Genomic DNA, 144,179 nt, shown 5'->3' with positions numbered 1-144,179 from the left:
CACGTTCCCAGCAATCCTTTCACATTGAGTATCATCAAGAGATCGTAACTCATCGAGCTTAGCTTTCCAACGAATGCTTCGCTGAACAGGGAATAATAATAACTTTAATAATAATAATAATAACTTTATTTAATTAAGCGCAACAATTCCAACATATGAAGATCAAAGGCGCTGATACAATAAACAATCAGTCAAATATTAAAAGCACATTTAAATAAGTGCGTTTTCAGTCTGGATTTAAAAATGTCTACTGAAGGACTAGAACGAACAGACAGAGGTAATTCATTAAAAAGTTTAGGACCTAAATTTTCAAAAGCACGGTCTTTGTATAACACCTTGGACTTTTTACTACACACCTGACGAGTTTTAATAAGAAACTTTGATTCAGATCTTAAACTACGACTAGGTACATAAAATTCGATTAATTCACATAGATAATTTGGGGCAAAACCATACAAAGATTTATACACTAGTAAAAGTAATTTGAAATTGATTCTTTGTACAACTGGTAACCAATGAAGTTTAATAAAAATGTCTGTAATGTGGTCATATTTTCGAGCACGAGTGACAAGGCGGGCTGCTGCATTTTGTACACGAATAAGAGGTTTTATCTTAGTTACAGGGAGACCAGACAATAATGAATTACAGCTGTCTAAGCGAGAAGATATGAATGCATGTACCAACTTTTCAGTATCAGATTGGGATAATGATTTACGAATACGATTAATATTTCTTAGATGGGAATATCCAGATCTACAAATAGTAGAAATGTGTGTTTCCATAGATAGCTGCGAATCAAACAAGACACCTAAGTTTCTAGCACTTGACGAAGCACTAACCAATTCTTCACCAATTGCGATACTAGACAAAGGACACGAGTCTTGTGAGAATCTCCGAGACGACATGCACACAAATTCAGTTTTCGACACATTCAAAAGTAGGAAATTACAAGACATCCAATCGCTAACGTCTTGAATACATGTCTGAAGTATCACCCGGGCGCGAATTTGATCATCTTCAGAAACCGATAAATAAATCTGTGTGTCATCGGCGTAAAAATGATATTTTACGCCGTGACGTCGCAATAACTCGCCCAATGGTTTCTGAAAATATCATTTTTAGAGAGGGGAGGATATATTGAATTAAGAAACCCTTACTTCACCTCCAGACTTGCACCAAAATTTGTATACACTTTTTTTCTTATATTCTTCAGTATTTACGGAAACCCTAATTTTGGTAACTTTTCAGTCTTCACTCAAAAGATTAGTGGCTAATTTTGTCAAATAAAAATCAAACATTCACCTTTGCATCTTTTGGTGCATTTCCTGAAACTGAGCTAGGCATGCTCAAATCAATAGAAGAGCTTGTGTCAGAACTGATTGTACTATCATTCATTGTTGACACATCTGTATCATCAGTGGATGGACTAACAGCTGATAGTATGGGTGGTTGACTTGCAGAATCTGTAGTATCCATTGGCTCATCAATTCCTAAATCGGAAAGTATGACTTTATTAATTATTATTCAATATATCGTGTTGTACTCTGATAAAATTGTTCGCATGGTTCAGTGTGCATTTTCTTACCTGATTGTAAGGCCGGTGGACTTGCAGAATCTGTAGTATCCATTAGCTCATCATTTCCTAAATCAGAATGTATGTTTGTATTAATTTATTTTTCCACATATGAAAATTATACTTTGATATATTTTATACAGTTTCATTTGAATCTCAGGACTAGTTTGACAAATATTATGATTTGCCTGGATTCATCTCTGTTCATCTAGTGTTGAGTTTTTCCATGGAGGCCAAAACAATATAAAAGTGCGGTAGCAAATATGATTCAAACAGTGAATAAAAATTTTAGGAATGATCAACAACTTTCAGATCAGCTATTAAAAGAACATTAAAATTTAAACATGTACATGTAGAATGTTGCTTGCAATTCACATAAATTCAGACATGTAAATATTTGGCATAATAGACCCAAAAACATCATGCAGGATTTTGGAGTGCAACTTTCGTTGCTTCTTAACTTTTTGGAATAAGGAGTAGATTATTTGAAGAATTGTGCAAATTGTTTTTTTCTTTTCTTTTTTTGGTTTTGAGTTAATTTTTTTATTTAGGATGATGTCTGTCACTGCATGTGTGCCTGTACATAAAAAAAATAATAATTCAAAGGTATCATGGCATATATACTTACGCTGAAGTACATATTTGCACTGTTTGATGAAGGCCTTCTCTGATTGCTTGAATTCAGGATGCAATTTTAGCTGATTCTTGATATCTGCTGCTATGAAGAAAGCAGTTTTTTGATCTTTGGGGTTTACTCTTTTAATGATTTGTTTTTCCCATTCTTCACTATCATGCCTCAGATTTTCTTCACGTTTATTGTTTGCAGTTGGAAGAGAGATGTATGTCTTCCAATCTTTATTGGGGAAAAGCTTACCAATAAAACTGTGAATTCCTGAGCCAGATGGTACAAGTACAGGAAATCCAGCTTGAAGGGCGAAAAACGCTGGAAAGTTGAATGAATCTCTCTGTTCAGGAGCAAGAAGAAAAGCAGCAGTTGGCATCTTTTCTCTGAAATCTTCAAGTGAGATTGGACCATGAGTATTTATGATCAAATCTTTACAATCTGCTTTTTCATTCAGGAAGTTGACAAATTCTGTCTTGATACTGCTCAAAACCCCATATATAATCCAGTTCATCAGAACCTTTCTGAATTTAAAAGCAGATGTCGCAGCCTTCCCCAATGCCATTGCAGCCAAGGTGTACTTCTGAAAATCTTCTGTGCAATTGACATCTGCTACGGACAAAACATAGACTGTTGACTTCTCATCAGGACAAGACAGATTGTCCATGTTGAAAAACTTTTCATTCAGGGATGGATAGTAACACTTGTGGAGATTTTCCATATCCCGTCCAGATCCTTTGTATTTCGTCTTAAAGTGCTGATAAACCATGGGACCAATGGACAATACATAATCAGCCTTTTTAGCTTTATCAATAGCCAAATCTTCCATGTCAATATCTCCTTCATCTTCAGGAATCGTATGGTTAACTAACATCAGTTTTCCATTAGATGCAATATCACCTTGGATTTGTTTAGCAGCCGAGGCTGCTTTGTGTTCACGTCCTATTATATGTCCAACGACACCCCCTACATTTTTTATACGATTCAGAGAATACATTGAATCATGTGTTATCAACCAATCAAGACTAGGACGATTAGTATCAAGCGAGTCTACTTTTCTCTTCTTTGGATTCACCATACAAACACCAGTTTCATCATCTCTGCTGATTTCTTCATCCTTCGCATCAAGGGTTATTAAGTAGGTTGGTATTCCATTCTTGGCAGTAGCACTTGTCAGCATCTGTTCAGTAATTTTCACCCTATCAAATTCCGATGACGAATCAGAGCCAGCAACAAAAACAAGACTTTTATCTGAATTATTAAAAGTAAATTAGTTTAGAACAGAACAGAATATTTGACGCAAGAAGTGCATTGAGGATACACCAAGTATGGTCTAAAACATAACAAGGACAAAACACTGTGCAATGAATAACAAAACATTAAATGGCATAGTTTTTTTTTTTTTTTAAAGATATTCTATCAAAAAATTTAAGGTTTATGAAATAACAAACAAAGAATCCATCATTATTTAGTCAAACATTTCTCATTCTGACAGGGTAATTATAAGACCTTTGTCTTGTGCCTTATTTCTAGGCTATGTGACGAGTATTTTACAAGATTTTGTTCATTTATTGGATAATTTGAAATCTTAAATTGAATTTGCACTATACTGAGCATGTTACTATCGCAATATAATAAAATAAATACTCGGGAAATACTATCAAATGGAAACTTAAGGTAGAGATGCAGGTTGGAGACTATATTTTTAATTGGCTCTAATTACTGTAATTACAAAAGTAAAATATACTTTTTACCCATCAAGTTATATATATATCATTTGAAAGAACTTTATTTAAACTTTCTAGTTTTATGGTTTACAATAATGAACTATGATACCATATTAAGTGTTGTGGATTTTGGGTTAAAATCATGCATTTTAGGTGAAAGAGCATTTAAAACTATTTAACTTTTAAATGCAGACCCTGATTTTGATTTTAAAACACTTATTTGAAACTTCTGTTTACCAGAAACAAAATGGCTTGTTTATTAGTGTTTCCATTGAAAAGTTTTTACACAGTGCTCTTTGAAACATTCAAATTCTATGAATCGTTCACAATTAACATAGCCACTAATTGGCAGCTTCATTGTTTCTGTTCCAGTGAAGACAGTGAAACCATCTGAAGCCATTTACTTAGGATAGACCTGAATAATCACCCCTGAAAATTTAATTGAAAACAAATGAATCGTCTAAAAGTTAAATAGTTTTAAAATTAAACATCAATTAGTTGAAAATGTATGACTTTTTCATTCCATACCACGTACCAAGCAAAATTTTCACCCTAGACCAATTGTTAGCAAATTTTGCTACTTCCAAGATATTTCAGACCCTATTTGTATAGAAAGTGTGTTTATAGTTCAAACCTTCTTCTGCATGAAGACATCTTCTTTTTCTTCAGCTGTGCATATACTGACCCAAAACAAATCTACACAAGATGACTTCTTTTTGAACAGAAGGTTTTCAAACTTATTTGCACAATGGCGCTGACATATGCAATATAATGTTTCTTTGTGTACGTTTGTAATCGAGTATACCTAGTAACCCCCTTTAATTCAGCAAAACCTGTTCTCATTTGTTTTAAGCTAAGGGTATGTAATATAGTTACGCCGGTGTCGTAACCCCCCCCCCCCCATGCCTTTAAGGGGATTTAAACTCTGCTATTTTTAAACCCCGTTGGTGTAATGTTTTGCACATCTATTTTTCTCGTATGCCAACAAAAAACATGTGAAATGATATAAAGAAATGAATAGAATGCAAAGAGATCTGAGAATCTTACGTACTTAAATTGGTGTTTGTAGGACCACATTCTTGTCTTGGTGTATGTACAATTGGCTGATGAAGGAATTGTCGTTTTCTTGTCTCCATTGAGGACATAGTTGTTTCCTGCACTGCTGCTGATGACTCTTTATTTCGCTCTATTTCGTGTGATTTTCGCTTTACTGCAGCCTGGAAATCCTTGTCAGATACGTCTTGGTCAAATCCCAATTGAAACCTGACTTCAACCTCCAAAGCCAAATCATCTCGTTGTGCTTCTTTCAGTAATTCAACGAGTACATTGTATTTGGTTTTTGATAGGTGATTCATTTCTTTCAACTTCATAAGTAGCTTATAAGGATTTTTAATATTCTCTCTTTCACCTTTTCTTATTTCTGGATTTAGTCCTCTAGATGCATTAAGCATCTTGTCAAAATCTGTTAAAATGTACATATGAATGTAATATTAAAATTAAAAATTAATAATTTTTTTTTTTTTAATAAAGACTGTTTTAGTACTTAAATAAAAATTCTTTGTTAATTTGTTATAATTTCTGCCTAAGATGAAGTAATATAGGAAACAAATCATTGTTAATGACAAGTTACATCCAGTTTTTAGTGACTGTCAGCATTATTGCTAAGTAATTATTAACAGTCATGTGACAGCCATGATACAAAGTCATAAATAACATAAGGACATACATGTTTTCTTTCGCTTGGTTTGCAATTGATAGAAATGTTTAAATTATAAATGTCCTGACACTAAATGTGGATCGAGAGAACAGTGATTTGTTATTATATGGTGCCGTTGTGTTGGAAACAGCAATGGAATCTGAAATTCTAGAAGTAGAGACTTTAATTCAATGGGGTGATGAAGCTATAAGAGTACTGTTGGTTACTGGAAGTCTGGAGGTACATTGCTAACTTCTGTTTTGTTCTAAAATTAATTTAAACTAATGCAAGTAATTCAAATGAATTACATTTATTTACACCAGTTTCCATGACAATTGCAAAAAAAATTCCAGCCAGAGTGAGAATATAAAATAACACCAATCGCATGACTATGTGATATTTCCCCTCCTATGACAATAAACAATATAACAAATCAGCGGACATCACACTCACACGAATGATAATATAAATTTATATATCTTACCAGATGTTGAGATATCTTGTGCTAATTTCATCAAGTAAGAAATGAAGGGGTTCATTTTGTAACACTGGATTAGAAGCTCTTGAGAATATCAAATTCAAAGCCTGAAAAGTAAGAAAGCAAGATTGTTATTATATAAAAATAAACTTAGGGTTTGACTATGAAAGGGGAAGTTGTTGGAAAGTGATTTTTTTTCTTCGCTTAGATTTGAGCTCGATTTTTTTTAGAATATGTTAATTTTTTTTTGCCTTATTGCTCTATAAAAGTGCACAAGAAATATATGTCAATGCATTGAAATGTATATGTAACTCGTCAATGTTTCGCTGTTTCTGTAGAACAAACACATTTTTCAGGGAAAGTTTTAAAGGGTCAAATGTGAGTTCTATGTTCACAATGTAATTGTTAATTAACCTCTGAAAGATTAAAATCTCAAATCTCAAGTGTGACATCATGCATGGTAGAACACAACAGACATGCCTCTGTATTAATACTTAATAAGTGCATGCACTACAAATAATGCAAATATGGTAATAGTTGACCACTGAGATTCAAAACTAATGGAATGTTTCAAATAACAATTCATGGCACCCACTCAAATGGTAATGTGTTCAATCACAGGCTTGGCAACTAACATGTATTGATCAACTGCCTGTTAAATCTCTTAAAGTGGGGGGAGTCGTCACCTGCGCATGCGTCAGATGGCCATAGCGTGTCAAAGCATCTACCCATGAGCCTTTGTGTCTTTAGCATTATTGGATGATCAAATCACCTGTTTGAGCATTTCTTTTGCCCTTCAGCATATTTCCAGAAAAATAGAAAATAATTAACTGCCATGCAAGTCTGACATTCCTAAGTTCAATAAATCTATTAAAGTCGCAGGCAGCGTTAATACATATAGTCAGTATGGCTAAAATTTTATTTTATTTGTACTTTGAATATCACTACACCTTGTGGGTTTTGGCAGCTGCTATTAAAAAAATAAACAAAAATCCAAGGATACTTAGAAAGAACTCTTGTATGATTAAGGTATTGGAGGCATGAAGTATAAATAAAAAATACTGTATTTACTATATTAGAAGCACATCTTCGAAACACATAAAGCAAAAAATTGTGTTTATTGCATGCAAAATCATTGAAATATGTCTTATTTTAACCATAGACTTATCTTTGTCCTTCATATTTACAGTAAGCATATGTGCTTCTACTGTAATAGAGCAAATATGGTATTTAAATACATACTGTATATATTAACTGCAAGCAGTGATCAGAGTGGTTTCATGTAGCTATGGTTTAATAACTATGAATATAAATAGTTTGGTCATATATCTTGTCAGACAACAGAATTATAGCACCAGTTGCATGTCTCTATCTGTAACAGTACTTAAAATATTACAGTTCTACATATTATTAAGGTCACATGACCATATATAGTCATTTGATTCTTTGGTCATATCACATTGCCTTCATTATAGAACTGGTTGCAGAATATCTATTGCAGTGAGTAATACATTATAGTTATGCATATTAAGAAGGACGCATGAAAGTATTTATGCTAAGTAGGTAATTAATATGCACAAATGTCAGTCCTGAAGTAATCAGGATTACCAAAAGCACCTATGTACCTAGTTTCATTAAAATTTAATGAGCGGTACTCAAGTTATCTGTGGAGCAGATAAATCTGATGAATAGTACATGAGAAAAAGTGAAGATGCTTAAAATTAATATGCAAATTAGGTAATTAATATGCACATATTTCAACCAAAAATAATCAGGTGTGAGCATTATCCCAGAGCATTTATATACCAAGTTTGATATATCAATGTAACAGACACGCAAACATACACACAGATGCACAATCGCAAAGACTCACATTATATGCTACGCACACAGGAGTCAAAAAACATCTTTCAAAAAAAGATTGTATTACGATCAGATTTTCTGCAAGGTGAAATGTGTGACAGACTGGTGTCTGCATGGGACATTACCTGTCCATTTTGACCTCTATGACCTGTCCTAGTTTACATGTGCAATAATTCTTATCATTCTAGTTAATAATTAAAATTATTTATAAATCTCATAAATTCCTGTCATGCATTGACCACATTATTTAAGGTGTGGGTCAATAGATCACTCGTACCCTTTTTTTGTCTTTCAATCTACTGTAACAGTATTTGAAACTTAATTAATTTTTATTCATAATTTTTGTTTTATTTTGTCAGTGTAGAATTAAAATATCATACAATACAATACATAAAGTAATCTAACTGGCATTGTTAACATTTTGTATATACTTAAGTTTGGTCAAAAAAACAGAATAAACAAGTCATTTTTAATGACACAGTTGCAATTACGAACAAGTGCAATTTCAGCAGAGCCTGGAGTGTTCTCCTAATGTCACAGAAGGAACTAATCAAATGAAGGTATCCGAAAACAATTCAAGTAGCAGTTTTCAAGAAGATTAGTCAACAATAGAATTTTTTTTACCAAAAATATTTACTAAAAATAAAAGAGATTGAAGAACTTATCATGAAATGAACAAATCTGACAGAGATCCACCAAATGTACCTACAAACCAAGTATCAAAGCAACTGAGATGGTAGTTTTTAAGAAGAAGTAAAAAATAACATTTGTTACCAAAAATAAAAATGAACAAAGGTATTATATTTATGTTCGTGTTCACACGTAAGCAAGTCTAATTTCAGCCTTATTTTCGCATAAGAAACCACCTTGTTGTTCCTCCGATAACAATTGATTTGTTATCTGAGGTTATTCGTTGTACGATATCTGGATGACCCGCGGTCCATAGAGGGACTGTGATTATATCCACTATACTTCCTTCCAGTTTATTACGAAGTTCGAAAAGTAGTTATACTAACCATTCAATTTGTAAACGACTAGGATTTGCATCAAAGCAACGTCGGCAGAGCAGTGACGCTCTGAAAATAAGACCATGAAATGTGCCTCTTTTCGGTGAATTATACGGACGACTTTCTGTTTGCATGTGGACATGGACAGAAATCTCCGAAAACATTAACGCCTCTATGATCCATAAACCGGGGTACAAAAATCAGACGAGGGTTAGTTTCCGAGGTTTCCGTTTCCCGCAATTTCACTATAAAGTTCCTGGGCGGTGACTGTTCCAAAAAAAGCAATTATCATAAATACGTACTATTTTTTTTTTTAAGTTCCGAGTCGGAGATACTAGTAATTACCATTCACTCACCTTTTGCATCAAACGAACGTTAGTTGTACACTAAAGCTCTGAAAATGAGAATGTACCGTCGAAGTTTGATTTTTGTTGGGGAAAATAACACTAAGACCGAGGAGAGAAGTCTTACATCTCGTTCGAAAAGTTGCAACTCAAAAAGTTTGGAGGCACTCTTTCCGGGCGCGAACTAATAAAACGAAAATGCTATATTCGCGCAAACTGACACTGGATGCCAGATTAACTGTTCGAACTTAAAATGGCTCGAACATGCCAATTAGCGACACAGTCGGGTTTTCCCCATCATTTGCGTCAATTCTAAAAATACTGAGAAATTTTCCTACTTTGGTGGTGGACCCCTCAGCTTTACGGACGAAAAACTGTCCAAAGTTTCATTTCTACGAAATCCCCGAGTACCGGGCAACGCGACGGTAACAACAGTCATATGTGCACAACATCAGGCGCACGACCAGCAGGCAATTGTGTAAGTAGAATAATGGTATTAACGTAATTCGACCAACGAGCGATATGTAAGTATAACCATAGACCTTAGAAGGTCTATGGTATAACAATGGTGCTAATGTAATTCGACCAACGAGCGATTCCGTGAGTATGACAATGGAGCCAACTATAACTCAATGTCCACAAAACTATATGCTCATTTGCGTGACACCTTGAATTTCTAATAACATATTCGCAAAAATCATGACCCGTCTCCGATATTTATATGTAAATTTGAAAAAAATGATTTACTCCGGTCTGTCATATGTGGGAAATGAACAGGGACCAGAAGAAAAACAAAATAATATTGTACGTAAATACCGGTAATCAAATTTTCAGCTTTAGAAAAGTTGGCAGCTAGCCAATAATGAGAATAGAAGCCATGTTTATGGGTGTAAAGCAACACAATAAATAAACAAATTGCATAATTGAGTGTTTTACTGTGATACATGATACAACCAAAATTAGCAGTTGCCAAACTACGCATATCTGAACGACGTTTTTTTTCTTTGATGCACCGCAAAATTGACTACTTTGTTATTTAAACATAAATAAACAGATATCGCGTTAACAACGCTGTGTCGCCACCCACGAAAACATAGTCATATACCAGAGACTAGAAGGGTTGTACAAACCCGTTTGTTTACATAATCATACCGACCAGAAAATCCGTGGAAAAAATAAATTTCATCTAGTATTACTTGCTAGGCAAAGTAGCTTGTCACCAGGGGTGGGAAAGCTCCGACGGCTGAAATGCAAATTTTTTAACACAAAAATGCAGAAATGGTAAAAAAACTGGGTTAGATAACGCAGATCGAAACCACCAGCGCCAAGATAAAGAGGCTGATTTCGGCTGAGGGTGCCATCGCGCTACCGCTTGGTGCACGGTGGTGCGGGCTGGGTCCATGAACACTGTCTGACCTGTCTTCACTGGTCCCAACCTGTAGCGACCCTCCTCCATAGATTGGAGGTCTCTCAAGTAGTAGTTAATGAAGATCTCCAAAACCCCGCTCAAAGCACCTGTTCAAGGGAGGCACCAGACATCAAGGCCAAAGAGTTGGCTACCCCGCACACTTTGTGTGCCATCACCTAATGTCACTCCAAACTGGTCGCTGAAGATGCCGTTAAAGTGTACGCTTCCACGACCGTATCGACAATCCACCGTGAAATGGTGATATTCAAGGCAGGACAGTATTGCTTGCCCCGCCCATAACAGACAGACAAACATGTGCTTCTCGCTACCAACTGAGTCTCAACTCAGAGCTCGGACAGGACATAGAATCCGTTCCTGGCAGTTCTCCATGCCTACTATGTTAGTAAGGCGTGGGATGACGATCGGTTCAGGATTATGTTCTGGGATTTGATTCTTGGCAAGATAGCTTATCTGAGTCTTCAAAACAACTTGCAAGTTGCCTCTATCTCTGAACACTGCCTACCTGACGCCAGAGCCAAGAGAAAAAAACTGTTTTTATAGTGACATATTTCATGTCCACCTCTCTCATAGGCTTGAAGGGGGGGTTGTCATAGCGCCGCCAGGACCAACAAGTCCCAGTCTGAAGGATTTGTTAGCCCTTTGGTGCACGGCCTCTTCGAGCAGAATGACAGTTGTTGCATAACCGAACTCGAGGCCAGTTTCAGTTCAGCAGATTCTGATAAGACTGGGAACAAAACTGACCGATATCCAAGAGTTGTTGTTATAGATTTTTCTTGATGAAATAAATACAAGCACAATCTCGCTACCTCGCTAATAGAGGGACTGAGATGATCAATCTCCCTTCCAATACACCAATCAATGTAGAATCTCCATCTGGACTCATACAAACGTCTGTAGCCATCTGCCAAAGCAAAGAACTTGGACAACTCTACAGAAAAGCTTTGCGCTTGCACAAGTTTATCGAAAGCCTCCATGCGTGAAGATGGAATAATGTGGGGCTCATCCAGAGAGTGCCATCTGGCTGGGACAACAGATCCGGAAGATCCAGCAACTCCAATAGGGACTCGAATAGAAGGTCCAGCAACATTGGGAACCAGACTTTACTGGCCAATTGGGCACCACCAGTGTCAGAAGGCAGGTGGGCTTGAGTCGCACTTTCTCCAACACTTGGTGCACTAGTTGGAAGGGTGGAAAGGCATAAGCATTCATGTGACTCCTAGAGATCGATAGAGTGTCCGTTGCAAAGGCGCTCATCCCCGGGAGAAGTGACACATAAGTCGGGAGCTTGGTATTCTGGTGATTAGCAGATCTATCCGGGGGCCGCCCCAGAGACGAAAAAAGCAATCCGCCACCCACTGGATCTGCCACTCTGTGTTCTGAAACTGAATTTGTCGCGAGAGGTTGTCCTTGGTGCTGCTGTGTATCCCTGGAAGTTGGTGAGCCGTTAGCTCCACTTGGTTCTCCAGGCACCAAAGGAGGATTTCCTCTGTTAGCTTCCACAACATGGGGGAATGCGCCTTGTTAATGTACGATGCTACTGAGGTGTTGTCTGATTGAAGCAGGACTCTGTGGTGGTGTGCGACCTCCTGAAAATTTTCAGAGACAGTAGGACGGTCTGCAACTCCAGCCAATTGATGTGGCGGCCCACATATGTGGCCAGCCACGTACCTTGGACTTGAAGGTCCATCAGATGGCCGCCCCACCCTTGGAGCAACGCATCTGTAATGGGAGTCACTGAGGAAGCCATTGGATGTAGGGGCACTCCCCTTTCCAAGTTCCCGGCATCCTTTCACCAAGGGACAGCCTCCAGAACTTGGTCCGACAATTGAACCCTGAACATCAAATTCCACATATGGGCAGTGTGGTTGAGTAAGCACCTATGAATCGGACGAGACCGGAGAGCTGCTGACGGAACTAGACAATGAACTGAAGTTATTTTGCCAATAAGACACATCAGTTCGCGAATAGAAGCCAATCCCGTCGGCAGGAGTTGGCTGGCCAGCTCCACAAGGGAGTTGCACCGTGCCTGAGCGGAGCGGACAAGCCCTTGCTCTGTGTCTAACTACCGTACTTCCGCGAGTATAAGCCCACCCTCTGTTTTTAGACATTTGACAGGTTGAGGGTATCCTTGAGTATAGGCCCAGGGTGTTTTACCGGGAGTCAACAAAATTTATTACAAATATGCATGCGAACGTACGGAACATGGTTCGCCGAGGCACCTTTTCTATTCTGTTATTTACTCAGGATGAACCCCGATGTTGCAATACTGAAGTAATCCATATGTTATTTGAGTAGTAGTTTTAGAAACGCCAAAAATGTGATCGTCAAGTCGTGAAACCTGGGCATTGAACATCGTTTTACTTTTCCGAATAATCCATTGAGACTTTCATGAATGGAATGTGAACGAGCAAACTATTCTTCGACATGACTTGCTGGCGACCGTGAAAAGTTTGAATACTTCCTCCACCCTCAGTTTATCATTCAAAAATTGCAAATCAACATCTTTAGGGAAAAAAATCACCGCATTTTAACATCGCGGTAATTCACTTCTGCATTGCGTTGAAAAAATGATGTCAATAATCGGAAAACTTCGTCTGTACGACACAGCATTTTGATTGGTTAACGAAAGACGTGACCCGTTAGGTTAAAAGAAGTTGTTCAGGTCAAATCAAGATGAAAAACACCATGGCGGCTTTGTATCGAGAATTTGCATTCCACAACGAAGAGAATGATAAAGATCTTGCTTTTGAATGTTTTCCCACAGACCCTACGCATTTTTGTATCGTAAATTCAGACGGTATGTAAACCATATTGTAATAAAATGTGTGTATTTTTATGAACATGTTTGTTTCTTCATTGTAAAAGTGTTGTGGAAATCAAAAAGACGTAATATTTCTCCGAGACCGGCGCTGTGAACAAAAAATGTAATTTGGATAATTTTTCGTGGTTGGGAAGATGGTTACAATTTTAACCCCCCAAAAAATTTTCATTTCTGAGGTGGTCCTCGAGTATAAGCCCACCCCCTAATTTTCCCGATTTTACATGTTCAGGCCCCTGGGCTTATACTCGGGGAAGTACAGTAGGTTACGAGGCATTATGAGGATGAACTTGCGAATATTTATTAAAAAGCTCAACTCATGGAGGAGCATTTGCATTAATCGCATGTTTACCTCCCTGTTGTATGAGTTCAGATAAACTGACGACCATTGGAGCACCTAGGTCACCTGTTTTAACACCCTGGTGAAGACGTACAGCGCCATGCACAAACCGGCTGCAAGAGTGGTGAATGGGAATGTGGAAATATGCGTCGCTCAAATCCAGTAACGCCAGTCAATCGCCCGAGTGCACTGACAGAAGCACCGTAGCCGGTACCCTCCACAAACCCATTTGGCTGACTGAGGTCTAAGACAGGACGCATCTTTCGAACTCTTGGGGACGAGGAAGATATGGGAATAGAACCCTGAGTCTAAATTAGGGTTCTCCACTAGGCATACCGCCTTTTCTTCAGAAGGCTGGCTACTTCCTACCGGATCGTCTTGACCTTGACCTCGTCCCTCGGTAGAAGATCAAAGGGAGGATGAAGAGTCAGTAGGAGGAGACAGGCGAGGAATCTGATACCCCCCCCCCCCGAGTCACTACTGTGAGCGTCCAGGTGTCAGAAACTGTCCTACGCAAAGTAGGTGTGTGTTGCTTGAGGCGCGATCCAGAGATTCAACAAAAACAGGGGAGTCTGGGGCCCATAATGAAAAGCCCTTACCGTGATGTAGAAACTGCTATTGTCGAACGTGTTTTGTAATCTGCCTCTTTTGTTATGCAAGACACCCAGTGAAAAAATATCCCTGTGAACTGGGCTGGAAACAAAAGAGAATTGAGACGGGATGGCCTCGACCACCTGATCACCCTGGGGGTGACTCCTTAGGCGGGGCCTTTTTCTTAGAGAATGTTACTCTAGTGTGTTCCTTTTGGATCCTGGTATATTCTCTAATAGTTACCGTTGCGGCTGTAATTAAGCCTAAATTAAGTAATAAATGAAATTTATTATTTCCAAGGATTTTCTTGTAGGTGACAAGACAAAATGTTTTATGTGGTTATAGATTTCTTACACAAATCTAAACATGAATGTAGTACACTAAACTCTCAGATAATTTTTGTCTGTAAAACTATCCATAAGCGTGCGTCGTACACCACCACCGGATAAAAAGATTTCCTGATCCATGCCTTCTGTTGTGCCCTTTTTGAGATCGTTCCATCTTGCCTGGAAGTATTAATGCGGTGTGGCGAACGTGTTCCAGTGAACAAGATAGTACAGGAATGTTATATACCATCTAAGTTTATTCTGGGTGGCATTTGATAGAATATACCAGTAATGTATGTGGAAGAACACTCACGAATAGTTTGACCTTGTTGAATTTCACTTCTGAAAAAGGATATTAATACACACCAAACAAATGTGATTACACCCCTATAAAAAATCACTATGAAACCATTGCCGCCAATTTCACATTGTCGATTTTATAACACGGGTTGTAAAATAATAGGCACTCAGCAGAATCTTCAAGTAATTGATGAATTTCTTGATTCTATTGACCCAGCACTGTTAAAAAACGTCAATGTATTTTTTTTAATAAATCTCATTTTTCCTGGATACCGTTTTATTTTACGTAAAATTTTAAAAACTAGGGAACCACCGATATTAGTAATTGTTTACTTTGGCGTCTTACAGTGTACGGTAACAATATTGTCTATCGTGTCAACAACAACAACAAAAAAACTAGTGCAACTAGTTTGGCAACTTTGGTAATTTTGGTTGTATGGTGGGGAAAATCTATTTTTTTTACTCTAGGTTTTGGGTGAAGTTGTTGTCTGGACATATATATATATATATTTTAGAGCACTTTGATTTCTCAGCTAAATAGTGCAGAAATATTTTCAATATTCAAAAAAATTTATGTAAAATATTTATGAATAGTTTAAAAATTTGAAATGATGGTTGAAAACAACTTTACCAGTCACAGTATATTAATGGATGCATGGCAATAAGTTGGCCAATGATTCAAAGACTCGTGAGTAATGGAAATTAACAAATTGGTTTCTATAGTCAATGAAAACATAATCTTTGGATTTTAATAAAAGGTGAGGGAAATTAATGAAATATTTACCCCAGAAAACCCTCACAGTCTTTGTAGGTTTTCTTCAATCACTGGCCAATTTACAAAATTAAATGTGTATGCGAACAATATTATACTGTGCTTTCAGAAAAATCATTTACATATTTAATAACCAATTTATAAACATATTTACCGAACATTTCAGTCATATCCAATTGAGGCAACTGGATAGGCTATAATAATTTGATGGCCCATCAATTGACCAAAATTAAGAAAGAAGTTTTCTTTGTGGCTATTCACTGGTACATACCCATATTTGCATCAAGCAAGTACAGATATGTCAGCATGTTCTCAAAATTTATACTAGCCAATCAGTGTAAAAATATATTGTACGGTAGTTATTTCATTTGTGAAAATTTTTGTTTATTTTAAAAAAAATATATATAATTAGTTTTCGTTTGTTTATTTTTAATTTATTTTATATTCTTGTGTGCCAAGCACACAATGGGAATCTTTGCGGTTACCCTGTCTTCGTGTCATGTGTGTATGCCTGTATGTATTATTATCTCAAAAACCCATCTTTATTTTTCAATGTAACTTGAAATATGGATGATGTGGAACAATTTGAAGACCCGATTAGTTTGGGGTAAAAAGATATTTATATCAATTACCTAATTAGCAGAATAATTAGTCAAGAACTAATCATTGCACTAAAATGGAATTTAGTAGATATATGCTCTTTGACCTGATAAGTTTGGGGTTAAAATCTGTGCATATTAATCATCTAATTTGCATAATAGTCAACTTTCAGCTTTTATACTGAACTTCATGCATAGGTATCTGGGAACAATACTCAACCCAGCTCAGTTTTTGATTGAAATCTGTCAATATATATTACATTATTATCTACTTCACATAAATAATTGTAATTTTATTTTCACAGATATCTTAACTAGTTATCATATTTCGATTATTAAGGCATGACTATATCACATGACCATATATGGTCATGCAACCTCATTAATATGCATAATTAGAATTATTGCAAAAGCAACTATATAATGCAGGCATTAAACAGGGGACATAATTAAAATATTGAATGCCATATATACTGGTATATATACCGCATCAATATGTATAACTCATATTTCAAGTGCATGTGTAGGTAGGAACATGCAACCTATAATAAGTGCATCGAACAAGATATACTGTAAAACATGTCTTTTTCGCGAGCATGTCGTTTTATCGAATTTAGCATAAAAACTGATTTGCTTATTTAAGATGTCGCTAATGATTTCATTATAATTTCAAAATGGCCGCCAAACAACGTCTTTTTCTTCACACACACATTGTAAACAACACAGAAAACGTAAAAATCTGTAGCGCTTCCTTATTATACTTGACAGTTTTTCTTTGTTTTCATGGAGGTGAAACTGTGCATTTGTTTTGTCAGGCGACAGACAAGTATTGTGAAAACAGGAAATCAACAAAGGCAAGAGAGATTTGCTAAATTAACATTTCGCTATTAAGTCATTTTACCACAATTCGCTAAAATTGCATGTCACTTTTTTAACATGTTTTACAGTATAACACAACAAATATCCGTATATATTCTTGGTGCCTCATTATTAAGCATAACGCCAAGATCTCAAACACTGTTGCAGATGGGCATATGCTACTAATTATGTCTAATATATCAGATGTACATATATGTGGTCATGCGATTTCATTAATAGGTATAATTCTAATATCTATAGCACAATTGAGGACTGACAACCAATGCTATAAGGAAAGCATTGGACAAGAGATGCTACGATACAGATGACCATTTTTGGTCATGTGATCATATTAATTTGCATAATTTTATCTCATGCACTGTTGCATACATAGACGTGCAGTGAGTGAGATATTTAAGGTACGTACCAGACAATTATGACAGAATAACATATTCATAGTCAGTCAGTCTCATAAAACTTATATACACACAAAATACTAACCAAGATATAAAATTGTCCTTGCACTTTTTGTCTCTTCAGGCACATTCATGCCAACACCAGCTGAATCAGATTTGAAAATCAACAAAAATGAACCTGGACCCCTTTATTTCTTACTTGGTGGCATTATCAAGTAACATTGGTAAAGGTAATACACAGTGGCTTAGATTCAAATTTACAAGTACAAAATATATTTGTCATCCAAGCATTGTACAATGGCAGCTTAACCAACCATCAGACCATTCACCTTAACCTAAGGTGGGATAGCATTACCTACAAGTACACAGACATTTCTCATCTGAGCATTGTAATATGGCAGCTTAACCAACCATCAGACCATTCACCTTAACCTAAGGTGGGATAGCATTACCTACAAGTACACAGACATTTCTCATCTGAGCATTGTAATATGGCAGCTTAACCAACCATCAGACCATTCACCTTAACCTGAGGTGAGATAGCAGTACCTACAAATACAGAGACATTTCTCATCTGAGCATTGTAATATGGCAGGTTAACCAACCATCAGACCATTCACCTTAACCTGAGGTGGGATAGCATTACCTACAAGTACACAGACATTTCTCATCTAAGCATTGTACTATGGCAGCTTAACCAACCATCAGACCATTCACCTTAACCTGAGGTGGGATAGTATTACCTACAAGTACAGAGACATTTCTCATTTAAGCATTGTACTATGGCAGCTTAACCAACCATCAGACAATTCACCTTAACCTGAGGTGAGATAGCATTACCTACAAATACAGAGACATTTCTCATCTAAGCATTGTACTATGGCAGCTTAACCAACCATCAGACAATTCACCTTAACCTGGGGTGGGATAGCATTACCTACAAATACAGAGACATTTCTCATCAAAGCATTGTACTATGGCAGCTTAACCAACCATCAGACCATTCACCTTAACCTGAGGTGGGATAGCATTACCTACAAGTACAGAGACATTTCTCATCTGAACATTGTACTATGGCAGCTTAACCAACCATCAGACAATTCACCTTAACCTGAGGTGGGATAGCATTACCTACAAATACAGAGACATTTCTCATCTAAGCATTGTACTATGGCAGCTTAACCAACCATCAGACAATTCACCTTAACCTGGGGTGGGATAGCATTATCTACAAATACAGAGACATTTCTCATCTAAGCATTGTACCATGGCAGCTTAACCAACCATCAGACAATTCACCTTAACCTGAGGTGAGATAGCATTACCTACAAATACAGAGACATTTCTCATCTAAGCATTGTACCATGGCAGCTTAACCAACCATCAGACAATTCACCTTAACCTGAGGTGAGATAGCATTACCTACAAATACAGAGACATTTCTCATCTAAGCATTGTACTATGGCAGCTTAACCAACCATCAGACAATTCACCTTAACCTGAGGTGGGATAGCATTACCTACAAGTACAGAGACATTTCTCATCAAAGCATTGTACTATGGCAGCTTAACCAACCATCAGACCATTCACCTTAACCTGAGGTGGGATAGCATTACCTACAAGTACAGAGACATTTCTCATCTGAACATTGTAATATGGTAGCTTAACCAACCATCAAACCATTCACCTTAACCTGAGGTGGGATAGCATTACCTACAAGTACACAGACATTTCTCATCTAAGCATTGTACAATGGCAGCTTAACCAACCATCAGGCCATTCAACTTAACCTGAGGTGAGATAGCATTACCTACAAGTACAGAGACATTTCTCATCTAAGCATTGTACTATGGCAGCTTAACCAACCATCAGACCATTCAACTTAACCTGAGGTGAGATAGCATTACCTACAAGTACAGAGACATTTCTCATCTGAGCATTGTACTATGGCAGCTTAACCAACCATCAGACCATTAACCTTAACCTGAGGTGAGATAGCATTACCTACAAATACAGAGACATTTCTCATCTAAGCATTGTACTATGGCAGCTTAACCAACCATCAGACAATTCACCTTAACCTGAGGTGGGATAGCATTACCTACAAGTACAGAGACATTTCTCATCAAAGCATTGTACTATGGCAGCTTAACCAACCATCAGACCATTCACCTTAACCTGAGGTGGGATAGCATTACCTACAAGTACAGAGACATTTCTCATCTGAACATTGTAATATGGTAGCTTAACCAACCATCAAACCATTCACCTTAACCTGAGGTGGGATAGCATTACCTACAAGTACACAGACATTTCTCATCTAAGCATTGTACAATGGCAGCTTAACCAACCATCAGGCCATTCAACTTAACCTGAGGTGAGATAGCATTACCTACAAGTACAGAGACATTTCTCATCTAAGCATTGTACTATGGCAGCTTAACCAACCATCAGACCATTCAACTTAACCTGAGGTGAGATAGCATTACCTACAAGTACAGAGACATTTCTCATCTGAGCATTGTACTATGGCAGCTTAACCAACCATCAGACCATTAACCTTAACCTGAGGTGGAATAGCATTACCTACAAGTACAGAGACATTTCTCATCTGAGCATTGTACTATGGCAGCTTAACCAAACATCAGACCATTCACCTTAACCTGAGGGGAGATAGCATTACCTACAAGTACAGAGACATTTCTCATCTGAGCATTGTAATATGGCAGCTTAACCAACCATCAGACCATTCAACTTAACCTGAGGTGGAATAGCATTACCTACAAGTACAGAGACATTTCTCATCTGAGCATTGTAATATGGAAGCATAACCAACTATCAGACCATTCACCCTAACCTGAGGTGGGATAGCATTACCTACAAATACAGAGACATTTCTCATCTAAGCATTGTACCATGGCAGCTTAACCAACCATCAGACCATTCACCTTAACCTGAAGTGAGATAGCATTACCTACAAATACAGAGACATTTCTCATCTAAGCATTGTACCATGGCAGCTTAACCAACCATCAGACCATTCACCTTAACCTGAGGTGAGATAGCAGTACCTACAAATACAGAGACATTTCTCATTTAAGCATTGTACTATGGCTGCTTAACCAACCATCAGACCATTCACCTTAACCTGAGGTGGGATAGCATTACCTACAAATACAGAGACATTTCTCATCTAAGCATTGTACCATGGCAGCTTAACCAACCATCAGACCATTAACCTTAACCTGAAGTGAGATAGCATTACCTACAAATACAGAGACATTTCTCATCCAAGCATTGTACTATGGCTGCTTAACCAACTATCAGACCATTCACCCTAACCTGAGGTGGGGTAGCATTACCTACAAATACAGAGATATTTCTCATCTAAGCATAGTACCATGGCAGCTTAACCAACCATCATACCATTCACCTTAACCTGAAGTGAGATAGCATTACCTACAAATACAGAGACATTTCTCATCTAAGCATTGTACCATGGCAGCTTAACCAACCATCAGACAATTCACCTTAACCTGAGGTGAGATAGCATTACCTACAAATACAGAGACATTTCTCATCTAAGCATTGTACTATGGCAGCTTAACCAACCATCAGACAATTCACCTTAACCTGAGGTGGGATAGCATTACCTACAAGTACAGAGACATTTCTCATCAAAGCATTGTACTATGGCAGCTTAACCAACCATCAGACCATTCACCTTAACCTGAGGTGGGATAGCATTACCTACAAGTACAGAGACATTTCTCATCTGAACATTGTAATATGGTAGCTTAACCAACCATCAAACCATTCACCTTAACCTGAGGTGGGATAGCATTACCTACAAGTACACAGACATTTCTCATCTAAGCATTGTACAAAGGCAGCTTAACCAACCATCAGGCCATTCAACTTAACCTGAGGTGAGATAGCATTACCTACAAGTACAGAGACATTTCTCATCTAAGCATTGTACTATGGCAGCTTAACCAACCATCAGACCATTCAACTTAACCTGAGGTGAGATAGCATTACCTACAAGTACAGAGACATTTCTCATCTGAGCATTGTACTATGGCAGCTTAACCAACCATCAGACCATTAACCTTAACCTGAGGTGGAATAGCATTACCTACAAGTACAGAGACATTTCTCATCTGAGCATTGTACTATGGCAGCTTAACCAAACATCAGACCATTCACCTTAACCTGAGGGGAGATAGCATTACCTACAAGTACAGAGACATTTCTCATCTGAGCATTGTAATATGGCAGCTTAACCAACCATCAGACCATTCAACTTAACCTGAGGTGGAATAGCATTACCTACAAGTACAGAGACATTTCTCATCTGAGCATTGTAATATGGAAGCATAACCAACTATCAGACCATTCACCCTAACCTGAGGTGGGATAGCATTACCTACAAATACAGAGACATTTATCATCTAAGCATTGTACCATGGCAGCTTAACCAACCATCAGACCATTCACCTTAACCTGAAGTGAGATAGCATTACCTACAAATACAGAGACATTTCTCATCTAAGCATTGTACCATGGCAGCTTAACCAACCATCAGACCATTCACCTTAACCTGAGGTGAGATAGCAGTACCTACAAATACAGAGACATTTCTCATCTAAGCATTGTACCATGGCTGCTTAACCAACCATCAGACCATTCACCTTAACCTGAGGTGGGATAGCATTACCTACAAATACAGAGACATTTCTCATCTAAGCATTGTACCATGGCAGCTTAACCAACCATCAGACCATTAACCTTAACCTGAAGTGAGATAGCATTACCTACAAATACAGAGACATTTCTCATCCAAGCATTGTACTATGGCAGCTTAACCAACTATCAGACCATTCACCCTAACCTGAGGTGGGATAGCATTACCTACAAATGCAGAGACATTTCTCATCTAAGCATAGTACCATGGCAGCTTAACCAACCATCATACCATTCACCTTAACCTGAAGTGAGATAGCATTACCTACAAATACAGAGACATTTCTCATCTAAGCATTGTACCATGGCAGCTTAACCAACCATCAGACCATTCACCTTAACCTGAGGTGGGATAGCATTACCTACAAGTACAGAGACATTTCTCATCTGAGCATTGTAATATGGCTGCTTAACCAACCATCAGACCATTCACCTTAACCTGAGGTGAGATAGCATTACCTACAAATACAGAGACATTTCTCATCTAAGCATTGTACCATGGCAGCTTAACCAACCATCAGACCATTCACCTTAACCTGAGGTGAGATAGCATTACCTACAAGTACTAAGAGAGACATTTCTCATCTAAGCATTGTACTTCGGCAGCTTAACCAACCATCAGACCATTCACCTTAACCTGAGGTGGGATAGCATTACCTACAAATACAGAGACATTTCTCATCTAAGCATTGTACCATGGCAGCTTAACCAACCATCAGACCATTCACCTTAACCTGGAGTGAGATAGCGTTACCTACAAATACAGAGACATTTCTCATATAAGCATTGTACCATTGCAGCTTAACCAACCATCAGACCATTCACCTTAACCTGGGGTGAGATAGCATTACCTAAAAATACAGAGACATTTCTCATCTAAGCATTTTACTATGGCAGCTTAACCAACCATCAGACCATTCACCTTAACCTGAGGTGGAATAGCATTACCTACAAATACAGAGACATTTCTCATCTAAGCATTGTACTATGGCAGCTTAACCAACCATCATACCATTCACCTTAACCTGAGGTGAGATAGCATTACCTACAAATACAGAGATATTTCTCATCTAAGCATTGTACCATGGCAGCTTAACCAACCATCAGACCATTCACCTTAACCTGAGGTGAGATAGCATTACCTACAAGTACTAACAGAGACATTTCTCATCTAAGCATTGTACTATGGCAGCTTAACCAACCATCAGACCATTCACCTTAACCTGAGGTGGGATAGCATTACCTACAAATACAGAGACTTTTCTCATCTAAGCATTGTACCATGGCAGCTTAACCAACCATCAGACCATTCACCTAAACCTGGAGTGAGATACCAGTACCTACAAATACAGAGATATTTCTCATATAAGCATTGTACAATGGCAGCTTAACCAACAATCAGACCATTCACCTTAACCTGGGGTGAGATAGCATTACCTACAAATACAGAGACATTTCTCATCTAAGCATTGTACTATGGCAGCTTAACCAACCATCAGACCATTCACCTTAACCTGAGGTGGAATAGCATTACCTACAAGTACAGAGACATTTCTCATCTGAGCATTGTAATATGGCAGCTTAACCAACTATCAGACCATTCACCTTAACCTGAGGTGGGATAGCATTACCTACAAATACAGAGACATTTCTCATCTAAGCATTGTACCATGGCAGCTTAACCAACCATCAGACTATTCACCTTAACCTGAGGTGGGGTGGGATTGCATTACCTACAAATACAGAGACATTTCTCATCTAAGCATAGTACCATGGCAGCTTAATCAACCATCAGACCATTCACCTTAACCTGGGGTGAGATAGCAGTACCTGCAAATACAGAGATAATTCTCACCTAAGCATTGTACTATGGCAGCTTAACCAACCATCAGACCATTCACCTTAACCTGGGGTGGGATAGAATTACCTACAAATACAGAGACATTTCTCATCTAAGCATTGTACCATGGCAGCCTAACCAACCATCAGACCATTCACCTTAACCTGGGGTGGGATAGCATTACCTACAAATACAGAGATATTTCTCACCTAAGCATTGTACTATGGCAGCTTAACCAACCATCAGACCATTCACCTTAACCTGAGGTGGGATAGCATTACCTACAAATACAGAGACATTTCTCATATAAGCATTGTACCATTGCAGCTTAACCAACCATCAGACCATTCACCTTAACCTGGGGTGGGATAGCATTACCTACAAATACAGAGATATTTCTCACCTAAGCATTGTACTATGGCAGCTTAACCAACCATCAGACCATTCACCTTAACCTGAGGTGGGATAGCATTACCTACAAGTACAGAGACATTTCTCATCTGAGCATTGTAATATGGCTGCTTAACCAACCATCAGACCATTCACCTTAACCTGAGGTGAGATAGCATTACCTACAAGTACTAACAGAGACATTTCTCATCTAAGCTCTGTACTATGGCTGCTTAACCAACCATCAGACCATTGACCTTAACCTGGAGTTAGATACCAGTACCTACAAATACAGAGACATTTCTCATCCAAGCTTTGTACTATGGCTGCTTAACCAACCATCAGACCATTCATCTAAACCTGGAGTGAGATAGCATTACCTACAAGTACAGAGATATTTCTCATCTAACCATAGTACCATGGCAGCTTAACCAACCATCAGACCATTCACCTTAACCTGAGGTGAGATAGCATTACCTACAAATACAGAGACATTTCTCACCTAAGCATTGTACTATGGCAGCTAAACCAACCATCAGACCATTCACCTTAACCTGAGGTGGGATAGCATTACCTACAAATACAGAGACATTTCTCATCTAAGCATTGTACCATGGCAGCCTAACCAACCATCAGACCATTCACCTTAACCTGGGGTGGGATAGCATTACCTACAAATACAGAGATATTTCTCACCTAAGCATTGTACTATGGCAGCTTAACCAACCATCAGACCATTCACCTTAACCTGAGGTGGGATAGCATTACCTACAAGTACAGAGACATTTCTCATCTGAGCATTGTAATATGGCTGCTTAACCAACCATCAGACCATTCACCTTAACCTGAGGTGGGATAGCATTACCTACAAGTACAGAGACATTTCTCATCTGAGCATTGTAATATGGTAGCTTAACCAACCATCAGACCATTCCCCTTAACCTGAGGTGGGATAGCATTACCTACAAGTACAGAGACATTTCTCATCTGAGCATTGTAATATGGTAGCTTAACCAACCATCAGACCATTCACCTTAACCTGAGGTGAGATAGCATTACCTACAAATACAGAGACATTTCTCATCTGAGCATTGTACCATGGCAGCCTAACCAACCATCAGACCATTCACCTTAACCTGGGGTGGGATAGCATTACCTACAAATACAGAGACATTTCTCATCTAAGCATTGTACCATGGCAGCCTAACCAACCATCAGACCATTCACCTTAACCTGGGGTGGGATAGCATTACCTACAAATACAGAGATATTTCTCACCTAAGCATTGTACTATGGCAGCTTAACCAACCATCAGACCATTCACCTTAACCTGAGGTGGGATAGCATTACCTACAAGTACAGGGACATTTCTCATCTGAGCATTGTAATATGGCTGCTTAACCAACCATCAGACCATTCACCTTAACCTGAGGTGGGATAGCATTACCTACAAGTACAGAGACATTTCTCATCTGAGCATTGTAATATGGTAGCTTAACCAACCATCAGACCATTCCCCTTAACCTGAGGTGGGATAGCATTACCTACAAGTACAGAGACATTTCTCATCTGAGCATTGTAATATGGTAGCTTAACCAACCATCAGACCATTCACCTTAACCTGAGGTGAGATAGCATTACCTACAAATACAGAGACATTTCTCATCTGAGCATTGTACCATGGCAGCCTAACCAACCATCAGACCATTCACCTTAACCTGGGGTGGGATAGCATTACCTACAAGTACAGAGACATTTCTCATCTGAGCATTGTAATATGGTAGCTTAACCAACCATCAGACCATTCACCTTAACCTGAGGTGAGATAGCATTACCTACAAATACAGAGATATTTCTCACCTAAGCATTGTACTATGGCAGCTTAACCAACCATCAGATCATTCACCTTAACCTGAGGTGGGATAGCATTACCTACAAATACAGAGACTTTTCTCATCTAAGCATTGTACCATGGCAGCTTAACCAACCATCAGACCATTCACCTAAACCTGAGGTGGGATAGCATTACCTACAAATACAGAGACATTTCTCATCTAAACATTGTACCATGGCAGCTTAACCAACCATCAGACCATTCACCTTAACCTGGAGTGAGATAGCGTTACCTACAAGTACAGAGACATTTCTCATCTGAGCATTGTAATATGGCTGCTTAACCAACCATCAGACCATTCACCTTAACCTGAGGTGGGATAGCATTACCTACAAGTACAGAGACATTTCTCATCTGAGCATTGTAATATGGTAGCTTAACCAACCATCAGACCATTCCCCTTAACCTGAGGTGGGATAGCATTACCTACAAGTACAGAGACATTTCTCATCTGAGCATTGTAATATGGCTGCTTAACCAACCATCAGACCATTCACCTTAACTTGAGGTGGGATAGCATTACCTACAAGTACAGAGACATTTCTCATCTGAGCATTGTAATATGGTAGCTTAACCAACCATCAGACCATTCACCTTAACCTGAGGTGAGATAGCATTACCTACAAATACAGAGACATTTCTCATCTGAGCATTGTACCATGGCAGCCTAACCAACCATCAGACCATTCACCTTAACCTGGGGTGGGATAGCATTACCTACAAATACAGAGACATTTCTCATCTAAGCATTGTACCATGGCAGCCTAACCAACCATCAGACCATTCACCTTAACCTGGGGTGGGATAGCATTACCTACAAATACAGAGATATTTCTCACCTAAGCATTGTACTATGGCAGCTTAACCAACCATCAGACCATTCACCTTAACCTGAGGTGGGATAGCATTACCTACAAATACAGAGACATTTCTCATATAAGCATTGTACCATTGCAGCTTAACCAACCATCAGACCATTCACCTTAACCTGGGGTGAGATAGCATTACCTACAAATACAGAGACATTTCTCATCTAAGCATTGTACTATGGCAGCTTAACCAAACATCAGACCATTCACCTTAACCTGATGTGGGATAGGATTACCTACAAATACAGAGACATTTCTCATCTAAGCATTGTACCATGGCAGATAACCAACCATCATACCATTCACCTTAACCTGAGGTGGAATAGCATTACCTACAAGTACAGAGACATTTCTCATCTAAGCATTGTACTATGGCAGCTTCACCAACCATCATACCATTCACCTTAACCTGAGGTGGAATAGGATTACCTACAAATACAGAGCCATTCTCATCTAAGCATTGTACCATGGCAGCTTAACCAACCATCAGACCATTCACCTTAACCTAAGGTGAGATAGCATTACCCACAAATACAGAGACATTTCTCATCTGAGCATTGTAATATGGCAGCTTAACCAAACATCAGATCATTCAACTTAACCTGAGGTGAGATAGCATTACCTACAAGTACAGAGACATTTCTCATCTGAGCATTGTAATATGGCAGCTTAACCAACCATCAGACCATTCACCTTAACCTGAGGTGGAATAGCATTACCTACAAGTACAGAGACATTTCTCATCTGAGCATTGTACCATGGCAGCTTAACCAACTATCAGACCATTCACCTTAACCTGAGGTGGGATAGCATTACCTACAAATACAGAGACATTTCTCATCTAAGCATTGTACCATGGCAGCTTAACCAACCATCAGACTATTCACCTTAACCTGAGGTGGGGTGGGATTGCATTACCTACAAATACAGAGACATTTCTCATCTAAGCATAGTACCATGGCAGCTTAATCAACCATCAGACCATTCACCTTAACCTGGGGTGAGATAGCAGTACCTGCAAATACAGAGATAATTCTCACCTAAGCATTGTACTATGGCAGCTTAACCAACCATCAGACCATTCACCTTAACCTGGGGTGGGATAGAATTACCTACAAATACAGAGACATTTCTCATCTAAGCATTGTACCATGGCAGCCTAACCAACCATCAGACCATTCACCTTAACCTGGGGTGGGATAGCATTACCTACAAATACAGAGATATTTCTCACCTAAGCATTGTACTATGGCAGCTTAACCAACCATCAGACCATTCACCTTAACCTGAGGTGGGATAGCATTACCTACAAATACAGAGACATTTCTCATATAAGCATTGTACCATTGCAGCTTAACCAACCATCAGACCATTCACCTTAACCTGGGGTGGGATAGCATTACCTACAAATACAGAGATATTTCTCACCTAAGCATTGTACTATGGCAGCTTAACCAACCATCAGACCATTCACCTTAACCTGAGGTGGGATAGCATTACCTACAAGTACAGAGACATTTCTCATCTGAGCATTGTAATATGGCTGCTTAACCAACCATCAGACCATTCACCTTAACCTGAGGTGAGATAGCATTACCTACAAGTACTAACAGAGACATTTCTCATCTAAGCTCTGTACTATGGCTGCTTAACCAACCATCAGACCATTGACCTTAACCTGGAGTTAGATACCAGTACCTACAAATACAGAGACATTTCTCATCCAAGCTTTGTACTATGGCTGCTTAACCAACCATCAGACCATTCATCTAAACCTGGAGTGAGATAGCATTACCTACAAGTACAGAGATATTTCTCATCTAACCATAGTACCATGGCAGCTTAACCAACCATCAGACCATTCACCTTAACCTGAGGTGAGATAGCATTACCTACAAATACAGAGACATTTCTCACCTAAGCATTGTACTATGGCAGCTAAACCAACCATCAGACCATTCACCTTAACCTGAGGTGGGATAGCATTACCTAAAAATACAGAGACATTTCTCATCTAAGCATTGTACCATGGCAGCCTAACCAACCATCAGACCATTCACCTTAACCTGGGGTGGGATAGCATTACCTACAAATACAGAGATATTTCTCACCTAAGCATTGTACTATGGCAGCTTAACCAACCATCAGACCATTCACCTTAACCTGAGGTGGGATAGCATTACCTACAAGTACAGAGACATTTCTCATCTGAGCATTGTAATATGGCTGCTTAACCAACCATCAGACCATTCACCTTAACCTGAGGTGGGATAGCATTACCTACAAGTACAGAGACATTTCTCATCTGAGCATTGTAATATGGTAGCTTAACCAACCATCAGACCATTCCCCTTAACCTGAGGTGGGATAGCATTACCTACAAGTACAGAGACATTTCTCATCTGAGCATTGTAATATGGTAGCTTAACCAACCATCAGACCATTCACCTTAACCTGAGGTGAGATAGCATTACCTACAAATACAGAGACATTTCTCATCTGAGCATTGTACCATGGCAGCCTAACCAACCATCAGACCATTCACCTTAACCTGGGGTGGGATAGCATTACCTACAAATACAGAGACATTTCTCATCTAAGCATTGTACCATGGCAGCCTAACCAACCATCAGACCATTCACCTTAACCTGGGGTGGGATAGCATTACCTACAAATACAGAGATATTTCTCACCTAAGCATTGTACTATGGCAGCTTAACCAACCATCAGACCATTCACCTTAACCTGAGGTGGGATAGCATTACCTACAAATACAGAGACATTTCTCATATAAGCATTGTACCATTGCAGCTTAACCAACCATCAGACCATTCACCTTAACCTGGGGTGAGATAGCATTACCTACAAATACAGAGACATTTCTCATCTAAGCATTGTACTATGGCAGCTTAACCAAACATCAGACCATTCACCTTAACCTGATGTGGGATAGGATTACCTACAAATACAGAGACATTTCTCATCTAAGCATTGTACCATGGCAGCTTAACCAACCATCAGACCATTCACCTTAACCTGAGGTGGGATAGCATTACCTACAAGTACAGAGACATTTCTCATCTGAGCATTGTAATATGGCTGCTTAACCAACCATCAGACCATTCACCTTAACCTGAGGTGAGATAGCATTACCTACAAGTACAGAGACATTTCTCATCTAAGCATTGTACTATGGCAGCTTCACCAACCATCATACCATTCACCTTAACCTGAGGTGGAATAGGATTACCTACAAATACAGAGCCATTCTCATCTAAGCATTGTACCATGGCAACTTAACCAACCATCAGACCATTCACCTTAACCTAAGGTGAGATAGCATTACCCACAAATACAGAGACATTTCTCATCTGAGCATTGTAATATGGCAGCTTAACCAAACATCAGACCATTCAACTTAACCTGAGGTGAGATAGCATTACCTACAAGTACAGAGACATTTCTCATCTGAGCATTGTAATATGGCAGCTTAACCAACCATCAGACCATTCACCTTAACCTGAGGTGGAATAGCATTACCTACAAGTACACAGACATTTCTCATCTGAGCATTGTAATATGGCAGCTTAACCAACCATCAGACTATTCACCTTAACCTGAGGTGGGATAGCATTACCTACAAATACAGAGACATTTCTCATCTAAGCATAGTACCATGGCAGCTTAACCAACCATCAGACCATTCACCTTAACCTGGGGTGAGATAGCATTACCTACAAATACAGAGACATTTCTCATCTAAGCATTGTACTATGGCAGCTTAACCAAACATCAGACCATTCACCTTAACCTGATGTGGGATAGGATTACCTACAAATACAGAGACATTTCTCATCTAAGCATTGTACCATGGCAGCTTAACCAACCATCAGACTATTCACCTTAACCTGAGGTGGGATTGCATTACCTACAAATACAGAGACATTTCTCATCTAAGCATAGTACCATGGCAGCTTAACCAACCGTCAGACCATTCACCTTAACCTGGGGTGAGATAGCATTACCTACAAATACAGAGACATTTCTCATCTAAGCATTGTACTATGGCAGCTTAACCAACCATCATACCATTCACCTTAACCTGAGGTGGAATAGGATTACCTACAAATACAGAGCCATTCTCATCTAAGTATTGTACCATGGCAGCTTAACCAACCATCAGACCATTCACCTTAACCTAAGGTGAGATAGCATTACCCACAAATACAGAGACATTTCTCATCTGAGCATTGTAATATGGCAGCTTAACCAAACATCAGACCATTCAACTTAACCTGAGGTGAGATAGCATTACCTACAAGTACAGAGACATTTCTCATCTGAGCATTGTAATATGGCAGCTTAACCAACCATCAGACCATTCACCTTAACCTGAGGTGGAATAGCATTACCTACAAGTACAGAGACATTTCTCATCTGAGCATTGTAATATGGCAGCTTAACCAACTATCAGACCATTCACCTTAACCTGAGGTGGGATAGCATTACCTACAAATACAGAGACATTTCTCATCTAAGCATTGTACCATGGCAGCTTAACCAACCATCAGACTATTCACCTTAACCTGAGGTGGGATTGCATTACCTACAAATACAGAGACATTTCTCATCTAAGCATAGTACCATGGCACCTTAACCAACCATCAGACCATTCACCTTAACCTGGGGTGAGATAGCAGTACCTGCAAATACAGAGATAATTCTCACCTAAGCATTGTACTATGGCAGCTTAACCAACCATCAGACCATTCACCTTAACCTGGGGTGGGATAGCATTACCTACAAATACAGAGACATTTCTCATCTAAGCATTGTACCATGGCAGCCTAACCAACCATCAGACCATTCACCTTAACCTGGGGTGGGATAGCATTACCTACAAATACAGAGATATTTCTCACCTAAGCATTGTACTATGGCAGCTTAACCAACCATCAGACCATTCACCTTAACCTGAGGTGGGATAGCATTACCTACAAGTACAGAGACATTTCTCATCTGAGCATTGTAATATGGCTGCTTAACCAACCATCAGACCATTCACCTTAACCTGAGGTGAGATAGCATTACCTACAAATACAGAGACATTTCTCATCTAAGCATTGTACCATGGCAGGTTAACCAACCATCAGACCATTCACCTTAACCTGAGGTGAGATAGCATTACCTACAAATACAGAGACATTTCTCATCTAAGCATTGTACCATGGCTGCTTAACCAACCATCAGACCACTCACCTTAACCTGAGGTGAGATAGCATTACCTACAAATACAGAGACATTTCTCATCTAAGCATTGTACCATGGCAGCTTAACCAACCATCAGACCGTTCACCTTAATCTGAGGTGAGATAGCAGTACCTACAAATACAGAGACATTTCTCATCTAAGCACTGTAATATGGCAGCTTAACCAACCATCAGACCATTCAACTTTATCTGAGGGGAGATAGCATTACCTACAAATACAGAGACATTTCTCATCTAAGCATTGTACCATGGCAGCTTAACCAACCATCAGACCATTAACCTTAACCTGAAGTGAGATAGCATTACCTACAAATACAGAGACATTTCTCATCCAAGCATTGTACTATGGCTGCTTAACCAACTATCAGACCATTCACCCTAACCTGAGGTGGGATAGCATTACCTACAAATACAGAGATATTTCTCATCTAAGCATAGTACCATGGCAGCTTAACCAACCATCATACCATTCACCTTAACCTGAAGTGAGATAGCATTACCTACAAATACAGAGACATTTCTCATCTAAGCATTGTACCATGGCAGCTTAACCAACCATCAGACCATTCACCTTAACCTGAGGTGGGATAGCATTACCTACAAGTACAGAGACATTTCTCATCTGAGCATTGTAATATGGCTGCTTAACCAACCATCAGACCATTCACCTTAACCTGAGGTGAGATAGCATTACCTACAAATACAGAGACATTTCTCATCTAAGCATTGTACCATGGCAGCTTAACCAACCATCAGACCATTCACCTTAACCTGAGGTGAGATAGCATTACCTACAAGTACTAAGAGAGACATTTCTCATCTAAGCATTGTACTTCGGCAGCTTAACCAACCATCAGACCATTCACCTTAACCTGAGGTGGGATAGCATTACCTACAAATACAGAGACATTTCTCATCTAAGCATTGTACCATGGCAGCTTAACCAACCATCAGACCATTCACCTTAACCTGGAGTGAGATAGCGTTACCTACAAATACAGAGACATTTCTCATATAAGCATTGTACCATTGCAGCTTAACCAACCATCAGACCATTCACCTTAACCTGGGGTGAGATAGCATTACCTAAAAATACAGAGACATTTCTCATCTAAGCATTTTACTATGGCAGCTTAACCAACCATCAGACCATTCACCTTAACCTGAGGTGGAATAGCATTACCTACAAATACAGAGACATTTCTCATCTAAGCATTGTACTATGGCAGCTTAACCAACCATCATACCATTCACCTTAACCTGAGGTGGAATAGGATTACCTACAAATACAGAGCCATTCTCATCTAAGTATTGTACCATGGCAGCTTAACCAACCATCAGACCATTCACCTTAACCTAAGGTGAGATAGCATTACCCACAAATACAGAGACATTTCTCATCTGAGCATTGTAATATGGCAGCTTAACCAAACATCAGACCATTCAACTTAACCTGAGGTGAGATAGCATTACCTACAAGTACAGAGACATTTCTCATCTGAGCATTGTAATATGGCAGCTTAACCAACCATCAGACCATTCACCTTAACCTGAGGTGGAATAGCATTACCTACAAGTACAGAGACATTTCTCATCTGAGCATTGTAATATGGCAGCTTAACCAACTATCAGACCATTCACCTTAACCTGAGGTGGGATAGCATTACCTACAAATACAGAGACATTTCTCATCTAAGCATTGTACCATGGCAGCTTAACCAACCATCAGACTATTCACCTTAACCTGAGGTGGGATTGCATTACCTACAAATACAGAGACATTTCTCATCTAAGCATAGTACCATGGCACCTTAACCAACCATCAGACCATTCACCTTAACCTGGGGTGAGATAGCAGTACCTGCAAATACAGAGATAATTCTCACCTAAGCATTGTACTATGGCAGCTTAACCAACCATCAGACCATTCACCTTAACCTGGGGTGGGATAGCATTACCTACAAATACAGAGACATTTCTCATCTAAGCATTGTACCATGGCAGCCTAACCAACCATCAGACCATTCACCTTAACCTGGGGTGGGATAGCATTACCTACAAATACAGAGATATTTCTCACCTAAGCATTGTACTATGGCAGCTTAACCAACCATCAGACCATTCACCTTAACCTGAGGTGGGATAGCATTACCTACAAGTACAGAGACATTTCTCATCTGAGCATTCTAATATGGCTGCTTAACCAACCATCAGACCATTCACCTTAACCTGAGGTGAGATAGCATTACCTACAAATACAGAGACATTTCTCATCTAAGCATTGTACCATGGCAGGTTAACCAACCATCAGACCATTCACCTTAACCTGAGGTGAGATAGCATTACCTACAAATACAGAGACATTTCTCATCTAAGCATTGTACCATGGCTGCTTAACCAACCATCAGACCACTCACCTTAACCTGAGGTGAGATAACATTACCTACAAATACAGAGATATTTCTCATCTAAGCATTGTACCATGGCAGCTTAACCAACCATCAGACCGTTCACCTTAATCTGAGGTGAGATAGCAGTACCTACAAATACAGAGACATTTCTCATCTAAGCACTGTAATATGGCAGCGTAACCAACCATCAGACCATTCAACTTTATCTGAGGGGAGATAGCATTATCTACAAGTACAGAGACATTTCTCATATAAGCATTGTACCATGCCAGCTTAACCAACCATCAGACCATTCACCTTAACCTGAGGTGAGATAGCATTATCTACAAATACAGAGACATTTCTCATATAAGCATTGTACCATGGCAGCTTAACCAACCATCAGACCATTCAACTTAACCTGAGGTGAGATAGCATTACCTACAAATACAGAGACATTTCTCATCTAAGCATAGTACCATGGCAGCTTAACCAACCATCAGACCATTCACCTTAACCTGGGGTGAGATAGCATTACCTACAAATACAGAGACATTTCTCATCTAAGCATTGTACTATGGCAGCTTAACCAAACATCAGACCATTCACCTTAACCTGATGTGGGATAGGATTACCTACAAATACAGAGACATTTCTCATCTAAGCATTGTACCATGGCAGCTTAACCAACCATCAGACTATTCACCTTAACCTGAGGTGGGATTGCATTACCTACAAATACAGAGACATTTCTCATCTAAGCATAGTACCATGGCAGCTTAACCAACCGTCAGACCATTCACCTTAACCTGGGGTGAGATAGCATTACCTACAAATACAGAGACATTTCTCATCTAAGCATTGTACTATGGCAGCTTAACCAACCATCATACCATTCACCTTAACCTGAGGTGGAATAGGATTACCTACAAATACAGAGCCATTCTCATCTAAGTATTGTACCATGGCAGCTTAACCAACCATCAGACCATTCACCTTAACCTAAGGTGAGATAGCATTACCCACAAATACAGAGACATTTCTCATCTGAGCATTGTAATATGGCAGCTTAACCAAACATCAGACCATTCAACTTAACCTGAGGTGAGATAGCATTACCTACAAGTACAGAGACATTTCTCATCTGAGCATTGTAATATGGCAGCTTAACCAACCATCAGACCATTCACCTTAACCTGAGGTGGAATAGCATTACCTACAAGTACAGAGACATTTCTCATCTGAGCATTGTAATATGGCAGCTTAACCAACTATCAGACCATTCACCTTAACCTGAGGTGGGATAGCATTACCTACAAATACAGAGACATTTCTCATCTAAGCATTGTACCATGGCAGCTTAACCAACCATCAGACTATTCACCTTAACCTGAGGTGGGATTGCATTACCTACAAATACAGAGACATTTCTCATCTAAGCATAGTACCATGGCACCTTAACCAACCATCAGACCATTCACCTTAACCTGGGGTGAGATAGCAGTACCTGCAAATACAGAGATAATTCTCACCTAAGCATTGTACTATGGCAGCTTAACCAACCATCAGACCATTCACCTTAACCTGGCGTGGGATAGCATTACCTACAAATACAGAGACATTTCTCATCTAAGCATTGTACCATGGCAGCCTAACCAACCATCAGACCATTCACCTTAACCTGGGGTGGGATAGCATTACCTACAAATACAGAGATATTTCTCACCTAAGCATTGTACTATGGCAGCTTAACCAACCATCAGACCATTCACCTTAACCTGAGGTGGGATAGCATTACCTACAAGTACAGAGACATTTCTCATCTGAGCATTGTAATATGGCTGCTTAACCAACCATCAGACCATTCACCTTAACCTGAGGTGAGATAGTATTACCTACAAATACAGAGACATTTCTCATCTAAGCATTGTACCATGGCAGGTTAACCAACCATCAGACCATTCACCTTAACCTGAGGTGAGATAGCATTACCTACAAATACAGAGACATTTCTCATCTAAGCATTGTACCATGGCTGCTTAACCAACCATCAGACCACTCACCTTAACCTGAGGTGAGATAGCATTACCTACAAATACAGAGATATTTCTCATCTAAGCATTGTACCATGGCAGCTTAACCAACCATCAGACCGTTCACCTTCTTCTGAGGTGAGATAGCAGTACCTACAAATACAGAGACATTTCTCATCTAAGCACTGTAATATGGCAGCTTAACCAACCATCAGACCATTCAACTTTATCTGAGGGGAGATAGCATTATCTACAAGTACAGAGACATTTCTCATATAAGCATTGTACCATGCCAGCTTAACCAACCATCAGACCATTCACCTTAACCTGAGGTGAGATAGCATTACCTACAAATACAGAGACATTTCTCATATAAGCATTGTACCATGGCAGCTTAACCAACCATCAGACCATTCAACTTAACCTGAGGTGAGATAGCATTACCTACAAATACAGAGACATTTCTCATCTGAGCATTGTACTATGGCAGCTTAACCAACCATCAGACCATTCACCTTAACCTGAGGTGAGATAGCATTACCTACAAATACAGAGACATTTCTCATATAAGCATTGTACCATGGCAGCTTAACCAACCATCATACCATTCACCTTAACCTGAGGTGAGATAGCATTACCTACAAGTACTAACAGAGACATTTCTCATCTAAGCTCTGTACTCTGGCAGCTTAACCAACCATCAGACCATTCACCTTAACCTGAGGTGGAATAGCATTACCTACAAATACAGAGACATTTCTCATCTAAGCATTGTACTATGGCAGCTTAACCAACCATCAGACCATTCACCTTAACCTGAGGTGGAATAGCATTACCTACAAATACAGAGACATTTCTCATCTAAGCATTGTACTATGGCAGGTTAACCAACCATCAGACCATTCACCTTAACCTGAGGTGAGATAGCATTACCTACAAATACAAAGACATTTCTCATCTAAGCATTGTACTCAGACAGTACATGGTCACATAATCTCCACTATTCATCAGTCTATAGTCTCACAGTACTGATGTTGTTCATTCTTTGCAATATACTCACAATAATCTAAGATTATTCACTTGTTGTTTTCACAGAGGAATTTGTAAAAATGGTTGATCTGACAGAAGGACTTTCCGAGCCAAGTATTAAAAAAGCAGATAGGGAGAAAATTAAAAAAAATGGTTCCTACTTTTTACTGGACAAATTAAAAATGTTGGGTCATTTGTCAAAAACCAAAAGTAATGTATTACTTGATTTGTTAAGAAATGCAAGATGCGAGGAGTTAGCCACAGAGGTTACAGTCAGGTACTCACTGGGATTTGAAGAGGTAATATCTGAAACCGAACTTAAAAAAAAAGTTGATGAATACAAGAAGCTAAACGGTCTGTGAACACAAATGTATCCAAACTGCAGACAATGAATGAAATCAATGAATATACTGTACAGAGAAATGAAGAAAAGCAAAAAAAATTACAGCAACATAATCCTGTAAAAGAAAAAAAAAATGTACACAGTTTTTCTACCTTTATGTTATCTTTTTACTCTGTACCTCTGTCAAGTTCACTGCTATATACATCTTTAAATTGCTATGACTGGTCGACACTCAGAGCTGTACAGTATACATCAACACTGAATATTAATTTTACTGTCATATATTAATGGATTTCTATTGAAGCGCCACAGTCACCACTCCACTTATTGCTCAAAATGGATCTCATGCAATTTTCAAACTGCATGTCAACTGTGGAACTATGGATTTCCATAAATGTTGAAATGAACACCATGCATGTAGACAATTATTGCATCACACAGATACACATAAATTAAAGGACACATTTTTATACGACGCCATCGTGCACTTGTCCAGTTTGGCATTCCTTTATCTCTCTCTCAATATGAGGAGGTAGTAAGCTGAAACACTATACCTTGAAAATTTAAGATGGTACATGGCATACAAAATGTGTGTTGTGCTTTTTAATGGTGATGTTAGTTAATAGGCATTTATTATCTGCTTAGGACTTTGGGCCTCATAATTTATTCTGTTTGGAACGTTTTTATACATTTTTTCTATAATTTCTTTTTTTTAAATTTTGAATTGAGCACCATAATTTGTTCTGTTTGGAACATTTTTATGAAATTTTCTAGAATTTCTTTTTTTTATTTTGAATTGAGCACCATAATTTGTTCTGTTTGGAACGTTTTTATGAAATTTTCTAGAATTTCTTTTTTTTATTTTGAATTGAGCACCATAATTTGTTCTGTTTGGAATGTTTTTATGAAATTTTCTAGAATTTCTTTTTTTTTATTTTGAATTGAGCACCATAATTTGTTCTGTTTGGAACGTTTTTATGAAATTTTCTATAATTTCTTTTTTTTATTTTGAATTGAGCACCATAATTTGTTCTGTTTGGAATGTTTTTATGAAATTTTCTAGAATTTCTTTTTTTTTATTTTGAATTGAGCACCATAATTTGTTCTGTTTGGAACATATTTATGAAATTTTCTAGAATTTCTTTTTTTTATTTTGAATTGAGCACCATAATTTGTTCTGTTTGGAATGTTTTTATGAAATTTTCTATAATTTCTTTTTTTTATTTAGAATTGAGCACCATAATTTGTTCTGTTTGGAACGTTTTTATGAAATTTTCTAGAATTTCTTTTTTTTATTTAGAATTGAGCACCATAATTTTTTCTGTTTGGAATGTTTTTATGAAATTTTCTAGAATTTCTTTTTTTTTATTTTGAATTGAGCACCATAATTTGTTCTGTTTGGAATGTTTTTATGAAATTTTCTAGAATTTCTTTTTTTTATTTTGAATTGAGCACCATAATTTGTTCTGTTTGGAACGTTTTTATGAAATTTTCTAGAATTTCTTTTTTTTATTTTGAATTGAGCACCATAATTTGTTCTGTTTGGAATGTTTTTATGAAATTTTCTAGAATTTCTTTTTTTTATTTTGAATTGAGCACCATAATTTGTTCTGTTTGGAACGTTTTTATGAAATTTTCTATAATTTCTTTTTTTTATTTTGAATTGAGCATTATAATTTGTTCTGTTTGGAACGTTTTTATGAAATTTTCTATAATTTCTTTTTTTTATTTTGAATTGAGCACCATAATTTGTTCTGTTTGGAATGTTTTTATGAAATTTTCTAAAATTTCTTTTTTTTATTTTGAATTGAGCACCATAATTCTTTGCTGTTTGGAACATTTTTATGAAATTTTCTAGAATTTCTTTTACTTTGAATAACGGATTTCCCTATGGAAAATTCTATGTTAAATCATTTTGTGAAAGGTGACTAAATTGAACTTTGGTACTCAAAATGTGTTATACCTGCACAAAGAAGAGTAGCAAAGGACCTACAAGTATATACACACACCACTCATTTCAGACAAAATGTTAGGAAAATTAACTGTGTGGTTGGAATGGGCACAAAAGTTGTGATATTAGTGATTAGACTGGAAATGAATCTCAGTAGCTGACTACAGGCTAGTTTCTTATGGACCTTTTTGTACTACCACTGTACTACCAAGAGACAAAACAAAGAGACCTGGCAATCATGTAGTACTCCTCCAGGCTCCTGATTGCTTCACACAACATGTACATCTTGGGGTTCATATGTATTCGTTTTGGGATTCGATTTACAATGGCAATAAATTTAGTTCTAAAATTTCAGCAAAAGCATTTGTCAGTCTGAAACCAGTCCACAATTGGTATGTACATTGAATATAATGGGAAATATCACTTTGTTTGTGCAGATCAGATTAAAAACAGCCAACTCAAGGTCATTTTGTTTTGATCTTTGACATGTCTTGATCGATCATGTTGAAACTTTACACATTCATCATAAATCATGTCATACTTGTTATGCATATGCTTCTGTTTTGTGGTCAAATTGAAGCAGCTGAATGTCCCTCATTTTAAAGCATTTTGCATCTGTCAGTTAGAAAAAAAGCGCATCACACAATATGAACCTGTCAGTGGGCAACCACACATCACATATTATGCATCTGTCAGTTGGAAACCAGCGCATCACACATTTTGCACATGTCAGTTGGAAACCAGCACATCACATATTATGCACCTGTCAGTTGGAAACCTGCGCATCACACATTTTGTGGCTGTCAGTTGGAAACCAGCGCATCACACATTTTGTGGCTGTCAGTTGGAAACCAGCGCATCCCACATTTTGTGGCTGTCAGTTGGAAACCAGCGCATCACACATTTTGCACCTGTCAGTTGGAAACCAGCGCATCACACATTTTGTGGCTGTCAGTTGGAAACCAGCGCATCACATATTATGCACCTGTCAGTTGGAAACCAGCGCATCACACATTTTGCACCTGTCAGTTAGAAACCTGCGCATCACATATTTTGCACCTGTCAGTTGGAAACCAGCGCATCACACATTTTGCACCTATCAGTTCAAAACCAGCCCATCACACATTTTGCACCTGTCAGTTGAAAACCTGTGCATCACACATATTGAACCTGTCAGTTGGAAGCCAGCAAATCACACATTTTGAACCTGTCAGTTGGGAACCAGCCCATCACACATTTTGCACCTGTCAGTTGAAAACCTGTGCATCACACATATTGCACCTGTCAGTTGGGAACCAGTGCATCACACATTTTGCACCTGTCAGTTTGAAACATGTGCATCACACATTTTGCACCTGTCAGTTGCAAACCTGCGCATCACACATTTTGCACCTGTCAGTTGGAAACCAGCACATCACACATTTTGCCCCTGTCAGTTGGAAACCTGCGCATCACACATTTTGCACCTGTCAGTTGGAAGACAGCGAATCACACATTTTTCACCTGTCAGTTGGAAACCAGCACATCACACATTTTGCCCCTGTCAGTTGGAAGCCAGCGAATCACACATTTTTCACCTGTCAGTTGGGAACCTGCACATCACACACTTTGTATCTATCAGTTGGAAATTTGCACATCACACATTTTGCCCCTGTCAGTTGGAAACCTGTGCATAACACATTTTGCCCCTGTCAGTTGGAAACCTGTGCATAACACATTTTGCACCTGTCAGTTGGAAACCTGCATATCACACATTTTGCCCCTGTCAGTTGAAAACCTGCGCATCACACATTTTGCACCTGTCAGTTGGAAACCAGCGCATCACACATTTTGCCCCTGTCAGTTCGAAACCTGTGCATAACACATTTTGCACCTGTCAGTTGGAAACCAGCACATCACACATTTTGCCCCTGTCAGTTGGAAACCTGCGCATCACACATTTTGCACCTGTCAGTTGGAAACCAGCGCATCACACACTTTATATCTATCAGTTGGAAATTTGCACATCACACATTTTGCCCCTGTCAGTTGGAAACCTGTGCATAACACATTTTGCCCCTGTCAGTTGGAAACCTGTGCATAACACATTTTGCCCCTGTCAGTTGGAAACCTGTGCATCACACATTTTGCCCCTGTCAGTTGGAAACCTGTGCATCACACATTTTGCCCCTGTCAGTTGGAAACCTGCGCATCACACATTTTGCACCTGTCAGTTGGAAACCTGCGCATCACACATTTTGCCCCTGTCAGTTGGAAACCTGTGCATCACACATTTTGCCCCTGTCAGTTGGAAACCTGTGCATAACACACTTTGTATCTATCAGTTGGAAATTTGCACATCACACATTTTGCCCCTGTCAGTTGGAAACCAGCACATCACACATTTTGCCCCTGTCAGTTGGAAACCTGCGCATCACACATTTTGCACCTGTCAGTTGGAAGACAGCGAATCACACATTTTTCACCTGTCAGTTGGAAACCAGCACATCACACATTTTGCCCCTGTCAGTTGGAAGCCAGCGAATCACACATTTTTCACCTGTCAGTTGGGAACCTGCACATCACACACTTTGTATCTATCAGTTGGAAATTTGCACATCACACATTTTGCCCCTGTCAGTTGGAAACCTGTGCATAACACATTTTGCCCCTGTCAGTTGGAAACCTGTGCATAACACATTTTGCACCTGTCAGTTGGAAACCTGCATATCACACATTTTGCCCCTGTCAGTTGAAAACCTGCGCATCACACATTTTGCACCTGTCAGTTGGAAACCAGCGCATCACACATTTTGCCCCTGTCAGTTCGAAACCTGTGCATAACACATTTTGCACCTGTCAGTTGGAAACCAGCACATCACACATTTTGCCCCTGTCAGTTGGAAACCTGCGCATCACACATTTTGCACCTGTCAGTTGGAAACCAGCGCATCACACACTTTATATCTATCAGTTGGAAATTTGCACATCACACATTTTGCCCCTGTCAGTTGGAAACCTGTGCATAACACATTTTGCCCCTGTCAGTTGGAAACCTGTGCATAACACATTTTGCCCCTGTCAGTTGGAAACCTGTGCATCACACATTTTGCCCCTGTCAGTTGGAAACCTGTGCATCACACATTTTGCCCCTGTCAGTTGGAAACCTGCGCATCACACATTTTGCACCTGTCAGTTGGAAACCTGCGCATCACACATTTTGCCCCTGTCAGTTGGAAACCTGTGCATCACACATTTTGCCCCTGTCAGTTGGAAACCTGTGCATCACACATTTTGCCCCTGTCAGTTGGAAACCTGTGCATAACACACTTTGTATCTATCAGTTGGAAATTTGCACATCACACATTTTGCCCCTGTCAGTTGGAAACCAGCGCATCACACACTTTGTATCTATCAGTTGGAAATTTGCACATCACACATTTTGTCCCTGTCAGTTGGAAACCTGTGCATAACACATTTTGCCCCTGTCAGTTGGAAACCTGTGCATAACACATTTTGCCCGTCAGTTGGAAACCTGCGCATCACACATTTTGAACCTGTCAGTTGGAAACCTGCGCATCACACATTTTGCCCCTGTCAGTTGGAAACCTGCGCATCACACATTTTGCCCCTGTCAGTTGGAAACCAGCGCATCACACATTTTGCCCCTGTCAGTTGGACCCCTGTGCATCACACATTTTGCCCCTGTCAGTTGGAAACCTGTGCATCACACATTTTTCACCTGTCAGTTGGGAACCTGCACATCACACACTTTGTATCTATCAGTTGGAAATTTGCACATCACACATTTTGCCCCTGTCAGTTGGAAACCTGTGCATAACACATTTTGCCCCTGTCAGTTGGAAACCTGTGCATAACACATTTTGCACCTGTCAGTTGGAAACCTGCATATCACACATTTTGCCCCTGTCAGTTGGAAACCTGCGCATCACACATTTTGCACCTGTCAGTTGGAAACCTGCATATCACACATTTTGCCCCTGTCAGTTGGAAACCAGCGCATCACACATTTTGCCCCTGTCAGTTCGAAACCTGTGCATAACACATTTTGCACCTGTCAGTTGGAAACCAGCACATCACACATTTTGCCCCTGTCAGTTGGAAACCTGCGCATCACACATTTTGCACCTGTCAGTTGGAAACCAGCGCATCACACATTTTGCCCCTGTCAGTTCGAAACCTGCGCATCACACATTTTGCACCTGTCAGTTGGACCCCAGCGCATCACACATTTTGCCCCTGTCAGTTGGAAACCTGCGCATCACACATTTTGCACCTGTCAGTTGGAAGCCAGCGAATCACACATTTTTCACCTGTCAGTTGGGAACCTGCACATCACACACTTTGTATCTATCAGTTGGAAATTTGCACATCACACATTTTGCCCGTCAGTTGGAAACCTGTGCATCACACATTTTGCACCTGTCAGTTGGAAACCTGTGCATAACACATTTTGCTCCTGTCAGTTGGAAACCTGTGCATCACACATTTTGCCCCTGTCAGTTGGACCCCAGCGCATCACACATTTTGCACCTGTCAGTTGGACCCCAGCGCATCACACATATTGCACCTGTCAGTTGGAAACCAGCGCATCACACATTTTGCCCCTGTCAGTTCGTAACCTGCGCATCACACATTTTGCACCTGTCAGTTGGACCCCAGCGCATCACACATTTTGCCCCTGTCAGTTGGAAACCTGCGCATCACACATTTTGCACCTGTCAGTTGGAAGCCAGCGAATCACACATTTTTCACCTGTCAGTTGGGAACCTGCACATCACACACTTTGTATCTATCAGTTGGAAATTTGCACATCACACATTTTGCCCCTGTCAGTTGGAAACCTGTGCATAACACATTTTGCACCTGTCAGTTGGGAACCAGTGCATCACACATTTTGCCCCTGTCAGTTGGAAACCTGTGCATAACACATTTTGCACCTGTCAGTTGGAAACCTGCATATCACACATTTTCTTTCCAATACCATACTATTCACTGATAAAATGTGCCACATACAGTAGAATTGGGAAATGTTTATTGGATATTCAGAGGACATTTTTGAATCCTTTTAATGCACATATTCAAAAGCATAAATCGAACATAAGGATGAAATTATCTTAATAAAATAATTGCATGATTGTATCATTTAAATTTTTCTGTGATAAGAAGAAAAATGTTTTTTTTTTTTTGTGAGGTCATCAAAAACTTGTGGGCCTTCAGGGGTACATGTGATAATGCGTTTGATTCTAGTCCTTCTCTGTTATATAGTAAGACACAATAGCTTGTACATTGTGTACTTTTCACCAAATAACAGCCTATTGGGTAACACCCACTTATTTAATATGCAATATGTATTTTTTAATTGCAGTTTTCATTTTTTAATATGCTTTAGAATATGTTGCTTCAACTTGGGCATGTTGGTCTGAGGCTGCTTACACACGTGGCATCTGTAATAAGCAAGAAAGAAAACAATATTAATACCTGTAAAAATATAATGAATGCTTTATTCATATAATATATTTGTTATTTTGTAATTTTATTTATTAATTTCATTGATCAAATTTAACACATCGCCTGCTAAAAGCCTTCGCGGATACCACATCAGTAGGCGACATGACATACTGTAAAATACTTTATTTTAGTTGGAGAGACTTTTTGGGTGTTTTGTTTGGAATTTATTTTCACTGATTTTTGACGAGTTGAATGTAAAATATAGGGAAAAAAGGTATATTCGTATATTTATTTTCACTGAATCATTCCTTCAGCGAAAATAGCAAAAATTAATTCCAAGTGAAAATAAAGTATTTTACAGTAAATGAAGCTGAAAGAAAAGGTGACTGGTAGAAACGGTTGATTTACCTCAGTGGCATCTGTAAAAGTTGAGTGCTTTTGCTTGCAGATTCTGGTTTCACTTCACCAGACTGCTCCAATTGATCTATGATTTCTACAAAAAAACAAATATTTTTAACTCTTTGTAAATCACAATTTTTCTTGCAAACATTTGTGCAAATTTTTTTGTATTTTCATATAATTTCTGAACTGAACACCTCAATCAATTGCATGATCAATTTTCACAGTGGCCATGACAGTGTTTGGTTTACACAGGTTTCACTGTAGAAAAGACCTGTATAACTGAATATCTCAATCAATTGCATGATAAATTTTCATAGTGGCCATGACAGTGTTTGCTTTACACAGGTTTTACTGTGGAAAAGACCTTCTATAAACTGTATAAACACCCCACTGAACTGAACAATTTTCACAGTGTCTATGATAGTGTTTGGTTGACACAGATTTCATTGTAGAAAAGACTGCTATGAACTGAACAATTTTAACAGTGCCCATGAAAGGGTTCAGTTTACACAGGTTTCACTCAGTGTAGAGTACAAAAAAACAAAACTCACCTTGTGAATCTACAAAATAATCAGTCGTAAATGAATTCCAGTGTTTCTTAGTTTTCAACGACGATGAATTGAAGTCTTGACTAATAACATGCATATGTAAATGACTGGGGTGAATAATAAAAAGTGCAAATCATTTTAAATGTTTGTTGTTTATGTAACAATACAGGAAGGGTTTTATTCTAAATCTTGCAATCTTCCTGGAAATGGAGATTATTCTGCTAAGTGGCTTTTGACTACTCAACTCGACAAAAAAGTGTTGATTTCTACTTTCATAAGCTAATTTTTGAACCAGAATGTCAAAAAACGGCCACTGCAGTATTTACTGACTTGTTCAATGTTTGATCTTTCTAATGAAAGAAACATAAGCTCACACTCTGCACACACACATGATAAGGTATCCCATATGATGACATATTGAGAACACACACAGGTAGCACGTTTAATCATGGCCACTCCCACAAAAAGCTTCATACATTCATAAGGTTAATGAACAGATTAGACTATATCCTTCCCAGTGACTGCCCATTCAGATGTACTGTATTTGCTCTATTAGAAGCACATCTCAATAAAAGCACATATAAATAAAAAAAATTTGTTGCATAATGAATCAATAAAATATGACTTATTTTGAACACAGAAACAATACTGCAATTTACGTAAGCACTACTAATAGAGCAAATATGGTAATCATGGGCGATAACACATGTTGAAACCCTGAGTCCACCACCAAGTTTTAAAATGGTTCTCCCCTTTCAGTTGTTTGTAACTTGGTGTAATAAGTAATAGCTTTCCCAAAAAGATGATAATTCATACTTTCCAGCATCAGAACTATAGCCAACAGTTGTGTTTGAAAATTACAAAAGAAAACATCTCGAATAATACAATTCCCAAATATGACTGGGATAATGCAGTGCATTGTGGGAGTTTTGTTTCAACTAACCTCATACTTGGAACACAATGATAGCCTCTTCGAAACTCAAATCCAGAACTGGCATGGCTACAAGTAATAAAATGACAATTAATGTTCACAGATTAAAGCCTGGCAAAATCTGAGTACTTTTTAAGAGCAAGTTGCAAATGCAGCATTACATGAACTGGAAGTACATGTACATTTTGCCACAAACAACATTCACAAATTGATCAATACATTATCAAAATATTTCCTGAAAATTGCTGATATTTTGTGAATATATTGCTCATTGCTATAGAAATTCATATGTGGAAAAACAAACTGGCACAACAGACTAAAACTTTTCAAATAATGCGTTTTAGTTTATTCTGCTATGGAATTGATACACAGGATTCTGTGAAAAAAAAGTAAGACAAGACCCATTCAACTGACCATTTCCCGTTCACCATGAGATTCCACATTTTGCATAAAATGACATATGAAACAGGACAAACAAAGACCATACATGTAGCATCGTCAGGATGTCATAACATCATGTGGGATTCGACAAACACGCAAATATTTTCACACTTATTAATGTGCTATAAATATTTGATGATGATCAATTTTTATGAAGTAAGGGTATCTTTACACAATATTCCCATTCAAAAAATGGCATTGAGACATTGAGCTATAAAAAAGTAATTCAAATTGCTTGATTTTTGTGGCAGACGTTCGCTTTTCACACAATATGCAAGATTTCGTAGTAAACTGAAAATCACCTATTGTGAAAAATTATCTTATTTTTTGAAACTCAAGGTAATAAAAAAATGTGTCCAGAATAACATTTTCTAAAAATACAAAAAAGGAGGTATGAACCTATTTGTAAAGATACATGTACAAATGTATGTTTGTCTCAAGCTTAAATATATTCTCACAAGAACATTCCTGCATGTCCACTTCTAATCTATTCCAGTTGTACTGAATCATCTTACACAATCTTTCTATCATAATGACAATTTAATTACTCCATCATGTATCAGAGTTTAAAGCATGTTCTATTGGAATATTTAGGCAAGACGCCCCAGCCCTGCTGATACTAATTACCATAGCCAAGGTAATAATCCTTCCAAAGTGGCACTTGTTAGAAAACAACTGTGAATACTCTGCCCTGGGTATGAGTACCAGTTGAAAGGTTTACCACACATAGGATTTAAAATCACGATTAACCTAAATGCACCAATTATGAGAAGGATGTAACAAGCACTACGCAACTAGCCGATGATCTGTTTGACTGTTCCAACTTACCTATCAATAAGATCTTTTCCTTTTTTGTGCATGTGTTTTAGAAGTTCAAGGTGCTGCTTCTTCAGACTTTTCAGGTTTGGTATACTAATATGTGGTAATACAAGATAATGATATCTAGCCTGTAGTCAAGAAATAAATAGTGCATTTGCTTTATTATCCATATTGTTTGGAGATGCATGAAGTGAGATGCTGGCTTGTTTGAGTTACAGATATTGGGTTACAAAAACATTGTGTTACAAAAATGACCATTGTGCATGAAATACCTCCATACAGACTTCTTTTCCCATCAGTAAGTAATTTACGATCTACAGATCTATAACAATGCATCAGAAATCCTGATAGAGAGACATAGTTAACCCGGATGTCTAATGCTAAAGTCAATACATCATTAATATTTTTGTGGGCCATTGCAGATAAGTACATTTGTAACAAGCACAAATAAAATGAGAACACCTTATTTTGAAGATAAAATAATTTTACATTAATGTTATCAGGAGAGCTCTGTCCAAATGTGTGAAGGTCAATTGGCTGGGAGCCAATTCATTACTTAGGACACAGCACATACAAATGCAGTTTAGCAAGATGTCTATCAATTTTGCAAAACAGCTAACTGACATCCTAGCAAAAATCAAAGAAAACTTAAAAAGAACAAGTAAAATCTATTCACTATATATTTATAGTTAGCACATGTACTTCTATTAGAACAAATACACCATTTAAAACTATAACTACAAGCAATGAACAGGGTGGTTCCAAGTAGCTATGGTTTAACAATTATTAATATTTAATAATCAAATAGAGAACATATATTATGACTTGATATTATAGTCAGAGATGCTGAATTGTTCGAGTTACGGACATCGAGTTACAACATGGAGTTATGGACATCGAGTTACGGACATCGAGTTACAACATGGAGTTATGGACATCGAGTTACGGACATCGAGTTACAACATGGAGTTATGGACATGGAGTTACGGACATCGAGTTACAACATGGAGTTATGGACATCGAGTTACGGACATCGAGTTACAACATGGAGTTATGGACATCGAGTTACGGACATCGAGTTACAACATGGAGTTATGGACATCGAGTTACGGACATTGAGTTACAACATGGAGTTATGGACATCGAGTTACGGACATCGAGTTACAACATGGAGTTATGGACATCGAGTTACGGACATCGAGTTACAACATGGAGTTATGGACATCGAGTTACGGACATCGAGTTACAACATGGAGTTATGGACATCGAGTTACGGACATCGAGTTACAACATGGAGTTACAAAAACATTGAGTTATATATTTTTGACACCACGCCTACTTTTGCAAAACCACGCCCAAATTGTAACTTAATAATGTTCAATTAACAGTTAACAGAACTTCGAGTTACAACATGGAGTTACAAAAACATTGAGTTATATATTTTTGACACCACGCCTACTTTTGCAAAACCACGCCCAAATTGTAACTTAATAATGTTCAATTAACAGTTAACAGAACTTCGAGTTACGGGCAGCATACATTTTTTGTTTTGTTTCACTTTCAAATTTTGTAATTTTAATTAACACTTATTCAAACTTTGAGTTAGTAATTCAAAATTTAATTAACAGTTAGGCCAGACTTTTATTATCCCTTGTTTCGCGAACCCGCCGAATGAACAGGAGCCGAAAATGAAATAAAAATGAAATTTTATTTCAGCGTAATTTCTCGCGTCCACCGACTTGTACTTATTTTTATCTTCATTTTTTTTCTGCCCACCGCATAACAAACCCAAGTTGCATTTTCGTGGGAGTATCATGATCAAAGTACCGAAATATTGCGCAGATGAGAAACAGGGTTATACATGGAATAAAATTTTATTTCATTTCTTCTCTCTGATCAATGATCTCACTTACAATTCTTTGAAAATCACACAAATCTAATGGAAAAAAGAATAAATTTTATTTTTTTTCCGCCCTCCTCAAAAAAATTGCCTTATAAAAACTCGAGAAATAAGGAATAAAAAAAGTCTGGCCTTAACCAAACTTTAAGTTACGGAAAACATAACTATTGTTGTTATTTAATGTCCACATTCAGTAACTCAAATTTTAATTAACAGTTAACACAACGTCTGCTCACGGCAACGTGGACCCTGGCTTATGACGGCCAAGTGAATTTCTACTATTTTCTGGAATCTAACATTTTGGTTTTTGGTGTAATTTCAACTAATGAATTGGCGGCAAGAAATCACAATTTAATGTTTAGCTGTAGTTTTCAAAGTTACGCTTGCGGTGGCAACATCAGCCTTTCGAAAATAGGATTCTGATTTTCATCGTTCATTTCAAAATATTGTTGAAAACTAAATGTCACCACCGCAGGTATAACTTCGAAAATCACTGCTAAAATCTAAATTGTGATTTCATACTGTAAATTCATAAATTGAAATTACGTCAAAAGCCAAAATGTTAGATTCCTGAAAATATTAGAAATTTACTTGGCCGTCATTAGCCACGGACCCAACGTAGATTGTTGTTATTATTCAAACATTCACATATCGCCTTTCATTTTCGACCACGCAATAAGCTTAATGCCCTGATGTGAGAGCACACTTTCCATAGCGTTACAAGGCCAGGCAATACAAGGTACAGTCAAACATGTAGAGGCCACCTATGGGACTTTGAGATTTTGGCCTTTATAGACAGGTGGCCTTTCTATACAGGTTCACTAATTTATTCATGAATATTAATTAGGCACTGAATCAATGTATTAAAACAGATCTGGCAACCCCATTTGACACACACTATCACACTACTGTACACAGTATCCAAACACTATATTACATTTACAAATAAAAAATGTTGATTTTTTTCATTCAATTTTAAATTGTATTATGTAAATTAAAATCATTTCACAAAAGTCGACCATTACACAATAATGAGTAGTATCGAAAATTGAAAGTTCATGTTCAGCAGCAGTTTTAGTATCATATCCTACGAAAGAAATCACTCAGCTTGCTTTGTTTAGCTATTCTGAATTTGTGTGTTTCTTTTAATAATGATTGTGTCCCGTACACTAATAAATCGGAATGTCTCTGGGCTATAGTAAATTCTTTCAAGGAGAATGGAGAGGGACAGTTAGCAGTGCTTTATTGATCCCTACAACATATACGAAAAGAACACTTATCTATTGTAGTGATGGATCTCCTTCCAGTTACGTGACAACTTGAAAGTTTCCTTCCCAATCACAATACCCTTAACATTTTTTTTTTCTTCAAAAATCGTCCTGACCTACCTCACTTGCGAAATGATTGATCCCTCAAAACATTACTTTGCGCAATTGAAATCTGGGCGACTTCCATGTTATTGTACTGCTGCAACAATGGAAACATGTGAAATATGCCTGGCGTTTTTGGCTGGCGAACTGAGGTCAATTCAACATTGTTAAAAGCATGTATCGAGGCAGTAGCGGCCGAAAAAAAAATTGTTGAACGAATTTAGTTGGACAACGAGACGATACTGCACACACATTCCCTCGCAGTCATCGATACACACTAACGCACGGCTAACGGAAACGACTCTACTTTTTGACCCGAGTTATCATAACCCCGGAAGAACAAGAACTCACATGCGCAAGGATAATTAGCATAATTTATTTGGATGGAAAAACAACAGTCATGGCCGTTGCGTTGATTTTTTTTCCTTTTGCTATCAGTTCCAGTTACTTGCGTATTTCTCAATATTTATACGAGTTCAAAGTGAATAAATAACAAGTGAGTTGTTATGTTTTTTTGTTGGTAATCAATTTGATCGGGGATTTACCACTGGCATTCCGATTCACCCCGGCCACATAGGGACTGTGCCCGGGCGATTCACAAAACGTTTGCGGGTCGTCATCGTTGTGGTTGCTCGATTCATAGAACAAAACCCCTGGTACAAAGCACTTCTGTCTAAGTTATTCCCGTGGTATACATATTTCGATGAAACATTAATGACAGCATGTTTTTATCAGGACACTTTCAAATTCTTAATTACATGTATTTGTTTGGCCTTTCCAGACCATCGGTACGGTGTGCTGGCCGTGGTAAACTGAATAAAACATAATTGCCGAAATCATCGGTTGAATGAAAGGTGTGAAAACATGCTAACTTTGTCCTTTGTGATCTTTGGATCTGATTAGTTGGCTGAGATTTAAGGCAGTACTCTGCAAGACATCCGGGAACTATGTCCGTTATATGCAGTGCAACTGATCGCGACAGCAGCTGAAGCCTCGCTGTTGGCCGCGTTAGACAGGTGGCCGCTATATACAGGGTACTTTACATGTAAATTTCATAAGGACTGTTCAGTTGCAATTATTGTCATAATTGATGGCTTGGTGTCAGAGTTTAAGGGTGGTATCAGTAGTAAAGATATACAGGTAGGTGGAGCTACTATTGGTTGGCATGGGGACAAATAACTTAAGTTTCATGGGAATCTGAGCAGAGATTTTTGTAATATCAATTAAACAAGAATTCCATTTATATGCAAGTTAATTGTTAACAGATTTTTATCAAAAGCTAAACAGATCTTGAAAATGTCCCATCGAATATGGCTGCTCAGTTTCATCTGATTCTGATCACCGATTCTTGAGATATCACGATCACAAATTTTCTGCATACCAGGACAAGACAGATAGCACTACATCGCACGTTTTGACTGTCAACGGGAGCTAATAAAAGTCCTTAAACAAATGTGATAATATATCTAAATTTTTACATGGAAAATACTGGCTAAACTTTAGGGGCAAACAATTTGGACCAGAAATAAACAAGAGCTGTCGGGAGTCAGAGACTTGTGTGTACTTGAATTCACTACTATTGCAGGCCCTCAAGTTATCATACAAGGAGAATTTCTGACAGTGCAAAGAAACAGAAAATTTACAATCTAGAATACACTTACCTTTGGGTATTTATCTGTAATAACGACTATTTTTTCATCTTTATAGACCTGTAGATCAGGGTCTTTCATAGATTCTGTTAATCCTTGAAACCAAAATCCTTTCTTCTTAACAGGTGGTTTTTGCCTGTTTGATGAACTTTTACCAACACCACTAGAGATCTCCTCATCCTCCTCAGAATCACTAAAATCTTTACGTTTTTGTTTCCCAGTTTTACTCAAGTCTGATGAACTTTTGTCATCCATAGCTTTGATATCATTGTCGTCCTCAGAATCACTAAAATCTTTCCGTTTTTGTTTCACAGTTTTAATTAAGTCCGATGAATTTTTACTGTCTGTATCTGTAATTTCATCTTCATCTTCAGAATCATTAAAGTCTTTTCGTTTTTGTTTCCCAGTCTTGCTCATGTTAACCTATAGGAAAAGCAAATAGAGGAATTCATCTTTCAAGCAAATTTTCAAGGATGTTTTCAGAAATTTAGATACATTTACCATAAAAAGATTAAACAAGCAGCCTTTCGACTGAGATAGCTCTGCTGTTAGCAATGCACATTTCAATAAAAGAATTGAAAATATCATCACAAAAAAAACAAATCTGAGAGAGGACTACTCAAGGTACATATATGTATAATATCAAAGCAATTAGCCCTGCAGTTTTCAACAAGAAGTCAAAAATATCACTTTTTACCAAAAATTACAAAAATATTTACCAAAATTAGAGAATTAAAGATATCGTCATAAAAATGAACAAATCTAAGTGAGGTTTACCAAAGGTACATATACATCAAGTATGAAAGCAATCAGGCTTGTAGTTTTCAAGAAGAAGTTAAAAAAGAAAAAAGTTGACGCGGACGACGACAGACAATCACACATACATGTATGATAAGCTCTGCTCGACAAAGTCAACACGGGAGGTAAAATGAGCAGCAATTACTTTTTGTACTAAGTGTAGTATTTTGTGTATAATAAGCGATACAGAGACATGATGTTGCTTAAGCCAGGGACAACCAAAATTGGCGTGCTATAAAATTTCAAAGTCTTTGTTGGAACACTGATATTCTACTACTGAATAATCTATGAATATTAGAGTAGTGAATCGGAGTGTTGTGAGCAGCTTACATATGAAACTAGTCTGTGCATAGGAGTTCTTATGGTAATGTACTGAAGTCCTGGAGACAGCCAATCAGTGACAGCAAATCAATACCAGTGAATTTATCATATCATTGCTACAGATTATTCACAATAATGTATCAAATTATTGAGAATCAAGGCTCCTTACCATCATGTTTTCGGTAACAAAAAAAGAAGGAGGAGGCATTTAACCTGACGGTCAAAATAGCTCCGCTATTTCAGCAGAGCCTTGAGTGTACCCCTAATGTCATACCATGTCGGAAATAGATATGGATAGAATTATTGTTTACTATTATTACTGCTATTGTGTATCGTTTTATATTATTATACTGCTATATACATCGTTTATAATTACACCGCCTAAGCTTGAATGTAACAAAACGGGATACGACCTTGAACACTGTGCTATGAGCGAACGCAACACCACAATATTTGTATTGACCAATCACAGTATTGTATATTTGTATCTAAGTTTCCCCGTTCAAATTCAGAATTCCCACAAGGGTATATAAGCATTCATTGTAATTGTTTCTGGGCTCTTCTATGTTATGTTCACGAATAAACAACTTGTGTTCTACTATTGAAAGTACTTGTCTTGTCGGACTGCTGGTATTATAAAAAATATTACATCCAAAAATACGACTTCCCACATACCAAGTATCAAAGCATTTGATAAAATAAAGCATTGAAAATATCCGCATGAAATATACAAATGTAACAGAGGTTCACCCGAGCTACTTACGACTGATAATATGAAGTTATTACGAGGATACCTCAAAGTATGCATGAAAACAGTGCAGCTGGAGTATTGGCTGACGCACAGTGGAGGTTTATGCACAGCGTACTGTCTGAGTGCATACTTTGAGGTATCCTTGTAATAAACTTATTATTATACATATGCATTTGCATAACAGTTTGCATAAAAAATGAAAATAATCCATCAAGTTTTATAATTGTATATAAAATCAATTACATGAAAGTTGCGAGTGCTAAAACCGTTGACGTACAATGTGAATTAAATATTTGCCAAAAAATCTTATCTAGCCTGGCACAAAATTGCCATTCGCTGCTGAGCTCTCTCGCCACTATAATATTGGGAACGACAATCGGCTATCCAGGCCAAATTACACCAGCACCCCCGATTTTAAATGGGTATACCCCCCCCCCCCCATATCCCTAAAATTGTTGTGTATTTGCTCTTTCGTCCCTTATTATGAATCTCTTCGGACATTTTTAAGAACCTTACTTATCGATATATATTTCAGAATCGCAGTTCTTCTCCTCGTTTCTGTTATTGTTGATGATTTCAGCTGAGCTACAACGCTGTGGTCACCTGTCAAACTGCCGCTTTCTTTTGTTTGTATTTTAAATCCATTCAGGTCAAAGTTCAACAAAATTGTGTACCATGCCTAACGCGTTTAGCAAAAATCAGATGCAATATTAGAATGTAAAAGTGAATTCCGAAGGATGATTTGTACTACAAATAAAATATAGATTTATGTTTCACGATAAACAAATATTACTTTCTGACTGTGTTGTTCACTTGTCCCAGGATGCAACTTTCCAACATGGATGCGCCCATATATGATCACTGACCGCGAAGGTCTTCTCGCTTTTTTTACAGTTTCCGTTCACCCTTGGTTAAGAGCTTGGCATATTCTGATGATGTATGTGAGACAGATTAACTCACATAATTTTACACGAATTTTAAAGACTGGATTCTTTTTTCGATAGTGTTTCCTAATTGTACAGCAGCGACGATTACAAAGTTTTGCCATCACGTACAAGATGTATAAGATGATTTGGTTTAGAAGCAAACATGTCTCAAAGTTGTTGACAACTTTCTCAGGCAAACGAGCGGTGACGACATGGTCGCCATTGGCATGCGCATTTAACACCAAAATCGAGCCCGCTACAGAATGTAATGGTAGAAACGTGGTAAGTATAAGCATGGTACATATATAAGGGATTGACCATTTAATTTTGTGTGGAGATCGGTAGGTAGAAAAAGAACAACATTTTTTTACCGATTTCTGAGAGACACCTTTACAGATTATGTTTTAATTTGGTACAATGGCAAGACATAATAGGATGCATGTTAGCTTCAGTTATTCCTCCAATTTTTGTCAAACGTAATAAAAATAGCAAATTTGAACAGTTATCGTTTGTTTTGCAGACATGGCTTGGCGAATTTTATTGAAACTTAGTATGAACAAGTAACATGATTGAGTACTATAAGACGGGGGACGGTCGATTCGTCCCAAATCACATTCGTCCCAAGTCGATTCGTCCCACAAGTTGATTTGTCCCAAGTCGATTCGTCCCACAAGTTAATTCGTCCCAAAGTCGATTCATCCCACAAGTCGATTCGTCCCGCAAGTCGATTCGTCCCACAAGTCGATTCGTCCCGCAAGTCGATTCGTCCCACAAGTTGATTCGTCCCAAAGTCGATTCGTCAGATTTAAGGTTAGCCCACTACTAACTCGCCAATTAAGATTTCTAGACATCTCGACCCAAAAATTTCTCGACCCAAGACACTTCGACCCAAATTGGACATCTCGACCCAGACACCCTGGGCATCTCGACCCACCGCATCGACCCGACCCTATCTAAGTGTGGCGACACGAACCTCTATCTAGTTCAACGTTGATAATGTTGCTCTTTGATAACTTAAAATTCTCGCGATATTGCGTATCGTGCTGTATATGAATGCTGTGTTTGAATGAACGACATTTATTGATTCGAAACATTGAAAACAGGGAACATGATCGAACTGAACCTTAAACGCAAATCGACCGCCATCTTTGGTTCTACCATTTAACGCGGTGGGTAGGTGTATATAACGTAACATCGATGTGACACACGTCGACACGGCAAGAATACATTTCCTCAGTACGGCATTTTTTATTTTGTACAGCAAAAATATATATAAGCACAAACACATCCAAACAACGAACTGTTCACGTACACGTCATGCACTGGCATACGTAATTGTTCGTTGCGCCATTTTGTTTTTGCCGACGTTATATACAAATACACCTTACCTACAACGCTGAGTTATTAGTTAATATATACAAATACACCGTACAAGTTATTAGTCAATAAATACAAATACACCTTACGTGCAACGTAGAGTTATTAGTTAATAAATAAATACAAATACACCGGACATGCAACGTACAAGTTATTAGTTAATAAAAACAAATACACCGGACATTCAACGTACAAGTTATTAGTTAATAAATACAAATACACCGTTCACGCAGCGTACAAGTTATTAGTTAATAAATACAAATACACCGTACAAGTTATTAGTTAATAAATACAAATACACCGGACATTCAACGTACAAGTTATTAGTTAATAAATACAAATACACCGTACAAGTTATTAGTTAATAAATACAAATACACCGGACATTCAACGTACAAGTTATTAGTTAATAAATACAAATACACCGTTCACGCAGCGTACAAGTTATTAGTTAATAAATACAAATACACCGGACATTCAACGTACAAGTTATTAGTTAATAAATACAAATACACCGTTCACGCAGCGTACAAGTTATTAGTTAATAAATACAAATACACCGGACATTCAACGTACAAGTCATTAATTAATAAATACAAATACACCGTACACACAACGTAGAGTTATTAGTTAATAAAATAAATACAAATACACCGTTCATGCAACGTAGAGTTATTAGTTAATAAATACAAATACACTGTACATGCAACGTACAAGTTATTAGTTAATAAATACAAATACACCGTTCACGCAACGTAGAGTTATTAGTTAATAAATACAAATACACCGGACATTCAACGTACAAGTTATTAGTTAATAAATACAAATACACGGTACACGCAGCGTACAAGTTATTAGTTAATAAATACAAATACACCGTTCACGCAACGTAGAGTTATTAGTTAATAAATACAAATACATCGTTCATGCAACGTAGAGTTATTAGTTAATAAATACAAATACACCGTACACGCAACGTACAAGTTATTAGTTAATAAATACAAATACACCGTTCACGCAACGTAGAGTTATTAGTTAATAAATACAAATACACCGGACATTCAACGTACAAGTTATTAGTTAATAAATACAAATACACCGTACACGCAGCGTACAAGTTATTAGTTAATAAATACAAATACACCGTACACGCAGCGTACAAGTTATTAGTTAATAAATACAAACACACCGTTCACGCAACGTAGAGTTATTAGTTAATAAATACAAATACACAGGACATTCAACGTATAAGTTATTAGTTAATAAATACAAATACACCTTACGTGCAACGTAGAGTTATTAGTTAGCTAATAAATACAAATACACCTTACGTGCAACGTAGAGTTATTAGTTAATAAATACAAATACACCGGACATTCAACGTACAAGTTATTAGTTAATAAATACAAATACACCGTTCACGCAACGTGGAGTTATTAGTTAGCGTGTCAGTAGCAGTTGGCATAGAACTTGACCCTGTTCAAGATCGTAATGCTGACTAAAAATTTAAAAAATGGACGAATGTGAATTGGGACGAATGTGAAATGGGACGAATCTGAATTGGGACGAATCGACTCGTGGGACGAATGTGAATTGTGACGAATCGACTTGTGGGACGAATGTGTTGGGACGAAAGTGAATTGGGACGAATTGACTGTGAATCCTATAAGAGATATCATTTGTTTGAAAAGCTGGTTCATGCAATTGATATCATAGTTTTATTCACAAACCGAAAAAGAGTGAATAATCTGTGGATAATTCTGTTCTGCTATGGATCTTAAGATCTGAATTAAAGCATTAATAATTTATTTACTTATTGACAAATTATTGAGAAAAAGGAAATGATCACAAGGTACAAGAAAAAAAAATTGCTAGATAACAAAATACAATTACTAAATAATACAAAATTACTAAAATACTAAATAATGTAAGATTACTAATAAAAATAATGAAGAGTAGGTAAAATTTGTCATAATGGAGAAAAAATAGTAAAAGTTAATATTGCTGACAGCAGACATTAAAATGTCAAGTATGATCCTGCTTCCTGACTTCAAAGCTTTTACTTATGAACTGTGCTACTGGTATAATAATATTTTCACTCTGTAACAATTCCATGAATTATTTCTCTGCAGGTTTATTTTCAAATGCTGGGATCATATCCTTAGCTTTATTGAAAAGATCGCAACTCATATTTGTTGCATTCCATCAAAAAGTGCATTTCATCCTCAATTAGACTTTTGTTTCACATGTCACAAACCCTGTTGTTTAAGAGGATTTTTTTATAATAATAATAATAATAATAATAATAATACACTTAACACCAAGAGTACGTGTATGAACCAGCTCTATGAATAAGTCATATCAAGTGATAAACTTTTTATCGTATGACTAACTCTGAATGTCAAAAAGATAGAGAAATCTTGATCACAGCTTCTTAGCATGGATCGTCAGATACCTTAGTTGTGCTAAGAAAACAGGCATGAATACTAACACGGGCTAAGAAAGTATGGATTGAATCTGGCCCAGTCCAGATCGTTAGCATGGGAGAGTGTGCATGAATGCTTATCTCGGGCTAAATGACCAAAACTTCATTGTATTGAATAGATTTACTATTATATTCATAGCTATTTATTTCAGTATGCCATTTCCGACATCCGACAATCAATGCACGAGCACATCCTTAGTTCTCATTTGCATACAAGAATTACCCTAGTGACGTCAAGAGGCAACATTGCTGCACAACGTGGACATAGTAGATGTGACACTGTTCTGGAGAACTTGGATTCCAATTTATTATCTATTGATTTTTAAATGATCTAACGTTTTTAACAATTCTTGAACGACAAATAATATTATGTTGCATCATTAGAACAGTAATTTTGTTTTTCAGATCGAATTCAAAATGGCTTACTGGTGGCCATTTTGTTTTAATGAATGCGGTTCTAGCGCCATATCTCTGACATACTTTAACTGATTATGTTGAAATTTTAAATATTCATTTTACATTATCTCATAGATATACAGACATATTAGTTTGGCTATTCGATTCAAAATGGCCAAATGGTGGCCATTTTTGTGCTAAAAAATCATCAAAATCCAGCATTTCTGGCATTCCGGAACTGGATCTTGAACGTTTATGGATGGATTTTGTTCAAACTTGGTACATACATTGGACATTATGGGACCGTGATGCACATTATTTTGTTTTTCAGATTGGCTTAAAAATGGCTAACTGGTTGCCATTTTGTTTTAATGAATGTGATTCTAGAGCCATATCTCTGACATGTTTAGACTGATTATGTTCAAATTTTAAATATTCATCATACATCATCATGTCATAAATATACAGATGTATTGGTTTGATGTATCGATTCAAAATGGCCGAATGGTGGCCATTTTGTTTTAATGAATGCTGTTCCAGAGCAATATCTCTCAATAAGGACAAAATTCATTTGACGATCAGATACAAAATGACTGAATGTCAATTAATTTAATGTTATAAAAATATCATAATCAAGCATCTGCTTCAGACATGTTTTTATGTCAAACTATTTTACTATAAACAAAACAATATATCTTATGTTTTGCACTCTGGGGAAATAAAACGACAGATGATCTTCAAATATTTCATTATTCCCAGACAACAAAATCACAATTCATTAGCATACTAGTAATTCACACACTTTTTAACTTCACAACTACAAGTTTTTACGGTCTTCAGCATATGGCATGGCATGGCATGGCTTTTCCGCCTTTGTCTGATGTTTGGTGGCGTAGAGAAGTTTGAGAGAAGTTAGAAAGCCGGAAACAGACGACAGAACAGTGGTATGGCTACAACTTGGAATCATTTTCAATTTTACTCAAAAATGATTTCTTTAATTAAAATTAAAACAGAAACCCCAAAAATAAATGTGTAGGTGGGCTTTTCACAGGCACTTCATCTTTTGACATTTAATACATAGTTGGTTGTAATTCCAAACACAAAGATTACATGAGAAAAAAATTTATATTCAAACTGCCAAGATATATCTGTCATTGTTTTTTGTGTGTGTGGGTCACAATCATTTTATATTGTTACTAGCCAATGAGAGACTGATTGTTAACAGAGAAACAAGCCGGTAGGCTTTTTGGCGATCTGCTCCGCTCAAAAAACAAGGAACATATTTTCGGCTGTTGTCATGGTAAGACATGAACGTGAAGCTAATGTCGGTTTATAACTAAAACCAGGCACCGTATATGAAGTTCACAAAAAACATTCAGTCTTTAGAAGTCACTTTATTTTAATTGCTAGGACGTATTCTGCTGTTAAATTTAGTATTTCCAATCGTTTTGCAGTAGTATTTTCTAGATTGAAGGCAGCATTTACAGTTCATTCAAAGTTCAAAGTTGCGTTTGGATTACGTTGATACAGTGTAACAATGTCGGCACCGGTGATCCCTCACCGATGTGCAACGTAGCCAAAATAAAAAGCATGATCATTTGAACACTGCTATTACAAGACTGGTAGGAGATAATAAATTTGGGGCGAAAGTATTCCAATTAGTGACGGTACTATCTGCCTGCTGGTGAAAAGTTACTTCAAGTTTGAGGTCAATTTTCTTGCCAATGAAAATAGACATAAAAAACAAATAAATAAATTTATGCCTTCACTCAAGCTGAGTAGAATGAGCTACGTCCGTGCTTTTTATTCAAAGAAATGTAGGGTGAGACACATTTGGCGCGAAGGTATTCAAAAAATCAGTTCTTTGGCTGTTGCCATGGAAATAGTGGTCCAGAATTTGTTTTCAGATTCTACAGCCTAACTAGAGTGAAGGTGTGACTTGTCTGCCAAGTTTGAACCAAATTGGCTCAGCTAAAACAATCACAGAAGAGTTAAAAAGCCATTCCTGGTGAACATTTACCCCAACTTTGGGGTCAAATTTCTTGGTAATGAAAAAAGATATCAAAAATTCAAATAGTAACTTTGTGTCCTCACTCAAGCTGAGTAGAATGAGCTATGTCTGAGGTGTTGTATCCTAAATTTGTAGGAGGAGATGCATTTGGCGCAAAGCTATCCAAAACCATTTTTGGGGGGCTGTTGCTATGGCAACAGTAGGCCAAAATTATTTTCGAATTTTTTTCTAATAACTAGGGTGAAGGTGTGACCTACCTGCAAAGTTTGAGCGAAATCGGCCAAGGCAAAAAATCACAGAAGAATTAGTATGTGAAAACACTGGAAATCACACACACAAAAGTGATTTTAAGGGCAATCCTTGCGGAGCGGATCACCAATACAAGCACTGAAATGTTTGCTGACGCATCACAAATGTTTACGACATCATAGATTGTTAACTTTGACAGTAAGTCATTATTTATGACAGACTGGTACTCCAGAATTCTTCATGGGTTGTAATAGCGACAAAGTGAAAATTAGTGAATTACAAGATGAATAGTGAAATAACTGTGTTGAGACGTTTCTGAACACCGTGTGGATAGTATGAAATTAACTTTGTAAAGTCATTTCAGGTGTCATGTTGTATTTCTATCAATAGCTTACGAGTATGGTATCTTTTTGGGTTCAACCGGCGGCATTTGCTGATAACAGTGAATTCCGAGAACTGACTTGTATGTTGGCGTCATATCAATCTTTATTACATCGTATGATTTGATCACCGACATTAAATCAGTAATTAGGACTGAAAAACACTTGATTTATTGGGCCATTCCAGTTTATATCTGCACCCCCCTGTTGATGAGCTTGTGTGTTTACTTCATACAGGGTATAATTTCAATTGGTGTATAAGTCATACAAAGTTTTATTTCCAAATCACCATTCACCATACAGTAATAGAAATCCAAAACTATAGTTCCTACTTATGGTGTTGATGAGTTCCATTGTGCCACCATACAGAGTAGGATTTCCAAATATAACTCTCATCATAAGCTAATTTACCAAGTTCAAAATTTCAAGTTCAACGGTGTTGTTGAGCTCATTCGTGCCACCATCCTTATCTAATTATCAGTAATAACTATTTCATACTGGCCCATTTTTTTTTACTATATACAGTCAGAATGCCAAGTTTTTTTAGTCATACTGTTGGAAATCCAACCTCATCAACCAGTATGTGGCGAGATAAACTAGGCCATATTTTATTTTAGTAGCCATAACTGCCTGGATTTCCAGGAATTTTTTTTCCATACTCGTCTGGATTTCCAGATTCTGTTTCTCCATATACAGTTGGAATTCCGGGGTATTTTCCCCATCATACAGTGCTGGAAATCCGACCACATCAACAGGGGGGGGTGCAGATATAAACTGGAATGGCCCATTGCACAGCATGGCTGTTACAATACCATTCGACGAAAGAGAAACAATCACCTGGCACGAGTGGAAGTAGAATACGAATAAATCTTAGTTTTACATTTTACTTAAACACCAAATGCGAGACCAACAAAATATTTCTAAACATGCAGTGTTTAGCATCACCTTTACTTTGGAGAAATAGTTGTTAGCTTAGGAATACATTGTATAAGATCATTTTGGATTCTATCAGCAGAATCAATGAAGACTTAAGGGGCCTTTCGTGTATATCGGTGCTGTGTTTGCGATTTAGTATACATTGAACTTTGACATTGAATCAATATTTACAATTGACAAAAGAATACAATTTAAATGATGGAGGTGATACTGGCATTTTCTGAAACAGGAACAATCACCAAGCACACATGCAATTACAGTGTAAATCATCCATTGTTTAACTTGGTGCACAGACACGCAGCATTCTTCATGGGGGAGTATCAATAATTTAAAGTGAAATACCATATGAATAGTGACTACAGGAATGTCGGATACTGTATTTAAATTGGGACATCATCGAGATGTGAGGTTTATAACATTATTTCCACATTTACATTGTTTCATATAATAAATGAAAGCAGTAATTAATTCAAACTAAACTTAGAAAGGAGAAAATTATTGATACTGACCACTGTGCAGCATTACAGGGTATCACAGTTGTTGGGATATGTATGTCGAATATGACTCATTGGCAAACCAAGTCGGGCACCATTTTTTAAAAAATAGTACTACATCGTACGCGTATTTAGGGGTCCAAGCCAAGAGGGGCTGCAAGCCTGGTATTATTGTTCTGATGTTTAGGGGACCCTTTTGTTTGAAGCCTATTTATCCTACCGAGGATCTCAGCAAATTTGTTTTCATATAGCAACATTGGAACATGTATTATCTATATCACTAATAAAAATTATAAAATGTCACATAACTTTTGGCGCTATAATTTATAATTCAAAAATGCATTGAAGAACTTCAGAACCACTAAATGCATTGCTCTGACATTTTGTATACATGATGTACATACAGAGTAAATTAAAGTTTGTTTGTAAATTGTTGTGTGGTTTGGCAGTCATGCTGGATTTTAAGAAATCCTAGAAGTATGCCATTTTTAACTCTGCTGTCATTGTAGATGTCAGAGTGGAGTTGTTCATACATTGTATACTAAAGGTAATTATCAGTCGTTGGTTGACCAACAATTGCACTTTTGACTTCAATCAGCCGACTGCTTTGATGTTATACAAAATTAATGTATATAGGTATCTTGGGTGGATGACTATCAGATTTGTTCATTTAATTATGATGAAATCATTAATCATCTATTTTTAGGTATGTTTTAGTAATTTTTGGTGAAAATGCTATTTTTGACTTCTTGAAAACTGCTGCTCCAATTGCTTTGATACTTGATATACCTGTACCTTGGATGAAACTTTTTCTATTGCAAGGCTTATTTGCTGAAAATGTGTGGCTATTCCAACTGTCAGATTACAGACTATTGCCCCGCCCTCATCTTTAGTTATGCCAAGGATATTTATACTTGTATCTATGATATCCAATAATCTGAAAAAATTGCAGTTAAAACTGTACATAACAACTGGCTCCACATCTACTGATTTTTAGGTGTGAAATGTAAGAAATGTTTGATGGGGGTAAAATATGATGTACATGTACCATGTTTCATAGATTTGTTTTACTCTGTTTCGAGAGATAATCAAACTATCGGTATGATTTCTTCTTAGGGACTTTTCGGTGTGGATGAGTTGACTGAACCGTATGGTTTCAAAATTGCACAACACAAATGTCTGGAAGAAGTGGAACGATTAGTGAAGGATGCAGTCAATAGCCCAACAACTCCCGAATTAGTGACAATATTCGACAAACTCTCAGATGCCCTCTGTAGAGTTGCTGATCTGGTAAGTATGATACAGTTATATCAATAGGTGATTTTCCGTACAATTGCGAGATCTCGCGAGATGCATGAAAGATGCGCATCGAACGTCTGCCGCAAAAATCGAAGGATTTGATTTTGAACTAGAATTTCTTTATTTCGTAGCTTACATTGACCGGCCGATCTTCGACAGAGGAATATTGCTTCTGAATACCCTTACTTAATCGAAATTGCCTATCATCAAATGTGGACAGCACATTATTAAGCATGGAAATGTCCCCGAAATACTTTCGCGTTTGTCGAATCCCACGCGATGTTTGACGCGACTACGACGCTATGACCTTTGTTTTTCCTGTTTTTACGTTCAATTTCACGCATAACGCGTGATTCTCGCAGTGTACGGAAAATGGTCAATTGTACATTCTTCATAATATTTTCTGGAATCATGGTTTGTTGTGCGTTTGATCTAAAAGAAACATAAATTGTTTGTATTTTATATTTGATGTAAAATAAAACATTTCTCGAGAATATAGATATTACCGGGTAGTACAGAATACAATAAATTAATTAATTAACTGAAAATAATCACAATTTAACAATATAATTATCAGTTTATTGATGACAATTTAGTACATTGTGGACTAATTAATGTAATTTTTGACAACTGCAAGATTGATTTGATATTACCTATATTTGTTTATTTCGTGTTGATATCTTCAATTCTCTAATTTTGATGAATATTTTTGTAATTTTGGTAAAAAGTGACATTTTTGACTTTTTGTTGAAAACTGCAAGTTTGCTGGCATTGATATTATACATATAGGTATCTCATGTGAATTGATCTTAGATTTGTTCATTTTGTGATGATATTTTCAATTCTCTAATTGAAAAGTGCATTGTTAACAGCGGAGCTATCCCAGCTCAGAGGCTGCTGGTTTTTTTTCTCCTGTGTGCAGAGAACATATTAAAGGGAAGAAGAAGTGTGCTTTTGACACTCTGTACAAAAAATTTGAGATCTATGAATGAATTCTGTCGATAAAAATAACTTGTATGTGCTGCGAAATGCCCTAAATATCGGATATAAAACGGGCTGTGAAGCAGACGACAAACGTCCGTTTTGCCTGGCGTCATTTCGCCGCTAGAGGGCCAGTCAAATGATGTCATCAGTGAAAACTCATAATTGAACCCATTCATTCTAGTACGTCAATCCCATAGAAATGCTACTATGAAAGACCTTGTTAACTGAGAACTTAAAAGTTGAAACATGGCAGGTGTTGTGTTATGAATGCCATAACGATTCATGTTAATTTGTTGTCTTTAGGCTGATTTTGTGAGAGTGGCTCATCCAAAAATTGAATACATCGAGGCTGCTGAAGATGCCTGCTTTTCAGTGGGAAATATGGTGGAAAAGTAAGTATACAATCAGTTTCCTGGTCAGACGGAATTTATACTGAGTTGGCATATTAAATTTGACTATTTTTTATGTTTAATTTGGTAGAGACCCTCAATGTGTACATACATGTGTATCGAGCAAGGGAATTTATTATCATAGAATTACTTAGTCATTTTTGTGTTTCAGATTAAATACAAACGTGAGGCTTCACGAATCGCTCAGGAAATTGCTGAGTAATGAAAGTGTTCTGCAAAGTATGGACAAAGAATCAAAGAGAGTCGCAGAACTCTTCCTCTTTGATTTTGAACAGAGTGGTATACATCTCAGTGCTGGTAAAGTAAGTTGAATGTTATCTTGTAATTATTGTGACCACATTGACTGTCACGCAAAGTTTACATCATTTGTTATTGACGTCATTCATCGCCAAGGACTTCAATGTTGTTCACATACATATAACAAGATAGCAAACACTAATGAACAATCTTATTTCTCTCACTTTACGACTGATTACTGATTGTCCATTGTCGGCGTCCGTCATCGTCGTCAACTTTACATTTTCAACTTCTTCTTTGAAACCGCAAGTCAGAATGTTTTCAAATTTAATATGCAAGTACCTTAGATGGTTCTTTTTCAGATTTGTTCATTTCATGTAAAAATCTCTAACTCTCTATTTTTGGTGAACAATTTTGTCATTTTTGTTCGATTGCTTTGATACTATACATATTGTTCATTTTCTAATGATATCTTCAGTTCTTTAATTGAAATGTGCAATGCTAACAGCGAAGCTATCTCAGCCGACAGGCAGCTTGTTTAAATTTAGTCTTCCTCTTCAAAATATCAAAACTATGAAAATTGTTCTCAGTAGCAATCATAATTTCTGTGCATTTATCGCTCCACAGCGAAGAAAAGTTGTGAAATTCAACAGTGAAATCCTGCGATTGGGAAGTGAATTTATGCAAGGATGTCAGACTGCAAACACAGTACGAAAAGATTTACTACCAGACCATATACAGGGTGCTTTCTCGGTGGAAGGGGACGCAATCAAAGTCACCGGATTATATACAGACTCCGCAAATGATATTGTGAGTAATAGTAATAACTGTATTGTATCATTTTGGTCTGTGGCACTGTCGCTGGTAATCCCCTACCTAAAACTCTGAATAAAACTATAATTGTCTCAAGGAGGTTCGAGCGGAGTTAAATGTTCAATGCCATCAGAATACCGAAAATGAAAAAAAAAAATGAGGGGATCACCAAACAATTGTTTTTGAGGTACAGGAGTCTAAAATGTTATGGAAAATGGACAAATTGCCATTTTTACACTTTCTACATGTATGTGGTTCTGGTTTCTATGGTGTGATTATTTCTTCATATCTCAAAATTTTGCTCGTCTGAATTATTGACAATCCTAATCTGGTGAAAACATTTCCAAAAAAATTGACATATAATTTAGTTAGTTTCCAGGGCGGGTAGTTTTTCATTATATACCGGTATGATAGGTTATCTCCCATAATGCATTGCATCTATGTGCAGTAACATGCTCAGTAAAGCACAATTTGAGTTACACTCAAACTGCCAATAAGGTTGGTGGTTGTCACTCGCTTTGAATTTCGTGTAAACAAAAAATTTTATTTCCCTGTGTGCATGTCACATGAATCATATCGAACACAACTTAGTGCGCCGACCACATGCCTTTAAATTTTGGTACACTGAATAATAATATATTATAGGAGCCTAATGCACATCATTGTGTTTTTCATATAAGATTCAAAATGGCTGACTGGCGGCCATTTTGTTGTAATGAATGGGCTTCTTGAGCCATATCTCTGACTTGCTCTGACTGATTATGTTCAAATTTTTGATATTCATTATACATCATGTCATTGATATACGGATATATTGGTTTGACGATCCTATTAACAGGCCATTTTTGTACTAAAAAAATCATCAATAATCAAGCATTTTTGGCATTTATGGATGAATTTCATTCAAATTTTATATATTCATTATACATCATGTTATAGATATATACAAGTATTCAAAATGGCTGATTTTGTTTTAATTAAGGTTGTTCCAGAGCAATATCTCTCAATATGGACAAGTACTCGTTTGATGATTAGATACAAATGTCAATCATTTTAATGTTAAACAATCATCATAATCATATTTCTGACATGATTATATTCCAGCTATATTACTATAAACAAAACTATATATCTTAAATTCAATAACTAACTGGGACTGTGACATGCATGGCTTGTTGACTTGTGGTACGACAATTGTGCTCGAACAGCCTGGGGAGAAGAATAATGTGAAGTGTATGGTACGCACAATGTCTGATTTGTGAGTTTCTCAGATGGGTGATGTTTCAATGTGTAAAATAGAACTTCTATAATTGCAGGTGCGAGAAATAGCGTATAAAATATTCCTTTATCCAAACCCCCAACAAGAGGCGATACTCAGCAAGCTGTTGACAGCACGCTTTGAGTTGGCCAATTTAGTGGGTTACCCTACATATGCACACAGGGCGTTGAAATCGTCATTGGCTAAAGACCCTGAAAATGTCATGAAATTCTTGGAGAAGACTGCAGATAAAGTACATGACAGGTAAGAGTGAATGTTATTGCATTGTTGCGTTATTTTCAAAATTCAGATTCAGAAATAACTTCTTAGTCTTTGTTCGTGAACATTGTCGCAGTACAGAACATTGTGTTATATGATTGGAGTAGAAAGCTCATGTCCTGTATGTACGGTACTACACAGAATTGAATAAACATCACAATAATTATTGCATTGACTTTTAATTTAAAAATTTGCATTTCAATACTGATATTTTTATTTCTTGTGTCAATGTTGAACAGAGCCAGAACAGAAATATCCCAACTCAAAGCAATCAAGAGGCAGTTTAACAGTACTAATCCAGTAAGCTATGGTTTAATTTATATTTCAATTTCTGAATCTGGACAAACTTATCTTATCTGCAATACTATTGGCTGATTGCTTCATTCATGGGTTTTACTATCCAATGAAAAGAGTTTGTTGTATTGGCTGTTTACTTCTTATTTTCTTAACAGGATATCATGCCTTGGGATTTGCCATACTATACAGGGTTAGCAAAACACCAGAAGTAAGTTCAAATGGAGGATTTGATTGATTGAGCTTTATCATATATTTCCAAAACAGAACTAAAAATTGCCATCATTGTTATGAATGCTCATTTGTAACATTCTTATTTTTACATGCTGAAAAAAAATGCCATTATTAGATTTGTGATATCATATTTGTTCTATTAGTACATACATGTAACACAGGTCAGTTTCTGGTCATAGTATGTCATATTTCAATGATCCAGGATACAATGAATAAAACTGTTGTTTTACTTGTGCTTTTAATATAGCAAATACCATACTCACTTCATTAGAAGCATATCCCTAATAAAAGAGTACGCTAACAAAAAATTGCATTTAATATACATGGTGAATAATAAAACTATGGCGTATTTTGACCATACATGTAGAAACACCTCTGTAATTTTTGTAAAAGCTACCGGTACTATCAATGCAAACACAGTGTATTTATGTCACTTTGATATTTCTTGGAATGTAAATGTGATATGACATGGAAACTTTTGTTGTTACATCTGTTGCCCATTTTGAAATGTGTTATTTGTGCTATACACTGCTGACCAATCACACTCTGTCCTTAATTTGTTGAAAAGACAAGACATACAAGTCAAAAGCTAAAACAATAGCAGTGTTTTCACTGACAAACTCAATCTGGATTAAGATGGAGGTAATCTTTGATGTTTTTGTGTAGGAATTAATGATGCCGTATTTATACTAAGAAGGGGACCCAGTCGGCATATTCCAAAATCATGTCGTCATTCGTCAAAATGCTGAATGTTCCTACTCCCTAGGAATGGTTATGTTCCTTGACTGGAAGTAGAACAGTTATTTTCATGAACAGGGCATCGTTTTGGAAATGCCAATACTAAAAATTGGTCGTCTTTTTATATAAATCAACGTGAAAAACATAAATAAATTTTCCGACCAATTACTTCTGGTTTAGAAACGTTTCAATGTAAATGTGAAATATACTGTTTTGTTATACTGTTATTTGTACTGCAGATTTGACTTGAATTCTATGGAATACGCTCCATATTTTTCACTTGGCACCTGTATGGAAGGCTTGAGTTATATACTGACCTGTTTATATGGTATTCAACTCAAAGAAGAGAAAACAAAACTTGGTGAAGTATGGGCCAGCGATGTACGCAAACTGGTGAGTTATAACACTGCCCTGATCTTACTACCGTCTACTCAGTGTGGGGGCTGCACTGTGATTTATTTCACAACTTGGTCTGTAGAGGGCATACTGTTCATACCTGCATCAAATTTTCTTTATAAATAATCACTGTGACTCTCATTTCTTAATTCTAGGCTGTTTTACACGAGTCTGAAGGTTTATTAGGTTACATTTACTGTGATTTATTTGAAAGAGTCGGTAAATCACAACAGGATTGTCATTTTACAATTAGAGGAGGGAGGCGTCTCGATGACGGGAGCTATCAATTCCCGGTAGTTGTTCTTATGTGCAGTTTTCCGTAAGTACTTGCATCACTTACGTAGTGCATGTCATTCGTAGTTGTGATGTTTAGTTAGAAATAGCGCTGTTAATATATGCAGGGGTAAATGTTGTAGAGATGGTTGTTACGAGTGACATCATTGGCTAGTATTGTCTATGAACTTCAAGGTGATTGGATAATACACTGAATGATGCTTTGTATAACAACCAGCTCTACAAATAAATGATATCAGGTGATAACCTTTTTATCACGTGACCGACTCAGACTGTTAAAATGTCAGATATGTTTTACTGAACTCGGCGTACGAATCATGTGCTAATTATGCACGACGTCTAAGCTTGTCGGTGAAGTCAATTGCAGGTACGACCATTGATGGTTTTCGTAGTCTTGTAGGAATACCACCCTTACTAACAATGTTTCAAAATGAACTTTCAGTCATAGTGATACTGGAGACAGCATATTTTCTAAGTCTGTTTCCAATTAACAATTGTTTGTATTTTGACAGCACACCCACCAAGGCAATACCTTCACTATTGTCTCATTCAGTAAGTATTTATAATTGTTTGATATTTGTATTTTGTTGCTACATTTAAAAAAATAGATTGTACCGTACATTATTTGTGTTAAGCCGATGGATCTCAGTCTCCAGTATTGCACCGTGGTTGCATGCCAAGGTTCTGAGTGACCAGGTCGCGTATCAGTATATTAATTGAATGAAATGTCTGTGGATGACAGCCGAATATTACAATAACTGTTTATTGTTTCATACTTCCTTGACATCAAAGATTACGGTATCATTACCATGCTTATACTAATGTAGCCAACTCGTATGAAACTTGATTGTTCTAATCACCAAGTTTAGTGGTTTTCAGATGCCTAAATTTAAGCAGATAAAATGAGCTTCATATGATATCTTAAATAATCAAACTGAAACAATTTAAATCCTGGCATTAGAAAACTTTGTATTTTCCAAAACTGTACAGTTATCTTCATTCTACTCAATCTGTACAGATTTCATTGTAAAATATTGATTTTCCTAAAAATCATATAAACTTGGCACACTGTAACTATGAGATCTAAGAGAAATTTGTGTATTGATACAACATGCAGTCTGAACGATAAATCAATCCTGGCCTTTTCAAATTGTCTGTGTCATTGCTGGGCTTGGCTATGTGAAAGTATGAAAGTACCCTGGAGTATATCAGTACATGGCACAACTATTTGGATAATTCGACTACCAAACACGCACTATTGTACTATTATATCCAATCCTTAACTATTATAACCAATTGACTATTTTGAACTGTAGGCATTAATCAGCGATTCTGTCGGTGACGGAGAGATAGAATCTAGGTCAGGGGAAGCCCCATGACCCCAAGATTCTACTTCCCTTACATCACGAACCACGTGACCGAGGCCACATGGCAGCGCCATAGGCGGCCATACAATTACTCTTCTTTCATCTCCGCCTCATCGGGAATGATTCTGAGCGGCTCTGCCTGGCTCTGTTGCTTTTTCCTGTCCAGGTTTCTAGCGTGGGTCATTGCCGCAGCCGCGGAATTCGACATTCTAGCTGGTAGAATAAGTTTTTCTTATCTTTTTACCCTCGTGTCGTTTGCCCCTTTGTGTGTTATGTTTTTCCACAACAAAGAAATTAAAACCCGGCGCCACCACGTAGCCACTTGTTGGTTTCATGGCGGCACCTTTGACAACTGTATTTCGTTTCCCTCATGCATGTCATCTTTTATTTACAATGTATTTAGAAATGGATAGATGCACTGGCAACGCCAGAAGCTCGTCGCCGGTATTGTCCCCTCAGTTTTTGAGGCGGACCTGCAACCATTGTAAACGGAACTTGCAAGACTGGAACGCACATGCTAAATTCTACCGATGTATTACCTGCGTTCAGGGTTCGGGTGTCTGCCCAGAGAATATTTGCAATCACTGGGGTTCTGAAGCCTGGGATTCTTTCCAGCAATTTATGAAAATTGCCCAGACTGACCGCGTTGCTCGTTCACGAAAAGGTGGAACCGACATAGGTATGGGTGAGTTGTGCGTTGACATGAGTGGGAAATCCTCGCACTCGGCTACCGGTACTCGTACCGGGATACCAAGCAAAAGTCCCGGCGGTGGAGGGAACCGACTTATTTCTGTCTCCCCCCGCTGATTGGAGGGCATCTGCACAGTCTGATTTTTCAGGCAGTGGAACCATCCTCGCACGGCGCCCGTTTTGCGTTGGTCGAAGGTCTATCGGGGCAGATTGCGTCCCTAGCAGGCCGGGTAGACCAAATGCAGTCAGAGCGAGCTGTCTCCACTGCGGCCTCTCGGCCAGCAAGCAGAAAGAAACCTAGAAAGCACTGTTCGCATTCTAGACACGTAACCCCCCGTTCCCAGCCGTGACCCCTCCGCTAATTTGAGGCCGAGGCTCAGGCTAGTGACACCGGGTCTCCTCGGGGACCTCGGACACAGAACACCAACGGGGATGCTGGTAGCCAAGACTCCATTCTCGGGGCAGGGCTGTCGGTGCAGGGCATACATTATACCTCCCCCCGCGTTCAACCAGCCAAGGTTCGCCGCACAGTACCGGACTTAAAAATTTACCTTCAAGTCTGAGCTCCGCTGTGGGTTTCGACTCCCTTCTTGCCGACCCATTGGCGTTCCCAGAGGGAACCGACCCTGTCATGAGACGCACTCTTGAACACGCTCTCGCCCACATTTTTAGGCTGAGCGGTGGCAGTTCGTTCGCGTTGGATACAGTGGGTACCTCGGGCGGTCCACAATGTGTAATGACTCGGTAAGCCACGCTGTTGGGGTGATGCGGAATATTTTCAGTCCAGGTGACATGATGTATATTCCCCCACCCTCGATCCTAAAGCAACCACTCACAGTTGCTTCTAGGCTGATGGGATCGCAGGGGCTGGAATCCAGATCGACCCCACCTGCACGTATCTCCTGGTCCAGCAAGGGATCAGGTTACGACTTAGTAACTCCAGTGATTCCCGGGGAAGCTCACCTCACGGAAGAAGAGAGACCCCCCCCCCCTCTTGCAACCACCGAACCCATGGCCAAAGATCCCTGTCGCACGCAGATTGCGCCGGTGCATTCCAGGTAACTGATCCCTGGACGCTCCAGGTGGTGACCCTCGGTTACAGAATACCACTGACATCTCCATCGCCCCTGTCAGTACCCCCCCCCCCCCCCGCTGGGGGCACTGCCAGGGGATTCCCGCAAGGCGGAAGCAATCAGACAGGAAGTAGACAGTTTGCTAAGAAAGAGTGTCATACAGAGAATAGTTTGGGCTTCTACTCCAATGTATTCGTAGTACCCAAAGCTACAGGCGACTGGTGTCCGGTTCTGGACCTAAGCAGACTAAATCAGTACATGTATATGCTTCTCGATCGGTTCTGCATGGAGACACCATCCAGTGTCCTACTCTCCATCCACCGGTTCGACTGGCTAGCCTCTTTAGACTTATGTGATGCATACCTGCACATACCGATGCACCCAGCGAGTTGCCCGCTCCTTCAATTCGCCCACCTGGACCAAGTATTTGAATTTCGGGTGCTCCCCTTCGGGTTAAGCACAGCGCCCTACGTGTTCACCAGAGTGATGAAACAGGTAGTACTACTCCTCCACCAAATGTCGGTACACATCAATCCGTATCTAGACGACTGGTTGTTATACAAGGGGAGCGCATCTATTGGACAAACATGCCCAAGGAATATGGCCCCTGCATTGGGTTCGGGACCACCATATCAACTGGCTGGTTCTGAAAGCGGTGCGCCTAGCACTATTACGCTTTCTACCCGAAGTTCGAGACCGCAGTGTCCTGCTCCGCACAGACACCACAGCGGTGGTTTCCTACATCAACAAGAATGGGGGACGTGTTCCCCATCGTTGTCGGTCATAGCAGAGCAAATTCTCCTTTGGTGACTGGAATACAATGTGGAGCTAACCACACATCACCTTCCAGGGGTGAGGAACGGTCTGGCAGATGCCCTTTCGAGGCAGCTCCGTCTCCAGAACTCGGAATGGCAGATACCCCAGTTGGTAGCCTCCAGGCTGTTTTGGCTGCGGAATGCCAAGCTCTCGACATATGTAACACTCCTGCCGACACCAGGGGCCTGGGCCGTGGACGCCTTATCGATCCTGTGGTCCCACATGGATGCGTACACCTTTCTTCCCTTCCCGTTAATTCACCGGGTACTGGAGAAACTTCGACAGGAGCCCACCTGCATATTAAGTCTGGTGGCGCCCAATTGGCTGGCCAAGGCCTGGTTTCCACTCCTGCTGGAAATGATAGTTGAAACACCACTAGTGCTTCCGGACTTACCGGACTTGCTGTCTCAACCGGACGGCGCACTGCCAACAAGCCCAGCAATGTACCACTTACACGCATGGAGGCTCTCAGTAGACTCACGCAGATGGAAGGTCTATCTGAGCGGGCTGCCAACGTCCTGGCCAGTGCCAACAGGGATTCCACCAACGCTGCCTACGACTCGAAATGGCGAGCATACTTTAATTGGTGTAGTGGAAGGGAGATTGATCCATGCCATCCCTCTATCAGCCAGGTAGCAGACTTCTTTGTCCACTTGTTTGACGAAGGAGGTTTGTCCTACGCAGCGATCGTTGGCTACAGGTCAGCCTTGTCCCCTGCCATAGAGAACTCTTTGGGGTCAAGTCTAGTCGGTCTAGCCGGTCAGAGCTAGGCGCACTGTCCTTCGCGGACCGTTGCGCTGCCTTTATGGACGATCAAGTTGTACTAAAGACACGAAGCAGGTTTCTCGCCAAGAACCAAATCCCAGAACACGATCCTCAACCGATCTTCATCCCCCGGCTGTCAAATATTGTCGATCCGGAGGATCAGGAGAAATTGCTTCTCTGCCCGGTCCGAGCGTTGAGTTGCTACGAGAACCGTACTAGGTTTTCCAGACGGGGAACCAAACACATGTTATAACTATTATAACCAATCTATAAAGCATTGTAACTAATCCATAACTGTTTTAGTCAATCCATTGTAGCAAATTATTGTAGCAAATTGTAACCAATCTATAACCAATCCATAACTGTTAAAACCAGTTCATAACCATTAGTCATATAAAATGAATAACTATGATATCACTGTTTTACATTACAGATGGTGGAGAATTTATTTCATGAGATGGGTCATGCAATGCATTGTGAGTATATGACATGATGCAATTACAACAATTATATGCCATTTACCATACTGGACCATGCTAGCACCTATGCCCTGTCAAGTGTCAATTTTTATATTCGTCATATTTGGCAAAGCACCCACCCCTTTCAAAATGCCACTAATTTAAAACTTTGTCTTTGATCATTGCTCAACCAATACTGGTAATCGTTTTTATATGATACAGCATGGATATCGATCGCCTATGGATATATTGTGAATGCATATGCCACGGTAAACTATGCTTCGACAATGACCTGTTAATAAAAAATAAAATGCCATATTTAGTTACCTATCAAAAATTGCTAGGTATATATGTAATATGCATTACTATACTTAACCAAACTTTGTTTGTTATAATGTGTACGGGTGATATCTTTATATAACATGTTTTTCATCTTCATAATTAATTTGAAGAGTAATATTCTATAAATTTTCTTTTTCTGTCAGCGGAAAATGTATCATGTACTGTGGAATACTTTATTTTCGCTGGAATTAATTTTCGCTGAAAAGGATTTTTGGGCGTTCTGTATGGAATTTATTTTCTCTGATTTTTGATGAGTTGAATGTGAAATATAGGAAAAAAAGTATATTTGCTGGATTTAATTTTGACGGAATCATCCCATCCGCGAAAATTACAAAAATAAATTTCAAGCGAAAATAAAAAAGTATTCTACAGTATTAGAAGGCTTTGTCATTGTAACTTATTTATTGTGATAAATGAGAATTTTTTTTATTGATGATACTGATTGCAGTGTACACGTACAAAATACAAGTACCTACACTTACCTAAATTGATACCTCATTTGACTGATATGAAGGAAACATATAGAATTGCATGTACATGTTTTGCTGACCCAGTTGCACTGGTACTTACCCCCGGTGTGTTGTTTGTTTAGCCATGTTAGCCCGGACCACCTATCAACATGTCACTGGTACGAGATGTGCCACTGACTTCGCTGAAGTGCCTTCAGTTCTCATGGAATATTTTGCCAATGATTATCGAGTTCTCAAGTTGTTTGCCAAACATTATAAAACAGGAGAGGTACAGTATATAATTAAACTATTTCACAAGATTTCCGAGTTTCTTGATATACATGTCTCTTTAAATCACACATTGCCATCCACACAAATTTACCATATTTTATAGAATTTTATTGAAATATTTATTTCACCAGAAATAACATGGTCCTGAATAACTCAAAATTTAAAAGAATCCAAAGCTTATGGAAACTGCAAATTACATGACAAAAATATACCCGTAACTCAAGCAAAAAAAAAAAAAAAAAAAAAAAGCTACAAAAATTCGAAAAGGAAACAAAATAATATGTACAAGTCATGAAAATTATTAGATACATTGTGTAAAATTATTGACATCATACTGCTCTGGTGTTGTCATTGCATTAATAATATGGCCTTAAATCACATGTATAAATAAACTGGTGCATTGATATGAAAATTGGTGGACTACAATATTTGATATTTGGGATTATGGATATAACCTCCTAATGCTACAACTACCGTAGATCTTGTGTTTCCTGCAATAATTTCTTTTCCTAAAAATCATCCTCTCAGAGAAAATTGCGAGGAATCCAAATCGAGCTTGTTATGTTGTTTTGAATCTTTGAACACAGACTATACCAGAAGAACTGATAACGAAGCTGTGCTCTTCTAAAAAGATGTTTGCAGCCTGCGAGTTGGAACAACAAGTTTACTATTCCATACTGGACCAAATATATCATGGAAAACATCCCCTAAAGTTGGTAAGATCTACATCGTAATTTGGTAGGTTCATCTACAACCGACATCTGTGTATGCACCGTATAAACTATTTCGACTTAGAAATCGGTCTTACTCACAATTTACGACTCACTGTCTTTGGTTTATGTGATCAGTAACACACTGCCTGTTGAACGCCTCCATGGATAGTCGAATTGAATTGGGGGAAAAACGGCGATGTAAAGTATCATATTCGTCATAATGTTTTGTGTTTAGAGTTGCATGGGTCTCATGTAATGTACACTTTGTCTATTTACCCAAAATTCAATTCACACTGCATGACAACTCATTTGATAACTTACAGTGGTTATTGTCTTATTGAAAATGGTAATATATCTATGTATCTTTTGATTTATAGAAGTATTTTGCATCTCAATATTGTGTAAATTGTACACTATAGCAATGCACGAATCTTGGGTTCTTGGTCATTATTTCAATTAAACCTGTCATGGTGTCATAAGTGTTGTTGCTTTGGATTTGTGATCAATACTTCACAAGTTCAAAGTTTAACAGAGGGATTGAACACCAACATATAAATGACTTGCACCTTAGGTGACTAAAATGGAGAACAAACAGGAAGAATCTTGGTTAATGTTGGCTCTGTTTTGTATACATGTACGGGTACCATGCATTAAATTTACATAATTCCATTATGATAGGAAGATGCCTTAGATGGTCACAAAGCGATGACGTGTACCAGTCGTAGTCAAAAACATTGAATACAATTTCTGTAGCAAAATGTACTGTGTATGGTTACCTTTAATAAATATTTAATATATAAAAAAAGTGAAACATTAATTAATTTCCATGTATGACATCCAAATAAAACGTAATTTCTCTTTCCTTTTACAGACTACTGCTGAATTATTAGCAGAAATTCAGAATAAATATAGTTGTTTGCCCTACATAAAGGATACTGTAAGTAGCGGTATTACTAAATTATGTATTATTAAATTTAATATTCATTTGCAATGTCAGAAATTTGGTACTATTTACAGAAGGACTAGGGTAAAAGCTATGTGTTTATCTTGTGCTGGAGTAAACTTTTGGAACAGTATTGATAATAATCTGAAAAATTGTAAATGTTTCCACACATTTAAGCAAATGTACAAAAAGCATTTGTTAGAACAATATCATGAAATGTGATTTTTCTTTTATGATGTTGTTAAATAAAACATGTTATTTCATGTTATTTGTGATTAATATTTTGAATCGCCCATTAAGGCAATTCTCAATTTAATGAGTGTAAACAGGGAACATCATCAATAAGCAGTTCTTCGTGATTTGCCCCTTTTCGTGTAACATTATTTATTTATTTATGTATTTATTTATTTATTTATTTGTTTGTTTGTTTGTTTGTTTGTTTGTTTGTTTGTTTGTTTGTTTGTTTGTTTGTTTATTTATTTATTTATTTATTTATTTATTTATTTATTTATTTGCATAATGTATTAACTGCAGATGGATACAAGGAAATAAAAATTATTGTCATAATTGGTACCATGACAATCGTACAGACATATCAGGAGGACATTGTCAATGGTGATTTATTGAATTTTGTGTTTTCCTTTTTCAAATTGCTAGGCTTGGCAGTTGAGGTTTGGACATTTAGTCGGGTATGGTGCTAAGTATTATAGTTATCTGTTGTCAAGGGCAGTTGCATCATCGCTATGGCATCAGTGTTTCAAAAACAACCCACTGAATAGACAAGTAGGAGAAGACTATAGGAGGAAAATGTTGGCATTTGGTGGTGGTGAAGAGCCTTCCATCTTAGTTCAAAGTAAGTAACCTTTCCATCTTTTTAATAGCTAGCCCTCAATACTCTCAGAAAGTACCAGGATGTGTGACCTTTTGGGTTCCTACAACAATACACTCAGAAAGTACCAGGATGGACGTGTGACCTTTAGGGTTCTTACAACAATACACTCAGAAAGTACCAGGATGTGTGACCTTTAGGGTTCCTACAACAATACACTCAGAAAGTACCAGGATGCGTGACCTTTAGGATTCCTACAACAATACTCTAAGAAAGTGCCAGGATGTGTGACCTTTAGGGTTCATGCATTCATGACAAACTCAACCCTTCAGTCATGTCTAGATAATTAATAATTTACTGTCAGTAATGTTTTTGTTTTTAGATATGCTTGGCAAGGAATTATCAACATCACAACTGGTGGAGTCCCTCATTCAGGATGCACTTTAATGCAGACAATGAACTGAAATGATGATGTCATCAGATTACCTTGTGTTGCTGATGCCATCAAATTACACTGCGTTGCTGATGGCATCAAAGTATGTCATGTCATCAAATTAAACTGTGTTGCTGATGCCATCATAGTATGTTATGATGATGTCATAAAATTCCACTGTTTTGCTGATGCCATCAAAGTATGTTATGATGATGTCATCAAATTACACTGTGTTACTGATGCCATCATAGTATTTTATGATGATGTCATCAGATTATACTGTTAGTATTGCTGATGTGTGTCATCTTGTAATGTCATACCTAGTGTGTTTACTGCCACGTTTCAAGGTACTGTTTCTATATACCGGTATATACAGGTACACACAATATATCACTACCTCTCTTTTCCGTTCTTGGAATCAAAAATGTCATATCATATGTGTTTGGATACATATGCACGTCCATTCATTTTCTGATCTGATTCAAGATGACCGAGCAGTGGCCATTTTAATGTTAAAAATTCAAGAACATCAAAATTAAGCATTTCTGCCATTTCTGAATCTGATCTTGCTCGTGTGTAGCTGTATTTCTTTCAAACTTGATTACAAAGCATTGGACATTATAGAACCTTGATGCATGTCATTTTGTTCTTCAGATCAGATTTAAAATGGCCGACTGGCAGACAATTTCTTTCAATAAATGTGGTTTTGAAGCTATATCTCTGACATGCCTTGACTGATTGTGATCAAACACTATATATACATCATGCATTTTGTCCCACATATGCACATAGATTTATTTGACAGTCTGATTTAGGATGACTGAATGGTTAAAAATGCATCAAAATTTCAGATCTTGGTTATACAAAATATGCAAATACAAATGCTGTTCTAGAGCCTGTCTCTGACATGCATTGACTGATCACAATAACATTTGTTTCATCTTCTGATTCAAAATAACTGACTCATGTCAGTTTTGAAGACTTGTTTTATGTTATATATTGATATATATATTTTTAACAAATATTAGTCAGTTTTCACTTCCAGTTTTGCATTGATCAAAAACTTGTTTTTAACTAAAAACTTTAAAGTCAGTCATCAATTCTTTTCAGCTGGGCAATGGTATCAATTTCAGAAATAAAAGTATGCAGAACACTTTCAATTAAGAAAGGATAGACATGTAGCTGTTCCCATGCAGACATGTCTGAGTGAGTCTGTCAGCGAGGGCGCAGTAACTTTTGCAGATCATGTTATACGACAGACTAGAATTGTCACAGTGTGTGTGTGTCGAGTGTCATGTGACTTAGTGTGAACAATTTGCAAATAACATTTGCATAACTAGGATCTGTTGTAAATTGATGCTAGTTTTTAACGCCTTTAAAACGGTGATATTTGTTCGAATAGGGGAGTGTTGGATGTATTTTTGCATATTTTTTGTCAATCTGCATCTGCCAGAAAAGAAAATCACTGGTTGTAGTTCAAACTATTGTGATATGTTGTATTATACCATCACTATGAGATCTTTATTGTATTCTCCATTAGTTTTCATGAAAGTTGCAAGTTCCTCATTTCTATTGTCTTATGATATACCCTGATAATCGCTCCTGTCTGAAAATTTCTTCAAACAGTTGACCTTTGCCTAGATGACAAAGTATGACATACCGGAATGCAAAACACAATACAATGCAAACTTTCTTATTTATAGTTTGTTTATTATTTGTTGTTTGCTTTAAATGTATTTCCATAGACATTACAGTTGTCTTGTTGGCTAAGAAATGGTGGGTAATTAACTTGCGTTTTTATGCATCAAATGGCTAAAAAGTTAAGATTAATTCGAGCAAAGATACTTCAGGGATGTATTTTCATTGAAAGTATAATAATAAGAAGTTACGAAAATAGAATGTAATCGCGAAACACCTTGTGTATTTTCAATTGTTGCAATATTGCTTTATTTTGTTTAATAATAATTATATATTGTGTGATGAAATGTAAAAAGTTAATAAAATTGTTTTTTGATCCATTTCCTTGTATGTTTCCATGTATGTTTATTGGGTAGTAACTTCCAAATGCGAGTTGAGACAAGATGCGTGATTGTTTGGCAATCAGAAATGTTGAACTCTTGACCTGCTTTGACCTAAAGGCTACAACCAATCACTTGGAAGTTGTGTATTTGTGTGACATCAGAGCAGAGAAATTGTTGTATGGTGTTTTTCTTTTTATCAATTTTGCTGGAAATCTGTTTTAACATTTCTAATATTTGTTAATCGTACTAGGTAGGTATTTCGGAATATATATATAATGCTGCCAAGTCATTACTGGTTTGGCATCAAGATTCGGCATATTTTTTATGTAAAAAACGAGAGATAAACTATTATTTAGCAATTCGTAAACATTGCGTCAACATGTGAAACGATGAACTTGACGACTTCAAAACCTGCATACTACCCCCCCCCCCCCCATAAAAAAAGTGGGATTCCGTAACTTTTGACTTTGGTTAGCTATGTAGGTGATGAATACTGGTAGTGTGATGGTTGTCTGACGATGGCTGCCAATGTTTGCAAGAAAATCGAAACTGCTCTTCAAACTTGTTTCCGACAACAGTTACCACAGGGGCTTGACGATCTATTCGTCTCAATGCGTGGACGTCTATAGGGGCTGAGTGACTATGTCCCGGTACAGGACCTTGCCCTTGCTCAAAATAATAGAAAATATGAATTAAAACAGTTTAGTAATGTAAAGCAACCATATGTTATTAAATTTAATCATCACGCTCCAAAACCACAAAAATCACTAATACTTGTTTCCGGCTGATCAGCTTGCACGATATTACTTAACTGTTTTAATTCCATAATTTATATTATTTTGAGCAAGGGCAAGGTCCTGTACCGGGACATAGTCGCTCGGCCCCATAGACGTCCACGCATTGAGACGAATAGATCGTAAAGCCCCTGTGGGTATTACAAGGCACATATAAGGTTATATTTTATTCTACTCTAAACGTAAAACAAACGGTGTTTTATTTATGACCAATAAATTGAAGAGGGCGCAAATCCTGAAACATCGACGTCCTGTAAAACAATCGAAGTTTAATTTTATGACATGCGGAGGCGCTAATCATAAAACAATACCGTTGAAGTGCACCGCTGGAAGTGCAAGTATGGTGTCATGTAAAACTAGGTCATCTTCCTATTCTTCTCTCCACCAGCATTTACATAACTGATTATGTAACATTTTGAAATTATACACCAGTTCGTAATTTATGTAAGAATTTACAGGATATTTATCCAGAAGACAACAATTGCCTGCACTGCATCTGACTCAAAATGGCGACGATTTTGAAAAGGTAAGTAAAAAGTCAAGTGACGTGACTACAGTGTATAACTTATAGGTACATAGCTAATCTTATAAGTTCTGTAATTTGTTGATGTTCGTTCTCAGTTTGATGTACTCGCGGTAAGGGTGCATTATGGTGTTATCACAAAAACGAACCATTCGATTATTATGTCTGTGCATATTAATTAGAGGGGGGGGCAAGGGTTATTTTCGTTCAACGTAATTGCAATATTTTTTTGTTCGTACAACGTAAATAGAAAAAATAAATTCCGTAATTCTGTAATCACAGGCTAGACGTACAACGTAATCAATCAAATATTCTTTTCGTACACTGTAAAAATGTGTCATTTTTCTCGTACAGACAAAAATTCAAATCCAAATAAAAAAATCGTAAAGAATAATCCAGGGAAATTACAATTTAGAAACTGTAAAACGACTAGATGACACAATTCACTACAAAATTGAATGTCAAGACGTAAAAGGCCCTCTAACCGAATGAAGAGCATTACGAGGGTAATATGCGCATGCGTCTCTTCACACAGCGCAGCAATGGTGGAGAATTTGAGTCGGAGAGCTCTTCGGACCATTCAATGTTCCATTTGTTAACACTGTAAAAACGTCTTTTTTTTCTTCGTAAATTGTGAAAAGCCCTTTTTATTTCCCGTAAAACCGTACCAGCTACCCCCCTTGCCTCCCCTCTAATTACAAAGTACTGATGAACCTAAAGGGTCATTCCAATTTTTATCCACACCCCTACCACTGATGGGCAGAGGGAAAATTATCCCCCAGGAAGAAAGAAAAACAGATATCCCTCTGGAAAAGCACTTTGTCGTTCATGCCCCCCTCCCATGGTCAATGTGACTAAAAGTGTTAAAAAACGATGTTTTCAATATATTTCACCAGAGGTACATTACTTGGGATTTACACCATCTGGATTACAAAATGAAATCAACATACTACACACATACTGTAATAAATGGAAACTAGAAATCAATTTGTCTAAAACAAAAGTCATGATATTTAGTAAAAGATCACTGAAAACATCAGACACGTGGAACTATGGCAATAAAAACATTAATTGCGTTACAAGCTACACCTACCTTGAAATATTGATGACAGCATCAGGAAATTTTGAAAAAGCAAAACAAACATTATCCGAAAAAGCATCTAAAGCTCTGTTTGCGCTTAACAAAGCATTATTATTTAACGCAGATATCAACATCTTTATCAAGTTATTTAATACCAATATCAAACCAATATTGATATATGGTGCAGAAATCTGGGGTTATTATTATTTAACGCTCCAGGCATGCAAATAGCCATGCACCTGAACAGTATTTTCCATGACTCATCACCATGTGTTCATTCATTTGGTTAATATATAGACAACTTTGGTTCAATGGGTTCATGGATTGAAAAATATAACAAGCAACGCAGCTGACAGTGGAGATATTATAAACATTTTTTAAATATAAATTTTTTATAAATAAAATTGACCAATCCAGAAATGATACAGCGACATCATCAAGTTATCAGCTCAACATCAACCAATCGGCAAGCCATTTATTTTGATAAAGTGGGCGGTCATAGTTGCTATGTCACTTGAAGACTTGTGCATGCATAATGAGCATAAAGCGCGGTGGTCGTCGCGCAGTGCATGTTCGAATTTCATGTAAATAAACAATGTATTTTACACGCGTTGTGTATTTCGCTATGAGTCCCATATCGAACAGGACGCGGCACGACGACCGCCACGCTGTAAACAATGTTCAGCTCTTGAGCCAATCACTGTTAAATATTTGAATTCGAAAGAAAGCTGATGATCGGTAATTACAAATTGTTATAAATATGTTTATGAATTAAAGTACACTTTAATTTCTGTCTTTTACTGTACTCCTTGTTTAACACATGGATAGTTGTAATTATGTGTTTTATTTTTTCAGGTGTTTACTAAGATTTACAGAGATACAGTATGGTGGCAGGCATATATACAAGTATATGAGTAGTACTGTTGGCATGCCGACTATAATCGATGGTATGTATGTACCAGATAACTTGTACATCGCTGGAGATTCATATCATGTGTTCACTTTACATCTGATTGACTTACAAACGTTGATGGTACACAGAGGAAATATCACCCTATCAAATTTGATAAGATTTTGTTCAATTGATACACAACTTTTCACACTACAACACGGCTGATTGGTGGCTATCATTGTCATAAAAATAGACTACAAAAAAAAAACGTTTCACTGAGATGGTAGATGCGCTATCAATTATTCAAACATTGCCGACACAACAACCCCATGATTATTTGATTTTTTTTTAATATTTATAAATTTCACCATTCAAACTTAAAACAAGACGTTTCTATTGGCCAGTGGAATAACATTGGCAAATTTTTATTGACATTATATCCATTGATTGTCAGATTAGATTTATGTTGTTATTTTTAAATATTTATAAAAATAAAGACAATGGGTTTGTTATATTGACAGTATAATCTGTAAATTATGTAATATTTGAAATGAAATAATTACCGGTAGTCCCCATTCGAACGTGTTCGAAAATAGGTACTTATGGATTGATCTTTGTGTGAGTGTCTATATCTCAGACATGCCTGGACCGATTATATTCAAACTTCACACATAAATAATATTATACATGTGCACATCAATTTGTTTCATGATCTGATTGAAGATAGCCGAACGGTGTCCATTTTTGTGGTGAAAAATCATCAAAATCAAGCATTTCTGGCATTCCGGAATCGGATCTTGGCTGTTTACAGTTGGATTTTGTTCAAACTTGGTTCATACATTGGACATTATAGGATGCACATCATTTTGTTTTTCCGATTGGATTCAAAATGACTGACTGGTGGCCATTTTTTTTAAATGAATGCTGTTCTAGTGCCATATCATGACATGACATGACATGTTCAAATTTTATATATTCATTATACATCATGACATAGATATACAGATATATTGGTTTGAAATGAAAATCATTCAAAATGTGCTAAAAATCATCGAAATCCAGCATTTCTGGCATTCCGGAACTAGATCTTGGGTGTACATTGGATATTATGGGACCTTGATACACATCAATTTATACTCCAGATAGGATTCAACATGGCCGAGCGGTTATATGAATTTTCAGAAATATATATCCATATATCATGAATCACAGCATTTTAATGTAATTTTCAAATCATCACTGATTGATGGATGGATATTGCTTCATAGTTTTAGGATAAATGTTTATCTTAATTATTCCTGCAGTAAGACAACGTCTCTCAGAACGTGTTGGAAGAAAAGAGCCCTGGAGGTAAGATACGCTGTATAATGTCACAAATGTACTTGTGGTAGATGCTGTTCATGGTCTACATTATTTTGTACTTTTGCCAAGACGGTTACATTTTATGTAGCATTGCTTCGTCTGTTAACAAAATTACTGGAAAAGTTAAAGATGGACTGCTCTGTCCACAGAGGTGTGCCTTCACCCAAGGGAGAACCCATTGAATTTTGGTGGTGAATTGTTTGAAGGATTCTAATGTTGGAATATGTGTATATAACTCTATAACAAATGCAAAACAAAAATTTTGATACTATGACAAGAACAGAAAAAATGAAGGTACAGCCATGCAACTAAAACAAAATTGTAGCCAAATGTCTACTGAATCGGCAGTACTGTGTCAATGAATGTCTCATGAATAGTTCTTGGGAGTGGAGCTCTGTCACATACCGTTTTGTTGCTAAGATACACACGACCAGTACTGCAGGGATTTTTTGTAAATGCGCAGCGCCCTCATGCCATGGCCATGCGCCCCCTTACCCTGGGGAGCAGATCCTCTGGCAACCATAAAATTCTGATTGATCAGGGATCACATGTGGCCACAGTCTTCAACTGTGATCTGTCTCACTATATAAATCATATTCACTCACCAGTTGTCAATAATTTATGCATTTATTCGTCTAACAGCAAAGGTGTTGATAGATTTGCATCGTTAAAACCTGCAGAATCTCAGGATGAGCTACCGATTAGATCGATGAAGGACAGCTACCAGGAAGCCATTATACCACTTGGGTCGGACGTTAAATTAAGAGAAAAGTACATGACAATACACAATATAGTCAGGTTCGGAAGGATCCTTGAAAATCTGGATACATTTGCCGGTGAGGTTTTCAGGATTTTGTCAATTTGTATTATAATTCTGTGATTTTTTTTTTTACTTTAATAAAACTTTATTGATTTTTTTTTTAATTATAGTATGGATTTGCTATCAACATAATAAAATTGAAGAATGGAAGAACCCCCCAATAGTTATAGTGACAGCTCTGGTGGATAGAATTGGTGTGTATAATTGCATAAATACTATCTCTGTATTATATATGAAAATAATATAATTAATGTAAAATTTTCATGGAGAAAATGTTTTTTGTTTTTTTTTAATGTAAAACATTATATTAGTGATTTCATTCAACATTTTTTTTCTAATTTTTTTATTTTTAAATAGTAATTTTTTTTTATTTTACGAATAAAGTAATTACATACACAGGAAACAAACTTACCAAAGGAAATACAGAAACAAAAATGATCTGGTGTACAAATACAGTATTTAATAACTCAACCTCAGTTTTCAGCTTTCTTCGATTTTTCAAAATGTGAGTTGACCTTATTATTTCTTTTTGCAATTTCATTTTCAATTCGTCTATTGGAAAGAACAAAAATCTTAAATGCATGATATGATAACATTTTTTTTTTGTTCTACATAGATAAATAAACCATTTGAATAAAATTATGATATGGTTCAACAATTTAATAATTAGGGTGGATTCTTGAAGCAAAGAAACAATAATTGTCAGTTATACGTGTATTATTGATGAAATTAAAGCATTTTCATATTGATGAGAACAGCAAATAATTAGTATTGTAAGTCCTATAGTCGGTTTCCTACTTTAGCCTATCTGGTCACCACGACTCATTAAAAGAATGAGAGCTTAAAAATTAGCTACAAACCCTGGCAGGCAACTGATGGGGCATGGTTACAATGGTTGGATTTTGTCAGTCTTTCTCATTTCTAGTTGTTATTTCTTCTGTTTATACTTTGTTCAGATTTACAAGTGAGAACCATTTTATCCGATAAAGACATTATATTGAAGGGCAATGTCACTTGGGTTGGTGCTACTTCAATGGAAGTCAAAATGCACATGGAGCAAGTAAGAGCGTTGACTTACAAAATATTATTATTATTTCAATTTTATTCGTTTACAAGATCTATTTCTGATTTATGTAAGCTGTGCAAATTCTCCCATGCAGATAGTATAATGTTGTGACACTTCCTTCTATCGTTTTATTGCTCAAGATACAGGATGATGGTAATTGGAAACAGGTGATGGATGCTAGTTTCATGATGGTATCCCGAGACCCCATGAATCAGAGGTAATACATGTGCTGACATTTGCTAACTTAATAAATTATTATTTGCAACAAAACTTTATATATTTTTTGTTGCTGTGAAAAAGCAATTTATTAGATTTAGATTTTTACGAATGATTTAGATTGTAGTACTTTTTTGTTCGGAGACCCCAGAGATAGATGGTATATACATACTTAGTCAGCTGTGCATGTTGGGAATTCCCTTATTGCAAGTTGCAATGTAATCTATCAGGGAAAAAAGGTAGGCATGACGAGCTAGCTAGTTAGGTATGTATGTTTTTTAAGTTGTGCATATTTTAGTCCCTTTTTGAATGCAGTCCAAAAATGGGGGCTTATGGGTTGACCTGTGTGTGTGTGCTAAAATATCATCAAAAATCAAGCATTTTTGGCATTCTGGAACCGGATCTCGGTCATTAATAGATGGATTTTATTGGTACATACATTTGACATTATGGGAAACTGATCTAGGCCATTTTGTTTATCAGAATTGTTGCAAAATGGGCATTTTGTTTTAATCAATGCAGTTCTAGAGCCATATCTCTGATATGCTTTGACTGATGTTCAGATTTTATATATTCATTATACATCATATCATAGATATACAAATGTACTGGTTTGACAATTTGATTCAAGATGGCCGACCTGTGGCTATTTTGTTTTAATTAATGCTGTTCCAGAACAATATCAATATGGCCAAGTACTCATACTATATTACTTTAAACAAGACTATAAAACTTAGATTTGATAACTAACGGGGTCTGTGTCATGCATGGCTTGTTAGTACCGGTTTTGAAGCAGTCGGAAAACAAGGGCTTATGCATCTGTGCATCCATGTGTCTGTTCATATGTATCCAGTAATATCTCCCACATGCTTGGACCGATATTAAGTTCAAACTGCACACAAAAATCAGATATCATATCGAAAAAACTCGCATGCATTTTTGTGACCATAAAATCAAAATGGCTAACTAATGGTCATCTTGTGTAAATGAAGGCAGTTCCACAAGGCAATATCTCATACATGCCTGGACTAAACAAGTTTAAACATCACACATCAGGTCATACATGTATATCAGACATCTATAATACAAGCATGGACATGGCAAGGAAAATGACTTAATGTTAGGCATAAATACAAGTTATGCAAATCTTAAAAGTTAGGCATCACTTGCAAATCAGGTATATTTTACAAGTTAGGCATACCTTGTTTGGCACTTCCTAAAAATTAGGAGTCACTTGCCATTTAGACATATTTTAAAAGTTAGGCGTCATTTGTAAGTTAGGCATATTTTAAAAGTTAGGCATCACTTGCAAGTTTGGCATATTTTAAAAGTTAGGCATCACTTGTAAATTGAACATACCAGTATTTCAAAAGTTAGGCATCACTCGCAAGTTTGGCATATTTGAAAAGTTAGGCATCACTTGCAAGTTAGGCACATTTGAAAAGTTAGGCATCACTTGCAAGTTAGGCATATTTGAAAAGTTGGGCATCACTTGCAAGTTAGGCATATTTGAAAAGTTGGGCATCACTTGCAAGTTAGGCATATTTGAAAAGTTAGGCATCACTTGCAAGTTAGGCATATTTGAAAAGTTGGGCATCACTTGCAAGTTAGGCATATTTGAAAAGTTAGGCATCACTTGCAAGTTAGGCATATTTTTTAAAAGTTAGGCATAATGAGTTTATTCCATGTATATTTGTGTATTAAATATACATTTCTTGGAAAGACTATATGCAAGTTATTTAGTATATATAATTTTTTGCAGGAAGGCATTTGTATGTCCTTTGAAAGCGGAGTCTGATGAAGAAAAGCAACTACTCATGAAAGGAGAGGACAACAGAAAAAGACGAATCAGAGAATCAAAAGAATCTTTATTGAAAACTCCCCCAAATGCTGATGAAACTGCACTAATACACAGGTTATTTCTGGATACTTTAGATCCTATGTAAGTTGAAAACTCTGTCAAATACTGATGAAACGTGCATGGTGTGATAACAATAATTGATGGCGTACATTAAACATTTGGCTTGCACTAAAAAAAATTTTCCTAACTTTGATTCATTTTAAAAAGTTGGACGTTATTTATTAAAGTAGTTTCATACTTTACAAATTTAGGCATTGATATTGTGTCAGTAATTTCTTTGCTATTTTATCAGGAGACAAGTAAAAAAAATGGAAAGTACTTAATACTGATTGCATGCACAATTTGGTATTTAAGAACACTCATAATTCGAACAATTCTCTCTTATTGTGTTTGAAACATGTTGCATGTTTGTTTTTTAATGCCAGGTCAGTTACTTTTAAAGCAAGAGTGAAACCAGATGGTGCTGTATGGATGGAGGATGCTAAATTGAAAAATATTATAATCTGTCATCCTGAAGTAAGTATGTGATTTTACCAAGTACACTGTAATGATTCACCATGATAACAGGGATTTATTTCTGATGACAACAACAACAAAAAATCAATCAACATCCTGCTATACTAATCTCTGTTCTAACAATGAATGACGACTAGTTTTATGTCTCATTACCAATATGTCAGAAATCAATAACATAAAACTGGCCATACTATTGTAGATGAGCTAAAAAAATATTATCCTAGATCTACAACAATTAATAGACCTCAGATCTTCTTGAGAACAAGACAGCAACAATTGGAGATGTGTTTTTCTCCCTCAAATAATTTCAATTTTCTCCTGTCATCTCGTCTACTGTTTCAATCACCATGGCTACATAAATCAGTAGAACAGTAAACACAATGATGGCAGAGAATACAACACATTTTGAGAGCAAGAAATAAAATAATTCTTGTGGTTTCTCACTGTGAATGAGATTTTGGTGGCCATTCATGTCTAAAATGTATTGAAATTAAACTGTATTTCTTATGGTTTCTCACTGTGAATGAGATTTTGGTGGCCATTCATGTCTAAAGTATATTGAAATTAAACTGTATTTCTTGTGGTTTCTCACTGTGAATGCGATTTTGGTGGCCATTCATGTCTAAAGTGTATTGAAATTAAACTGTATTTCTTGTGGTTTCTCACTGTGAATGAGATTTTGGTGGCCATTCATGTCTAAAGTGTATTGAAATTAAACTGTATTTCTTGTGGTTTCTCACTGTGAATGCGATTTTGGTGGCCATTCATGTCTAAAGTGTATTGAAATTAAACTGTATTTCTTGTGGTTTCTCACTGTGAATGAGATTTTGGTGGCCATTCATGTCTAAAGTGTATTGAAATTAAACTGTATTTCTTGTGGTTTCTCACTGTGAATGCGATTTTGGTGGCCATTCATGTCTAAAGTGTATTGAAATTAAACTGTATTTCTTGTGATTTCTCACTGTGAATGAGATTTTGGTGGCCATTCATGTCTAAAGTGTATTGAAATTAAACTGTATTTCTTGTGGTTTCTCACTGTGAATGAGATTTTGGTGGCCATTCATGTCGAAAGTGTATTGAAATTCAACTGTATTTCTTGTGGTTTCTCACTGTGAATGAGATTTTGGTGGCCATTCATGTCTAAAGTGTATTGAAATTCAACTGTATTTCTTGTGGTTTCTCACTGTGAATGCGATTTTGGTGGCCATTCATGTCTAAAGTGTATTGAAATTAAACTGTATTTCTTGTGATTTCTCACTGTGAATGAGATTTTGGTGGCCATTCATGTCTAAAGTGTATTGAAATTAAACTGTATTTTAATGTAAATTATTTATGTGAATGTACACAAGGTATTTGCTGTACAAGAAGTGCATACCTTTACGTAAATGACCTGGTAAAATTTATAATTAGATAAGTGGTCATAGAGGGCTTACTTCATAAAAAGGTTTCATTCATAATGATTTTGCTTTCACATATGAACACAATTTGATACTGCTGATAGGATGTGTGACAACTCCAGCTTATTACTTATTATTATACATCTGTCACCGTAACGCCATAGGTTACAGCGTGCCGTAATTTTGCGGTATTTTACGGGGTATTTTCATCCTACCATATTAGGAAATGCGAATTCCAAATATGGAATTATTACGCGCGTAAGCGCCCTCTAATAATAAAAACAAACATGGCTGCCACCAGAATTTAACCGGACTCCATACAAAGAAGTTCGCTGATTCTGTTCTAAACTTTTTAGATTTCGGCATTTCCATGATGTATCCTTGGTAGAAAAAGATGTATAATAATAAGGTTATTACGAAGATACCTCAGAGTATGCACTCAGACAGTACGCTGTCGCATCGACCTCCGCTGCGCGTCGGTCGATACTGCCGCTGTACTGTCTTCGTGCATAAATTGAGGTATCTTCGTAATAACCTCATATTATTTGCATAAAGATGATAATATCAACAAAATATTTAATTATGTTACGGAGGTCTCCCTAATTGAGTTTTCAAATACACATATCATACTTAAATATGTTCTGTGTTAATTATCACATATATCATATCATATCATATCATATATCATATTATATCATATCATCTATCATATATTGTATAATATATCATATCATCAAAGAGGTTCTGTCCCAAAGGTGGAAATCGTGGAGAGTATAATGTTAAACACTCGTATTGTAGAGCGACAAACAGCTATCAATAATGGTTCAATGTCAAAATTTAATGAAAGATGGAACAATTTTAATTATGAGTAAATCACTTATTAGCCAGATTTGTCAGCTTATCAATAATGTTCCCCTAATTCCACTTCTTTTAAGCCATCCACTTTTCATTTTTTGTAATTTTTCTTTTCTTTCTTTTTTCTTGTAAATGTATTTATTTAAAGTAATAAAAAAAATATTAAAAAAATATATCATATCATCTATCATATATTGTATAATATCATATCATGTATCATATCATATATAATAATATCATATCATACACAGGAAAGAAACTTGTACAATAAGGTATTTGGTGGATTCTTGATGAGACAAGCACTTGAGTTAGCATGGGCTAACGCCTGGGTATACTGGTAGGTTCATACTATCTATGTGTTCTTTTAACTCTTTGAACACCAATGTCAACTTCTAGCACCATAAGCAAAATAGTTCTGTTTATTGTCTGCTCTTTTCCACATAACATTTTTTGGCTAAAATTAATGTCTTATTTTGTCAGTTTTGTTCAAAATTAAAATTGAATTCAGTGAAAATTGCAGAAACTGTAAATAAATTTATTCAAATTTAGGCGGGAACAAATTTGGCACCCAAGGGGTTAATATTTATTTGTTGTTTAATTTCAAGTATTTTTAGTATCATTCACTGGAGACCACTGTGATTCAAGTCACAAAATCTAACTAGAATTCCAGTTAGATTATTATGACTCGGAGTGTTTGAATTTCACAAAATTGTGTTGGCTGAAATTATGATATGACAACCATTTTTAATCTCTGTTAGCATCGAGAGGTCGTTGGTTCTGGATTAGGTTGATACAGTGTATCAGGACAGGAGTCAACTGTCCAGGTGCTACAGACTCATTCATTTATTTTATGGATGTGACATGCTTGGACGCATGTGTTTGACCAGGCGTGGAAGACACCAGAGTTGCCAGGGTAACAAATTATTAAAGTTACTATAATCATAATCAAGATGGTCACCCAGCTCTGTTATTACCAAACGCTTCAGCGTGGTATTAAGAATTTGTTTTCAGGGTTGGGTGATACCAAGGTGGAAAATGGTTGCACATATGGGGGTAATTCCTGAAATTGCAATAGAGAGGGTTCAGGCCAAAATACAATATATAGTGTTTTCATGTTTCGTCTGATATTTCTGTAGTATTCTGCTGCTGTAACTAATGCAAGATTTGTTCTGAAACTCAGTGTATTGTGTGCACTCAAGGGTTATTCGTTTTTTGCTGAAAAGACCCCTATTTTTTAATGGCAGATTCGAACTACGTTCACTCCCACTGGGAAATATGCATTGTCGCTTGAATGAGAGCTAATTAAACACATTTTCCAGACCAGCGAAAGAGTATGTAACAGCCAATTGTAACAGCCTATCACGTGATTTTACTCAGAATGTCAACACGGAAAGAGGCTATTCCATTTTACGCAGGAATAATTGAGAGTAGAATATGTGAAGGATTGTATAAACAGAGATGTGTATACTGAAGAGTAATATTATCTATCCTTCTTTTGCATCGCTGAGCATTTCTTTTTTAGTATACTTGTGTAAAAATGCTAAATTTGCATGATTTGTGATGTGTTTTTTTATTAAAACGCCCCTAATGGTTGAATCCCGGGTTTGAAGGACAATGTAACAGCACACTACATGGATCGTTTGAATACAATGGTGAAGGGATGGCACGATAGGGCACCGCCCGATCTCGATGGAATGTTTCGAATCAGTCATACGTAGTTTAAGTTAGGTTAAAAGTTCCTCCACAGAATTGTGCATTGGCAAACATGCCATCACAACTGCGGTACTCCACTGACGGAATGACTTTCGTCAACAGCGGTCGTTGATGAGCTGCACGCTACAACTTTACTAGTGATGTTGTTTGTTAGCCGTGGATTGAATGAATCTTGATTCCCGGTAAAAATGTCACTCATTTGGCGTTGGTAATCTTTATTTGGAACTGGGTAATGCCGCAACGTCACCAGCAGAAACCTCCTGGTACTTTGATGTTGATGGTCTATGATAAAGCTCATTCAACATACATCAAGTCCTCTCAATCGTAGTATTCCATGTGGTGTACAGCTAATATTAGAGATTTCAGTCACTTGACATCTGAAGAAGTGGGTGTGGGCAGCTACCCTTTCAAAAACTACAAAATACGCGAGCAAAACTAAAAGCAAAAAAAAATTTAAATTATCATGAATTCTAGCTCTATATCTTATGGTCATTTTCTGAAAAATGCAACCCATTGTGAGTAGCCGTTTTGACAACACGGGAGAATAATAATTGAAACATTTGCAAATCCTGGCAAGCGCCGTGAACACGAGCGTGACCTCCAAATTTAACCCGGTGTTCTAAATCCAGAGAAGTTAGCTGCATTTTCCCCGCATTGGAATGGACCATACGATTTTGAAAATGCCACAGAAATCAAGTAGGGAATGACAGCTATAGAATGAGAGGTGATAGGTGAGAATCGACCGAAAATTGGCGAAACGGCAATAAAACACAAGTTTAACGGCAATTTTCGTATCGACTTACAACTTTCTGGCATATCAATCACTCATAATTTGAAAAAATATATATATTAATAGACACAAATCTAGTTTTTGTGAGTGTGACATCGATTTAAAGAGCGCGACAAGCCCATTTTAAAAGTGGTACCTCCAAACCCGGTACTTTGTTTACATGGACTCCATTTTCATGTACGAAGCGAATGTTTCACTCCTTCACTTTTATATACGGCAAAATACGTTTATTTTGTTATTAACATGTCTAAAATGCAGCATAAATGCAAATTAAAACGAATTGTACATGTTAGAGCATTCACAGCTGTAGAATTGATATGATTCATTGGTTATTTTGGCATAAAAATAGATCGATCAGGCACAGAGATTTCAAATTTTCCGGGCAGCTCCCAGTTATGTTTTCCATGCATACTTGTTTTCTAAGTTGCCAAAAAATAAGTTGTATATTATGCTATAATGTTATATCTTAGATTTGTTTATCCGTGTCAATGCTTTTTGTTTCATAAGTATTATTATAGCGTAAAAATAGGCAAAGCTTGGTAGAACGCATAGCCGGTCGATGAGGGCGTTTTCAATGCATTTGTATAGGAATAAAAACGAGGGCAACATAAACGAAAGTAAAACTTGTTTATCTTTATTGACACTGACAGATGATTTAAAATGAAATTTGAATATGGCCTGTTTCCATGGTAACAAATGGGCTATATGTTGCCTTCTAATGACAATAGATAAATATTGATATATAGTTAAATTTGTTGAAAATTTGTTGAAAATTCAATAAAAAAGGGGAAAGATATGGCAGTTTAAGTTCAGCTCCAATTAGATAATTAGTGCTTATTCATCCAAAATGGTGCTGTTGCCTTTACTTTTCAGTAGTGCTTTGTTGTGTCATCCTTTGTCCAAAATTAAGAGATGCTAATTGAAGTACCTTACTATATCTCGAGAACGGTTACCCTGATTTTCATCAAATAGTAGAGATCTGTCCAATGCCACCATGTAAACTACTCTATGATATGTGTATAATAATGTACTCAAGCCGAGTACAATGAGCTATGTCTGAGGTGTTGTATCCTAATTTTGTAGGAGATACATTTAGCTCGAAGCTATCCAAAAATCATTTTTTTACTGTTGCAATGGCAACGATGGACCAACATTTTTTTGCAGACTTTTCCTAATAACTAGGGTGAAGGTGTGACCTACCTGCCATGTTTGAGCGAAATCGGCCAAGCCAAAAAAATCACAGAAGAACTAATACGTGAAAACACTGGAAATCACACACACAAATGATTTGAGGGGCAATCCTCTTGGAGCGGATCGCCAATACCATGTTCATTTGCATATTGACCGTGAAAATACCGAAAACATTATTGCATGGGTGATATGCAAATTAGTTTTAGTCAAAATAAGTGACTGCCTAGAAGTACCATTACTGTTGTTCAAATTTCATTTCACTCGGCAAGTATATTCATGTACCCCAAGTGAAAAATATCGCACTTCTAAATATTGTTTATTTCTGGTATGTTTCGAAAACGCTACTCTTCAAAGAACTACTTTGTTTGCATATGGGGTGTGGAAATATCGATTTCATAGACGAATCAAAATAAACTGCAGTACATATATAATAATGTGGTATACTTCATTTCTACTGAAAACGTTTTCCCCTGAAAAAAATTCCAGTGAAAATGCCCTTTACATACTCTATTGAGACACAGCACAGGAAAAATCGGATTCACATGTAATGCTTGAAAACGTTTCAGCGAAAATAAATTTCATAAGAGTTGAAATAAACAAATTATGTGACGCCCGACCCTACCACTCCATACACAATGTAAACTATAGCCCCAAAACATCCTTTCACTCACGGTTTCACCAGTGCATTCTATTTGACTTCAAAAGAAATTGAAATGAACAAACTATGTGACACCCGACCCTACCACTCCATACACAATGTAAACTATAACCCCAAAACATCCTTTCACTCACGGTTTCACCAGTGTATTCTATTTGACTTGCAATAAACAAATTATATGACAATGCACTTAATGATAATTTCAGCCTCTAGTTCAGCACTGATTAAATAAACTACCTCGTCTTCATGCCAACTTGAAGTTATCATTCATTGCCTACATCAGTGACTTCAATCCCAGGAATTTCACTTGCTATTAATTGCATGGGACTGCCAGTCTTTCATGATTTTCTATTGTAATATCAATTTTGCGATTACTCTGAACATGAAGCTGTAACCACAGAGCGTCTAGGTGCTGTAATTAAATCCTTGTATAAGCACCGGTTAGGCAGGCTTGAACTATGCATGTGAAGCCAGCCGAGAGGTTTATTCAATCCTATAGATTTCTCATTGTTTGGTAACTATTTGCTGCAAATGCAACAAAAATCAATTTAAAAAATATTACCCACACAGCATTCTACAGGTTACTTGTTATATATAGTGCCACACATAGAATAATGGTTTCTGTAGCAAAATACACCAATTGTTTGAACATTGAAAAGGCTAGGATAGACAACAGTGATATTCAATGTATGATGAAAAAAAATGTTGTTAATGAATGACTTTTTGTTAACAGTAAATCCAGAACGTATTTGATTGCAGTGGATGATATAGTATTTCGTAAACCAGTCAAAATCGGATCATTACTGTATTTGGCATCCCAGGTACGTATAACTGCAGCCAGCACTCACTGTACAATTTGAACTATCGAAAATTAATTAACTATTTGAATATAAAAACCATTCCCACAACCAGAACATATTTCCCACTTCCAGACTCCGTGAAGAAGTGATGGTTACGACAATGATAAAACTTAATAGTTATATCCACAACAGTCAGGACTTTCTTCTTGGAGTTGATCTCCACAGTCAGTTGGGGCATGGATGTGATTGATTGATAAAAATAGCTGCTCATTTGAATATGCTAATTTTCCAAAAAATGGATGACAGTTATTTTATTTAGTTCCGCTGTCGACAAAGTCAAAGACGCATAGCTCCTCATATTACTGATTGTCCGGCGTCTGTAAGATGTAGTATGTAGTCTGTTGTCAACTTTTTGACTCCCATGTGCGAAGCACAAAAAGGAAGTGTTTGCAGTTAGTGTGTCTGTGTGTGTGTGTGTGTGTGTGTGTGTGTGTATGTATGTGTGTCCGTCTGTTCCACTGATATCTCAAGAACCATACATCAGTTTTTAATGAAACTTGGTGCATAGATGCTCTGGGCCAATGCCCAGATTTGATTAGGTTTTGGTAAAAATCCATGCATATTAATTACCTAATTTGCATGATAATTAGCTGATTTTAAGCTGTTCCATGACTGTTCCACTGATATCTAAAGAACCACTCATTGGATTTTGATGAAACTTGTCACACAGATGCTCCAAACTAATGCACAGTTTTGATAAGTTTTGGGTAAAAATCTGTGCAATATTAATTATCTAATTTGCATAATGATTAATCAATTTTCAGCTTTTCCACTGATATCTCAAGTACTAATCATCACATTTCAATAAAACTTGGTACATAGATGTCATAGGACACTGCACAAACCTGATAGTTTTTAGGGTAATATCAGTATATATTAATTAGCTAATTTGCATAATTAATTAATTTTCAGCTTTTGATATTTCAAGTAGTAATCACATTTCAATGAAATTTGGTACATAGATGTCATAGGACACTGCACAGACCTGATAGTTTTTAGGGTAATATCAGTATATATTAATTAGCTAATTTGCATAATTAATTAATTTTCAGCTTTTGATATATCAAGTAGTAATCATCATATTTCAATGAGATTTGCTACATAGATCTTCTAGGATTATGCAGACACCTGATTAGTTTTAATTGGATATTAATTACCTAATTTGCATAATGTTCCACTGATATATAAAGAACCACAAATTGGATTTTAATGAAACTTTTAAAGAGAACTATGCAGAAAACCAATTAGTTTTTGGTAAATATTTATGCTTATTAATCACCTAATTAACATAATTAATTAACACTGATATCTCAATTACTGATCATCACATTTGAAAAAAATTTGGTAGGACAATAGACAGGTCTGATTAATTTTGATTAATATTAATTTTCTAATTAGCATAATAATTCATAATTTTTTTGTTCTGTTCTGTTCATATTAGTTACCTGATTTACATAATTAGTTTTCAGCTTTTCCATCAATATCTCATGTACAAGTAATTTTGAATTAATTTTTAATGTGTCTTCAATACTCTCATCACACGGGAGTTCTTTCTAAGCTTTCTTTGATTACATTTTTGTCTTTTCAAAACCGTTAAACCATATTTGTTCTAGGGGGAGTCGTGAGTCAGATTTGTTCATGTCGTGATGATATCTTCTCTAATTTTGATGAATATTTTTGTAATTTTTGGTAAAAAGTGATATTTTCAAACTTCTTATTGAAAACTTCAAGTCCGATTACTTTTATATTATATATATAGGTACTACATGTGGACCTCTCTCATATTTGTTCATTTCGTGATGATATGTTCAATTCTCTAATTTTGATGAATATTTTTGTAATTTTTGATAAAAAGTGATATTTTCAACTTCGTGTTGAAAACTACAAGTCCAGATTACTTTCATATTATATATATAGGTCCTAAATAAGACTTCCTTCAGATTTGTTCATTTCATAATGATATCTTCAATTCTCTAATTTTTATGAATATTTTTGTAATTTTTGGTAAAAAGAGATATTTTTGACTTCTTGTAAAAAACCGCAAGTCTGATTGCTTTGATACTATACATATTGTTCATTTTCTAATGATATCTTCTGTTCTTTAATTGAAATGTGCATTGCTAACAGCGGGGCTATCTCAGCCGAGAGGCTGCTTGTTCCTTGCACTATATCAATTGATGTTATCAATTAGAGTGTGAGGAATATTATATAATTTAATTATTTAAATTTGTAGGTGGCTTACACAGAAGGATGTTATCTTCAGGTCAGAGTTCATGCTGAAGTGGTTGACCCTACAACAGGTCAACATGAGACAACAAATGATTTCCATTTTACATTCGATAAACGAAGTCCTGTTTCGCCTGTAATGCCCAAGACATATCCAGGTATGTTAATAATTGTGTATAAATTGAATAAATCAAACCAAAATTACAATACATGAACACTGAATAAAGGTTTAATGGTCCTTGATTTGTTATCAGATTCTAAACATAGTGTGAAATATCAGTAAGTAATTGACGAGGAGAATATGTATTTATGATGTCAACTGAATTTCACCTACCAAATGTCTTCTACTGTTGGTGACTTAATAAAAGATCATGTAGATCAATGCGTTTTTCAAAGTCTTCTTCACATTAAAGTCTATTACACTGTGTCTCATTCCATTATACCTTGTTAATATTTATTCAAAATGAAAGCAGCAGACTTGAGTCAAAACCATACAGACATAGAGCCACACAATTAGTGTACTGTAACTTGACGAATAAATACATATAATTATACAATTATCATTGTGTGTAAAAAGTTAAGTTTGATTTTTTTTTTTTTATCGAAGATGAACATTTTGAAATCTGCCAGTATAGAGATGTATGTGTTCATATAGATAAATCACTTCTTAATGTCCTTTTCAGATGCTATGCTGTACTTGGATGGCAAACGCCACTTTAGAGAAGCTGAAGTACCATTGAACTCCTGTTGAGGAGCAGTGTAAGGAGTTTCTGGTTGTTTAATGCAACTAGTACATCGAACGAAGAATTTCAGATGATTTATGTTGTGTTGATGGTTGTCCAGATATATTTTAAAACATGTCTTTTTCGCGAGCATGTCTTTTTCGCGAATTTAGCGAGAGAACTGAGTCTCTAATTCAAGATGTCGCTAAGTATTGTGAAAACAGGAAATCAACAATGACAAAACAGATTCGCTAAATCAACATTTCGCTATTACATCATTTTACCACAATTCGCTAAAATTGATTTATCTGAATTATTTATATACCAATACTTCAACCATCTCTGGTGGTGTTAGATGATACTAAATCTACTAGTAGCAAGTTATTCTTCAGGATTCTTGTGGATTAAAATCGGATTACAGTTGAAGTTGATGTTGTTGATTGTAAATATATTATATCCACAAGGTATCTGACCATTGATTTTAATAATTGTGTTTCAAGTTCTTTGGATTTTTTAATACTAAGTGTCGTTCTTATGTGTTGATTCAGCTTTAAAAAATGGGCATTGATGTTTAAAATTCCACTCTGTGTGCTTAATTGAAATTCGATTCATACATTTTGTTAACTATCTCTTAAAGACTGTTGTTCATAATAAATTCTGTAAATGATTTTTCCTTCTCGAACAATAGTGGGTGTGGTGGTCTAGCAACTATACAAAAGAAGTCTATTTTGCTTCCAATATCTGTTTGTAGTAGTTAAACGTCTCATTCAACTAGTGCTCAATAGTTACTGCAAAACACCTTCCATATAAATTGGTTAACCAACAGTTGTCAGCATTTTACATTTGTGACTTGCATTTATTGAACTTGATTGCTCCAAATGTTCTCTAAAACTGCATGCTTATGAATAACGATTAATTGTAAAAAATAGTTTACTTGAATCCATTGAATATTTAGTGACATAGCCAAGATTTTCCAAAAAACGTGGCTTGTAGCAACACTTCATTCAGTTTTCGCTTCTTAAAGTGAACTGTTAAATTTATTAGTATGGCAATTACAGTTGTAACTTTATATCACTCGTATGTAGGAATGATTATAATATAACATTTTAATATCAAGAACAAATTGATTAAAACCGACCAGCAGGTTAAAATTAACGTATCCAGTGAAGATAAAATAGAGGCGTTTTGAATACAACCTTTAGTAACCAAAAAAATATGAAATTGGTTGACAAATTCGACAATTACATAGTCGGTCCGTTTAACATCTACTTATCAGTGTTCGCTCAGTGAAACGATAAGCTAGATAGATCACGAGTAAATGTATACGTTAGAAGTTCATATGGTGTTCTTTTATCGCTAAGATCACGTGTAGAACTGTGGCTGATCGGACCTGAACATGCGATGTTGTGGGTGTGATTGGTTCAATGGTTGAAACACAAGTTGTGGCTGATTTACGTCGCCGTCTTTCTTTGGTGTCAATGGGACTCGTGTTCCTAGTAACAATAAAAAGGAATTTGCTTATCTAGCAAGAAAATATTTTGAGTTCAAAAGATTATTTAGCTAAAATGACTTCCCGTAGCTTTTATAAAAGCATGGATATAATAATATGATCATTAGTTATTAATTATTGATTGATTCGTTGGCATTATTAACATAGTCGTATAAATCTATAGATGGGTCGATGGATTGATTTCATTTAAGGCATTACCTATTACATCAGTTATTTTTATAATACTAATAATACTTAAGCTTCACTTACTGTTTATCTCAGTTGCCTTGCCATTAGGTGGTTCGATAGATTCCATTTCTTGTTGCAACCCATCATCCGGGTCTTCCATGTAATACGCCTAATGTGAGAAAGCAAAACTGGCATATATTAAAGCAATAAACCATTGGCTATAGGTATACCGTTTGGTTCTCTCAATAAGCACGGTATATGACATGATGTTGTGGAACTTCAAATGGCATACCCCATCGTGAGATTGTATATTGTTGTACTATACCATATATTACAAATATTTAGGGTAACAATTTAATAACAAAACACCCTCCAAAGAAACACAATGAATCTGTAACGATAAGTTATGGATGGGTCCGTGGTGCGCGCCTTGTCATTTGAATCAGCGGCAACATAACATCAAATTTGGTCGTTGGAAGGCAGACGCCAGTAAAATAATTAACGAGCGTTATTCAAGAAATCGACAAATATAATATAATATAACAATAAATACGTAATGAGCATAGCGTATGCGAAACATATTTCAGGGAAACAGTTATAAATACCCAAATCACCGAGGAAATGCCAGATATGGTAATTATTTAATATTTACTGAAAGAATAGTGCAGTCGCCATGACGTTGTCAATATCAATCCCCTATGTCAACTGAATAATCCATCGTTGATCTATCTACTGAATTGAGGTCAATATTATTATAGCAAAATGTCATTATATGAATTTATACAACTCTACATACGGGACTGTGACTTCTCCGCTTACACGTACACGGCGTCACCTTGTTACAAATGACACAATTTATAATTGCGACAATAGCCTCTGTTACGGCAGCTATCAGTATCAGGCAGTCTACAACGAGCCGTCCTTCCTGTGTGAATAAATATAATATATACTTCAATAAGTCAAAACATGTGCGTACAGTTGTGACATACCTATATGTTTAAAATCGCATTACTAGCCCGAACAATCTGAAATCAACTGGAGGGTTTGGGGAAGGAAATGTGACAAATGTGTTCAAAATAATAATTCTATCGTTCAGCAGGTCAATCTGAGGCTTAATTTGACAAATCTACAGTGTTTGATTGATCTAGGCATATGCATGTGAGTTCTTAATTTCTCGGAGAAAAGGGACACACTTTTCGAAGTTAGCATGTCTACGAGAACAAGTAAATTGGATATTCAAGGACAATACAACAAGAAAGTGTTTTGGCAGAGGAAGAGCTTGTTGTTTTAAAAGTTCCATCTGAACCACACAATCAAAAGCACAGCGACTTTCGAACAGAATTAGAAGACAACGTGTCCTTCTGGTGTTTTGATTAAAGTTTGCATTTTATCAAAAAAGGCGTAATTTTGTAAAAAAAAAATCAGTGGAAAACTAACTGAACGTGATACTATTACGACAAAGACTGGCGATCTATTAAACTGACATTAGTCTTTCTGTAGGCTCGATCTGTAGTATTGTTCAATGGAGTGTGATTTGTATAATAGTTCTTTCATAATAGATTGGTCTGAAATGTATTTACGTTAACTCGAAGAACTAAAAAAGTATTTCATTTTCATAGTATACATTTCATTGCCCCTCAGGCTAATGAATACAGTAGTTTTATCCTATTCTATTCTATTCTATTCTATTCTATTCTATTCTATTCTATTCTATTCTATTCTACAGTTGGACTCACATAGTATGGAATCTCGGTCACGGTGCAATCATCCAAGATAACAGTGGTATTACTATAATTATTTGTTACATCCACAGTTTCACAGTTTTTGACATATTCCTCTTCCATCGTTATGGCAACCAGTGACGTCACAAATAGTACTGTGCAAGCTAGGACAGTGGCCATTAAACTCATCACACTAGACGTAATGATCTGTGAGAAAACAATTAGTCATTTAAGTGCATTGATTGTGAGCGAGAAGGGAAATTTTCACTTTTTTCTTGATTTTTCAAAAATTGATAAAACGGTTACTTCAGACCTTGATACATCATCCCAGGTTCACAAAAGATCGAAATTGCAAAATAACGTTGATTAAATTAGTGTTTTAAAACGCTAGAAGAAAAGACTACAACTGCCGTTTATGCATTTTTGCATAATGTTTATCTTTGGAAGGGTTTAAATGATAACATCTTATCTGTAGACTCTGTTGTTGACGATTCTGATATAACGGGTGATAAGCTTCCAGTTGCAAACAATGCGTGTTTATCTAACGTCCATTGCCAGCATTATTGTCAGTCGAGACTTCGTCGGAGAAACATGGTCATACAGTCCGGGCATACAGTACTCATTTCGCCCAACGTTCCGCTTTTACATCGACCGCTTATCGCTTAATTTCCGACCATGCGGTCTTGTCCGACCGGAAACCGACCGCATTTTAATCGCGTTTTTTTTTCGCTAGCTCGCTCATTGAAACACCGACCGCTTACCCAAACACGGATCACTGGCACATGGGTGGTCGAAATGGTGGTTTTGATAGTAAAGTGTGAACATACAACTAGTATTAACTATTATTAAATTCTGAACGACACCTCAAATCTAATAGTTGTATGACACTTGTATCGTGAAAGCAACTGAACTGTGACCTCTTGTTACATGTTTTGGGTGCTTGTTCTAGATGTACTATTTTTTATTATTTTAATGATAGTTACGTGAAAAAAGTATAGGTAACTCATTTTGACAGAGTAGAGAAACGAGGAAATGTTAATGATTAATTCCAAAAAATAATGATACCGAATCCACGTCGGTCCATGTCTGGTAAAATTTGACATTCAATTTTAAAAAATAAGTCACGATCATTGAATGAGTTTAGTCTATACCGTACCGTAAAAGTGTTCCCACAACAAATATTTTCGACTAAAAACGGCCACATGCCCTGAAAAATCGAACAGAGCTTGACATAATTTATTGGGCTTAAAAAAACGTGTCAAATTTAGTTATAGTCATAAATATTTGGTGGCCAGTCGATGAACAATTCGTAACTCAGGATTCACACGGAAGTCCTTCAGGGCTGAAAATCATCGACCCTAGGCTACTCTGGTTTACTTTATTTCACAACTTGCAGAGAAAACTGATTCGCCGTGGACTCTAATGTATCTAAGCCTAGTATTTTCTTTTTGAACTGAGGTCAAATTCCATCCGTTTGTCAAAATATACCGATGTTTTTCAGCGAATTTTTAAGCCGGTCACAGCACAAAAATACTATGTGAATCGACGCCGGAAATTGGGTGGTACGACGACCTTTCAATTAGCGTCAAATATGCTTTGTTACAACATCATTGATTGGTTGAAAGTCACATGATCGGAGCACGACCTGGGTCACAGAACCATATTTGTCCGTATTATCAACTGGACCTCGCAAAAGAACCACACCCACATTTTCAATCTTTTTTAGAGCGGAAGTTGCCAACAAATGTAAAAAAAACTCGTGAATTTCGTGGATTCGAATTAAATAAAGCAAGCGATTGATAAGAATGATTATTAATATTTTCCCCGATGCACTTCGAATTTTTAGTTTTTTTTATTTCAAGGTAAGAAATGGCTAGTTGAAGTTGCATCGACTTCAAGGCGGTTGTTTCACCGCGAACAACTTCAGCTCTGTTGTAGTTTTGCGATGTAATTAAAATATATATTATAATAATAATAGTAATTGTTAAATTATTTGGGGTCTCAGCCCACAAATTACGGACATGATCCCCATGAATTACGGTAAATGTTTGTCCCGTTTCGGCTGATTGTGTTGATCGACGCCCTTCCTAAACTCAGTATAGAGAAACCAACTGGGATCGACATTCCAAACAAATTATTGGGACACGGTAAACAGACATTCCAAACAATCGAAATTATCAACGAAAACGAGATTTTTCTAGATATTTACAGACATACTGTTATTAAAAACATATGTAAAATTAACAAATACACAAAGATGTAATGTAAGGTTTTATTTTAGGCTTAGAAATATTTCCTTTCACTCAGCCCTTGCATGAAACTGCCATAATTTAGCTTCATGGTCCTTCAGCTTGTCTTTGCCTCGGGGGGAAAACAACAATAGTTATACAAAACTCATTGCGAAGACTCAACAATCAGGAAAGAAAACCCAGACAACATGTCGTACTTGTGTTGAAATACATTTTGTATTTCATGTCAGAATATTGTTCAAAATAAAATATTCAGTCCAAGCCAAATCGAGGTCAAAGGGTCAGATTGCGTGCATATAATTATAGATCGTTAAAACAAAAAGTATTTGAACTTTTGTCAGCTGTTGAACATTAATAAAAACCAGAAAGACAATTATAAGACAATGTGAACCTCGGAAATTTTTCTATTAATCCTAATTTCGAATGCGCGCGAGCGAGCGGGCGGGCGGTGATATTTCGGGGCTTGCGCGGTCAAAAATGAAGCGGAAATTGTCCGGTCGAATTCAACAAGCGGTCGCGAAAGTGAGTGAAAAGATGATTGGAAAGCGGGAGCGGGTGGGAGGTTGTGCGAAATAAGTACTGTAACTTTGCGCAACTTTCTTTTAAATCGTTTTATTTTCAAAGTCAATTATCTATTTTACTAATACCATTTTTTATAACGTAATGGCGAAGAAAAGAAAGCGTTGACAGACGAGGCAAAGAAAAATCTGCCACTCAGTGTCGCAGTCTGAAACAGCAATTTTTTTCAAACATCGGCCATTTTGTTTCACCATGAAAACCGTTTTATTAGATCTCTTATCAGAGACACTTGAAGGATTAGCCTGTTTGTAAACTGTCAGCGTGTACAGTGGGACAGTAATGTTTGTCAGAGGATTATCCCTCGTTGTGCGTTTGCATAACAATGGAAATCCGAACGTTCCTGGAGTACGGACTCAAATGCCAGCAGTTTTCTTCATTTTTCACGCTCGAGCATAAAATTATTCATTATCTGACACTCTTTATGAGTTCTATGATATCAGAGATTAATATTTTTGGCCATTTTTAGTGTATATTTATAATAATGCAGCAAATCTACAGTGTTTCATTAACCAAAACTGTTTTTCGCGTCTTTCTCGAGTTGAGGTTTTGACTGAGTACGACTCATTGGGACCGCTGCCAAATGAAGTGCGTTCGGACTAGGACATTCAAACTCGCAGTTATCGTTCAAAAGATAATGATGGTGCGAAATATGTCTGGGTTTTTAAAGAAAATGCTTTGTCACAGAATAATAGTCTGTTAAAGGTGCCAAGTATGATTACCGGGGACACATTTCAATGGACTTGATTACGGACAATGCATGACGTAAATTTCACCAGGAAATTCCGCAGTGTGCTCTCGCAATCGCGGACTTTTTTACAAGGTTCGCCATGTTTGATGTCACGTGATAATTATGTAAACAATGACTGTCCAGTTTGTGCGAACTTGTACCTCTATACTTAGTCTTTTGAAATATATAAGCTAAATTACTGTTCTGAACGAGACAACAGACAGAGAATGTTTTATTCGAAAACGTCACAAAACCTTCTCGCTACCTTAATTCAACCATAAAGTTCTTACTCTATTACTTGTAAGTTCACCATGACCGGAGTATATCAACACCTGTCATCCACACTGCTTATAAAACGTTAACAGCAATGTTACTGCTGTACTTTTGTGATGTATGTACGTACGTTTGCAAGTTTGTTGATAAAATAACGTATATATATTTACGTTGAATAACACCCTGCTGTTTCCGTCGGAATGATTTAAACATGCTCAAGAAAGGTAAGTTATCGACATTGCCGTTATATCAGTATGAAATTAGTTACGAGTCGAGTCAGAACTAAGAGCGAAAACATAATTGTGTACCGGTGTAACATTGTTTCGAAATAAATATGGTGTGTACTTACCACGTCTCGCGTTTGTTTATTTGCAGCCCAACACCCGATAACGCCAGTTACAACAATCTAAATACAAGGTAGTTCGATATTATTGTAAAGGTTTTGAGTGATACGAATTTGGATATGGATATTGTCACAGTATATACATATTTATTGGCACTGCTAATCTTTGATTTGAATACCGTGACATTCAGTAATACAATGCAGTTGCTTGGTGAAATTTGTCCGTGTACCTCATCAAATCCGCCATTATTGTCCATCCTCGTTCGTAGCTAGGCGTGTTCAAATCACTAAATAATACTCAAAATATATTTCGATCACACTAGGACTTCGCAGGCAATAATAAGATTAGAAATGCCGAGATATTCAGTAATGCATTATGATCCCTTGTCGTTTGGGGGTATATATATATCAGTCGTTATAATACCACATACACAGACATGCGCAAATTGACTATTTCCCATGTATATTCAGCACTGTATGTGACTTTACACCGTAATATTTATATGGTAATGCAACAGGTAAGTCTATAACAAATCACAAGACGTGGGGGAATAATTTATGATGAAATGTCCACAAATTTATCGAAAATCATATTTCTGCGTCGATTAATATGTTTAAAATTGAGCGAAATAGGTAAAAATAATTTATATCATAAAATTTTTGGAAACGACCATGTCATTGGAGCAACATCGATATTCGAGATAAATATGCCCGTCATTTTCTTCATAACAATACCGTTATGCACATATCGACAATGCCAGAAGTTTGGTCTCAGCATGGAACTATAAACCCCAGGAAGAACAACGAAACTAAAAGGATTAAAAAAAACTTTGTCTTAGTTTATCTTACAGTGCTTTCGCTTTTGTTTCCACAACATTAGTCATACTCCATGTTAGTTGCCGCCGATACGCCCGTATCAACCGCTTTGCTGGAAACGGAAAACTTGAAAAAAAAATTTCATATCTGCGCAGTAAAATATTTCGTTCACTACGCATGCGCAAACAAGTCGGTCTGCAGGGTGACCTTCAGTGTACCGGAAATCATGCAACGGGTCGGAGTTTTAGCGAGTTTTCATAATTTTCAATGTCGTTTTTAGATTACTTCTTGTTTTTTTCAACCCTCGAAAAACGTTTGCGAAGGTTGCGAACGTTCGCGAAACATGGGGTTTGGTATGCTGTTTGTTGTCGAGATATCCCGACTTATTCCGTGTTTCCCTTCGATCGCCAGAAGTGGCAATGTTTTTTTTTCCCCGTTGAATGTCGCTCATTTATCAGTGTTTTTGTCTTGGCGCCATTGTTTTTTATGCTATAACCGAAACAACTCGATCACGTGATCTCCCAAAGTCGCCCGATTGACTCCGAAAATGACCGATAGTCGGAGATAAACGTTCATTTGCGTAAATCGGCTTATTTTTTAATGCGACGAAATAAACAGTCAAAATAAACATTCGACATCGCGGCAACTATCATAGTTCAAAGGAAACGAAGTGGTTGTTCTTCCTGGGGTTTATAGTTCCATGGTCTCAGCCTTACTTTCTTAACGTATTCATTACCACATTCCGATGTTTGACTCTAGTCACAGTCCCTCTATCCCCGGTCTAGAAACGGTCATTGTATTAGGTGTGAATTGGTCTCCTTCCCTGGCAAAGGCGCATTGCCGGTGTGGGCAAAGCATTGTCACGTGATCAGTACGTGATTTGACATCGTCCGTGTTATGTACTTTTTTTACAACTTAGTTGTTTAATACAGAATTCGTACTTTTTCACATAATTTTTTAATCAGGATATCTGTATAAGGTCATATTTTAGCCGGCGAGTAGTTCTTTAATTCATCTATTTTACCAGCAACGACACATTTTCGCAACAAATTGTCATACCTTTACCCAGATATTTGTCGTTTTTGATTTTGGGGTGATTGAAATTAACTCAATTTTATTTACCATACTTCTCGGCGCGAAAACAATATTTGTCTTCGATTTTGACATTTTATAATCAAAACATATCATTAAAAATTGGTGGGCTGATTTTTTATTTGTCACACCGCATTTTATTAATGTTAAATTGAGCGACTTTTATGGATGCTTTTTAGATCGTAAATGCAAATGGCGACGTTTTGAAATGACAATGTACTCAATTCTGTGCTAAAAAAATCATTTATATACAATCATTGAAGCATTGTTATATACTTTTACATAGAATAAAGTCATTAGTTGTTGTATAGTTGACTTGAACTGTTATGAACCCCCCAAGAATCAGAAATATCACAGGTTTTTCGATCGACTACGTTAACATGAACGACGCCATTTTGACAAGATTTTTTTAGCGATGTCAGCATGTTGGCACGCGAAGTTTTTTCCCTATTAAAACGAGAACATTAACATAATTCCCGATATTAATCTTTGAATTGCAGGAACTGGATGTTTATGAGTTGGTAGGCTGGTGGTGATGCATATCAGGGTTCAAAAAACCCAAATTTCATACTGATAATTTTGTTTACATGTTTGTTTACGTAGTGGTTGCCCGAATTTTAAGTCAAAGTGAAGTCATACAATGAGGTATCGCTTTGCATGACGGTAACTTTTGAAGGTATTGTAATCTGTCTGACTTCCTGACTCCCTCGGCCCGCGTGTGAACGGTTTGTTTACCCGCACTGCGGTTCGAGACAAAAGAACGCTAGTCGTTTCCAGACCGGGGATAGAGGGACTTTGCTCTAGTAAACTGATTGCTCGTCCTGGGATCTTGTGGTTGCGCTTGCTGGTGCAATAGTCTGTCAGCTATGTCGACGACGAGCGTTGAATGATTAATTTAACACGTTAAATAAAGATATTAAAAGAAATTTAGTTTTGACTATATTTAATTTAATTGATATATTTATGGCGCTACATGGATACACTCCAATTTATTATAAAATATTTATAAAACATTTACCCTTCATCCAAATCTAAAAAAGAGGCTTTCATTGGCTAAGCCATTTAGTTACCTATGTGTTTGCGGGTTCCTTCGACCATTGGTCAAGTTACTGCAATGCATGCGAAAGATACACCAAATGATGTGTTGACATTTCTAACTATTTTATATAATCACATGCATGACATTATGCAACGTAGTTTATACTTGTGATGTGACAACAACATTCACCGAACAGTACGTAGTTTGTAGTTTACAATTGCTCCCATGTGCCAACAGAGAAACATGATCGGCACGCCTGTATTACATTATAAAAGTGAGTCAACACTACTGCGCATGTTCGTGGTGCTTAACTATACTCGAGTTGAAAACAACAACAACAACCGTTAAATAAACGGAAAGAAACACACAACACTTACAAAGACACCGCACCAAATAGGAGCTCCTAATTCCGAGATATAGCATTCTATGATAATAGACGCAATTCCAAGAGATATAAGAATGACACCGAGCGATATCTGTAGGGCTCCGCATGTCACAGCCTTGGTCTTAAACTCATCTAGACTTATCGGATCTAGTGACACCGTGTCATGTGAGCGCTGTTGTGAATTAGATGGGACGGTTCCTTGTGGCGAATCTGTAATCGTCAGCTGCATAACACACGCTGTAATAATATAAGGGTGGCAGGTTATTTTCAAGTCAAGCTCGACACGGGTCAAGACGACCATTCAATTTCCGGTGTGTGAGTGCTGTGTAGACTTGCATACAGTCTTCAGTTTCTGCTGTTGTTTGTTTTTCCGTGTTTTTGTCAATAAAATAAATTATTATGCGAGTGTATATATGGCCAAGGCTTACGTCAGTATAAATGTATGTTATTATACAAAGGGGCTGTATATAGGTCTACATGTTATGTTGTGCGTTATATGAGTCTACGCTGTGTATTATAGCCAGCGCCATGGCGTGGGAAGGAAGTAACGAGAAAATACACTTCCTCGGACGAACTAAGTTGCATTATTATAAATATTGACGCCGTGCGCCACTCAGACCTTTACACCCATCGGCAGCCATGGCAATAATCCTACACTTCGCCACAGGTGTATGTACACCTCTCAGCCGACGTCGAGTTACGGACGACAATAAGCCTAGAGTTTCTTATCCTATGTAGGTGCTAGCTAGTGTTGCGTAACATGATCCACACTCAATAGAATAGAATAAAATGAACAAAATACGTGCCTACCTCAGACAAGAACTGTTACCGTGTGTGAGACTGTGATGATAGTAAAGGGTATGCTGGAAAACGAAACAACAGAACAACTACACACGGAACACCGCACGTATCACCGCAACCCAAATGTGCAGTCAGACGGATTAGTGTCCTGTCATATTCCGAATCACTGCGCACATGTATACGCACGTTCGTATACAATATAATTATTCAAAAGCCCGACTGACTAGCGTATTGATAATTATGTATTCATATTCGATTTAATAGTTACAATACGTTTCTGTCACACATTCATCACGGCACAGAAAAAATAACCACTGCGTACATTTACTGCTTTTTAAACTATCGTAAGTTGGGAGACGTTTGTAATTACGACAGCAGCGAATACATTTGTATGTGAAGCACGTACATTTCGATAATGACCAGCGAACTGGAGTGTTGCTCAAGCCGCGAATTCAAGATATTTAAAGGGCGACAATCGTCGTGCCGCGTCCTGTTCGATATGGGACTCATAGCGACGTATACAACGCGTGTAAAATACATTGTTTTTTTACATGAAATTCGAACACGCGCTGCGCGACGACCACCGCGCTTTAAATTTGATAATTATTATGTTCAGAGTAACTTTTTTTAATCGAGCTTATGTCATTACGCGTAAAATACGCTACGGGGGATATAGAATACATTTAGCAACGTTTGCAATAATGACGATGGTTTCATTGCGTATCTGTTAATGAAAAATATTAATTAATTATAAAAATTTTAACATTGCGGATGCATATTTAAATATTATTTGAAAAATTACCCATCAGCCCTCATCTCGGATCAGATCACGGAACACATGCTCGTTTTTCTCGTAGCCATCGGAAGTACATGTATCCCACTGATAAGAATGTTTGCTAACACAATAGACAGACACATTTACAAAATACATGTCTCATAGAAAATAAACTGAAGTTCACGGGGGGGGGGGGCAATATAAACCTTACCTACTTGTAAAATACGACGTCCACTGTCGCACAACTCTGTATATCTCGTTTACAAACTTCAATTAGACAGCATCGAGCCAATGAGTGTTTATTGTTCAGTATATATGACGAAGAACTATGTGACCTTTGACACAGAGTTAAAACGTTTGGTGTCGTCATCATTTGTCCCATGGCGCCATTACGAGGGTAGCTTTTTTACTTCCTTATACTACACTGATACTAGTAGATAACAATTTGGAGTGAGCTAGATGCAGCGTATGTCTGACTGATATGAATCAAGAACCTGCGCCGATGCGTAGACGGGTTTTGGTGAGTTTACCTACATTACGACTTCGTCACATGCACGCGGGATGGGTGACTATACTGACACGTCTATGCATACCGAAACTTTCTGTTTCCTGTTTGTGGTATGGTATTCAAGTTACGGCCAATGACATTTTTTCTAAGTTTTACGTCCTTCTGCCAATAAACTATGTCGTTTTTTTACGTTATACGCAAACCTGCTCTAATAACTTGTTTGATTATGTGATTTGTTTCTTGTAACTTGCAATGACTCAAAGTTGGCTTTTTATTGATTTTATTCTGAATCATAGTTACAATGTATGGTGGTAATCTATTCATTATTTGATATATATTGCTCATAAACTCTTTCCGAGGTATTTTTTTCATTGCAGATGTGTTTCGCTCAATAGTTTTGATACTGTTTTTTTTTTAATTATGTTGTCAGTAGAACAACTTGTTAACATGTCTATCACTTTTTCAAAATGTGTCGAGTAAAAGTTCTTTTCAAAGTGTTGTGATAATAATGACTTTTAAAATGTGTGTAAAATATTTTTCAAACATTATTACATTATTTTTAAATGTGAATCTAGCACAAGAGTATGTAATTATACAAAGAACGCGTACCGGTAGTTATTAATAGTTTTTATGAGGTGAGGAAGGAAGATTAAGGAAGGCCAAGGTTGCCAAGGATGGCTGAAACAATCTCAGTAGTAATTTTCTGGTAGCTACGTAAGCGCAAGTAGCTTTTCAATTCCCGTTTGGAAAGTATTTGTGTCAATGTTTCTTTCTCGGGAATCTTTTCCAAGCATTTGAAAGTGTGGCAACTATTATTTTAAATGTTGTGAGCGTAATTCCGGGGATCGTAGTTATTCTTATATAGTTATCACCATTGCCGATGAACAGCAGCATGTTACGAATCTCACTGTTCTGCTGGTCAATGCTTACGATGTCATATATTATAGTAAAGCATATAACCGCATTGACCATGTACTGTTCTTACATTAATCAAGTTGTTTTAAGTATCCACTCGGACGCCTTAAATTTCTCATATAGAAAGCAGCGTGTTGTGTTTAGATGTACTCAGTCATCGATCAGTACATACAATGTTGTTTATTTTTAGAATCACTTTTATTTATTATATACATCAATGATATGCCCAAGTTTGCATCGGGCAATATTTGTTAATGATGAAAGTGAAATTAAAGTTTTATCTGATACATAACATTTATATGACAATTCTTGTCGTCACAGTTACTCAATATATCACTGATAAATGCAAAAGCGCGTTTCACGTTTGAAAAGTACTTCTACAAAAAAGTCTAGGCCTCTTAATTTAATTCAGTATTGTAGGACTTAATGATTGAATGGCCGCCTTCAGAATCCTTCTTTTAATGATCTGTGATTTGTTTCCCCATTTGTTTTAAATTTTAATTGTTTGTTTTGTATTTTGATATATTCTGTAGTATTTGTAGAATGTTCGCATCTGTATATAACTACTTTGTGTACCGATGATGAGATAGCTTTTTACGGATTATGTGTAGGTTTAGTAACTTTAATTATAGTGTGCAATAATAATAATAATAATACCTTTATTGACATTATTCATTTTGAATAGAACATACTCAAATACTATTCTAAGAAACAAAACAAAAATAACAATAGATGAAAATAAATATACTGTTGACACTGGTTTAGAATATGGCACTTTCGTTAATATAAACTGCCAGTTCTATATATATATGTTGCCCATAATTTATATAAACCTTGCTTCGTTATCTAACATATTGAAAAGCTGATTTGAGGTTTGTGCTGATTGAAATAGTCTCATTCTTGCTTCTTTGTATTGTGGACAATCAATTTAATTCACACCTGGGTATGATGTTTCATCTAAGTAGCATATCGCCCTCTATATTCACCAACTGTGTTTCACTTGTTTTTGTCCCATTTGTATTGGTACGTGCTATTTATATTTGTGAAAATTTTGACGAAATCACATCATCATATTTTGAACAAATTCGTTTTGTGCAGGGGATAGCATGCTTTTATTTCAAGATGATTAATTAAATATGGTACTAGAGAAACTATTCTTTTAAAATACTATTAGAAATTTAGTGTATAACCTTTTTACAATGGCGGATGTGCACACAAGGCTGTGCTCAATCAGGTCAGGGGTCAGTTTTGGCATAATTTGAAAGTACTATTGCGGTTGATTCAGATTTTGAATAATACCTGCTGGAATTACAAAGATCACTATTTCAAGGCATGTATGTATGTTTTTCATTTGTATCAATATTGATTTAATTTGAAATTGATTAAATTCATAGTAAATAAACAAACGGATTTGTACTCAACTAATGATTATTAATATGTTTGATTGCTTTATATCCTCGAGAATGATTAATGTAAACACAACACGTTGTTTTAGTAACGCTTGATTGAATATTGAACAACGCAACCACGCATGTGCGTTGAAATAATATACGGAATACAGTAATTCAGAGGGCATGCCAAGCGCTTACTAGTGTGTTTAGAATAAAGCTGGGGAGTCGTCACCTGCGCATGCGTGAGATGGCCATAGCGTGTCATTGTTTACAAACAAGCGTCTACCCATGAGCCTTTGCGTTTTTAGCGTGTGTTATTATCATCGCTTGGGACTAAATTCCCGCGCGTGCGCAGGTGACGACCCTCCCGCTTTAACAACACTATAGCCCATAACACAACAATACTTATTGTTACCTATTTAAAATGTAAACTGTTTATCGTTTTCCAGTGAGACATTTCATCTATAAGTGCCAAGTATTACGATGATACAAGTACAGCCTGTGCAGACAAGTAGTAATGGTCTGAGACATGGATTTGCTCATAACACTGTTATGGGACTTGGTATAACGCAGATATTTATTGGAATAGCGTGCCTGGCACTAGGAATTGTCACTCTTCTCGAAAAGTGTGCAGTATATCAAATCAGTGCGCCTATTTGGTGCGGAGTGTTTGTAAGTATGTTTTAAATGTCCACCAAGGATGACAGGATGCTGAATTACACGAAAAATTTACGTAGAATATATATGCGCCATTGTTGACAAAATTTCGCAATTAACTATGAAATTATTTAGTGTGAGTAAGTTCTTAATAAGAAAATGAAAACATGAAAAATGAAAGGTAGCAATTTTTAAGCCAGATATCGTGTTTTTCTAGGATCACGACCCATCCTTTACTACCATTTGTTTGATGGAGTATTTAATTACGCAAATGCTTCACCATTTTGAATTAAGAGCACGAACCAGTTATTCAGTAAACATGCACATCGGTTAACTACTGTCATCAACCGAATCCTTTTGATTTTCCTGAAATTCAAATTTGTACATCTCAAAATTGCAACCGTGGATATACTCATTCAATTACTTCATGTTTTTTTAGTTTCTTATAACAGGTGTCATAGGATGTTTGTCATCTCGCAAGAAAACAAATGCTACAGTAAGTTTTAAAATATAGTTTGATATTGTACTTGTTTTGTCTCTGAGTAGATTTCCCGAACTCGATTATTCATACAAATTTACAAATATTTAATACGCTATATATAAAATGTAATAATATTAATCATAATTATATCATAATCATACCAACCCAATACATAATAATCGTTAACCTCATAACACCATCCCCAAAATTAAATAACAATTCACCAAAATATAAACCAAAATGTACTAAACATCAATGCTTAACACAATATGTACATTATTCGTAAATATCATATTTTTCTCATTGATTGTAAGACGATTTAGTTCTTGGATGAAGGTACATGATTTTGTGTACACCGATCCAAAAACCACTCTATTCACAGAGCCCAACAAAAAATATGGTGTTGCGAAATTTCTATATTCTATTTTCGATAGCGATACGTCATTCACAAAAATTGTCTTTTTATTGGGTTCGGACAATAATTGTAATTTTTTCTGGTGAAATATGGTCACCCACCTCTTCATTTATTTTCATTTCTTGGCCGTGGTCTGTAGCGCATTGGATAGAAACATGCTAGGGCATCCTACTTTTAATTACTTTGTAATTGCGGTGACTATCTGCTTGTGTTCACACTAATGATTGTCTATTTTAATATACGTTTTAAAAAACGTGAAATTTATTTGTGAATTACAAAATAAAAAATTAACATCGACAATGAAATGTGGTTGTTCAAAATGAATATATGACGTTTTTGAATGCAATAACACTGCGGATTAAGTTTATAGATAACGTTGAAACAGCATCTATTACAGCTTGGAAAACAAATTTAAAACATTGAGGTTTAATGAAAACGTATTTACTGTGCAGTTTGAATATCCAACACATAGCGAGTTTTGCGCACCAAACACCAATTGATCGAAGTAGATATGGCGTAATTTAATAATATGTGCAATATGTTTGGGTGATCTAAGTAAATCTTTAAAAACTTAAAAGAATGTTTGTTGATTTCACTATATTTGTCATAAAAGTTATTTGTTTCAAGAATAATATATTGCTATTATTATTTATTTATTTATTTATTTATTTATTTATTTATTTATTTATTTATTTATTTATTTATTTATTTATTTATTTATTTATTTATTTATTTATTTATTTATTTATTTATTTATTTATTTATTTATTTATTTTCAGATAATTGCGTCATTGGTATTGTCCATACTATCATCTTCACTGGGCGTTATTATCATGATATATAGTGAATTATTTGCTTTAATTAAACATCTACCGTGCCTCAACGAATCTAGTCTTGTGTGTTATGCTTACGCTGCCCATAATAAGGCAAGTTACGACCATATGTTGCTATGTGTTGCTATGTCGGAGGTTATGTGTTCTACGACTTGCAATTTGTCTATCGATATCACTTCGTTCTCTTTGCAACTTATTGATTTAAATATAGATTGTGTTTATATGGTATGTTATTTCTACTTTACAACTGAATTTAAGTTTTGTCGAAGACTAGGGTCTTAAAATGTGTCTAAAACTTAAGTTCAACTTGTAACCCAATAAAAGAATATGATGCTTGGTGTTCCCTCTTCCAATCAATGGAATCAGTGGTCAGATAGTTGTACGATAGGTCAAGTGATCAATTACATTAAATTACATACACTGTAAAACAACAAACAGATATAGAAATACGACATGTACGTGTCTGTCTGTCTGTCAAGTAAAATAAACAAAACAAAACAAATAAACTCTTAGGTAAATTAAATTTTGATATGCTCATAAAAACTGTTTTCTTGTTTTCAAATCTGTGTTTTGAAATAGATTTTTTGGTATATAATCGTCAATTGCTTTAGTTAACTGATCATTGGTCTATTCACGAATGACCCCAGGTCAGCAATTGAAGACTGCTCCACTCAAGACGGACATATATTAATGTTATTATTTGTTGGAACAGGTTTGTGTAGCTTCATCAATTGCATTAATGGTACTGACATTCATCGAACTCGTTATCGCCACTATTAATTCTGGATTCGGATGTAGAACTATATGCTGTAGTCAAGGCGTCTCTCCACAGGTAATGTCCCAGGGTAATGTCTCAATGAAATTCACCCGAAACATAGAAGGGACAACTTATAAATAATTTAATAACATCGCATGCTATAGAAGTGAATCCGTACAGCCTACCGCAACTATCTAATATTTTGTTCTATCAAAAATAAACATTAATATAAATTTATGGCGTCACAATCATCGCGGTATGTCGAATGTCACTTTTTAAATGATCACGAAATAATTGCTTTTACATAGATGTATTATCTTGTTGGTGAGTCATCCAGCGTTTCACATGAGCAGATTCCAATGGACGACATACCGTGCACTGAAAGTCTCCCACAAAACGACCCGCCAGTAGAAAATCACGATTCCCAAATAAGTACAGGTGAGAAAATTATCGTAAACATGCTGTTCCTCAATAAATGGTTTTTTTGTTCACTGCGAAGTCCCGCGGAATGCATGTTTCGAACGCCTGCAGCAAAAAATCGAATAATTTAATTTTGAACTTAAATTTCCTTTGCTACAGCTTAATATGGAAATGCCGATTTTTCAGGGGGGTATGGCGTTGAGGTATCCATACTTCATTAAACTGACCATATAGCACCTAATAACCCCAAATACTTTCGCGTTTGTCGAATCCCATGCGATAGTCTGACAAAATCACATCACAACGCTATGATCTATGTTTGTTCTGTTTTACCAGCGAGGGGGCGCCCCCTCGAAAAAAATGGGGGGGGGGCGGAACCAATTATTTTAGAAGAGAGCATGCCCGGACCCCTAGTAAGGTTGGTGAGCAGATCCCGCCCTCCATGCACAATTTCGTGCCACCGACTCTGACATAACGTCGGATGTCGCAGTGAGCGGTAAAAACAGTCAATTGAATTTTATTTTCAAGTTAATGTCTTCATTATATGAACAATCGCGTTCTGAACATTAACTATATTAATCTATATGATTGATGGTTGTATCTGGTATATCTAATACTCCTACGTATGTTGTCATAATAGATCATCAGCAAGCAGACCATTCTACGAGTACTGACCAAGCCAACCAAGACGATTAGTTGAGAAGAAGAATTGACTTAACTGTACCAGTATATCAATCTAACGAAACCTTGATAAATCTAACATTCATCGGATCTGCACGTGTTTACTTACATATTACATATTCAATAGCCTGATTTTTATTTCCATATCATATTGTGTTCTGGGGACGTACATAGTCTATTCATAGTACAATGCCAAAGAAGTGGGATTATATATAAATGTCTGTCCACATTTTATTTCATTTCAGACATGCGTAAAATAAGAGCTATGTTCACTCCTTATAAATACAATTTCCACACCAAGGCTGTAATTTCTATTTAATAAATCTTAGAAAGTTACTTAGAGGAGTTGAACACTTTGACACGTTTTCGAGCATAGAAGTATATTTCAATGGCTTGTTTAGGATTCTCCAATTTTTAGTCTAGAATTTTTCCAATATTTGTTTGAATTTTTTAGTGTAATAAATGTTATGAGTTTATCCTGTCATGGTTAACATGTCAACAAATTGTATATATTTTAGTGATCACGTTAACCTGTTTGCAGTTCTCCATCGCATTTACATTGGCATCGCATTACGATGGATGATGATTTGTATTCGACCCAACAGTGCGTGTCAATTTCTGCAAAATGATAGGAATAAACAACACTTTTTTATATTTGCTGTTCAAATATTGTCAATTCTTTGTGTTCATTATTCATTTACGTAATTTGTCCTCGGTGCATTTACTGGACATTTGTCACTAATTTCGAACGTGTTTGGCCTTTACGCCCTCCCTCGACGGGAGATGAGTTTGGTAATTTTAACTAATGCGTTTTTCTTTTACAGTGATCATTTTAATATATGCAAATAGCCCATTCAATGTCATAATTGACTCCTTTATCTATAGTTTGGCTTGGTCATGGCATTAATTCAGTGCGATAAATTGTGCAAGCCGCTCAACTGCACGACGAGCACTGTGACCAGTGTGATAATAATATGCTTCATGATTTAAATGAAAATATATTTATATTTGAAATTGAGAAGTCTATCAGATGCTTGCCAAATAACAAGACTCCGTGCCACGATGACCTTGTAATAGAGTCATCTAAACATAACTGAAAATACATGTCTTAATACTTTTATTCATGCAGTTGTAACTTTCTACCAATCTGGTGCAAAAACAATCATCTGGCTACTGCACAAAAAGGATGATCGTTCTGATGTGAACAATTACCCTTCTATCTGTAACAAGTAAGATTTTAACACAAAACCTAAATTCATTTCTGAACCTCTGTGGTCGTAAAAAATAATATATTATTTAAGCGCAATGTGTTTTTCGGCGAGGCTACAGTACAAGTCGCAACATTATCACATTTCAAGCCATGGCAACAAACGTTAACAATTGAAAGAAAACGATTCATTTTTATTGATTTCGCAAAAGTGTTTTACACGATACACCACGATTTTCTGTGGTCGAAACAAATCAAATATGATATACATGACAAATTCTTGTCGGTTATCCGCTCAATGTACAGTAACTCGAGTGTAATTTCATCTGGTGGTCTCACTGAATAATTTAAGTCAAGGTTGTACACTAAGCCTTATAATATTTACTATATTTATCAAATGATCTCGTTTCATACACTATTACTGTTAGAATTTTAAAGAACTATTACATTGACTCTAGAACTATTCAAAACGATATTATAATCACTCAATCATTCTGCATTCTAAAACAGTTTATTCAAAACAAAAAATAAGTTTAAACAATTTGATTTCAGTATTTACAATCAATAACTTTCTGGAAGTCATGAGGAATGTCTTTTGACAAACTATATATATAACATTGCCAATTAAGCTTACTTATGAAACATAAATTATGAAAAAAACAGCCACAAACCACTGAACTCAAATCAAAATATATAACTTACAGCATTCCTCAAAGTGAGGATGAAATATATATATATATTATGCATATAGGTTTCAATTTGCATTTGGGGAAACCATTGGTAGGATCACATTCACTCTCAGTTTGTAATCCCCGCTGCGAATGCCATAGCTGCCCATGTTATGAACTGCTTATTGAACCGAGGAATATCTCCGATCCTCAGCGTTGGATGCAAGAAACTATTGTCCTATCGGTATACTACCTAGTTGCAGTAAACTCATTGAATCAACCTTTAGACATTGCTGGAAACGTCTTTCAACAAATTTATTCTTTTAATGAAATCACATGACGATGTCATTTTGAAATACCTTGGTGAATATGAATTTCATACATTAAATGTTAGGTACGAAATTTCAGATTTATTTTAATATTTACTATACAAACGCACAAATGTTCTTTGTTTTGTAATCACTTTATGGGCCGAAGGCCTTTAATATTTGTGAATAAAGACCATATACAGAAAACATTAACAATAGATTTGTTTCCTTTGTTATATGTATTAACATAAAAGGGCCATTTTATATGACAAACAATGACATTCTACTTGAACACAAGTCACCTGAAGATGAAGAGCCCCCACTTGTCAGATGAAATATATGAATTAATAAGTTTAAAGTTATATGTATAAAATCGGGTAGGAAGATTGAGTTGAAAATCAAAAGTATGTTACTCAAAGTTAACAGCTAGGACATCTCTTTTAAATTTGGTAAAATTTGCATCAATTTAAAAAAAAATCACAATCAATTGAAAATGGAAATTCAGTAAATATTAAATATGCACATAAACTTGTTAATTAAGTTGAAACTCAATATTGCATAGTACATATCGTATATTGACAGATCAAGTAAGTCTAAACCAACCTTGGTCTCATTTGGACTATTAATTCCCAAGATATCAACACAAATTCTTTAAACAAGAATTCAAATTAGTAATTGAATATGCAAATGATCTCATTAATTGATTCCTTGAAAAAATAAATCAATGTGCATCTGTACCAGTGGTCACTCTGTCTTTGTACCAAGTCTCAGCAAAATCGGTCCAGGCATCTCCGAGAAATGATGATAATAACAACACACACAAAAATGGATTTTACAGGATTTTGACATTCAAAATGGCCGCCAGGCAGCCATCTTTGATCAAATCAGGAAATAAATCCATGTGAATATGTTTACCTCCTCACTGTTTTTTTGTATCATTGAAATCAGTATCTTTGAAGTCAAGGCATCTCTGAGAAATATCAATGGACAGACAAAAGCCATGATTAACAATCAAAATGGCTGCCAGTCGGTCATATTTGATCTTTTCAAAAAAGTAAAACAACGTGCATCTGTATAGGTGGTCCCTTTTTCCGGACGGACTGACGGACTGGCGAAGGCGAAACTACAAGCCTCTCCTCGATTTTGTCCGGGTGGGGGCTAAAAACACAACACAATGGTATTATAGCAATCATTATCAAAATGTCAGTATGATATTCAAATCACATAAAATGAAGGATTCTGTGCTACTGGATTTTCTTTTGAATACTGAGATACTCCATGAAGCTCAAAAGGTCAAAAATCTTGGACACTTTATATCGAATAATCTTTCTGACGATTCTGATATTGCAAGGCAATGTCGTCAACTTTTAGTGCAGACAAATAAATATTCTTTTGTGTAAATTGTACATATAATCACAGTATGTTAAAATGTCACTGTATATCTAGCTTGATATTTTCAACCATAATAAGAATTCACTGGATGCATCTTTTGGATATCAACTTTAAAAATTGGTTGTTATGTAATTTATTTAGTTCTGGACAAATATATCTTTTGGAGTCAGGCGCTTTTTGAAAATATGGACAAATTTGGTTGTATGCTGCCTTCAGTTTTATCCGTGTCCATGCTGTGTGCTTTCGTTTCATCATGTGGATCACGCCCGTGAATTGAATCTCTAAGTGTGACAGAGGGCATTGTTTTGCTGTATAATATCTGGATATAATAAAGGGTTGACAGAATTGTAATATTAAGAGCTATTACTTTTCACTTTATCATATATCTTGGCAGATTGGTACATTTTTAAATGTTAAATGTTTAAATGTCTCAACTCATGTTTAAAAAGGGTACTGTTGGCAAAATGTGTAATTTAAATTCTTTTGTAAATACACTGGACATGTGATCTGAACAAATGATATTACTGTATTATTTGTGAATGCTTGGGTATTATGTGTGGAGTCAATGAACTACCATCCATGTCCCAGGTACATGATTGGTAATGCAGATGGTGGAAGTGTAGAGAACACGTAATATTACACGTTACTTACTATTCCATTTATTGTTCTCCCCGATGATGCGCTGTGCTGTGACACTCTATTTGATTGGTAGTGGAAATTGAAAAGCCAGTTATAACATTTTGTTACGAATATATCACTGATCGCATAACAAACGTCATGAAATGTATGGTCTAAGAATAAATAAATCAGCGAAATTGAAGGAGTCTATGTAGAAGCAGTGTTGCCCAAAATTGCAGAAAGTCACGAGAAACCACGTGGCAATCCAAGATTATGCCGGGTTGACGTTAATATGCTGTGCTGTCTAGTGGCATGTTATACTACATGTTTAGACTTATCAATGATGTTTTTAGGGCAAGGTATTTTTAAGTGGCCGAGTATCAGAATATACCAAAGGTTTCTGGATTTGGACAAATTATTAGGGTGTGTGTCGCTGCCCGGCCACTGTGGACTACAGGCGAATGACTACCAGTCGCATCCACAAGTGCCCGGGACATTACTAGATTGTTGTATTTGTTTATAAATACTTTTTTGTGTGAATCATTTCACATTAAAGCAGGAGTCGGCAAAATGCAGAATTTTCTGCGGGCATCAACAACCAAATTGCCAAAGGGGAGGAATGTTTAGACTGAAAATACCCCGATCCCAAGTTCTTTCTAAGCTTTCTTCGATTTTGTATTGTCTCCCATAATGCATTGTATGTTCAGAAGTGCAAAATTTGAACTTGGGTACAACTCTCTTAATAAAGAGTGTTGCCGGTGAAATGGGTCATGGCATTTTGTCATTTCATAGAAAATATAGGTATTTTATCACCATTAAATTCGCTTGCTATAAAGAAAAACGTTTAATTCAATTCACGTGGGTTTAAGGATTGGAGCTGGTGATCATAACGTCTTCTCTGGGAAATGATAGGGAGAATGCAGAAACTGTTGAGAGGGGAGAATTAAGACAGTATGAACTGGATGGGAGAGAGTAGATACAACTGCGTGTCCAGAGGACAGGCAAAAACAAAATGAGCGGGGAGAGGGCAGTAGGTAGCAAAATTGAGTGGGGAGAAGGCAGCGGGGAACAAAAACTGAGTGGGGAGAGGGCAGATGGAGCAAAACCGAGTGGGTAGAAGGCAGCGGGGAACAAACACTGAGTGGGGAGAAGGCAGTGGGAGCAAAAAACAGTGGGAGGGCAATTTAATTTGGTTAAGAGGGAGGGAAGTTGCGAACAGATTGACCTCTCCCCTCCAAATTAAATTAAGCCTTAATAATGTACATAAATTAGGTTACTCTTGATCAAACATAAATACCAAACATTTTTGCAAATTTACTCGTTGACTTCACCTGATATGATGTTTGTTATGACTGACGTGATTCAAAATGGCGGCGGATCAAACGAAACACTTAAAATTGGGGTTTCTGTGAAGGTCGGACACCAAACCTGACGACATGTAATGAATAGTTTCATATAGATTAAAGGAGGTATTATAGTAATTATGTTTTTTATATTAAATTATTTGAATTACTATCATATTACTACTTCATTTCAATGGTACTATTTAGTACGTAACTGCGCCTTATAAAAAATATAGTTCAAGTACAAAAAAAAATGTTGGAACCATTACTTTATTCTTTGCAGCGATTACTTTATTTGAGTTGATGCTCAATATATCGACTAAATACCCCAACCCTTATCCATACGAGAACAAAACTGACTTCACGTCACAATCGACTTATCTACAGTCTAGTATCAAGTACGCACACAGACACATCCATCCATGTTTTTAATTACATTTTGTGGTAGAATTAAATGTGTTTCTCCAGTTTTCGCGAAGTCGAGAAGGTGTCATTTGTATATTGTTGTCATAGTGAAAAACAGCGATTCGACGCATTGTACACGGGGAAAACTCGCCACGCAAGACGCTCTTCATAAAGTACAAGTTGTGCACTAGTTTAACTCCTAAGTCACGAAGAAGAATTCCTAGATGGAAACAAAAATAGAAACAGTGTTATCAGAATATATGGATCTGGACACCATCTCCAACCAATCAGTACGGAAAACCATATACATGAGATAAGCCACTTCAACAAATACAGTATTTGGGGAATAAAGGTAGACGCACTGCTCAATATTGCATGATATCTAGGCCAATTTAAGCGATTACCCACGTTCCAACTCCGTTAAATGTACACTAATGGACGCACCACCAACCCATATTCGTTGAAAGCACACTTTGTGCGATATATATAGAGCACAAAGTGTGCTCGAGTTCGTAATCAGTTGCTGGGGAGTTCATTATTGCTATTATATTATAGCGAGGTGGTTTTTCTGCAGCTCCGTCATGGGCTGTGTATTGTCATAGTGTACGTATGTTACGTAACTCATTTTGTATATTTGTTTTTATTAACTCATCACAATGAGGTTAAAGGTTACAAAAGAAAATTACAAATAAAAATTAATCAAATTAAAATGACTAATAGTTTAAAGGACAACCAAAACAGACTAAATTGAAGTTAATAACGGAAATATATATAATAAAAAAACAAAAAACTATAAACTGCACACATAATAGATATAAAAAAAGTTAATGACTAAGTAGGTGCTGCTGTCTAATAACAAAGCTGTATTTCAGATATTGTGCCAGAGGAATTGTTAAGTTATTATTTGACATTATTTTCATGAATTTATTTTCAGGTGTAAGATTTGTAAAGTCAGGAATAATCTTTTCAGCTTCATTGTATAAAATGACCCTCTCTTTACTATATACTGGGCATATTATGAGGAAGTGATGTTCATCTTCAATATCATTTTTATTACACAATTTGCAGATTCTGTCGCTACTTTTGATTATGTTGTGTATGTGATTGCTCAGTCTGAATTTAGTTAGAGTACTTTTCAGTTCTTTATTTTTTAGCTTAATTAAGTAGTTTTCCAAAATGAAGTTTGTTTTAAATTTGTTGTAGGTCCTCAGTTTGTTTTTTGTATTAGTATTTTGTTTGTTATCATCATTAATTAAGTTAATCCAATGCTTTATAAATGCATTTTTTATTTTGTCATATATCCGTGACATTTGTGACGATTTTAGTTCATTATATTCATTGATAGTTTTGTATTTCAGTACTGAGTTAAGTTCATTGTACCACTTACTTTTTACAGTCTTGTTAAGTAGGAAGGCTTCCTTAATAATAGGGTTTTGAGTTTTGTTTAGGTGGTTTGTACATTTTATTAACTGCCTTTTAATAAATGAATCGATAGGGTATCTACCAAACTCACTATAAATTACCAATTTCGGAGTGCATTTTGAAACCCCTAGGATAAAGCGACAGAAGCTGAGGTGTACATCTTATGTAGAGTTGAATGAACTTTCTTCAGCCCAGACTTCACATCCATATATAAGAATTGGTCTTATTAGTTTATCAAACAATGATAACAATAGTGAGGGACTGAGGCCTTCATTATGACCTAATTTGGCTTTCAAAGAGAATAATGCTTTCATTCCTTTGTATTTCAGATGTTTCATAGCAGCTTTAAATTTCCATTAAGGCTGAGAACATCACCTAAATAATTATGATTTCTCACAATGTTAATCTAATTCCCTCTCATTAAGGGCATTCTGGAGACCACTTTTGGATTTAGAAAGAATAAGTATATCATCTGCATACATTAGACAGCTGGTTGGTGTGTTATTTAAATTTGGTGGCTCACATGATTCATGATCCAGGGTATTAGTTATGTCATCAATAAAAATGAGTGAAGGACTTAGATTACACCCAGTCCATCTTTAATTTTTATTTTATATTTTATATTACTGTACATACTTTTAATATTTTATACATTTTACCTGTCACCCCATTATCTAATAGTTTCCAGAATAGACCATCATGCCAAACACTATCAAAAGCCTTTTTCAGGTCTACAAAACAGGCATAAACTTTATTTATTTGCTTTTGCTTTTTTTCCATTCACTGTATTTGTATGCTGATTGTGGTTGAGGTGTTAATTGTTTTCAATATAAATAGGTTGTCAGTTGTACGACAACCTTTCCTGAAACCAAACTGTTGGTGTGACAACATGTACTTTTTCTCAATGAAAGTGGTTGCCTTGTAGTTTGAGAGATTTAATTTAACTCCTGCTTTATGTATGGTATTGTTGTAATTGTACTCCATGCAGTTGGGAAGATATTTGCATTGTAAATTGTGTTAAATATTTTTTTAATAGGTTTGATTAGGTAACGTTCACCGCATTTTAGCATCTCATTACAGATTTGGTTTTATGCAGTTGATTTATTGTTTTTCAATAATCTAATGGCTTGTTTAATTTCTTGTTCCTGTATTGGACCATCCAAACCAGTTTTACTAGCATCAAGTTCCTTAATTTTCCCATTTCTAAGATATAATATCGTGTTGTTCTTTTACCAGGTTTAGAATTTAATAGATCTTTGAAGTGTGTCAACCATTTATCTGGTGCTATGCAATAAGTCTCTGACTTTTGTGTATTCGCGTCATTGTTGAGTTCACTCATTTTTTTCCCAGAATGATGAATTGTTACCTTGAAGACTCTCAATTTCATTAAGCTGTTTTTTTAAAATTGTTTACGTGTTTTGAAGAATCTTCTTCTAACAATAGGGTCATTAGGAAATTTGAATTAATTTAGTATGAATTTTAAGTTCATTACGTGATAAATGACAATCTTTATTAAACCATTTTTGGTTGTTTTGGTTGTATAAGCATAAAGATAGGATAATGGGACAGTGGTCCGAAATGTGGGGTAATCTATCAACAATATTGTACATAATTATAAATTGATGTAGAAATGACCCTAAAATCAATTGTACTGCAACCATTAGATGAATAATAAGTGTATTTATCTGCCAAGTCCCCAACTGTCCTGCCATTTACAATTACAAGATTACATTCAATACACATTTGGGAGAGTTTTCTACCAAATTTGTTAACACAGGATTTTGAGACACCATCCATATTATTACTTGGTTCAAAATTATCATTCACATAAACCAAGGGAAGCGGAATGTGTTGGTTTATGTCTTCATTAATATTATCAGCTAATTCCCCTATTCTAGAATTAAAGTCCCCTAACAATATGGAATGGCCAATGACCTGTGTAAATCGCATCTGATTCATGTACACATCATAGTAAACTAGACAGTGCATCTGCTTAGCTCATTGAGTAGTAGGACCATGAATCCACACAGCTCGTCGACCAAATTATTGGTTTGAATAAACTTGGGCCTCATGCGTTTACGACCCTAAACGTTAGCCTTCTCGTGTCCCCACTATAACTATCAGTTAGTTAAAACAATGGCGACATGCCAAAAAGTAGTTTTTAATCTATGTAGCATGTATGAACTGACAACTTCCATTAGAGGTGCCTTGTATATTATTTCTGTGTATGCGTAACTTATTTCCTTGTGTATTTCCTTTATCATTATTATATAGAGTCGTCTTGATATTACTTCGCTGATGCCCAGCTTTCAGTTTCACTGGTAACTAGCTTCACATCCAAATTAGTACGCTTCATTTATTAGTGTACTTATTAGTCTGGAATCCAGAAATTCCGAGTACACTCGAATGGTCTCGCGATTCGCTATGAAACTACGTAGTCGGCATAGAACTCTGTGTTATCACTGATTGGCTGTCTCTATGATTTCAGTACATTACCATTGGGACTCGCGTGCGCAGACTGTTCCATGTGTAAGGCCACAACAGGTCTATTCACTAGTTTATTATTCGCCGATTTTTCTGAATCTTACGATCATATTTTAAGCCCATATTTAGGCGTATGTAGGCTTGATATGCGTGTCACAGTGTTGTGTGCCTTTTCCCTGTTTATGCTTGTTGTGGGAATTATTCAGAAATATTTTATCAATATAAAATACGCCATTTATTGTGAAAGGTTTCAATCGGTAGATACACTACAATATGTTGACATAAGTTGGTTTCTATGGACAGCCTCAAGGCTACGTCCAGATATCCATATCATGTTGTTGGACAACAACGACTAAATAATATGACCGACCAACGACGACGACGGCCGAGAATGAAATCACTCCCGTCTTTTTATAGAAAAGACGTCAAGGGTCACGTGATACTCGTTATGTACTTATATTGGCCAAAGCAGACCCTGTGATATGTAAATATAACAGTAATTGGCGTACTGTTGGTATAGTAATTGTATTGAGCGTCCATTAATGGAGAGTTCACAATCAATACCAAAGTAATAAAACATCAATACAATAGAATGTTAGGTAACGCTTGGTAACCTTTTCAAAATAAATACGAGAATGACAGGGACCTTGACGGTGGCATAAAACATGGTTTAAGATCATTTGAGTGCAGTGGCTTGTAACAGGAGTAAGGGATGTTGCATTATATAACAATATATTCTTGGAAAGCATTCACCTCACCGCAGTTAATTTATTTACAGTTTCACGGATTATTTTTTAGAACAACTATCTATGTCTGTTTTTTAAATGTTATACTCAAACTTACCTTAATAGTGTTTATATTTAGGAATAAATACTTACTTGATTATGTAATTTGTTTATCGTATGTTATTGTTACTGTACAATTATATCCCTTGTTCATTAACACTTTCCAAAATGGTAATGATGTTCCTGGTTGAAACACTTTTAAAAATATGTTTCTAATAAAATTAATTTTAAATGTGTTGTGGTAATAAGCACTTTTTATACATGTTCGGCCTGGTGGAAACACTATTTAAAGTGTTGTGATAATAAGCACTTGTTATATATGTTCCTAGTGGAAACAATTTTCAAAATATGTTTCTAGTAGAATCACTTTTAAAAGCGTTTTGATAATAAGCATCTTTTTATACATGTTCCTGGTTGAAACACCTTTCAATACGTGGTTCACTCTACATAATTTGTTACTAGTATGTGCAAAAACATTCCTGAAACACTGACTGCAAGTGTTTTCATCAAATACACTTTTCATAATTATGCATATTATAAACACTTTAAATTGAGTGTTTTCAAAGCTTATAAACACTTTAAGTGACTTATCACAAAACACTAAAAAAAATATTTCATTATGTAAAAAAATACCCCATTTGCGATTTTAATAAAAACACTTAATGTGTTTAATTATAAAACTACTGATTTTAAAACACTTAAATTTACAATGTGTGCACATACGCTGATAGTTTTACGATTGCTAGCACTTGTATGTTCTTTGGTCGTAGCCGTATCCTATTAGTCCAAATTTCACGATATATATAGATGACTGGCAACACTGAATCAAAGATTCGATTAATTATTATTGTTCAATGGTGCGGATGATTTTATGATTACGTACATGCGTTTGGCTCATTTCACGAAATGTGTTTCTTATCACTACGATAAGCAGAACAAACGTAAGTAGAAGAGCAAGTACGAACACCATGGCAAGTTCGGCAATAGTGGGATCCAAGAAGAACGCACATGCTTCAAATAAATGGGTGAAAGAACAAAAATTTGTTTCGACCTGACGAAGCTCGTACGTGAGCGAAACGTTGCAAATAAAGTGTGTACAGTTATAGTGGTTATTTGCTTCCATTTGTGTTCTTTTGCGATAAGCAGAAAAACGAAACTACTATATTTGCATCCAGAATCCCCATTTAATTTATTATATTTGAATTCGAATGGGCAGCATTGTTTTATCAAACCCAACTCTCCTCGAGGCACTAGCTTGGCATGGCGGAAATCGCGTGGATTTGTCGAATTCTCAAAATATTAATAATGAAGGTCAGTTTAAATAATTACGTATGTTGGCACTATATTAAAGACATAGGCTCATATTTATATACAGTAAAATTATCTAATCTTTTACTTTACTAATAATAACAAGACACATTATTTTTAATTGGTCTAATCTCAAATATCTGTTTCCATATTGCCATGTATTTCATCGAACGCCCAAAGCTTGTGCGAGACTCGGAATCACCAGTAAAAATGTACGCGAGGCACACAAGGGGTTTATAAATAGTTTTTCAAAATGGACAAGGGAACCCATTTTGACATTTTCAGGAATCAAAGGGGTCGTAATGACATTTTGAATTAGTGTATATGTAATTAAGGGTGTTTTTTTCTTGTAAATTCAAGGGGTGTTTCGTTTTTCATGAACATTTGTTTCAAGGAATGGGTTTTGAGAACAGACGAGGCAACGAGACGTGTCGCCCACCAGGACAGATGAGGACAGAAGAGATTACCCAACAATTTGTTCTATTCCAATGTCGAAACTCATGATTGTTATTTGATGTGTAATTTATTAATAGACATTCAAACAGTTTATAAACCACGTCTACAGGCGTACCTGTAGTTGATCAGAATTCATTATAGCGAATAATTGACATTCTTGACGTCATAAACTTTACAAAGCTGTAACCTCCCCCCTCAACAAAATATGATTCTGAAAGTCGATCTGTGTGTTATGCTCAGCTAAATTGTCTCTTTCTTTTTTCCAGAGTGTGCAGCAATTCGGCAGAAATATATTTACAAAACCTTCGCATTTGAGTATTTCGCATTGAGCGTATAATTTTAGGAATAACTATCTTTAACAAAGCACAATATAATATATACCTGAAAATACGGTTCAATGTTTTGACTTGCCTTTTGGCAAAGCTATTCATATCTGGGCACTACAATGTGAGAGAATTAGGCTGATGGGGATGTTATTCGGAAACATTCGAATGCGCGACATGAAAACTGAATGGATGGGTAAACAAATGCCAACCGGAAGCAAGAGAGATACCATCGATTCTGAAGTCGATGGACAATAAATCACAAAATAAATCTTTATCGTCCAGCCTTTGACATACATAGGTATATTGATGTATACACTGTAAATATCGGAAGCACGTTCATGTTTTTCATTAAAACACACCGTTGACAGAAATGTGTCATTAAAGTGTTTATTGTCAGAACATTTATGAGTTAATGCATCCAACTTTATGTAAACAGTAATAACAAAATTGAGTGAAAAGTTTGGAGACGCGCGAGTAAGAATTATGGTATATATTCCAACTAGGCAAGGACATTACCTTCAGAAAATAATTTTATTTCAAGCTCTAACCAATATGGTCTTATCAACTTAAGTACAACTAGAAATCGAGACTCGTGGTGAATTAAGTATCTCGTGGTCTAACAGATTTTATTAATCCACATTTGGTGAACGGTAGTTGTAGTTCCAATCACATCTGAGCATTCCCACATGTGATTCAAACATGTGATTTATCTCGAAAAATTTTCAAATCTTTCAACCCGAAACATAAGACTATAAATGTTTCGCAAAATGTTAATGTATAAGACTCATTTGTGTTCATGAGAGTAAAACACTCAAACACTTTTTTTCCAAATTGTTTTATCATGAAGCACTTCCTAAAACAAACATACATGTAATGTTTCAAGATAAAACATTGGACTATGCATGTTTCATAAGTGTTTATGTACACGACATGTACACAGTTTCACCAGTGTAACTAAAACACTTTTCTTACACACACATGCAATGTTTCAATCTAAAACATCCGATTATATACAGGACATTTTAGTATGCCGTCTACGGTATGCATCTATAATGTACACAGTATTTATTATCGACTGTATGCAGCATATGTATTGAAAAACATGCTCACACACGTCACATTAGTCAGCAAGTCATGCTGTGCATGTAGCGATCAATTTACCGATTTTAGTATTTTGTGAGTGTGCATACCATGTACCTGCCACACGTTTTAAAACCGATGGAATTAAACGTGCACGGTGTTGTTATCAATGTTCGAGTTAGTAAGCTGGATGACGCTGCGCCAAACAGGCATTAATTCCTTGTGATCTAATCATTAGATTCAATTTCTTTACAGCTCCTATTCTATTGGCGGAGCCTCGGTGTTGAATTCCAATATGATGATTACCACGCACCTGGGCGAATTTGCGCCTAATTTAAACAAGCTCCTCTAAGCCTCTATTCCATTCAATTGTTATTTAGAAATTTAATTAATACAATAAATACAATATGAAAACAAATATTGAACAGTAAATAAGTTTGCTACTTTGCAAATATTTTGAGATACCTTTCGTAAACGATAGTGGACATTAATGTATGGTGCGTGTTCAAGTAACTGGTAACTTGTGTCGTGCTCACGCTCATTCATGATTGAATTATACTATCGGGAGTGTGTGGACAGGTGGCATACTCATTGAAGAAGCAATAACAACTTGAACCGTATAACGACTTTTTTTGATTTTCTGAGGAAAGAAGGGAACCGGAAGTTATCTTAAACAAACCTGAATGTATGATGATATTGTTACTCCGTAACGAAGCGTGTGGCAAGTGTAATTGATAGATCCAGCGTCGGCTGTTGTGTACTGTTGCTGTTGCAGCGGCCTCCATTCATTTCTTTATGTGCGGGATAAGTCAAGTTAAACTCAAGTTCATGAATTTATTGATTCAAATATAGCATTGCTTGAAACAATAATGATTAATATTTAAACATTACTCACTGCATTTTGATAATATTATACTTTTCAGATTGTAAGAGAAACGATCGGAGCGGACAAGATGATACTGCTAATATTCGGAATTTATTTTGTCCTGTTAATATGGGTTATTGTTAGTTCAGTGCCTTCGTCTTCTATGCAAGAAGAACTTTGATTTAATAGGTAAATATAGTTTCAAAATACCACTCTATCCGTTTTAGGGGTGATTTTAAAAATGATAAAAATAAGCAATGAACCCATTTGACGGATAGAATATTAAAAGAGAAATGAAATAGAATAGATGTAGTGCATATATTCAGAGTCGAGGATTGAGTGTGAATGGGATCGCAATAGATGAAATTAATGATTTTTTTTATGTCCCACTATTTTTCCCCAGGAATTTGATGTGCCCGGAGGGATTGCATCAGAAACAACAATACCACATGGGAAGAGATATGGCCTTTTCATTTATGTCATTGAAGAAAGGGTTCAGAAAGATGTTATTGTTCGTTTCATCTGTTTTGTAGTATCAATGTTCACAATTACTGGATATTGTATTTACAGTTTCACGAATTATTTTTTAGAACAACTATCCATGTCTGTTTTTTAAGTGTTAAACTCAAACGTACCTAAATAGTGTTTATATTTAGGAATACATACTTACTTGATTATGTGATTTGTTTATCGTATGTTATTGATAATGATGTTCCTGGTGGAAACACTTTTGAAAATGTGTTTCTAGTAAAATTACTTTTAAATGTGTTGTGATAATAAGCACTTTTTTTCTTGTTCTTGGTTGAAACACTTTTCAACACTTTACATAATGTATTACTAGTATGTGGAAAAACATCCCTGAAATGTTGCAATAAAAACTGCAAGTTGTTAAAGTGGGACAAGCTTATAATAAACACTTTTAATGTTTTCCCACAAAACAGTAAAAATGTGGTGTTGTAAAATACCTCATTGTCATATTTTAAAACACTTAAATTTACAATGTATGCACATACATGCGTTTGGTTCATTTCACGAAATGTGTTTCTTATCACTACGATAAGCAGGAAACTCCCTATGTGCATATACAATTCCAATTTCATTTATTATATTTGAATTCGAATGGGCATATTCGTAATAAATACGTATTTTTGTATTATGTTTAGGATATAGGCTCATATTCACATACAGTATACAGTATACTTATCTAAACATTTACTTTACTAATAATAACAAGACACATTATTTTTAATTGGTCTAATCTCAAATATCTGTTTCCATATTGCCACGTATTTCATCGAACGCCCAAGCTTGTGCCAGACTCGGGATCACCAGTAAAAACGTACGCGAGGCACAAAAAGGGTTTAAAAATTATTTTTCAAAATGGGCAAGAGAACCCATTTTGACATTTTCAGGAATCAAAGGGGTCGTAATGACAATGGTAGGTCCTTTTTACCATGATTTTGAATTAGTGTACATGTAATTAAGGGTGGGTTTTTCTTGTAAATTCAAGGGGTGTTTCTTTTTTTTGAACATTTGTTTCTAGGGATGGATTTTGAGAACAGACGGAGCATCGAGACGTGCCGCCCACCAGGACAGATGAGGACAGAAGAGATTACCCAACAATTTGTTCTATTCCAATGTCGAAACTCATGATTGTTGACAAATTCTAACTTTATTTGATCTTTAATTTATTAATAAACATTCAAACAGTTTATAAACCACTCTACAGGTCTACCTGTAGTTCATCAGAATTCATTATTGCGAATAATTGACATTCTTGACGTCATAAAATTAACTGGTATTGACAAAGCTGTAACCCCCCCCCCCACACACACACACACACACCAACAACAACATCTGATTCTGAAAGTCGATCTGAGCATGCATAAATAACATTGGCAGGCGCATTGCTACTTTTTTCTTTGATTCATGAACAAACTTCCGAGTGTAGTCGATGGAACTAACGAGAGTGCCGATCAAAAACGGGACTATTTTTTGTCCTTACATAATGCTCAGCTATATTGTCACTTTATTTTATTCAGTGTGTGTTAGTTTAAACACTTGGCGTATTTGCTTTCAACCATGATGTAAAATATTCAATCTTTCTGCGTAATATTTGTCAATACACTCGAGTACCTTCACCTTCGTCGAGTTTTGAAATTGAAAAGTTTGCAGAAATGTATTTACATACCTACATTTACGTCATCGATCGGAATAACTGGTGTATTAATTGTAGCCTTATTTAGTTTCGGAACTAAATCACCAGATATAAGGTAGTCAAAGTGGATAGTCGGGGTAAGTTGCATTCGGGGAATCATCTATGAAATGTACCATTTGTGAACTGGGTTTCTGGTTGGCCTAATATTTTGCCTTATTCTACCAACTAGAAGATCTTGCTTCCCTGCGTACGACTTTAGCATGCTATACATGTGAAATGGATTCACAAATAATGTCGTCATCCGCCTTTAGTAGAAAATGTATCTTAAAAAGGAACGATGCGCTCCAATGCAGAATCAGTTTCATTTTTAATGTGTTGTTATAATAGTTATCTATAAAATCACCCTGTATAATGTCGCCATGGGTTCTGCTCTCCAGATTAAGTTTCCATTGAACCTCATGGTCTTCCGTCTCCGCGACGAAAAATACGTGCCTAACAACCAATTTTCTCATTTTCAAATGACGTAACCATGTAGACCGAAGAGACTCTCTCAGATCGAAGTTATAGATTGCACTGTTGATCATGACTAGTAAGTCAACATCGTAGTTGCAGGCTTCTGTCTGCTTGAACGTGGCTTCCGGGCTCCCTTTTCGTGCAATGGTTGTACGAGTAAGTTTGGTTCTTGATAGTTCGGTATGCCAATGCATTATGGAAAAATACACCAGTATGACGATGGGTAGAGGCAGCAATTCGGCAGAAATATATTTACAAAACCTTCGCATTTGAGTGTTTCGCATTGAGCGTATCATTTTTAGGAATAGCTATTTTAACAAAGCACAATATAATATATACCTGAAAATACGGTTCAATGTTTTGACTTGCCTTTTGGCAAAGCTATTCTTATCTGGGCACTACAATGTGAGAGAATTAGGCTGATGGGGATGTTATTCGGAAGCATTTGAATGCGCGACATGAAAACTGAAATTGAACAAATGCCAAGCGGAAGCAAGAGAGATACCTTCGATTCTAAAGTCGATGGACAATAAATCACAAAATAAATCTTCATCGTCCAGCCTTTCACATACATAGGTATATTGATAGATAGTCGAACTCCACATAGTACAAATATACTTCGACCGAGCTAACATCTGTACGCCCTCGCAGGTTTGTTACAATAAGCAGGGTCAAATAGAACATAACAATGTTCAACCTCTAACAGAATACCCCGACTTTCAATTGCGGTCACAACCTAAACCAAGTTCCATTGCCTGCCTCAAATAAAAGTCAGTCACAAAGCATTCATTCTACGAAAGCCGGGACTTTATACTTCAAACTCCAAAATCCAGACTTCTAACTTTAAACTTCAGATTTCATAGTGATGTTTGATGTGATGAAAGTATATAAAATCGGCAATTGAGGAGGTCTATCTCTTATTCTGCAGATTTGAGATTTGAACTTGGCATCTCTAAATACAACATAAAATGGCATTCTATGGTGAGCTGGGGCCAAAAGGCAAAACATACTAGTTAGACCTGGGCTTTGAGTTGTCATACTATGTCGTTAATTTCTAGAATTGTTATTTTCCTGGCCGTTTCTCCCCCTAGTCGTAGTATCGTTACCGAATTTGCTGTGGTGTCCAATTGGATAGTCGCGTTGGTCCGTGGTGAGGGTCGCGTTTAGTGCCGAACCTTTGCAGGGGCGGGCGATACTGTCGGGAATAACCGGTATGCATTATTGTTTCTAATTATATGTGCATATACTTATATTGAACTATTCTGGTGCCCATCGGTCTAAATTATCCCTGTATTACACTAATTGTGTTATTTATATTAGTGATGAACCCGCACAGAAGGGGGTAAAAGTATTGCATATTGTTTGCTGAATTGGCAGTGTGGAGTTAACAAGTATTACATATAATATGCAGATATATTAAAGACGTGCATATATTATCAGGTATTGATCTATAATGAAGCATAATTCAAAACCCGGATACACCTTTCATTAGAAATATCTTGCACACATTGTCAGTGATATGTCATTATCCATATACAAAATCTGATTCTAAACGTCGATCTGAGCATGCGTAAACAACATTTGCAGGCACATTCCTTCTTTTTTCTTTGATTCGTAAACAAACTTCCGAGTGTTGTCGATGGAAGTAACGAGAGCGCCGACCAAAAACGAACTATTTTTTGTCCTTACATAATGTTCTTCTATTTGGTGTGTGTTATTATTAACACTTGTTTATATTGGCGTAACTAATAATATAAATTATCCAATTGTCGGAGCGCATCGATTTTCGCTGTAGCATATTGTATTGAGTTAGATTCTGAAAATATATCAAGCATAATTACTCAGTCGGCCAAATGAACGACGACGAAATGAACTTGGACATTATATAAGGACAAAAAATAGTCCCGTTTTTGGTCGGCGCTCTCGTTACTTCCATCATGGAAGGTAGTAACGGAAGGAGCCACGACGCCCCACAAGTAGCCACTTAAGCCTTTTTCCTTTTGTTTTGATTCAAGTTAATCCTGATAAGGACATTGTGTAGCTCATCTTTGATGTCGATGATAGTTTGCGATTGTTTTCACAAGTAACGGGCTAGCGGAGTATGATATAACCTCGCCGATTTTTTACTGTGATCATAAAATATATGCGCATTATGAAACTACGGTCGTCACACATGCGCACTGGGTTTTTTTAGGTGTGAAAGGTCAAACTATGCATTTTACAACCGGAAATTCAACGGGTGATCGTTCGAGTTCACAGATTTCACATGTTTTAATTATTCGCAGCTGTAACAAGAACAAGATTTCGATCGTCTCACAACAAAATTCCCAAGGACATCTAAAAAATATTATCGCGGAGAAAGTGTCTAGGTAAGCCTTTCTTTCGATACTATCTTTTCTGGCGGTGTTCGCCGATGCCCGGTTGTCGAAAACTTCAATATTGTTTCAGACTGAACGCCGGACACAGGGGCAAAGTCAATACATTACTACGGATTCATTCGCTGAAAACAATATTCCGCTGTTTTAGTGGCATTTATTTCACAATATTGCCGTCATGAATGCTGAAAATAAATGATTGTTACTCCAGTCATTTTGTGACCAAAATTTTCGTTTGCGTTTCATCATCATGTGTATTTCCGCCGTAAATTCCGTTTGTCTTTTTGATTCATGTTGTTTGGCGTAACACTTTGCATGTTATGCTGTGTTTCCTCTTGCTAAATATCTAGTATTTATTTTGTATTCTGTTTTCCACAAAATGGGTTAATAACATGAAATATTTGAGAGTGTGAAAATTCAGTGCAATCACATTTCTGTTTTGCAGCCATTTATTCAGAAGCCTATTCATCTCACCGCCATTGTCAACTTTTGTCACTTTTCCAAGAGGAAAGAGGAAATATTCTCCCTATAGGACACAATAGTAAAATATTTCAAAAGTCCATTTTCATAGATTTTTTAGACAAAACTAGTACAGTGACCATGTATTTTATTTATAAATTCATGAAGAGCATTGCAAAAAAAGTAATGGGGAAATATTGTGGAAACCGGATGTTACATCAAAATTTTCAGTCCCTGCTCTATGTCATGAAGGTACCAGCACCTTCCACGATGCGAAATTGTTCTTAGGGGAGTGGAGGATGTCTCTCACATATATAATGGGTGGGGATGTGCATCCAACATTTCTCAAACCGTACCCACTTCTTGACAAATTGTGAATATTACATATTCACTACTAGACAGATACTGGAAAGTTAGAAATACTTTTGATAAGTATTTTAATATGTTTTCTTTCAATATTTTCAGATGATGGAGTATCATAAAGTTAAACTTAAATCACTATGCAGATTGTGTTGCAGTGATAAAGTCATTCACCATGATAGATTACCAATCCAAAAGAAACGACATGCTCAAATCATCAAAGCATTCAATATTGATGTCAGTAAAGAAGACGTAAATGTATATTCATCATTTTTATGCTGTGCCTGTAATTTGAAGTTGAAACGTTACAAGGACAAAACAAATCGTAGAGTTAAAACTACCCTTAGAATTGTCCCCCCACAATTTGAAAAACATTGTATGGATTGTAAAATATGCAGCTCAGTGGATGATAGAAACTTTGAAAAATCTAAGACATTACTTGGTGTTGCAGCAAACCTTGGCAGAAATAATGGATATAATGTCACGTCTGAAAATGACAGTGTCTGTTGCTGGAAAATGTGTGGCCAAAATAGATTTGTCATTCTACGACTGGAGATTGAGAGTACGGGCAAATGGACGTTAGAAGTTCATGGAAAATTAGTCAAAAAGTCATCACTTTTAAGTTGTACTCCAACAACTCTTGACATCCAATCATGCAGCTTTTTATTTGAAGTTCTTTCAACATCAGCAACCTGCATTGGTAATAATGGTTTTCATGCCCTTTGTAGATTGATGTCTCCACAACAGCTGGCTATCTTCTTTAATCATGGCGGTGAAATTGAAGAATATGAACAAGATATCATTTCTTGTAGAACTGTTCGACATATCAGCTGTGAATTCATAATCACCCCCAGATGCTGCAACAAGATGTTCTGCTTGCACAACATACAGAGATTGTTTACATGCTACATACTCTAGAAAGAAGTCCAAAGAATCAGAGAATAAAACTTGAAACCAAGGCTAAAAATCTCCAGAAAGAAAAGAAAAATATTA

General features: G+C 36.5%; 9 protein-coding genes across 12 annotated transcripts in view; 4 read left to right on the top strand and 5 right to left on the bottom strand.

Moving 5' to 3' along the window:
* Positions 1-3,069, bottom strand: part of LOC144359384 (uncharacterized) — a 19,133-nt gene extending 16,064 nt beyond the window's left edge. Inside the window, exons 1-4 of the mRNA XM_085496798.1 lie at positions 2,073-3,069; positions 1,586-1,615; positions 1,303-1,490; positions 1-102 (exon numbers count right to left, since the gene is read on the bottom strand). The exon at positions 1-102 is cut by the window's left edge and continues 41 nt beyond it. Of these exons, the coding sequence (XP_085352924.1) occupies positions 1-102; positions 1,303-1,490; positions 1,586-1,615; positions 2,073-3,069 (1,317 nt within the window). The remainder of the gene's footprint in view (positions 103-1,302; positions 1,491-1,585; positions 1,616-2,072) is intronic.
* A 61-nt stretch (positions 3,070-3,130) lies between these two features.
* On the bottom strand, positions 3,131-5,373 carry LOC146750426 (uncharacterized). The gene is made up of 3 exons (XM_085496790.1): positions 4,974-5,373; positions 3,191-3,446; positions 3,131-3,161 (listed from the first exon to the last, which is right to left on the bottom strand). The coding sequence occupies exons 1-3, from the start codon at positions 5,371-5,373 to the stop codon at positions 3,131-3,133; spliced, it is 687 nt and encodes a 228-aa protein (XP_085352916.1).
* A 4,331-nt stretch (positions 5,374-9,704) lies between these two features.
* On the top strand, positions 9,705-38,718 carry LOC146750425 (uncharacterized). Its single transcript, XM_085504639.1, has 3 exons — positions 9,705-9,788; positions 17,884-17,989; positions 38,287-38,718. The coding sequence occupies exons 2-3, from the start codon at positions 17,932-17,934 to the stop codon at positions 38,580-38,582; spliced, it is 354 nt and encodes a 117-aa protein (XP_085360765.1). The 5' UTR covers positions 9,705-9,788; positions 17,884-17,931; the 3' UTR covers positions 38,583-38,718.
* A 6,809-nt stretch (positions 38,719-45,527) lies between these two features.
* LOC146750424 (aprataxin-like) lies at positions 45,528-56,531 on the bottom strand. Its single transcript, XM_085499787.1, has 7 exons — positions 56,412-56,531; positions 54,038-54,448; positions 49,116-49,234; positions 47,859-47,915; positions 46,919-47,022; positions 46,374-46,458; positions 45,528-45,961 (listed from the first exon to the last, which is right to left on the bottom strand). The coding sequence occupies exons 2-7, from the start codon at positions 54,440-54,442 to the stop codon at positions 45,886-45,888; spliced, it is 846 nt and encodes a 281-aa protein (XP_085355913.1). The 5' UTR covers positions 54,443-54,448; positions 56,412-56,531; the 3' UTR covers positions 45,528-45,885.
* Positions 56,532-56,722: 191 nt separating this feature from the next.
* On the top strand, positions 56,723-83,572 carry LOC102800854 (mitochondrial intermediate peptidase-like). Its single transcript, XM_085499796.1, has 17 exons — positions 56,723-57,103; positions 66,266-66,439; positions 67,736-67,824; positions 67,994-68,144; positions 68,707-68,889; positions 70,209-70,414; positions 70,669-70,729; positions 70,882-70,934; positions 71,935-72,088; positions 72,247-72,410; positions 72,898-72,937; positions 77,530-77,572; positions 78,489-78,634; positions 79,224-79,352; positions 80,221-80,286; positions 80,950-81,145; positions 81,504-83,572. The coding sequence occupies exons 1-17, from the start codon at positions 56,954-56,956 to the stop codon at positions 81,566-81,568; spliced, it is 2,070 nt and encodes a 689-aa protein (XP_085355922.1). The 5' UTR covers positions 56,723-56,953; the 3' UTR covers positions 81,569-83,572.
* Positions 83,573-84,658: 1,086 nt separating this feature from the next.
* Positions 84,659-103,803, top strand: LOC100373279 (acyl-coenzyme A thioesterase 9, mitochondrial-like). The gene is made up of 13 exons (XM_002738560.4): positions 84,659-84,895; positions 86,829-86,920; positions 88,170-88,215; positions 88,870-89,063; positions 89,158-89,241; positions 90,004-90,107; positions 90,254-90,330; positions 92,092-92,271; positions 92,616-92,706; positions 95,210-95,295; positions 100,044-100,131; positions 102,404-102,554; positions 103,080-103,803. Exons 1-13 carry the CDS (start codon positions 84,876-84,878, stop codon positions 103,145-103,147), a joined length of 1,281 nt encoding a protein of 426 aa, XP_002738606.1. The 5' UTR covers positions 84,659-84,875; the 3' UTR covers positions 103,148-103,803.
* On the bottom strand, positions 102,610-115,973 carry LOC100375187 (uncharacterized). 4 transcript variants are annotated; one of them, XM_002738573.4, is made up of 8 exons: positions 115,808-115,973; positions 114,831-114,883; positions 114,013-114,257; positions 110,695-110,751; positions 106,533-106,724; positions 105,593-105,721; positions 104,878-104,965; positions 102,610-104,611 (listed from the first exon to the last, which is right to left on the bottom strand). In XM_002738573.4, the coding sequence occupies exons 3-8, from the start codon at positions 114,247-114,249 to the stop codon at positions 104,481-104,483; spliced, it is 834 nt and encodes a 277-aa protein (XP_002738619.1). In that variant the 5' UTR covers positions 114,250-114,257; positions 114,831-114,883; positions 115,808-115,973; the 3' UTR covers positions 102,610-104,480. The 4 variants fall into 4 exon arrangements, with proteins under 4 accessions (XP_002738619.1, XP_085355911.1, XP_085355910.1 ...); XM_085499785.1 differs by lacking the exon at positions 114,831-114,883; XM_085499784.1 differs by lacking the exon at positions 114,831-114,883 and having other exon boundaries at positions 115,812-115,973.
* Positions 115,958-123,321, top strand: LOC144359383 (membrane-spanning 4-domains subfamily A member 4A-like). The gene is made up of 7 exons (XM_078012522.2): positions 115,958-116,116; positions 118,860-119,082; positions 119,507-119,563; positions 120,743-120,889; positions 121,509-121,628; positions 121,862-121,991; positions 122,614-123,321. The coding sequence occupies exons 2-7, from the start codon at positions 118,894-118,896 to the stop codon at positions 122,667-122,669; spliced, it is 699 nt and encodes a 232-aa protein (XP_077868648.1). The 5' UTR covers positions 115,958-116,116; positions 118,860-118,893; the 3' UTR covers positions 122,670-123,321.
* Positions 123,322-139,742: 16,421 nt separating this feature from the next.
* On the bottom strand, positions 139,743-140,186 carry LOC146750423 (N-acetyllactosaminide beta-1,3-N-acetylglucosaminyltransferase 3-like). The gene has a single exon (XM_085496786.1). It carries the CDS (start codon positions 140,184-140,186, stop codon positions 139,743-139,745), a length of 444 nt encoding a protein of 147 aa, XP_085352912.1.
* Between the last annotated feature and the right edge of the window lie 3,993 nt (positions 140,187-144,179).

This window comes from Saccoglossus kowalevskii, chromosome 1 (assembly GCF_978046115.1).
Source record: "Saccoglossus kowalevskii chromosome 1, keSacKowa6.1, whole genome shotgun sequence".
NCBI lineage: Eukaryota > Metazoa > Hemichordata > Enteropneusta > Harrimaniidae > Saccoglossus > Saccoglossus kowalevskii.
This window is presented reverse-complemented; position numbering and strand designations above follow the sequence as displayed.

What these genes read in the sequence shown, in the direction of transcription:
- LOC146750426 (XM_085496790.1), bottom strand. Translation starts at nt 5,373, where the DNA reads ATGCTTAATGCATCTAGAGGACTAAATCCAGAAATAAGAAAAGGTGAA. An exon ending in TCCTACAAACACCAATTTAA is followed by an intron (nt 3,447 to 4,973) that starts GTACGTAAGATT and finishes TTAATAATTCAG; the next exon opens with ATAAAAGTCTTGTTTTTGTT. An exon ending in TTGATAACACATGATTCAAT is followed by an intron (nt 3,162 to 3,190) that starts GTATTCTCTGAA and finishes TAAAAAATGTAG; the next exon opens with GGGGTGTCGTTGGACATATA.
- LOC146750425 (XM_085504639.1), top strand. Translation starts at nt 17,932, where the DNA reads ATGAACCTGGACCCCTTTATTTCTTACTTGGTGGCATTATCAAGTAAC. An exon ending in ATCAAGTAACATTGGTAAAG is followed by an intron (nt 17,990 to 38,286) that starts GTAATACACAGT and finishes TTGTTTTCACAG; the next exon opens with AGGAATTTGTAAAAATGGTT.
- LOC146750424 (XM_085499787.1), bottom strand. Translation starts at nt 54,442, where the DNA reads ATGAGCAAGACTGGGAAACAAAAACGAAAAGACTTTAATGATTCTGAA. An exon ending in TTACAGATAAATACCCAAAG is followed by an intron (nt 49,235 to 54,037) that starts GTAAGTGTATTC and finishes TCTTGACTACAG; the next exon opens with GCTAGATATCATTATCTTGT. An exon ending in GGAAAAGATCTTATTGATAG is followed by an intron (nt 47,916 to 49,115) that starts GTAAGTTGGAAC and finishes TATTACTTGTAG; the next exon opens with CCATGCCAGTTCTGGATTTG.
- LOC102800854 (XM_085499796.1), top strand. Translation starts at nt 56,954, where the DNA reads ATGTATAAGATGATTTGGTTTAGAAGCAAACATGTCTCAAAGTTGTTG. An exon ending in CTTCACTATTGTCTCATTCA is followed by an intron (nt 72,938 to 77,529) that starts GTAAGTATTTAT and finishes TTTACATTACAG; the next exon opens with ATGGTGGAGAATTTATTTCA. An exon ending in GCCTTCCATCTTAGTTCAAA is followed by an intron (nt 81,146 to 81,503) that starts GTAAGTAACCTT and finishes TTTTGTTTTTAG; the next exon opens with ATATGCTTGGCAAGGAATTA.
- LOC100373279 (XM_002738560.4), top strand. Translation starts at nt 84,876, where the DNA reads ATGGCGACGATTTTGAAAAG. An exon ending in CATGCCGACTATAATCGATG is followed by an intron (nt 86,921 to 88,169) that starts GTATGTATGTAC and finishes TTATTCCTGCAG; the next exon opens with TAAGACAACGTCTCTCAGAA. An exon ending in AATGCCCAAGACATATCCAG is followed by an intron (nt 102,555 to 103,079) that starts GTATGTTAATAA and finishes TGTCCTTTTCAG; the next exon opens with ATGCTATGCTGTACTTGGAT.
- LOC100375187 (XM_085499783.1), bottom strand. Translation starts at nt 114,321, where the DNA reads ATGGTCGTCTTGACCCGTGTCGAGCTTGACTTGAAAATAACCTGCCAC. An exon ending in CTATTTGGTGCGGTGTCTTT is followed by an intron (nt 110,752 to 114,012) that starts GTAAGTGTTGTG and finishes CCTTGTATTTAG; the next exon opens with ATTGTTGTAACTGGCGTTAT. An exon ending in ATAAACAAACGCGAGACGTG is followed by an intron (nt 106,725 to 110,694) that starts GTAAGTACACAC and finishes GTTTTCTCACAG; the next exon opens with ATCATTACGTCTAGTGTGAT.
- LOC144359383 (XM_078012522.2), top strand. Translation starts at nt 118,894, where the DNA reads ATGATACAAGTACAGCCTGTGCAGACAAGTAGTAATGGTCTGAGACAT. An exon ending in CTTACGCTGCCCATAATAAG is followed by an intron (nt 120,890 to 121,508) that starts GCAAGTTACGAC and finishes TTGTTGGAACAG; the next exon opens with GTTTGTGTAGCTTCATCAAT. An exon ending in CGATTCCCAAATAAGTACAG is followed by an intron (nt 121,992 to 122,613) that starts GTGAGAAAATTA and finishes TTGTCATAATAG; the next exon opens with ATCATCAGCAAGCAGACCAT.
- LOC146750423 (XM_085496786.1), bottom strand. Translation starts at nt 140,186, where the DNA reads ATGCATTGGCATACCGAACTATCAAGAACCAAACTTACTCGTACAACC.